The sequence below is a fragment of the Oreochromis aureus genome, linkage group 16, assembly GCF_013358895.1.
Source record: "Oreochromis aureus strain Israel breed Guangdong linkage group 16, ZZ_aureus, whole genome shotgun sequence".
NCBI lineage: Eukaryota > Metazoa > Chordata > Actinopteri > Cichliformes > Cichlidae > Oreochromis > Oreochromis aureus.
In genome coordinates this window covers 11,914,329-12,058,507 of record NC_052957.1, presented here as the reverse complement: position 1 = coordinate 12,058,507, position 144,179 = coordinate 11,914,329, and the positions used below count along the sequence as shown (strand labels likewise).

Here is a 144,179-nt window from a genome sequence, read left to right as displayed (position 1 = left end):
CAGTCAGAAGTTTTTAGAAACTCATCATGGACATGAATTTCATGCTAATTCTGGGCTTTTAATGATTTCCTTGAACTAGTCTTTCTGCAGTGTGAAATGGTTCTCCAGCATACATCCTTAATGACTCTTTAAAAAGTATTGTGTGCACATGTTTGAAAGTACACACACAGGCTATGATATATAAATACACTCACTTAAACCTTTTAATAAGTGGTGCTCAGGGTGCTACAATGTCTTTCAACTTGACAGCGCCAAAGCTTATTACCTTCTTGACCGCAAGTTGTAGTTTCTCTTTGGCAGAAAAAAATATTGTCTGACAGCACTCGGTGGATCGACCAATACCCGGAACAATGGGAAAGTCCAAGGAACTCACTGAAGATCTAAGAAGAATTGCAGATTTACACAAGTTGGGAAGGTCTCTTGGACCCATTTCTAAACAACTGCAGATTCCAAGATCATCAGTTCAAGCTTCTGGAATAGGCTTCCCAAAGAACTGACCTCAACCCCAATTTGTGGAGTATGCTTAAAAATCAGGGCCATGCCAGGAAACCAACTAATTTACATGAGACTCTACCAATTCTGTCCAGAACAGTGGTTAAATATCCAGCCAGAAGTATGTCAGAAACTTGTTAATGGCTACTAAAGACATCTGGTCGAGGTGTAACTTACTCAGGGACATTTAACCAAATATTAATGGGGGTGTATAAAGATGTATGCTGTACAATCATTCCACACTTGAAAAAGAACAGTTCTGATAAATCATTAAAAGCCCCAAATTACCATGACGTTCATTCCCATATTGAGTGTATGTAAACTTCTGACCACAACTGCTGCAGAATGTCTCACCATGGGGGTAAAGAGTGGGAGACTAACTACTGCGAGGTTACAGAAGTGTGTGAAAACATACATCTACTAATAAGTCCATGAAAGAAACAAACAAAACAAAAGAAAAAAACAATGGTTATTCAAATAGTTTGTAATTTCTTTTACTAACTAATTTGTAATTTGTATTACTGACTATACGTATCTATCCATTTTCTGAATTGTGGAAATTTAGCAGCACTTGTGATCCTCTCTCTCTCTCTCTCTCTCTCTGTACTTCTGCCTAAGAACTGGAAATTAAAGGCTCAAGTGGTAAATGCTGGTATTAGGAGGGGAAATGACCACTGAGACATTCTGTAACAGCCTTTCATAGTTAATGATCGCCGCTCAGGCTCAGAGACATAGTCTGACACACATAGACACATACACCTGAGGAGTAGAAACAGGAAGAGGAAATGAGAAAAGTGATCCACTCCACCTTTTACTGTACATTCCCACAAAGATGTAAATACCTTTTCTAACTTCTCTGTGCACATGGGGCAGTCCCTACCTTTCCTAGGTATAAGAAAAACATTTCAGTCTTGTGTGTTTTGGTTTCATTAATAGACGGGTTTGTGTAAGTGTTGAAATATGACCCAATTAACAAGTGCTCCAGTTTTGTTATTATTTCTCCCTGAATTAATCTTATGGAAACTGGAGCTGAGAGTATAAGGCAGATTATTTCCCATGGTGTGGGTCTATGAAATGGCTTACACATGTATACTCTCAACCCACTGCTGCCCTCTCTTTTCGACAGCCCTTTTCTCTTTTAGCTCCCATTCTGTTCTCATGTGGCTGTACATGTCTGCACATACAGTTGGCCACAGTAGGTTGCTTGCTAAACAAACAATATTGCCTTTCTTCCTTCAATTGGTCAATTGGGTCTGTTAATAATTCAGCGTGAGAAGACTGAGACTAAACAGTAAACCTATATGAATATTACACATGGTGTTATCACCTGAAAATTGGTATAATTGCACCACACTTATAGTGCTGGTAAAGTAAACCTAGAGCAGAGATCGGGTTGCAGTCTGCTGGCCTCCCATGTGCATCATTGAGTGGTTAGATGCTGTTTTAACTGAAATATAGAACACTGTATAATTTCTCATAATTACTTGGGTCACAATTTGTAATGCTTCTGTTTGACATGACCAGGCAACAGTTCAGAATATAGACTCTTAGCCATAGCTATGTTGGTTTTTGCTGAAGAATAACTAACTCTGTTGTTTTTAAAAGAAATATTGCTAACTCATTTAGTATACAGTCCCTATATATATATTCACTTTTTAGTGTTTAAGTTCATACCACAAGTAAAAAGCATTCAGGAAACCAATAACTGTAATTGCCAATCGTTTGGCCTTTTGAAAGATCTACTTCTTCTATAAATCACAACAAGATGGCTAATGTATTAGAAGTGCAAAAGAAAAAGGCAAAGAGCCATGGGCTGCAAATATCCGACACATTAAGCCTGGAAGATTTCCAGGGAAATCTTTCAATTACACAGAGTGAGTACCAGCGTGCTTCAAGGGAATGATGGATAACTTTTAGAATGAGCTGTCAATGAAGTAAACTACACTATAGATTTAATTAGAGTAACACATCTGGGAGCAGCTTGAAGAAAGCTGCGTCGTAACAGACAGTTGGACGGCAAATCAATGCGTTGGCCAGAGGATTCATATAAAAGCTCCAAGAGATAAAGTAAGATGGAGTTACAAGGAGAAATTTAGAGTCACATTTGTCAGTTTACTCCAAGGCCAGGTATTTAAGAGGCAGTGCACAATTACACATTTTTCTTAGTTGTGAAACTTTGTAGTCCACGTGAACCAGTGTGAACGAATGTCAATGATATATGCTTTTTTATATCTGCATTTTTACAGCTAAAATAGCACTAAACTGTAATGACTCACAGAGCACAGTGGTACATATTTAGCAGTGCTAGCACTAGAGAGTGCTAAACAGTTTCAATACTATTCAATTTTATTCATACAGTGCCAAATCACAAGAACAGTTGCCTCAAGGCGCTTGATATTGTAAGGTAGACCCAACAATAATACATACAGAGAAAAACCCGACAATCATATGACCCCCTATGAGCAAGCACTTTGGCGACAGTGGGAAGGAAAAACTCCCTTTTAACAGGAAGAAACCTCCTGCAGAACCAGGCTCAGGGAGGGACGGCCATCTGCCGCGACCAGTTGGGGTGAGAGAAGGAAGACAGGATAAAAGACATGTTGTGAAAGTTTAATAAAACAACTTCTGACGTCAGATTTCAAAGCATCCTTTGATATCTGTCCCTGATATCTCTTTAGCTAATAGTGAGACAGGTCTGTCACTCCCAACTTGTCACATATGGCAGTCTTCAGTTACATATCTCTCAGTCATGTTACCAGGTAGGCTTGCGTACTAAATGCATGCCCTGGCCAGGATCTAGATCCCCAACCTTCTACTGAGAGAGAAGTGGCAGGAAATGCCAGTAAACACATCCACTATCTCATGGATATTGACCATATAAGCGACCAGCTCCAGTGTGTGAGACTGGGTTGTCAAACTTGGTGATGTGCATTAAAAGACCTCCACATAGGCCTGGACTAGAGACATAGTTATCTACTTCAAGCATGAGGACAGCTGCACAGTCCATGGCAATCCCCAGGCAGGGTCTTGATGTGCTGGAGTACCTTAATGTCAAAACTGACAAAAATCTAACCAACACTGAGGCTTTATAAATAAAAATGAAATAAATAAAAAATGGTTGAGCAGTCTGGTTTTCCCAAGGAAGCTGAGATTCTTCTACATGTGCAACAAAATGTTGGAGATCAGTCATGTGTGGCGAGCGCAGTGTTTGCTGTGGTCTGCTGGGGGACCAGAATCAGAGCTGGAGGTGCAGCACCAACAGACTGAATAAACTGATTAGGAAGTCTGGCTATGAGACTGGCTGCAAACTGCACACTTTTGAAGTTGTGGTGGAGAGGAGGTCACTGAACAATGTTATCCATTATAGATATTCATTACCACCCTTTGCACCACTTACTGGACAGGCAGCCGAGCACTTTCTCTAACAGACTGATTTAGCTCTGCTGCCAGAAGGTCAGATACAGGAAATCATTCATACCACATGCAATAAAGCTTTATAATACACTACATCTGTCTGACAGAGAGTCACCCACTCTTTAAGTCTAACATTTTATTGATATTTAAAGTTTTATTTTGCTTACACAATATACAGATACAGTGCAATAGCTGAGCACAACTAACAGCGGCAGTTTTTACTTTACATGTTTTTTTAAATAAATTGTTTATTTAGTTCTTAGCTTCATAAATCTTTTTATATACCTTTTTTTTATTTGTCTCTATAAGCTTGTTTTTTATTTTTCATTTATTTTTTATTGCGTTTTTCTTGTTTTTCTCTGTGCATTGACTGTATGACAATGAAGGAGTTTGAATCTTCATTGAGTCTGAGATATTTTATTTACTTATCTTATTGTTTGTCATGGTCTGGGTTGTCTGTTTTTCTTTCCCCCCCTTTTCTGACTCTCGCTCTCTTTCTCTTTTCAGGTGCAGTTGCGGGCGGCTGTTCTCCCCGGGCCCACCTGCTGGTGGAGCCTCTGTTTCCAGGCTTCAGCTGTCACACCTGTCTCTCATCTTCTCGTCAGTGAGCAGTACTGAAGGACCAACTTATGTCTTCATTCTCTGCTAGGTTTTTGCACATTGATGGAAGTGTTTTTGGCTCCCTCATACTCAGAGCTGATTTTTGCTTTGTGCCCTGTTTAACTGTGCTCTCTTGATTGTCTCCTGTGAAAGGATGGTTGATGTTTTCATTTGCTATTCCTGTATTGTTGTGGTCATTCAAGAGTCCAAAGCTGCTACCGCTTCAACCTGTTATTACAAGTCGGCTAGTAGCTACCTCAGGAATACTTGCAGTAATAGTTGGAATTATCTACCTGCCCACCCTCCACTGCTCTCTCCCAGTCTACTCTGGAGTCCTCTGGCCATTTAATATGTTCTCCGCAGTCTGTTAATAAAGATAACCAAGTAACCCACCAACTCCACTTCCTCCTAAAATTAAGATCAGTTCTGGAACTCTGGCTGAGTGTAACCTCTGTTTCCCTCTTACCAGCACAATTTCCTGCTGTTATTTCTAGTATTGTTAGGGCCAGCTCTTGTGGTTGCTGTTGTTGTTGTTGTTGTTTTTTATTGCTGTAGCAAAAGAATTTACCAAATCCAAATCTTATCTTCCTCTCTCATACTTTTACTGCTCCAGCTTCAGAAATTATTGGGCTGGAGTCAGTAACTCGACCTGGTAGAGCTCAGGGCATTCAGCATTTTAACAGCAGGGAAGTCGTCCTTCTCCAAACAGCCCTTTATGGTATAGGTGCTTACGGTCATCCTCCATTTTTCTCTGGCCTGTGGATGTCATTGAGGAACCCCTGACTAAAATGTTCACGTTCTGCTCCCCTCTCAGCACTTAAGCCACCTTTTGGCATTTTACAAATCAATGAAATAGGTGGATACAAGAATGACAGTATGTCACAGAGAAAAACAGGTAGCTGTGTATTGAGTATTATGAAGCTATTAGTTCTAACAGATCTGCAATGAAATCTATGAAGTTGGTGTCCCTCAATCAAGATTTCTCAGTGTGAGGCTTATTAAATAACTTTATCTAATCTTCTAAGATCTTGTAAGATCCTTCCAAGATTGCATGCCTCTGTCTTTCAGGCAGTCCGCTTGTGTCTCTGCCAGGTCCTACAGCATCCACCCTGTGAAAGACCAGTCTGTCATTGCTCTCTCAAGCACTTTGTGCCAGACATGTGGTTCCTATTTTGCAGCCAGCGCAGCAGATTAACATAAAAGAGGGTGTGTAACAGTTCTTGCATTGAAAACCCTGCCTGAGGCAAGAGGAGGAGAGGCCACAGCTGGATTACCTCATTTAGAATCCTTTAGAACACTGTTTACCTTGCAAAGTGTGCATCTCAATGAGGTATTGCAGTGGCAGCAAGCATAACAGGGTCAGTGGTATTAACAAACAATCTTCTTGAGCGAATGATTTTACTTGGCACCAGGAGACACGGATATAAGGCTGAGAGTCACTGGGTAACTCGTGAAATGATACTATGACAACATTTAGTCCACAATACAGGCCATACTGAAACAAACTATATTTCAAAACAATTATGGTATTGCACTGCAACTTTAAGTGGAAAGATACACAGAACCCTATAAAAAAGTTGGCTTTAGCAATAAGTGAACTGGGCATTTCATTTTATTTGAGATTAGATCATTAATTAAAACATCCATCAATCCATTCATTTCTTATCAGCTAATCCAATCCAGGATTGCTGGAGGGCTGGAGCCTGTCCCAGCTGTCATGGGGTGAGAGGTGGGTTACACCCTGGACAGGTCACCAGTCTATTGAAGGGCCAGCACACAAACAACCATTCATACATACAAGCAAAGTCAAACAAGCAAACGTTTCAATTATATCATTACACCAAGGTGTTAGGGATTAAGTTAGCATGTAGTTATAAGTGTTAGGTTATTATTAATATTGGGTATTTGTAACTTTCGTATTGTTTTTCACCCACAAATTATAGACCAGAGCCTGGAGTTGATGGGAAAAGGAAAATAAAACAAGTTTTTTTTAAAAGAAACAAATAATGACATCATATTAATAGAGGTATTGGTTAGTAATTATTAAATTAATAGTGTAAAAAAAATGATAATAAAGTCTTGTGTAATTAATCATGAAACTAAATTTTAGTTATTGTACAGAGCGACTAACTCTACTACCAAATGTGAACTATATTCACAGGTGAGTCCCATTTTCCTGCCATTTCCCTTTGTGTGGCCTGCTGACCTGTTCATGGAGCTACTGGGAAGCTAGGTTCATGTTGTTCATGCCCATACATATCTAATGTAAATCTGTGTGGCTGATTTAAAACAAAGTAGACATTGCTTATTCGATTTTGGCTTACAGCCAGGAGAGCTTTGACCAGTACTGGATTTTGAAAGCACCAGTTGTGCCAGAAGGGTGAGAGGATCGTTCTTACATGCTTGTGTAAGTCAGATCAAAAAGAAAGTGAAAGATTTCATATGCAACAACTTATTTAATATTTTGACATTTATGTCTGTATGTAACAGTCAACAGATTTGAAGGGAAAGAAAACAAGGGTATAGAGACAAAAATTATAATGGCAACAAGGATCTCTGGGTCAGAAATCAAACTGTTGACGCTGCACTGTGGAATGTGCAGGGCTGGCTCTACACAACACAGGACCCAAGGCAAATTTTTCTTTGAGGCTCTCATCACTTTTCCTGGAGCCGAGAACTATGATTATATCGAAAGATGGATTGAGAGCAGGAAACACACAAAGATACAAACTCCTGATCTCTTTCACTGTAAATTCTCAAAACAGTTCTCAGAATAGAGTGTTTTTCACCATTAATGTGACCACCTAAAGAGCAGAAAAAGACAGCTCTTTAAAAAAATTGTTTTTTTTCACCTAAAAATGAAAATGGATGTAATATTATAAATTTGGTGCTTGCATACAGCGATGTGCAAAATTCATGAACCACCCCTCATTTCTTTACATCCAAGTGTTCTTGTGAATAAAAATGGATTAGAAGTATCTGAAAGTCATGTCCTTAAGAAATAGGAAAAAATTTATTTAAAACCTGATACAGGACCCGAGAGATCCATCTGGTCCTTCAGTTGATGCATTCACTGTTCACTGAATGAAATAGCTGTGTACACATAAACATACAGAAAAGGGTGGAGAATCCAATCTGGGTCAGGGACAAATTTCTGCCCCAAGCAGAGGTGTTTAAGTATCTGGGAGTCTTAATCAGGCGTGAGGGTATAGGAGAACAGCAGATCAACGGACAGAGTGGGAGCTGAGCATAAAAGTGAAACTTTCGATTTACCGGTCAATCTATGTCTCTACCTTCACCTATGGTCACGAGCTCTGGGCAGTAACTGAAAGAATGAGATTGTGGAAATGAGCTCTCTCCGAAGAGTGGCTGGCTTCTCCCTTAGAGATAGGTTGAGGAGCTCGATCCAGGAGGGGCTCAGGGTAGAGCCACTACTCCTCCATGTCAAAAGGAGACAGTTGAGGTGGTTGGGGCATCTGACAAGGATGCCTCCTGGATGAGGTTTTCTGGCCATGTCGCACAGGGAGGATCCCAGGGGTAGACCCAGGACATGCTAGAGAGATTATATCTCTCTGCTGGCCTGGAAATGCCTCGGTGTTCCCCTGGAAAAACTGGAGGTGGTGCCTAGGGAGAGGAAGGTGTGGGCTTCTGTGCTTAGGCTGCTGCCCCCACAACCTGGATACACATAGCAGAGGAAAATGGACTGAAAGATGCAGTGATGGATGAATGGAATGAAAAAACCCCCCAATTTTTTAGAAAAGGGAAACCAAGGGGATCCAAAAGATCTGGACTGGAAATCAGTGGAAACATTGTCAACAGCCATCTGTAAAATATGGTGTCAGCTTTGTTGTGGTTTGGGGCTACATTTCAGCCAAGGTGTTGGGGATCTAGTCAGAAAAATAGGTGGAATGGTTCAGATTTAGATCCACCATACAATACTGTCTGGAAATTTTTTAGCATTTACTCAAAGAATACCTGGATAGAAAATCACACCATGGAACACTGTCAGTCATGGATTCATGGACCTTAACATTATTGAAGCATTGTGGGATTATCTTGACAGAGAACAGAACAAAAGGGAACCAACATCCAAAAACGAGCTTGTTGCAAGCCTATAGAACTGTTCCTGAAGACTACTTAAAGAAATTACAAGAGAGTTCAGGCTGTGTTGAAGAGAATATCTGGTCATATATTATACTACATAAATATTGACTTTCAAGCCTCATAACATTGTGCAGACTCTGTTTTTCTGCATATACTGTATTACCATGTGTGTTTGCATAAGTTTCAATAAATTGCTGCACATGTTTCCCATTGTCCTATCAAAATATAAAGAAATAAGGGATGGCTCAAGACTTCTGCAAAGCGTTCGAATTTGTGTGACGGCAGTATAGTTTTTTTTGAGGTATGCTTAGTTAAGTTAGGAGGTATGCTTTGCAGATGTATCTGATATTACCATATTGAAGGTATTTGGAAAAAAAAAAACATGCACACACATTCTTAATGTTCCTGGAGAAACATTGCAATTAATGAGTCACAATTCTGGAAAAAAACCAACCATAGTCAGGGGAGTTTCCCTTTAGTGCATAATGGTAAATGGCCTTCCTTCCAGAAAGGCTGCCTATGGTGGGTCTTTACACACTTGCATATTCAGCCTACTGGTGATGTATGCGTTTCAACTACACATTATTACAACACATTATTCAATTATTAATTAAATTCTGCAGATTCGGTTAATTAAAGGGAGCATTTAATACATAAAACAGCAAGTATCTTATCTGTAATGAAAATCTGGCAAAATTTTAAAAAAATTCGATCCTTTTATTTTCTTTACTGCTTGTGAAATTAAAAGATTTTTCTTCTTCTCTGCTGCAGACCTTAAGCTATAGGCCCAAGATTTCTCCTGTAAAACCACCTACCTAATGCATGCACATGGGGGAAAGGCCACATATGAAGGAGCCCTTTGTGAGAGAAAAATGAATATAATTCTATGCAGTTTGATTAAATCATAATGTGGCAGGTAATGAATCTTCACCTTTGCAGTTCCATTACTCATTGGAGTCATGTTATCAGGTCCTAAATATAACCTCATTACATATTCCATTTCTACCAGTTTGATTCAGAAAGACAAAAAAAAAAGACAAAAAAAAAAAGCTCCTTTCTGAACGTCAGGTGTATATTTCACTTTACTGTTCACACTCCTTTCCTTTTCTCATTCCTTTCACTCCATCTCCTTGAGTTATGGCCAGCAATCACATATACCAGCCAGATAAAGGCGACTTTTGCAACATGAGTTGGAAATAGATGAGAGAACCAGGGTGAAGCACTTCAATGGAAGGTTCAATTATTTTGATGGTTGGTCTCAGGACATTTTTTATGATGACACTCATTTATTCCCAGTAGTGCTCTGTGGAGACTCACTTACATTTTCCTTACTCACTCAGCATAACATATTCAAAATCAGCACCTAATACTGGCCCATATAATCTAATTCCTAAATTTCCCGTTATATGATAAAGTTCAACTCCAACTCTTAATCCATCTTCAAATGACCCTGTGTACCTCAGCCACAAACATCCAATTAAGCAAGGTAAATCTGTAATTAGGATGGTGCATAATGAACTTGACCCCTGAGGTGGGGCAGATGATGTCCTAACTAAAGATGATGAGCTAATCTGTTTCGACAGAAGAGTCAAAGGTCACCGATGAAGCTCAGATACGAGACAGGCCTAATGAATAACAATTGCTGGATTAACTGGAAGCCAATCCTTGATGGGGGGAGATTTGGCCAGTAATGACCCCTCAGATTTGCACATTGAAAATGGCGGTAATGATGTCATACAGACTGGAAGATGGCCTTATTTTTGAGTTTTTAACCAAACTGATTCTCTGGACTGATATCTCACACCTAAAAGTAGTTTTGCAAAATAAAAAGAAGTATTGTTGGGACAATGGAATACACACTTTCTTGCCCTGTAACATAGCCACACACACAAACGGTCACATATAGTAGGCTAAGTCCAAAATTACATCCTTTCACTACCACAAGTTTAATTAAAATTTAATGGAGTTATGCACATCTGAGAACTGTTCAGTTGTGGAAGACTGAGACTGCTCTATAATCTCTAACAAGGAAATCTCAAGTCTTATGTTTCACTGCTGAATAGAATGAACCATTAACTAGATGTCCAAGTAACCAAACAATAATAAACTGACTTATTTCTGAACATCAGCACCTAACTTGGTGATGCACATAAGAAAATGATGCAGTTTGATCCTGTTCAAGAAGGGATGTGTTGGTTCAAAAATTACAGCTTGCAAGTGTCTCCGCATAAAAATATTTATTAGGCTTCTTTATTGTATTTTCTTTCTTCTTCTGTCCCAACTAGTCCATATGACAGGAACTTTACGACTGTGGTTATCCTGTTATATATTTTTTATATCTTTATTTCACAGTATGAAGCGTGTGTGAAGTGTGTGTGCGTCTGTGTGCACGTGTGCATGTGTCCTTGCTGCAGAGCATCCCTGGGGGTCTCCTCAGCAAATCTCAACAAAGGTCATTGATTGTGGGGGAGGACACACACCCTGCTTTGACCCCTGAGGTCACAGGAGGCCTGTATGATGGAGATACCCGAGAGGGTCAGATAATAGAATAACAATATATATTATGTCTTGTGTTTTATATGCCCTTGTGCACAGCCTGCACACATGCATGAATTCTCCCATTCACTATGTTTGCCCATTTAGAGCATGCATGCAAGTAATTAGTGTAAGCTTACATTTGCTTTGTCTGTTAGCTTGCATGAATCTTGCATTTAAAACTGAGCAGTTCTCCTGCGGCTGGATGGATGTGTCGCAGATAATTGTGTTTGCATCCCTGATTCTGCACATAAGAGAGGAAATCCTTGTGTCCACAACCCAAATATTGCTTTCTGTTTATCCTATGGATTATAAACTGCAGATAATTAGAGATAACAAGCTTGCTTATAGAGTCTGTCAGTGTTGCTTCTATCACCGGGCAATGGTGCCATTAACCTTTCCATTTCAAATGTGAATATTTGTTTTTGTCTTAGACAAAAATGGGAAACTCAAGAAAAATATTATATATATATATTTTTTTTTTTACTTAAGTGCTTACACCAGTTCCATTCATTTTAAACAATATATTCTTTTGAATTCTCTTTGGTTTGCCTGGTTATTTAAAAGTCTCAGCGGGTTCTCGAAAGAATAAAGAAAGACAAGTGGACACACATACTTACTCGCATGTGCAATCTCCTGTTAAAGAAGTAGTTAGACAGGCGTAAAGTAACAACAACAATAATAAAATATGAAATTAAGCAGCAATATTCAGCATGGATGTAAAACTGGGAACTTTAAACAAAATGCTTTTAAAAGTTTATCTGTAATTTATCTGTAATTTTCTCTCTAAAATGAAATTTATCACTTAAATCAAGTTTAGGTTGTCTTTTGTTTAGATTTTAAAATAGCAAACAACATGTTATTTACCATATTCAGAAGTATATGTGTGAACTGTCAAAATACATGTAATTTCAACAGAATGCAGCAGGTTCTCATATTTGCAGCTGCATCAGACACAAGATGCTTTTATGTGTTAAACACTGAGCAGTGTTCTTCTCTCATGCTTCCCACTTGCCCCTCAGCAACAGATCCACATGCAGGCACGAAAGCTGGACTAATGTAGGTCTAATTGCAGCACTGGAGCCCTGAATCATCTCTTAGAATGTTTTTCAGAAAACCTAATCGTGTGGACAGGCAGAGTGAACTAATTATCTGCATGCTGTTTTCCCAGCCAAAGCTTGTAATTTAGCAGCAATTGACCTCCTGCAGTCTGCCAGCAAATGAAAACATGTAGGCCAGTCTGCTAACGAAGGGCCCGAAGACCCCAGGGTTTGTCCGGACCCTGCTCTGCACCGTGGACACAGAACCCCTCACTTCAGTTCCAATTTACTTCTTCACCACCTCCAGGGGAGACTTCATCGTCCTCACACTGTGTAATGACTTAACGTGTCTGGAGCAGAGGAAAGGCCTGTTGGGAGAACAACTCAATACTGTGATTGTCTGGAAAACAGGATGTACTCCTTTCCAAGGTGGTTCACTGATGGCATGTGGCCTTAATGACTTTAGCTGAAGCGAAGACTGGCCGGTTAGGATTTAAAGTTTTACAAATATTGATCCTTTTAGAGTAGCTTTGACTGGCTGTGTGAGAAGGTACAATTGTATAATACAACCTAAGGTCAAGAAATCACAGCACTGCTTTTGATTTTTTGAAAAGTCATCAAAGAAAAACAAAGAAAAAGAAATATAATCACCCCAGTCATTGTTTATCCACTACTTTATATCTGCAGAAATTATTGGTTTGGTGCATGTTTGTCCATATGATTCTTATTGTGATATTTATCGAGTCTAAGAGGTTTTAGCTTTTTCAGTTAATTATTTCTTGAAATAAGTACAAAGGCAATAACATAAAAATCTGCAATAATGAAGTTGCACCGGGCATATGCCTTTGATGCACACACCAAAGTCTGCTTAAAACATGGCCTAAGGCTGTTACTGGGTGACATGAGTCATTGTTTCTTTCCTCACACAGCATTGTTGCTGTGCTTTGGCCATGTTGTGCAGACAACGTTGCATGATTCCTGTACTAACAACTGCCAAATTACATAGAGTCAGCTAACTGGATACAGTACCAGCATTATAATATAGTGGGTGCTCTTCCAGCATAAAATCTAATGGGCTATTGAGAGGGGTAAGCAACAAGAATACTAATGAGCACAAACAGGACATCACAACACAAAAGTAAGAATGCGACCTATGAAACTTGGCTTATACAAGCAAATACTCTCACTACTTATAATTTCACTTTAGAACTAAATTTAGAGGATAAAATATAGATTGGGATGAATTCTATTAGGTTGTAATATGTATAGTAGCTAATCTGATTCTTGTAATATATATAGGAACAGGAAACATTTTTCTCATTATCCTTTTTGGGTTGGGATCACATGATTTACTCAACCAGATTCCAGCTATTCAGTCTGAAAAGTACTTTGATTGCATTGCAGGTATTTTTACTGATGTACAGTACTTAAGAAAGTTATAAGATCACCTGTCATAAAAACAAGAAGACACAAATTTTTCAAAACTTTAAATTATTGAATTCAATAAACAGAAATCACATTTTTCATGATTTGAGCCAGCACACTGGAAATGTCAGAAATTAATCAAGTGTTAATTTAAGCTTGCAGCCCTTACATTGGGCGGTGGTCTAATACATTTTGTTAAGCACTGTATGCCTTTGAACTGCTGACTGGTGAAATGTCTACAGCACAAATACGTTTTGATGCATTTATCTGCATTTGAGCACATAGACTATTCATGTAAATAGCCATAAATGCCAGTTACAGTTCCACTGCCAGCAGTAAATGTCTAAGCCATAACAGAATCCAAACATGTTTGATAGATGAGGTTATGCTTTGGTTGAGTTGGTGATTTTTTGGGGGGGGTTTACTGTTTCTTCAAACATGTACAGCTATGAGCCATGTGTTCCCATCTTGGGAAATGGAACAATTTGGGGTCAAACAAAATGCAATTTAAAGGTTTTACATTAAAGCTGGGGCTTTTCATGTTAATATTTTCATTAATTTAATATAAATTTAATAATTTAATATTATTAATGCATGTTTTTTATGTATGTTTGGAAGTAGAGTATGCAGAACAAAACACTGTACTCTACTAATACAATATCAGCTTAATACCCTGCCAACTGATAACTCAGTTAGGTGAGTTATCATTTAAACTTGCATGCGGCAGTAAGACGTGGCTTTCTTCCAAATTTTTTTCTCCTGAGGTCCAAGATAAAGCCATAATAATTGTAAACCCTCCCCAAAATAGCATCTTGTCGTACAAGGCATGTTTGTATCTCCCTTGAAGTGATTTGTGCTTTTCCTTGCACTGTATGCCTTATATGTAGAGTTTAACTTCATTACTTTTAGCGGTTGCTTAAGTAAACAAGGGTTTTTTTTTATTAAGAATGAATAACTGCACCACTGTTATGTGCTAATGTGTTTATATATGTGTGTTTGCTGTGAGGGGTGAGTAAGTTCACCACAGACACGTGGTCAATGGTACAGTTACTGTTACTACATTTTATTACAGGCAGTTTGCAATGCCAGTAACTGGCTGACACGAGAGACATCTGTCATCAACATGCAGAACAATAATAACAATGAAAAAAGGATTCATGAATAATCTTCAGACTGGAAAAAGTCATTCAAAGTCAAAGTCATTAATATTGCTCCAATCCCCTGTTTCTAATTAAAATCAAAGGATTTCTGCAGTTTTGTGACTGTAATTCTGGCAACACTCAATTACTGTATTCTGTTCATTTCTTTGAAACCATTAAGAGATGCCCACCCTGTTTTATTGAAAATTTCTTTCTCGTCGTTTATCCATTATTTGTTGATTTCATGCATTTCTGAGTGTTGAAGCCAATATACAGTCCCCCAGATGTTCCTTTTTGTGCACCAATAAAGGGGCTAAAACCCCTTTCTGATGAAAAAGTAGGGAATTCTTTCTTTTTTAGTGATGGAGTCATAAATACAATTTTAACCATCTGCCTATTATTTTATTATGCTGAATTAAAAGTAAGCAGGTTACAGATAAAGCAAGGGTCAAGCCTTGTGTCACTTTACATATTGGTGTAACATCACACAAAATATGTAATGCAATGCAATAACATGCAAAGTGATTTTCCAATGTATGAATGCTTTCCATATCTTATAGTGAAAAAAATACCAGGTATCTTTTAATACCTTTTACATTTTTGAAATAATTTCATTAATCCCTATATCCCAACAGCATCAGTGAATGCATGAGTTATAAAACAAAATAGCTGGGGTTTTTTTTGTTGTTAAAAAAAAGATTGTAAGCCACTTTAGGCATTGTTGTGAAATTGATTCAACATCTGCTTACAAAGCACCTGTGGAATAATGTTAGCATTTATGTTACATATGTTAGCATTTATGTTAGCATATGCTATGGTTTATGAGAGCAGTTTATTTTATTTTATTTTTCAACAGGCGCTTGTTTTATCCATAAATGACACTCTAAAGGAAGTGAAAAACCAAAAAGGTGAAGTTGTGCAGGACAGCATAACACTGAGTTAGAGAAGGCCTCAACACGATTCAGGTAATGATTCTAAATGTATTGTAAAAACAATGCTCATTACTCTAAGACTTTCAAGGATATTAACCTACACTGACAGTGCTGTACTGCAACGTTTATCATATTATTTCCATTTTGATTGCTTATCCCAGGGTCTTATCATAATAAACAATATGATGTACAGACCATCGTTCACATTTATAATTTAACAGTTTGGAGTTAAAAGCATCAAATGGCAGTTCACATTCTACAGTTTTAATCTGCCTGCCTATAGCTTTGCAATGTGAGGACGAATGTGGATCGGTCTGTTTACTTCTGCACCGTCTCTGGCCAAAACACCTCATGAATGTTGCAAGTAACTGTCAGTAAAACAATGTTTATTTGCGGCATTTCCCACGAAAGTCATTGTTCATCATCCGCTGCTCAAAGTAAACATTTGTACACTGAAGTGAGACTTACGGTGAAGCAGACTGTACAAAGTACGGCATGCTGGTATTGTAATCAGAGGATGTAGCTGCATCCTTGTCAACCTGCGGACATATTCCTTATGTTTGCTCAGCTTCCGCTGTATAGAGCTGCCAGTCCTGATTAGTTCTGATTGGTTTCATTTGTTCCTCTGTGTTTAGACATCAATCACAACACTTCCTTTCCTGAGATTCAGTAATCTCGGCTGCCTCCCGGCAGCAGAGATTCTGGTTATATTTCGTGTGTGAATCTGTTTGTGCTTGTCTGTGTATATGCTTGGTTTGTAACTGCGCTGGTGGTCTGGTGTAAATCTATAGGTGATCAGAGAGAAACAAACAGAACATAAATGGCTATGAGGGGTGAAGGTGGGAGTCTGCATGTTCCTAGTGGAAAGCTGTCTAAATTTTGGCCCACTGTTCTGGCAGGATGCCTGCATATGTTTTAGCCTGCAAGATTTCAGCCAGCATGTCAGTTTTTCCATATGTTAAGCTAAATACCAGCCAGCCATATCGAAGAGGTTGTCACTGATTGATATTACAGTGACTGTCATCTGATGAGCTAAACAGGAATTGATTACAAAAATGTGTCTATGAACTTGTTAGACAATTACTAATATAACTCTTACTATAGTGGTGATGTGGAGTTGTAAATTGAGTGTCAGATTTCTACTCTAACATCAATAAAAGCATTGAAAATTACTCCTGCTGAAACTAAGATATCAAACTAACATATTCAAGCATATTTTTTTGCAGAACTTCAAGTTTACTTGGATTGATCCAATATTTGTGTGAAACCCGTTGAAGATATCAGAGTAACTCTGTGGCTGTTTATCCTTGAACAGGCATTTTAACAATCTGACTGCCCTGATTGCTGTTATTTTGGAATGGGAAAAAATGGCAATGCCCTTCCTTGGATGGCCCACAGTATGATTTATTACTTTGTTAAGAAGCAAAATAATCCTTCTTGAAGTTCTCGGCTCCCACTCAATACCTTGAAAGAAAGAGGGATGGGGTGTTAGGATGCAACTTTTGGCAAAACAAAGGGCGTGATTTTCCATGAAAGCCTGAGGAATGGTGAGGCGGGAGCCTGGCAGAAAAATAAAATAAAATGGAGCAGTAGTGTATTAAAGTGAGATCTCTGACATGCAGCTCAATTCTTCAACCTGGCAAGGCTTGGAATGGCCTTGACTTTGAAGGATAGGAGGCAGTGAGGGAAGGAAGTGAAGAAAGACAGGACAAACCATGTGTGGAAAAAGGGGATGGTATTACCCTTCTTCGTTTAACCACACAGGTCAACTGAGGACTGTTTTTTTTTTTTTTCGCTCAGTGCAATTACAATGCTGTTCTCTGTGAAACTGCCCATGTGGTTCTGGCCCTGGCATACTCTCCAATGGATGGGAGGAAATAAAGGATGGGAGGACAGTGGAAGTATAACACTGGGTTGGCAAATTGAGCAGAATCTAAGTGGTGCCTGAGTACTCTGGCAGACAGCATGGCACCTCTAATCACATTGAATCAATCCTCTGTAGAAAGCCCAAGCCAACATCACTACCAAACTCCACCAGTCTCTCACCAGTGGTGTGCATGAGAGGGCTCGTTGAAGCTAAATTTGAAGATAGTTGTGCTCTGACCCAAGACTATTTAGCAGAAACATCTTGACTCAGAGTGATGCTGAAAACCTAGTTCAAATATTTGTTACTTTTAGGCTAGACAATTGTAATTCTGTATTATCACGCAATTCTAAAATCTTCCTGAAAGGTCTTCAGTAGATTCATAAAGACACAGTGAAATTAGTAGAGGGGACTGGAAGGAGAAATTATATTTCTCCCATACTGGGTATTCTTCAATCACTCTTTGTTAATTCCAGAATTTAAATTTAAATTCTTCTTCTAACATTAAAAGTTCTGCTCCCACTTTGGACAGACATCCTCTCGACTTTTAAGCTTAGGTTTATAACAGCGCAAGGACTCAATCGGTTGACCTTGAACCATCCCTTGGTTCTGTTGCTATAGCTTCAGGCTGCTGTGGGACTTCCCATGACACAGTAAGGACTTCTCCATTTTTCACTCTCCATGCATTTATTTGCCACTATTGCATGCCATCACTGCATTTTCTTCTCTCTCCCATAGTGTGCGTCTACTCTTTGTCTCTTTATGTCCTTCTTTTCTCTCTTCTCTTACTGCAGGTCCATCTAAAGTTGTGATCATCACAGCCTCCAAGGCTCAAAACTGATTACTAATATTTTGATTATGCTATAACGGTATTGAAATCTTTTCACTTTGTTAGAATAAGCACACTGTGTTCCATGTACAACAATGTTTTCAGTTGTTGTAGCGTTCACATTTTATAACAGATTTTTTATTTTGGTAAGTAACACATTTTTGAATAGCAGACCTACTTTTATGGTTTCCTTTTATTGTGTGAATCCTATTTCTTTTTGCCAAAAATCAAGGTGTTTGGATTGTAAACCTTTCAGTTATAAACAAACCCTGGTAAGTGTGTCTCACAACTGACATCTCCCTGTAAGAATGTATCTCATACACTATTAGCCTATTAGTCCAGCTGATAGCAATCAGAGGACTATCTTAAGTTTAAAACAAAATCTTGTCAGAGTAGTTGTAACTTTGTAAAACAACATCTTTGTTGGCGTGTCAACTCATTTGAAATTAGTGAAACATTGTTTTATGTGTTAATGCCATCCCTTGTTAGACACTCCACTGACCTGAGATAATGACTAAAGAAAGGCACCAATAGTCATGTGCATTGTTGCACAGATTGCGAAAGAAAAGAGCACATTTGGCTTAAGGCCAGCCCCAATTAATGACAGCAGGTCTGCTGAGAAGTTACAAGAAAATAGTCACTTGGAAGCAAGGTAATGGATGCCATGATGCTAAGCTTGTGTGTCAGAGAAATTGTGCCACTGGGCCTGTGTCACAACACTTAAGTCTGTCTAACATGCATTCGTGTGTATATTAGCTTGTGTATACACGCAAGCCAGAGACATCAGTTCAGTGCACTGTGTCCTGACACTGACACGAGACGCTTTCTGCATGTTTTTGTTTTAGTGCATGCCCTTCTCTGTTGTTACCCTCTGAACCAACAGTGATGCAATGTTGCACTTTGGGATTATAATAGGATTTTTACTGTATGTTCACTTAAGCAAACTAGATATGCTATACACAAGGAAGGTACTTGCACAATTTTCACATGGGAAAAGTATGCAAATAATTTGTGTGATGGGAATAGTGCTATGATTATTGGGCCAAGTCCATAAAGACTTGCTGCTTGTCAAGCAAAATTGGAAGCACAAGTTGGAAGTACAATTACTTTAATTACTTTGACAAAGTAGATTTATTTGTTTGTACTGGGCACATAAGACTTAAACAGAGGCCTTAATAAATCTTAATCTGAATCATTTTATGCTGAGGCTGAATTTTTATCCATATTTAAGTAAAGTTTGTTTACCCGCGAATGTTTATATAACCTCTTACCAAATCTAAGCATCTAACCCGTGCACTGATTTGGAGGTAAGTTAATTAACTGTAGCCACTGAATTTCAAGCCTGCAACAAGCCTAACAAATATTAGCTCACTAGTTCTGAATGTGTAAGCCTCAGTCACACAGGCCTAGTGACGTATCGGCAACCAACTGACAACCAGGAATGTCTGTGCACTTTTGAGAGGTTGCTGAAGGTTGCTGGCAGTCACTATGAAATCAACTGCTAAAGCCCCATTCACACAGGCATAGTGACCCATGGTAATCATTAGTGCCTAGAGAAAAGCGTCTATCCCGTGAAAAGCTGGTGAGTGCTAGGAGTCATTAGCATGAAATTAGTCACAAAGAGGTGTTTTGGTCACAAATAAAACAATCATAAGAAAGTTTTTGATGTAGCACCTCTTTGCAACTGATTCCACCATTCTTTATAAGGTGACAGCAACCTCCAGCAACCACACACAAATGGTCAGGGAATGCACATTTTCCCCTAGCAAACTGAGGTTGCTGATCATTCCTCTAAGGTATATCTGTAGCAGAGACACTGTACCACTGTAGCTCAGTTAATGTTAGATGTATATGAATCTGGACCTCACTCAAGATTGTGCTAGGTAGGAGTAAATAGCTAATCTACTTTGCAATGCAACCAATTTTTCCTGTATCCCATTTGAGTGGATAAGAGAAAATGAGCCTTAGAGGTCTAAGAAGCAAGCTTACTGAAAAATAAAGGTTTTTTTAATTAGATTAATATTAGTTCTGTCACGTTTAATGACATAAATAGTTGTTTATATTATTTTTGTGTTGCATAAAAAAACATCAAGATTTTAGTCACCATATTAAAATCTGTGGAAAGCTGTCAGAGTGTTTTTTATATATTCATAATTGATTATTTTTTACTGGGCAAATACTGGGCAGTTGTGGCTCAGGAGGTTGCCTACTAAGGTTGGTGGATCGATCCCCAGTTCCTCTAGTCCACTTGCTAAAGTGTCCTTGGGCAAGATACTGAATCCAAAGTTGCCCCCAGTGCCTCCATCGGAGTTTGAATGTGTGAGTGTTGAGTTAAAAAATGGCCTGGGCATAGAAAGGTGGGTGTATGAATGTGTATGTGACTGAGGCTTGTGCTAAAAAAGTGCTTAGACCTCTTAAAGCGCTACATCAGCAGAAGTTTATTGGTCATAGGCGTATGCAGCAAAGATACAAATACCTTTTACACTGAAGTTGTTCTTAATTTAATTTAATGTAATTTAATTTACTGTGGACACCAGTAGTGCTTGGTTTTGACCATCACAAAAAGGGATCAAATTCTAAAATTTTGAGTCACTAAACAAATCACTTGTGATATTTTTCCAGAGAAGAAGAGGAGTGGAAAGCTGTCTTCCAATGGAAACCACCTTTAGTCATTGTGGGTTTCCTATCCCTGTGCATCTTCAGTAAGACATTTGGACAAGAGAAAACAAGTATGTTACAACACAGTTAACCCGTGTGCACAGAAAAGATAATCCTCACATTTCAATTAACAATTGAGTATAATTAACATGCCAAGAATACATCATGGTATAGCACAAGTCCCAAAATTCACAGCAAATTTTGGATCCTCACTTCTGACCTGACTATTCGCATTTCAGACACACTCCTTTCTAACTGCTTACCTGAAAAGGCATCTAATCATCCATAGAACCATAGAATGCAAAGCAAAAAATATCTCCTAATTGGGCACAGTTGCTTCATTTTTCATGTTTGTTTGTGCCTTGCAATTAGGAGCATTTCAGCTGCCAGTTGGACTGTATACTGTGTTTTTGAGGATGAGTACATGCTTCATAATTTGAATCACAGTGTATTGCAATCATCCATATATTAGACTGGATCAAACACCCTCTCCTCCCTAGAAGTTCAGATATGCAAGAATAATTCATTTATGCATTCACCCGAATGAAATGAAAACTCAAAATACCCATGATAAGCAGCTAGCTCTCAAGAAAGAGAGAGAAAGTTGTATGATTATTCTTTTCACAGAAATATTTGTAGCACCATAGGAGGTTGGAGCCAGAAATATGCGTGTTGATAAATTCCTATGATGAGATTCAGAAACAGCTGGCTGCTCAGGGTAATTTTCTGGTTTGTTGTCTTCTCAATACTTCCCCCACACTCTCACATGAGGTGAACACGCACACATTCACTCTTACACACACATAGATATGACGCAGAAGAGAGGCGAGAGAGGCAAGTTGAAGTTCTCCAAAGTCCATACATGGATTCCTTCAGTGGTTTAGCTTACAGCTATCTTGAAGCAATGTCCAGCAAAATAGTCTAATCCAGGCAAATTGATGTAATCTCAGTTTTTTCTTTGTAGAGGAAAAGATGAGCCGGAGACACTTAGTCAGGGAAGTGGTGTAGGCTAAAGACAGTCAGGCCACACCTCAGGCCAGGCCAGAAACCAGACACTAAATCACAAAGACTTGCTCAAACTCGTATTCAGCCACAGAGCGTGCTTGTTAGCAAAAGCTTGCGAATCCTTCCCCAGAATCATTTCAAAATGACTTAAACAAGACAGGAAGAGCATCAGACATGTTGTACATGAAAGAGTTGCTGTGATGACTGATGAAGGTTTTCCCACTCAGTGCTCTGGTTAAATGTGCTACAAATACATTGCGCTGTTTCGTGTGTGTCATAAAGCAAAGGAGCATAATGACACAGAGTCCATTACACACGGTATTTAGAGATTAGACTAACACTGTGGTTTTGTGGTTTGAGTTGTGCTGATGGTAACCATGTGTTTCCAGAGGATATACATACTTTGACTGTGCTGACAAATAATACACTAATGCTTGCCAGCATACCTGTTCCATGATGAAGTGCCATGTGGGTTTTACGGGAACAGGCTCGGTTATGATCAGCAAAGCTAAGAGCCTTCGCCTATACTTTACTGTAGCTTTCAATAATTCCTAAATGCTTTCATGTGTCAGAACTTTTGGCAGATCATTTATTTCTTCAAAACACAAATCTGGCAAACAAATTGGTTCAAATTTCGAGAAAAGAAAATACAGTGATTAGGCTTTGTTTTCAAGAGCTTAAGCTTAGAAAGACATAGCACAGGCACATTGAACTGGTTGTACTTAATATCATAGAAGTGTTATTGTATTCATTTGTATAGCTAGAAAAGCATGGATACATTCAACTCACTCGCTGTGGGAAAGATACAATGTGTTATTATTCATACATGGCTGTTTTTATCTGAGTGTGCAACTTAATTTGATGAGTAAGCATTTTGAGCGTCATCAGCAATGTGTAATCATGGATGTGACAACCTCTTATTATGAGTTGAGGTGATTATTTTCAACCGAACAAACACAATCACCCTCAGTCCGAGAAGCACACCAATTATTCACTTGCTCACATCAGCAGCTCAGCATCACTTTCCCTCGAATGTTTTACTTTTGAGTTCTGTGGCAGAGTTTTTCTTGCTTACGCATGAACAACTGCAGTTTCTATAAAGCTTTTAATGATCCATAACTGCCCTGTAAATGTGTGTTTATTGCTGCATTCAAAGCCCCATCCAGTATGAAAAGGTGGAGGTTTTGCACTTTTTCGGTCAACAGCGTAGCCAAAGGCAGTATTAAATCTCATAGCTTGTTAAAGTTGTTAGATGATAAGAAAAGTTTATCTTTGCTTCTGTGAAATACCATACATACTGATTCACTGTTAAAGTAGTTGAAATATATTGTGGTTGAGAAGTTTGACTAATGAATAACTATATTGTACGAAATGTCTAGCTGGGTTTCCAGTGGGCTTGTAATTTGCATTTTATGCATAGTAGCACACTCAAGAGTGTTGCCACAAACAAAACAACATTCCCGTGAGACCTCGAGTAAGAACTTAGCCCGGACATTTATAATGTTTCAACACAGGGTCTTAGTAACGCAGTTGGGATTAAATTTGTAGCTGTGCACCACACCCATAGGCTTGGTTTTCACCAGGCGTGCCAAATTGTTACAGCTCCACAGGCAAGACTAGAAGCAGATGACAGAAACTAGGGTAGTTTAGGTCTACAGTCTTGGAAAAAGATGTTATTATTAGGATTTTCACTTTACATTCTGTTCTGTTTTAGCTTTAGCTAGGACTTGTTTTGCATCATCTGTCAAAGGGCACATTAATTTTGATGCCATTCTGTATCTGCAGCACTTTCTTCTGTGTCAGACGCCTATTCATTTTCTTTAGACGGCTAAATCAACCTTCAGTGTAAATGTTCAGTCTGCAAGAGTGTAATTTGATGAATAAGTGCTGAAATAATCATATTAATGTGATGTAATTAGGACTCACGTGACACTGTTCAGTGTCACTCAGTGCTCCAGCTGTCTTGCTTTTTGGCTCAACAGCTTGAACTGTTGTTCAGGTAACCTTATAAGCAGCCATGATTAATTAGAAAGGAACACCTCATTTTGTAGCTTTGGCAGGATTCAAGCAACAAGTGTGTGTTTGTGCATGCGTGTATCTTCACAAGACTTAAACCCAATACACTTGCACGATTCACCCATCTTTGTTTTTACTGATGTGAAATGTTTACTTGATCACTGTGTCTTTTACATGTTTATGGTGTGCAAATATTCATAGACACTTTGTGCCTTTGCATTTATATATACATACAGGCACGTGTGAGTATCAAAAATAAAAAGTGCAGCAACAGTCTAGACAACAACAGCAACAAAGATGCACCAATGAAAGTGAGAAGTCTGTAGAGCCATTAGCCAATTAGCAGCTATTATGGAAGCTGTGCAATGCTGATACACACTCACGCACACAACTTCAGGGCCTGTACTCCATCATCTGTATAATTAAGGTGCTTTTCTCCTGAATATTTTAGTTAAGTGTCTCTGCAACAGTGCAGCAACAAGCCTTCTTTGAGCTGTCTTCCCACTGAAGTATGCTGCTCTCAGAGTGAAACCATCAGAAATCACACAGAGTACACAGGCGTGATTACAATTATTCATTCGATGACATTATGTTGGTCAGACCTTAACATTGAACATTTTTACACTGAGATTTAAAATGCAATCTAACTACACTGAAAGAATAATCAGTGGAAATACAGAGTTTTATTACTGATTCCTTCTAAGTGGTTATTGTTTATTAAAACTAAATAACAGAGATGCAAAATGCTCATGAAAACTTTTCAAGTAAAGAATTTAAAAAAGAGTGGATTTGTTTTGGAAGTGGAGTGCACTGCCATCCAGGTCTCATTTGGCATCGTTATAAAACCTGCCTTGGGGGGGGAGGCATGTGTGTTGGGGGTGTGCAGAAGTTTAATCCTAGCAGATGGAGGAGGATTGGTATCCAAGACAATACTGGCAGAAGGAACGCTATAGGGAGCGAGATGGGAGTAAGGACGCTGTCCTTCAAAGGTTGAAGAAAGCTGATTCTAATATGAACACACTGTTGTATCAGGACAGAGCCGTCTCCACGTAGCCCACAAAACACAACCCTTTCATTCACTTGAGCTAATTATCTCAAGCAGTATTTGGTCTGGACTCTTATGTTGCAACACCATGAAATGAGTTTATTATTACAGTAAAATTAGTGATCAAGTGCTTCACAGGAGGTTTTTCTTTTCTATTTTTTCCCCCTGTGGAAACAATAGATTTTTCACATATGAAGTCAAAACAGCTTTTCAATTTGAGTTGAGTTGGAGATTACATGCACATGATCATTATTTTACATATTTATTTATTTTGCGTATTATAAAATCATAAAGGAGTGCAGAAGTAAATATAATTAGATTAGTTATGGATTCATATTCATTAAATTTCAAGAACATGAATCATTGGGGCAGTTTTAAACATTTACAGCCAACTCCTTGAATGTCTCCAAAACACAGTCGAGGCCGTGTGTGTGTGTGCATATGCATGTGTGTGTGTGAGCGAGAGAGCAGAGAGAAAAGTAAAAGGAGAGGGAGGAATCTTTCTTTCTGAGTTTCGGAAAGAAAGTTTCTGTCAGCATGTTTGGATTTTTGTGTCTCCTCGTGACAAAACCTCAATGCCATCAAGGAGACCACGCTGTTTCCTCGCTCTCTAATTACCGGCTCTTATGGTCTAGCCTTGTTTAGTTGTCCTACAGTAAATAAACCCTTATGTCAGACTGTTTAGTTTCGAGCAATTCTTTAGCTAAATATGCTGCCAGGTAGGACTGAGTTTTTGTGTACATTCTTTTAGAGGAAAAAAATATCCACATCTATGTCACTGTGTTCCTTGTTGCTAACGTATACGTAGACATGCGTGAGTAAGGCTTTTAGCTGTAGCAAATTCATGACGGATTTGCTTTCCCAAGGGAGAATCCTCAGGCATGTGGGAAGTTATGTGTTTGTCATTTTGCTAGTTAATTAGTTTGAAATGGTCGGTACGCAACAGCAACACAAGCCGCTCTATGACAGTTTACGTCTGTATAAAACTTAATTGCATCAGCAAATTATTTTGAGGGAAGCCAGTTACTTTTTTAATGAATCTAATAACAAAATGCTTTTAACTAACATTTTCATAAAGCCACACATATGCATCAGTAATATATTCATTGACAATATCTCTTTTTACATTTGTAGCAACTTAAGAAAAACTATTTGATATTTAAGATTACATTTATTTTCTTAAACTTAAAGTGTTTTTGTCATGCAAACCTAACCACAGAGGGAACTCCCAGGTTTCCTTGTGTGGTGAGAGTTGTGCAACTTGTGCACACCTGACATCCACTCCTTATCACCCCCTGCTGACAACACAAACCATGCCAGTTCATTCATTCACATAACAAGGTTAACCAGCCAGCAATTATGTTGCAACCAAATGTAATCATAAGTGAAAAAAAAGAAAACAAAAAGTAGGGAACAGGTTTGAATAACAATACCCACTTTGGCTAAGTAGTCAGAGAAAAGAGGCGAGAAAGAAGAGGAAAGACAGAGAGAAGCGGGGAATAAAAATAAACCATTTCCACACTGTTTCATTTACAAGTAACTGTTTTTTTTAAATTAAAAAAGTTAAAAACTAGCAGAAATTCCTTGTCTCAATAAAAGTTAATTGAAATGTCATGTCTCAAAATACAGATGGAAAGACAGAAAGGAAGGAAACTTTTGCACATGTTTACTTTATATGGGATTAAAAAATGCATAAGTGTTTCAGAGGGGGAAAGACACCAGTTCTTTCTGTCTTCTTTCTGTTTTTTTTTTTTTTTGGCATCATTCTGTAACTGATCTCGAACCAGGAACATCCCCTGGACAGTCCAAAGCATTAGCTTGCAGCAATTTTACTAGATTGGGCTGGAAATTGTTTATATGTCTTAAGCAATACTTTGAATAGAGCAACATAGTGTTGCACTGCAGTATTGGTCCTTTGACTTTAGTTAAAGACTTTTTGTCCAACACTGGTTTTGCGCTACATGAGTGGACACAGATTTAACCGATACTTGTGCCATAGCAGAAACAAGCCAGTCAAGAGTCATGCAGGAAAACATAGGAAATTAATGATAAACTGAAGAGCATGCCGATTTCTGCAGCAGCTCCATATAGTTTGAGGTTTTGCTGATGGGAACCGTTTATTGACAGTGTTAACAGAGAACAATAGTCACATTTAACAACCAGTCTTTTTCCTATTTATATCAAAACAAACTCATAAAACAACTGAAAAATCTGCCCCAACATGATTTATAAATTTGGCTTTGTCACCCCCACCCACTAAAGTGTGACAGTATGAGAGGACATGATCATGAGTGGATGTGGAAAGACGCCTTGCTCTGCTTCACTCTGTCATGGCTGGTCATTCAGACTTATCAGAGCCATCTCTCTCTAAGGGTAAGCGTGGGGGGATTTACCACATGAACCATAACCCAATTATTCATTGGTGCAAATCCAGGAAATGGAGGGGCAGTTGGGTTTTTGTTTAGTTGTGTAGTTAGACACACTCAACTGAACACATTCTTCATACGATAAGAGTGAATGCTCCATGTGTGATGCTGTAATTAACGTCTTTTCCCAGCATAAAGATTTCCTTTCCTTGATCTTAGATCACAGACGTTCACGGGGAATTGGTTGCATCTGTGAAAAACACGAAGGTTTTTGTAATCAGATGCTTCGACTCCCTTTAATCAACTTTTAATCAATTAGACACCATCAGCGAATTCAAGAAGGGGAATATATAATCCTGTCTATACTACGTTGTTTTCAGTACATTCAAAGAAATATTGCACCTCCATTCAATTTCTGGTCGCAAGCTGACACATGGTACTGTCAAACAAATGTTACTTTAAAAAAAAATATTAGTATTTCTCTTTAATGGATGCATATAAAAATATTAGTTGTGTTCTTCTAGTCCACATGAGTATAATATTGTAAATAATCCTTCTAAGAAAATAAAAGGATGGGGGGAAAGGGTGAAAAGTTGTGGTGCTGGCAATGGTAAGAAAGCCTCCGTGGTATGATGTTTGGTGTGGGGGGGATAGTGTTACATGCCAGCAGCCTGCTGGCTTCTCCTCCTGCTGTACGCTGCGCGTATGGAGGAATGTGCCGTCTGAGAACCACAGGGAGGAAGAGAGTACTGACAGCAAGCAATAATCACAGTCAGCTTTTCTGTTTGTTTGTTTGTTTGCATGTATGTTACTGCATAAGAAGGCCAAGTCTTGGAGGCTTCAAAGCTGCTTCTAAAAAACATCTGTTCTATGAGTTTGGAACGCTATAACAGCCTTGTCAGAACACATGATGACTTACAATTGCGGCTTTAAATCAATATTTTCCTCCATCTCATACTGGATTGTTCCACTGGCAAGAGTTCAAGATGGACAAGCGCTCATTGAGAAGAGGGGGGAAAAAATGCTGGAGTGGATAGATGGGAGGCACCCATTGCATTCTTCCAATTCACCACAATCAGAAACAGATTTCCAGCAATTAGTCTGAACTAACTTGCAGGTTTATTGACTAAAAACATAGTGACAGTGCCTCTCAGACGACCAAATGAAAACGATAACTACTAATTATGTTTGACTGTCAGAATGACGATCCTTTAAATGCCAAGTTATAATCTTAGTCACTTATATTGAGAATATTGAGAATTGAATTTGTTCACATTCTTTTCATTCTAATGGGAGTTTGCCATTTTTAATTGTGCTCTTTTGTGGCAGCAGTGACTTTGGTGTCTAAAAATGTTTAAAGTTAAGAAATAAAATCCTTTCCAGATTTGAGCGTAATTCTTCTAATATTCTACAAACATGCAGAATGAAAAAATAAAAGGAGATTCTGCCGTGAAGCTCAAGCCTGTAAACTGTGAGCCCAGAATGACCATCCTTTGAATTGATTGCTAGCTGTGGGGCCTCTTGTATTAATCTCTTTCAGTGTGTAATAAGTGAATTAGTGGGATGTAGAAGATGATGTATGACAAAGGCTGGCATGTCTAAAACCTGCTGTAAATCCACATGCCACAGTCACTTAATAATGCAGTCAGAGACCTCCTGGCATCATTCTTCACTGTATCCATTGACAACCTGAAGCTCATAAATTTCTCTGGTGGTTTTTTAAGCTGACTGCTAAGGTATTATTTTTTTCTAACATTTAGGTTAAATATACTGCAAACTAACAACTGATTTACTGAAGGATGGTTTAACATCCTACAAGCTACATAACTCACTGAGCTTGACACATGGCGAAATTAAAACTGCTTTCCTTGATTTGCAGGATTGTTATATATGTGCAATAATTTAATGGAGTAAATTTTATTCTAAAGCTGTGAAATGTATAGGTTTGTTCACATCACATTTAGCTGTGTGTTCAGTGGTTTGTTTTAAAGTTTAGTTTAATTCAGTGACTGCATATTATTATCATTACTTAAACTGGGTACTATATTCCTTAGCAGCCTTATTTATAAATTAAACCTTCAATAGAGGCTAAAACAATATTTATTTTTATTTGATTTAAGATGGATGTATGACAGGATAAAAGATATTTCATGAGTAAACTGATAAAATGATTTATATTCAGGAGCAGATATTTCAAATCCAAGTGAAGCAGCATTGTTTCTCTGTGTGTGCTATGTCCTTTAACTTTTCCCATACATCACAAGCCTTCAACCCCCCACCACAACAGCTGGCGTCTCAGCAAGTGCCATGACGTTACACTGCCACCCCAGCCTTTCAGTATACGTCAAGTATTGTGGTGTCAGGGGCCCCTAATGGCCTTCAAAGTAAAATTCAGACAGTAGAACGAAATACACATACAACATATGTCCTTCAGCACAAAGATAAATAAAACTTCATCCTACTGTGGGTGAGTATTACAACATGGAAAACAGTATAAACAAATAGGTATTTTGGTTCTTCAGAATTATATGTTTATATAGTATGAATAATAGGTTAAACATAGCTATAAGCTTAAATATAACATAAATTTGTCAATGTTATATTACAAAACAGCCGCATAATATGACAAAACAATTGTTTTTGTACCCTTATTTAATAATCCTGTGTGACTCACTGTTCTTTTGCACTTTTGCAGTGCTTTACAGTTTTTGCCAAAGCAGGATCGACACCATAACATCACACTGTTGTCTGCCCCAGTTTCCAGTTTAAAAACAAGAGGGCACTAAAAGTCAAAGCTTAAACCAAAATGAATAAATAAATTAAAGTAGGGCCTTTAACCACAGACTTTATGTTATTTATTGATTTATTTAATAAATAAAGTTTCTCATGGTGCTTATGTGGCTTTGTTTAAACACGGGCTCACGCTGAATTTTCATTCATAATAGTAACTGAGCCAAATGTAATCCATTATGACCAGATATTTTGGGAGAGAATAAACACTCTTTAAGTGTAAGGAAAGATTTGGTAAAAGAAAACATAGTGCAGACTGTTGTTTCTAGATAAATCCACAAGGTTTATCTCAGCCCCTGCTCTCCATTCGAAGTGATTCATGTTACAGATTTCGGTGAAATAGACGACAAAATACGCTGAACAGCTGAATTTGTCATTCTTTTTTTTTTTTTAAGACGCCTGTGGTAGAAATTCTAAAATGACCTGTGATGAACTTGAACGCTGTTTTGATGTCTGTTAAGACTCTGTAGGACCCAGCGGAAAACTCCTCCAACCGGAGGGAGACGGAGCAAGAGAGAGTGAGAAAGCTGAGTGGGGAGAAGACGTTCCCAGATCAGTCAGTGGCTTCATGGAGTTATGTGTCTCTGATCCGCCGCCATGGATTGCAATCCGCGATCACTCCTTTTCGTTTTACTTCTTTTGTTGTCCTGCGTTATCCGCGCGTTTCCCGTCTTCTATCCCCCCAATGAAGGTAAGGGAACTCAGGTTGCGGACATGTGTGTTTGTGTGTATGTGCGCACTTGTGTTTATGTATGAATGGTGCGCTACGGCACGTATCGCGGTCAGTGCTGTGCGCTCGGCGAGGGCTTATTGTCTAAATTATAGTCTCAAAAATCAAAGGACGATCCAGAGCGCATTACGGTGACACCGGACATCACCGACAAATTGGATCAGATCGCCAGCAGATAGTAATAATCAGAGAGTAAACTTGAATCCAGATCAGAACAAGCCAGACAAGGTAGCGCGATCTCCGATAATTTGGCTAAGAGGACTTAATAGTTTTCAAATAGAGATGAATAAACTAAGTAATGTCGAGACAGCTTCCAAAGAAGCGTGATTATGGGGCGAATGGATGTGAAGAAACTCCGATATTTGTGTTTATATGAGATGTGAGTGTCTGTCTGTTTTACCCAAGAATCCATTTGGGGTAGACGCCCCAGTTACTGGGTAACTGTGAGCTTAACTCAGTTTTAAGGCAATAAATAGCATATGAGAACATTCGTATAGTGCGTAAAAACGTGGCTGCTTTTTTAATGGTTTCGACTCGAATAAAGACTTAAAGTCTACCGTTGTGATCATGTAAATTTGCAGTTTTAAGAAGTCACGACTTTTTAAAAAAGTTGCATCTAAAGCCGATCTTATGATAAATGAGCGACAAAGACGTTGCACTTTATCTCTCTTTAGGTCTTGGTCGCTTTCTAGGTGAATATAAGCTTGTGGCAGTATTTTGAAACCGGGGCAGAAACAGGCAACGGCAGGCACGTCCACTCTCAGCACAGTCATTTATTTAAACATATGAAACTAAACTGCAAACAAAGAAAGGGGAAAAACTTTACACAACAGAGGGAGGTTTGGTTTAACCTTTGTAAATTATTGGTTTACATCCTGACATCTTTAAAACTTTAACGTGATCGGGTCAAAGTGTGTGTATGTGTGTGTGTTAAGCAGGGGCAGTAAATGCAAATGCACGCTGAGGATGAGCTCCAACCCTTAGCACTCCACAAGAGACAGAAAAAATGTAATTGAGTTTATTTTTAATGTCCAGTTCTCTGTGGTTTATGTCACATCAAGTAAGGGATAATCTTTAAAGTTATTCTGGGTAAAAGTCCGAAAGAAAAAATGAAAAATGAGTCTGTGAATGTGAATAGAACCTATTAACACCGATAGCCATCTAAATTGTGCTTTATGTGAATTATCAGCACACGCCGACTCAAAGGTCTCAGTTTAGGATACCCAACAGTTTAAACCTTAATGGCGATAAAGTAATGGAATCCGTCCGTATACTGTAGATGTTGCAGTTTACACCACAGTAATTGAATGTTCAGAGACAAACCCACCCCGTGTAAACTTCCAGATTAAGGCTGGTGTTGTTGGAGAAGTTTGGAAAGTTTTGGACGTTAGTTTCTAGGTCACGCCAAAGGATCTGTTTTATAATCCAACAATTATCAAACAAAAAGTTTCACTTGTCGCGCACTTAAGAAATGAATTAATTAATCAGGCCAGTCACATTTCAGTGGATTTTCTTCTGACCCTATAAGTTTTGTGATTTCTTTTAAGCCAGTAAGCCTAAAATCGATGTTTTCGTAACGAAAAATGTTTGTGGAATGTAAACCATTCATTTAATGCTAAAAAAGACAGAGCCCCCCTTTTTTACGCACAGCATTTGGTGTCTGGGAAATATATTTCTTTAGCTGTTAACGCAATGCAAGAGAGCATACGATTTAATTTATGGTGTTTGACACGAAGGCATGGGTCGGGAAAATGTGCAGTTCTGTGGTGAAGCAAAATAAATAGAAAAGAGTCAAAGCCACCCAGGCCTAATGCAAATCCACATATAAGCATTTGATTGAAAAATAAGACTGGTGAAGTTTTAGTTTGGCTCACGATGGTAAAAAATAAGCAAATACACATTGACCCTAAAAAAATACACAAAATTCCACTGGTAGGAGTGTGTTAGTATTTTATTGTGCTTTTGGAGGAAAGGAAGAAAGTGAGAAGATACAGAACGAGGAGTGAGTGGGGCGGGGGGATAGTTTAAGAGTTTAGGATAAACGTGTAATTTATACGAGTGAATAGCAGAGAGAAAAGAAACGATGAGAAGACACACACACACACATACACAAACAGATGAACTGACTAAACAGTTTGCATGTTAGTTGGAACAGGGAAAGTGTCAATACAATGAAGAAATCAGGCAATTACGTTCGCCCTCCAGAGTCATAAATCAGCCAGAGAGTGTCAGTATCGAGCTGCCTCGTCTATACAGCACATTGTATAGAAATTCATATAGACTTGTACACCACAAATATGAAGAAGACAAAGACGTTTTGAATAACTTGAGCGCTGTTTCTCCGGTTCGAGTTAAAAGTTAAACAGATGGAAACACACGTCTGTTTTGGTCGACTTTGACAGTCCTCACGATGAAAGAGAACTCATATCGATCCTTCACCGGCATTAATTTCTGCAAGTAACAAAGTAGAAAAAAACATAGTAATTTACTACAAACCTTAGAATGAGGTCCACACACATTTTTTTTTTCCGTGACACAAAAGAAAATCTGAGGTATCATCACAGAGTACTTAAATGGCTTTCTTGGATCTTTCTTAATCTTTATTTAGATCATAAACTTTTGCTTTAAAAATAAAGCAGACAATAAACACGCTAGAAAGCTGTACCAATTTTGAAAATACTGATTTTAATAAACATAATGTGACAAATTTAAAGACACTCTTTTTTCATGATCTTTTACGTTGAACTGTAGGTCACTGTTTACACGACCAAAACATAACGTCACTTTTACTGGCTTTATTTTTTATTTCACGCCAATAAGTTGAAGGTGATAAAATCTACCCTGGCGCAGAGATTATAAAACAGTCCACTTGACCGTGGGGGGGCTGTTTGTACATTTAAAACTCGATGGCCATAAAAAGATCTTCTGTGAGTTCGTTGACGTCTTACTGTAGTTTATATAAGCTATCAGTAAATTATGAAATGAATCAAGTGCTTTATAACAAGTAAAGAAAAAAAAAACATCAGTAGAAAAGAAACCTCAAGTTTAAAAGGATTACGACAAACTTATGTTTTCCTCGCGTCTGTACTCTGTTGAATTTTCCATCTCCGCACCGCACCTCAGCAAGCATTTTTATTTAATTTTACTGTGTGGTTTTCATTAGGTCTTAATGATCCCGTAAAACTTTAGGGAAAAGTTTAAGGAAATACAGAGAAACGCCTCAGTAATAGATTTCAGCGGAGAGGATTCATTTTCACTTTAAGAAGCCTTTGAGGAGACTTTTAGCTGACATTAGCTATCCGATATCGTTTAAATTCGCCATAATTAGAAGAAAAAAAATATCTAAACTTTCGAAAGTCATTAGTTTCTATGCTGTGGTGCAGCATGTCCTTTTAGGTGGTGTAATGCTGGCTCGCTGCGGGACGTCCGGAGGCCTCTGGTATTTTTAGTCGGCGTTAGGGAGGCTTGGCCCGGAGAGCCCGGCTCAGCAGTCCCGCTGGGGCTGATGTGAGTCTCAGAGCGATGGTACTTTTCAGAGGTGATGGAAATGTGCGCAGACGCAAAATACCCCTCACTCCCGTCCCCATGTATTCTAAATGCCTATATTTATATGTGTATGCTGACCGAAGGGTGTCATCCTCATCTTAACGTTTCATCTTCAGAGTTAGGCGAAAAAATTCTGTATTTAGGGAGGCTACATGTGTAGAGATACAGTACGTGGTCATTGTGTGCAGGAGTGCTCTATGCCTTTATGTGTAAATTATATGAGAAAGAAAGAAAAAGAAAGAATGTAACGAAAGAAAGAAAGAGAGAAATGGGAGCAGAGGGGCTGGGCAAGCAGCAGCAACATCAGACAGAGCGACTCTGCTCTTGAATAATTCATAATGGGAGGTGAACACTTCACCCTTTAACACAGACACAAGTCGCCTTGCTTTGCCTGCACTGCGGCCTGCCAACCTTCAGATGCATGGAACCAGGCTGCAAAGCATCATCCACTCTGTCAAATGGCAGATATTGATAGATAAGGACATGTGTTCTATTCTATTATGGAGGAAGCTGATTCTTTGGTCATGCCCCTCTCTTTAGTCTCTGACTGACTGACTCTTCTTTCTCCCCTCTAACATCAGCTGTGAAATATGTGGCTGAAGTGGAGGACTATTTCATGAGATTTTGTGTTGTACAGTTATTATTTTCATCTGAGCTGTTACTCATGGTAACACTGGCATCAGAAAAAGTACCCTTTCTTGCTTTCTTTGCTACAGTGTTCAACACATAATATGCCAAGCGATATAGGTCACCAGCAAGTGAAAAAAGGATGTCTTCCATTCCTCGGGGCTAGGGTTATGAGTGTGGGCGTTTGATGGTGACCTTAGTTTGCTTTATATATTGATTCACCTGTTTCTACCTCTGTGATGTTTTGCTCCCTCCCAGACAGGCTGGCTGAGTTTGCTATTAATACTCGTAGTTCCCGTTTAGAGGCACTCCCTGTTGGGGCAGGGGCTATATGCTTGGCTGACGCTAGCTTGCTAACTGACTGTGTGTGTGTGTGTGTGTGTGAGAGAGAGAGAGATTGAGCAAGAAAGTAAAAAGACTGTCAGCAAATGTTGGTGTGTGCACTTGTGTTTGCTTGAATGCGCATGTGTGAGAAAAACTGCACGTTTTGGTCAGGTTCTACAAAAAATGAATGCATACAGTAGATGTGCATGTCCATGTCCAACTACACCATGTGCCTGCAAATGCTTTCCTTTGGAGGATTTCATGTGTTGGCATCATTTGACTGCCTCTCAGTATATAGCGTTTTTTGTGTTTCAGAGTATCTCAGTTCTTCTTGCTTCTTAGTTGAGGATGCGTCCTTTGTGTTTGTTGTGCTTTGCATGCATTTGTGAGTGTACATGCATTTGTGCGCATGTGTGGGTGCTGATTTCTTCAGCCAAGTGCAGCTGGAGGGGGCTTTTTACTCCTGCGATATGAGAGCTGTCTAATTTTCTGCTCTCAAATTCCCTCACTCGGCTCAATTTGAGTGTTGGGCTCGGCTCGTTGAGAAATGTAAATTGGAAGCAATGGCCCTGGATGCTGAGCTGCTATTATCTGACATGAACAGATAGCTTCATTAGACTCTAATATGAATGTGTCCACTGCCACTCAACTGGCTCAGCGGTTTAGCATGACTGCAGCTCAGGTGAACATCTATTGTGTTTTGAGTCTAGAATAATAAATCTAGGTGTTTGTGTCTTCCTTTCTGTGCTTCATTTTTAAGGTCCTTTTATGCCACATGGACTGATGTTTACCTGATAAGTCTGAAACAAAGAATCACTTCCTTCTCAAACTTTTTCTGTAGTACAAAACAACGACTCATTCACAGAGAAGTGAGATCGCTTCTTCTTGCAAATTTAGATCCCGGTGCTTGACAGGGGTAGATTGTGTTTGACTTAAAAGGCTTACCTGTGAGCCAGCGGTCCATCATGACTTGATACATACTTGATATGTGGACATTCTTGCTTACTGAAGCCTTGCACAGGAGAATGAAGGGAGAATGCATTCTTCATATTCTCACAGTGAATAGAGTTACAGCTGCAGGGCCTCTACTGCACTGCTGCTTCACTTTGCTGTATGTGTCCACTTGCGTTGCTAAGTGTTTGCTACTTGTTTGAGTGTTCAGAGCTGTCGACTGCTTTGCTCTCAACGGGATAAGTAAAAAGAGGCTGAGTCAGTGTTGCTGGAACTGATGAAGTGTATTGCTCTTTTTTTCTTTATGCTAAATGGTTGTCTGTCCTTTACTTTTTTACCCAATTCACATAATTGTAACTTACATTTTCTATTGCGCAGTAACATATTAAAAGTATAATGTGCCCCAATTTAGCCCACTGTAGGTTTATGTGTTTTTTTTCTCCTTGTCATACACATTATATTTAAGCATCCTATTTTCATCAGTACTGTTTGAAAAACAGAACTAAAAGGGATTAACTGTAAATAATTATGTCATGAACACCACCAAAACCTTTTTGTGTAGTTTATTCTAACTATATAAATTGTTGCTTTAGGTGAGAGCACTCAAAAGCTTTATTAGCTATCGTCTGAGCTTTGTGTTGCTAGACAGAATCTATTGCCAAATTGCTTGTGACAGTTTGGTTGCTGAAGTGGGGCATCCTTTGAGCATAAAGCTGCCTTCACATTCCTCACTCCATGTGTCATGACCCATGCTGACAGTTGTATTCAATGACAATTATTCACTCCACAGCCAAGTGTATACACTAAGAATAGAAAATGCTTCAGCTCCTTTTAAGATACTCTGTGTCAGAGTCAATTTGGCCATCACATATACTATTCGCAAGTGTACTTCTAATTATGGTCTGTGGAGGTAGGCAATGAAAGCGCTTTGACAAGTAATTTGTGACTTCAAAACTGCTGCACAACTGACATAGTTATTAGTTCGGTCCCTTAAATTCCATGATTTGAATCCTGTTTTGCTAAGCCAGAGCCTGCACTTGCATGATTAAACCACTGAAGCTCCTTGTCTTATTTGTCCTCAGTCATATTTCCTCTATTAGACATGGATCCCCTTCTGCTGCTTGATGTCTGTTTGAAAAGAACGAATTTCTGGCAGGAGACACACTTAAAACTGTTTTTTCCATTCATTCTGGATTGGATTTATATTTTGATTTCAGTGTGGCCAATTGAATTTCGGACCACCTCTGAAACCGGTGATTGCATTTGAATTTAGATCCAATAGAGTTTTGCTTCACCTGGTTACACTCTATTTTCCATGGATATGTGTGTGGGTCGGTAGAATGGGGGTCAGATGGGTCAAACGAAAAGTCTTTAAAAAAAAAAAAAAAAAAAGGAAAAAAGACATCTGGTGGGTTTTGAAAAACTGACTGTACTTTAGTTCAGTACCTTTTCAGGATATTTTCATTGTTTGCCCAGTGAAGTTTTGCTTTGATGCCATACAAAGCAAGGATACAAAGCCTACTTTATTCACTTACCTTCAGACCAAGGATGTGTTGGAAAAGTGAGGACAGTTTGACCAGTCTTTACTTTCTCGCCTCTCTTCCAAGAGCCCCTTAAGTGTTAAGACTTAGTTTTAGAGTTAAATCGGTTTAGGGACGGGTAGGCTAAGGGTCTAGGGAATGGGTTATATCAATGAATGTCCTCACAAAGACATCAGTACAAGTGCTTGTGGTTGTGTGTATGTGCATATGTCTGTGTGTGCGTGGGGGGCAGCTGAGTAAATAGAGTCATGATCAGTGCTTGAGGTTGGTGAATCCTCCTGTGGGATTAGATAAAGGCTAATTGGGGCTAACAAGGGCTAGAGACTCATATGTTTTCTTTGTTTTTCCTCTCTCTCTTCCTCACCACAGTCAACCTGTTAGACTCAAAAGCAAGCCAAGGGGAGTTAGGATGGATTTCCTACCCATCACATGGGGTGAGTATCTTCCATCTCTATATTTACCCATATCATGCCTGAATATGTTTGCATTTAGGAAACAGATCCAATAACATGAATCGAACGTCAGCTTCAACCATGAAATCAGCTTTTTTTTTTTTTTTTTTAGATTTTTGTGGTTCTCACTATGCCATGTTGAAACAATCATCCAATGAAGATTAACCCACTTTTTTAGGCATTTTGTTCATTTTTTATCTAGCAGGTTAAAGTATTCAGAGCTTACCATACGATCATACTGCTTGTATATGTGTTTGTGTTTTTGAATATATGTATGTATAAATAAAGATTAAACATAAAAAGCATACATTTTGGACTTTTGGTCCAAAAACGTTTCCATAAGAATTCCAGATTTACTTCCAGCCTCCCATTAACAACTCATATAGCATTTAACAGGAAATCCCATTGTCAAAAGTTGACTTGTTGCACAATGTGATATTGCCATGTTAGTATCGTTCCTACAGTATCTTAAATAATGGTGTTAAATGGCCATCACTGACTAGACACACTGTTCTCATGCCATACTTTTGCTGCCTTTGTTCCAGAAATCATTTATAACATTGGTTAACAAAGGGGTTTATATTAACCCAAATCGTGTTTTTTGTTTCCTTAACCTCAAGTAGTTTTGGTGATTAAACCAAACAAATTAAATCTCAGTTAGCAGGCCTAAACACTGGTCAGTGACCCTACGATAACTAGCGGTCACTTGGAAAAAATGTGCATTCCCTGAGTGACTGGTGAATGGTTGTGAGATGTTGCTTTGTGTTGTTATGTGAAATTGGTCATGAACAGTGATGCACTGAAAAGGTTCTTGTGATTGCTTTGATCGCTACCACATTGGCGCAGATGCCAGTAGTTTCTTTGGAAGATGATGAGTTGTCTGCAAAAATGCACCAATTGCTTGCTGAGAGGTCATGGAATTGTGAACAGTGCAACTTAATCGGGAGATGGTGTTCTCTGTTTCCAGTTTGTGTTGCACTTTTTTTTATGTTTCACTATCACTCTGTGGTTACTTAGTGAGTGTTTGTGGACAAGTTTCAAGTTTCATTGCAAACGATGGGCAGCTGTGTCAGTCTGCTAGTCACTAAAGCAATCGCAAGGAAGTTTTTAGAGCACCCTTTTTGCGACCAATTTCAACTAGCATCAGTCAGCAACTGCTTGCCATCCGGTCGGGGAATATATATTTATCCCCAGTGACCTGCAGGTTGACAAAGAGGTCACGTATCAACCTCTAGGGCTGTGTTGCTGAAGCCTACACAAGTATTGTGTAAAATTAACAGAATGTGACTGAAACAAGCAAAAACATTAACTTCATCGACAAATATTAACTCAACTTTGACTTTCATAAACACATCTAGTGATAGTCCTGTGTTTTAATCTGTTTATTTCAACTCTATGTATTTTCTTCTATTGATAATATTTCAGCCCCACAGGGCTATGGTGCTAGTGTTTTATGGAATTATTCTCAGAGTAGCACAGCCAGGAAATCACAGCAATCTGATAGGTCAGTTCAATCAGGCGCCATGGGCCAACATTAATTTATAGTTGTATAAACAACACCCACCCACATGGCAATATCAAGTAAACCTTTGATTTGCTAATCCATAATATGCAACACCTAATTTTGTCTGTCTTTCATTATATTACAGAAACTACTGTAACCGTTTATCAAGCATTTTTTCAAGTTTGTTTTATCCATTAATGCAATTGAAATTAACAGGAGCACAAGGAGGAATCACATTAATATTGTTTTTAGTATAGTATTATTTCATTGGATGCACAAAAAAGCTCATATATCAGTCTCTGCTTCTAAAATCCTCCAATGGGCTCTTGTTCAGTGTTTATTTCTCCAACTAGTTAGACTTCTGTGCCTCTGAGCAAGCCCACTGTCTCTCACACACACACACACTCATTCACACACGCACACACACACTTCCTTCTTTCTCCTTTATTAAGTGTTAGAATTACTCCTTGGCAGTGGCTTAAGGTAATCCAGTCATTTGTTCCATTGAGCTGCCAAACCTTGTTTCTCTCGGCCATATACAGAGCTGGCACCAACAGAGCACTCGGTTTTTTCACGAGGTTCAACCACAATGAAAAAATTACCCAAAGGAAAAACTTCAGGTCCTTAAAATGTATTTAGTCGAAAGACAATTGCAACCTACACAACAACTGCATGACCAGCTGACAGGCCAGATTGATGTTGTGTTGATAGAAATTATTCACATGTGAGCAGCTAGGGAAATACTCATTGATACGGCTATTTGATCCAGTGCTGGACACCAGAATTTTTGACAGAAGTTAGGCAATTTGTGCAACCATGTCTGTTTTACTTCAAGCTTTTTGCTTTGACCAAGTTCAGATGAAGAGCATGTGGTTATATAATTCATAAAAATGCTGCAGGAATGTGAGTCAATGTCATTGTTAAATGAGAATAACTCCAGAGAGATAGAAAAGGGAATGGGGGGAGGATCAAAAAGAAGGAGACTGATAGAGGCAAAAGGGATGAAGAGAGAGGGGTGGGGAGAGGGAGACGGAAGCAGGCAGAGGAAAGGACAGGAAGGAATGAGGGAGAGAGAGTCACACACAGAGAGATATTGCTGATGATCAAGTCCTCAAGGTGAATCATCTGTAATTACTCACGTCATCCACTGACTGCGCTCCGATAAGCAGAGTGCCCTGAGAGACTCCTGCTCACAAATGATTTCTCATAATGTGGCAGTGGCACTGAGCCCTCACTCCCTCCCGTTCTCACGCACACACACATACACAGACAAACACTCATTCACATTGATGGAGAGGCTGTGGCTATTGGCCTACCGAGACACAACGTGCTCCGGTCAGAACAAATTAAGAGCTTAGCCTCCCCAGGATGTTCACTCCAGAGCCACCGACTGGACTGATGAGTGCATGAGTGTGTGTGCGTGTGATCCAGATATACAGTTATCTGTCTTGGAAGCTGGCTGATTGCTTAGCAGTGTCCAGGGGGCTTAACCCATCACTAAAGAGTGTTAAAGATTACATTCTTGCATGCTTTGAAAGCATTCTTCAGCAACAAACCAACACCCTAGACACTAGCTGTGCATACAAAATAGAATTAATGGATAATTACAAAGTAAAGTCCATTCTTCATAAGAAGGGAGAATACAATGTCCTTTCTGGTTGTACTTGGAACTTAGATTGATTGTTTTTCAAATAAATAAAGTCACTGCAGCATTTAGACCAAGTTACAGCTTAACTCTAGTTTGATTTTTTTCTGATTAAATACCAAGTTTATGTCAGTTATTTGCTACATGTTACATTTTTTTTATCAATGTGATATGAAACTACTCAGCAAAAAAAAAAAAAAAACTTTTTATACAGTAAAACCGTTGCCTTGTAATTGTTTTTACATGGGTTCAACAGTCTACGTTACTGTGTCAGACTTTAGTAAAAGCGCAGTAACATTTGTATTGTTGATGATAAAGAAGCTTGACATCTGTAGAATAAAAAGCCGGTGCTCACAGTATGTGAACTTTGCTTATAGTGTCTGGACTCGCACAAAATTGAACCAAAACACATTCACACCTCACATTCCAATTCTCAGGTCTGGAATGAGAGGGTGAGGTGACAGGTAAATAATAGCGGGGCTGATTATGCTTTGGGATCAGGCCCACCAGTCAGCCTACTCTTTCTCTCTCTCTATCTATCTTCTTTCATTTTTGACCACTGCTGTTTCAGCTTCTTTAATCATCCAAGTGCTTAAAAGCCCCCGTGAACTGCGTCTACTTCATGTGCAAAATCAGCCTGACCAGATAAACTGCTTTAAAGAGAGAAAGAGAGCGAACCTATCCTTAAACAAGGATTAGTTTGGTAATGCAAGAGGTGAGAAGGAAGGGGGAGGGTAAAATGAGTTATTGTTACTTTCGTGTTACTGCGATAAGTTGGCACAAATCCTGAGGAGTTTATGTTATTACATCCTATTAAATGTTGTATGCATTATACTCACTTGTAAAATAAGCACAGTCAAATTTTGTACTAAAGCTCCCGAAATTATGAAAATCTTAGACCTCAGTGTTACGAAGAAGCATTAGTAACAAGTAAACATATATTTTACCAGTGCAATGAAGGTCATGACCTTTTTGAGACAAGCGTGTCTTAAAAAATGAAAAAAGTAAAGAAAAAGAACATTAAGAACTTTGAGAATTACAGTACTTGCATTTTTCTTTCTTGAGTACTGTTTAAATATAAATGAACAGCATTTGTGATTCTAGCATCCCCAAACAATTGCCATCAGCTAGTCTGTCCTTGAACAAAGCACAAACAATGATTAGTCAGGCAAAGCTCAGGGTTGCACATAAACAAGAGATGGGATGAATACAAGGAGGGATAACATAAACATTCAGGTTTTCCTTTGGCCGGACAGAGTGATGAAATATCCTCTATTTGATATGTTGCAGTTGTTGAGCCTGTAACCCCAAAGACCTCTGTGCTCTAAGCTTCTGGCCCAGCATTTGTTGCAGACACTCTGGCTTTTAGGATCACCCTCTCCAGCTGTAGAGATTTAACAGAACGTTGTAATTATACAGTGTATTGACTTTGCTTGTGTTGTCTTTTTCCGTTCAGTAATCCGATATCCCAAAATCACAAATAGCCAATTTTGGCAGATGAATAAATAAAAAGCTTATTTTAAAAGTAAAAACCAAAATGTGAACCATTCTGGTTTTGATTTTAACACCAAGTGTTTTTCTCTCCCAAATAAAGTTGAAACAATTATCTAAATTTTTAAATAAAAAAATATATTTTACATAACTTGATTAAACTGAATTCTGCACTATGTTGTAAATTATCTAAACTATGATATAATGAAACATTTGTTATGTTAAGCTCTTGTTGAGCAAGTTAGACTTGTGATAAGAGCATGATTGAACTTGTTTTCTTACACTTAACAAGACTTGCTTTTAATGTATTGCTGCCCTTTACAAGTCCATATACTGGCCCATTAACTACCATTGACCTGAGTGTCTTTGAAGTGGATAAACTGGTGTGCTGACTCTGTGACTCAGAGATGTGCCTGTTGCTGTAGGTATGTCCAGAGCAGGTCAAGTTACCACACTTCATTTTACTGTCCCTTTAGCTACTTCACCTACAGCACAGATCAGAGAAACCAGGGGCAAGATTACACTGAACTTTGTCCCAGCTGTGACCATCAGGGGTCAGGGTCAAAGGTCACGTGGACTGCTGTAGGGTCCTAGTGTTGTTATATATCAATTAGAGGGCAGGGGGATGGGAGTTACACCCTCAACCCCTTGGAGAGAAACAAGGGAATAGCTGCTGACTTTAGATCTTTTTTTATCCTGGTTGACATACAGCGTTTCTTGTGTAGGTGGAAGAGCGTTCATGTATTGCAATGAGTAAGTAATAGCAATATTAGTGGAAATGTTGGGTCTAGAAAAAAATGTAAGTAAATAATCTCAAGTTCTGCTTATTCATCCAAGATTGGAGTCTTGAACTCTGATCATCTGTCTCTGGTTTGCAACTTCCTTCTGGTCACTGTTGAAACTCATGGGTACTGTGGTACACCTCCACTGAACCACACAGAATGTAACAATCAACTAAATACGGATAATGATGTTAACATATTCTCTATTTCTTCTTATTTCTTTTTACTTCTGGTCTAAAGGACAGAGAGTTGTAACTTAGAAATAAAGTGAAGTGATTCAAGGTTAGACAAGTTAACTCTTATGATGTAATGATTAGGGACAAAGATGGGGAGACAGTTTTATCCCTCTCATTTACTTTGGCAGAAACTTGCTGAAGCTGAGTCATATTCTCATATAGCCTACTTAATGCACACATGCGCAGGCACATACAGACATATACTGGATTTGATTTGAAAACCTTTCTGTGTTTGTGTTTGGCAAGTTTCTCAATAAGACAGCTTACAGACTGCCATCAGTCATAGTTGCTTTAGATTAAGCCCAGTTTGGAGCATACTGGTTGAGTATAAAAAGGAATGACACAAAGCCAGTAGCTCACACTGAGACTTGCACTATTGAGAATAAACAGGATTCACACAAAAGCTGTCTCACTCCAAACTCATTACACAAAGAACTGATGGTTGAACAGGGCAGTCTGTTACCTCATTATAAAGTACAGTAGGTAGTACCCCTACCTGAAGGGGTACTCTATGAGCCTAACTTGCAGAAGAAGTGCAGCGTCTCACTGGACTTGTCACCTTTTTTAAAAAAGGAAAATAGAACTGTTAAGTTCAGTTTTATTTATATTGATGCCAAACCACAACAACAGTCACCCCAAGGGACTTTATATTGTAGGGTAAAGACCCTCCATTAATAGAAAGGAAACCCCAACAATTAGACGATCCCCTATGAGCAAGACCTTGACGACAGTGGGAAGGCAAAACTCCCTTTTAACAGGCACAAACCTCTGGCAGAACCAGACTCAGGGAGGGACAGGCATCTGCTGCGACCTGTTAGGGGAGAGACAGAGGGAGACAGAGGGAGACAGAGGGAGACAGAGGACAAAAGACACACTGTGAAAGAAATCCAGAGATAAATAGTAACCAATCTGGTATATTAAGTGGTGATAAAGACATAGTGAGTGAAAATAGGTGAGTAAAGAACAAACACTAGGCCTATAGCAGCGTAACATAGAACATTCAGGGTCACCTGATACAGCCTGAACTATAACCTTTATCCACAGTATCATCTTTTGTTAGTCCTAAAAATTTATTTAAGGTATAAAAATTGAATAAACAGCAACTAAAAAAATGTTGATGTTTTATGTGATAAAACTGTAGTTTTTCATCCAATTATTGGAAAATAACTGTTCTTCACTGACACAAGTCACCCAATTTCATGTATTTTAGACAGAATGCAAAAATCTGTCACTTCTGTTTAAAGCAGGTCGCCACAAAAAAAAAGTTAAATTACTGGTTGAACTCTCCAGGCAGAAACACATTGCTTTAACCATGACAAAAAGCACACATCTATATAAAGCACAAGCTTAATAGGATATATTATTATTCTTATGTTCACGGAAGTCTATTATCTTGTAAAATTTAATGTCAGCAAAATCATTAATCAAAGTGGCAGTCCTTGCCTTCACTTTACTTTTTGTTATGTCAAAGTCTGTCATCATAGCTTTTTGCATGTCATCACATCATTTTTATGCTTCTGTTTAAAGTCGTGCTCTTACACCTTTGAGTAAAGCAAGGTGAAATGTTAAGTTTAACTTTACCTCTCTATATTTAGTCCCACTCACTCCTGCAGACATTTCCCTGTTATTGTTAGACCTCCAAAGAGCTAGGACTACTGGCTGATGAATGACGTGATACCAAAGACAGCGTGATGGGGGAGACTAAACACCAAAGGAGTATCGGCCCTCAGTTTTCATTTCACTTTATCTCCTGCTTTCTTCTTTTTCCCTTTTTTTTTAGCGCTTTCCTTTATTTCCTTTTGTTTTCTCTCCCTGTCCTCCTCATTCTCTCGCTCTCTCAGGGGTGTTTCATTAACTTTGCCGTGAGATGAAAAGTGAGTGGCTATCCCTCAGCCTGAGAGCCTCTTGAACATCAGACATTCATACATATGCTTTACACCCGCACACCCCCACACACAGGCAGACAAAAACATGTAACAGAGAACCAACTCCTTCTTAGCTCGTCATTAATTTCTGAGTTCAGCTGAAGGCACCTGCTGTGTTTGCCTGCTATGAGACTTTAAACACTTCACATGAGCTTTATGTGAGTGCGTGTGTGGGTTTATGTTTCCATTAATGCTTGTGTGTGAAAGGAGCAATAATTTAGGTTCCAGTTACCACGAAATTCTTTCTCTGTATATCTCTCCGTCTCTGAAGAAAGTGCTGCTCATTTAGGCACACATGCATTCTGGATTTCACCATGAGAAAATATACACAAAAGCATCCATTTACGCATTTACGCCCATTTGTTCTAATGACTGCCATTTCAGCCACTATGAGCCCGCTATTTCAGGTGTTTGTCCATTCATCATCACTCCGATTCAGCGTTGATTTGCCGGGACAGCAAAGCCAAAGCACATGATCAATGAGTCTACCCGCTGTGTTGAATTCAAAAGGAATGACCCCACTTTCTTTTTCTCCTCTCCTCTCTCTTTGCTTTCTCCCAGTGGAGGGAAAATGTAAGATAGACACAAACGTTCCTGGTATACACTCTCATCTGTCTATACGTCGTAGCTCCTTTTGTTTCATAGTGGATTCAGCACGTTTCCTTTAGTAGAAGTAGTACTGTGATGCAAATAACCAAGACTGCAGCTTGAAAGTCCTCACTTTTAGAGAAAAACATTTTAGTATAAGGGTGAAAAAAAAAACACTATGAGATTTTGTTAATATTTAACATTAATTAAGCTGCCTCACACAAATTTAAAAAAGATTGAAGATCAAATTTTCTAGCTTTTTTTCTTGATGATATTTTCACAGCCTTCTAATGTAGAAAATTTGGCAAAGCCAGCAAGTTTGCTTTTAATTAATTTCAACAATTTACAAGAGATCTGGTAGTGTGATTTTTCACCCTTAAGTGTTTATTAGATGCTTAGTATTCAGCAAGAATGTTTCTGGATCTAAATAATTCATCCCTAAATGCTTACAGGGTGGAGATAACTTTATTTTTTCTCTGCTATCTTCCCCTCCTTTCCTCTTATTCCTCCTTCTTTGATTGCAAATTCTCACTTTCCTCATTTGTTCTGTCTTTAACTCACCCCATTCCCTTTGCTCCCTTTGCTTCTCTTTTGACCCCAAACTTCCCAATCCCCTTGCTTTCTTTTTTTTAATCTAATATATTTTCACTTGATCCTTTTCATTACTCCTAAAAAATAAATAAATCTGTCTTTCCCATATCTACGCTTCTTCTACCTTTCCTTTGCATCCATTCCTCGTTACCTATCGCTCTCAATCTTTAAATCTACCTCCTCCCCTTTTTTCTGTATTTGGTCTCTCTTGTCTATTACTCTTCCTTGTCTTCCTCTGTTTCTCCCTTCGACCTTTCCTTGTCTCTATTTTTTCCAGTGGGAGGAGATCAGTGGGGTGGATGAGCACTACACTCCCATCAGGACCTTTCAGGTCTGCAATGTGATGGACTACAGCCAGAACAACTGGCTTCGGACCAACTGGATCCCTCGCCAATCTGCTCAGAAGATCTATGTGGAGCTGAAGTTCACACTGAGGGACTGCAACTCAATCCCGTTGGTCCTGGGCACCTGCAAGGAGACATTCAACCTCCTCTACCTAGAGGCAGATGATGACCAAGGCAGCCACTTCCAAGAGCATCAGTTCTCCAAGATTGATACCATTGCTGCTGATGAGAGTTTTACTCAAACTGACCTTGGAGATCGCATTCTCAAGCTCAATACTGAGGTACGCGAGGTGGGTCCCATGACCAAGAAGGGTTTCTACCTCGCGTTCCAGGACGTGGGCGCCTGTGTAGCTTTAGTTTCAGTAAGGGTTTACTTCAAGAAGTGCCCGCACACTGTGAGGAATCTTGCCTCTTTCCCTGATACTGTCCCCATGGACTCCCAGTCACTGGTGGAAGTCAAAGGCTCATGCGTCAATCACTCCAAAGAGGAAGAGCCTCCTCGAATGTACTGTAGCACAGAAGGGGAGTGGCTTGTTCCTATTGGGAAGTGTCTGTGTAACCCAGGATATGAGGAGAGAAGCAGCACCTGCCAAAGTAAGACACATATTTTTTTTGCCATGCAACTATTTCTCAACAGTACTCTCACACATGCCTTGCCATGCATTGATTCTGCATGTATGAATGCATGTGTCACTTCTCTTCTACACATTTGAACCTGTGGCCTAAACAAGCAGATTTTTTTAAGCTGTAAAAGTAAACAATGTGATATCAGGACTCTCACACTTCACATCTGTCAGTCCAGAAGGTTTAATGTCAAATACACTCTCTGTGTGCATGTGTGTATATGTTTGTGTGTGTATGCATTGTTTATGTGAGCTCTTCAAACTGACCCCAAATTCCCAGGGTGCTAGGTGATTGGTTGGTACTTATACGTGCATATTCCCATACATGTGAGTAGAGTGTTGTCCAGGTCCAGGGTGCAGCATATAGAGGTTCAATAGTAATTTTCTCTGTGACACATCATTAGCTATGGGGAAGATTTTAACCAGAGCAGAAAGATGGGACTGATAACACAGAAGAAAGGAGTGGGCTGGAGTGGATGGTGAATGATGGGATAGCTGCGGTGATGGTTGTGAGTGTTGGTGAAGGTAGCAATGAGTAGTCATTTGATGTGGTTTCAAAAGTATGCAAATCTGCATGCCTAAAATAGCCTTTCATGTCCTGACCAACAGGACTGGTCTTCCGTACTATCGTCACACATGTTATGCAGGGGACTATTTTTTGTTGCTGCTGGATGGTTTTTAAAGTGAGCTTGTCAGAATGATTGCAGTGATTCTTTGGCTGCTAGAGTTAAAGAACTGTGCTTGGCCAGTGGGGTGACACCTTGCTCTGCAACGCATCTATACATGAGAGTTTATAGTATAGTAGACAACATGTAAAATGCCTCTGATTGTTGTTGTTCCTCCTCACATCATTTTGCCTAAACAACTTTGTCAAAAGAAGTAAAGTTATCCATTTTGGGATAAAAAGGGATTAGCATAAAAAAATGAAAATAACAAAGTCTTCAATATCCATGGTGTAATGCATCATAAACTCCCCAAACATATAAATTTGGATCTGGGTTTTAAATCTTGTAGACATGTACACAGATAGGACATCATTACACCACTTTACACAAAATTAAATTTCCTCTGTTTTGCTTCTGTGGCTGCTATAACAGCTTTCATCAATTACAGTTACAGTACTTCATCGGTGTTTCCATGCATTAAAAAAAAGAAGTAGAAAGTGGTCCCTGGTGTGAACAATACAATGCAGATGTGTTCAGTTCATATACATATAAATGCCACTGTGGATATTGTTACATTATATTACATTTGTACATTTTTGTTTGATCATACAAAATATAAAACTGTTCACAAGACCAAAGTTAGCTGAAGGTTTCCATGATGGTCTATATCTGTTCCTCTTTACTTATTTTCTGTGAGATCTTCTCTGCTTAAGAAGCCAGACACAGCATCCATCTGAAAGCAGCCACCCCTGCACTGCGGCTGTCCCAGAATGACTTTAAAGTTAAAACGGTGTTGAAGTCTCTGAAAAGGAAATCCGTCTTTAGCATTCTAGGTTATTATAGCGGGTCCCAAATGGTCCCTTGTTCATCATTTCTCTCTTTTCCAGAGCCATGCCCAGTGTTAATTAAAGATCAAACATGGTCTCCCAGGTCAAGCCCCTGCTGTCAGGGCCAGGGGAAATGCTTTTTTTTTTTCGTTTTCTGTGAACTCCAGGCCAACCTGTCTAACTGTACAGATAGGAGGGAAAACTTTTTCCACACTTGTCTGTATATTTTTCTGAATTTACTAATTAAAAGCCAATGGTATCTACTGCTGAACCCCTTTGTCCCCGGTGATTAACATCTTCAGAGTAATTAGAATTTCTCCCAAGTGTCACCTCTGATTTTCATTTTCGCATTGCATTTATTTTGGTTTTGTTTTTCCAACTGTCATTTTTAAATTAAATGAAAAAAGTGTAGTTTTTCATTTATATCTTGCTTATTTTTCTGCTTTTTGTGCCTATATTTGAAAGAGTACAATATGTCATATCAAGAATGGGACATTGTACAGACAAATGGCTCACCCCTGTCCCCCCCCTGCTCCCCCCTCCTCTCACTTCCTGCCTCTGTGAATTGTGTGAATGTTTAGATGTATTTGACAATCTCTTATTAGTTTCAGAGTGGTCTAATGGACTCTAATAAGGTCTTATGTTACCATGGAGTGGGACAGCTGCACCAACAGGCCCCCACAATCCCTGCATGCAGCCGTTGGGGGCCCCATCATGGAGCTTGCTCTCCAGGCCTTCTGTGTTAACAGATAGATGGCTGAATGGGGTTAGGTCATCCCAAACTGATAGCAAAAGAAAAAAAAAAACATATTTACAGTGCTACGAACAACAAGCCACAACATCTTTTGGGAAAAAGAAAATGGAGAAGTGGAGAATAAATAGCACTGTATATTGTGGAGAGATACTTCAGTGATATTAATTATACACAAAGAAAACTCTTCTGTTGGTAAACTCTTCAGAGGCACCCCAGTGTCCTGAGAAATTTCCGTTGCTATTTGACAAAAATAAACAAATATGGTATTAAGATGCTAAAAACACAGACAAACATTGAATTGATGAAACATTTATTCTTTCTGGCAGGAATAATAAGGTGGATTTAAAGACAAAAATGCTTGGACTAAGTATTGTTGACTTTGACAGTGAAGATTAAGCACCTTTACTGAATACTTTATGCTTTGTTTTGTTTGATGAGATGCCTTGTTGCAGCACCTCCTCTCCTCCTTCTCTACTTTGTGAGTGTGTCTGTCTGTTTTTGATCGAGCGAAGGGGGAAGAGAAAGAGTTTGCAAGCAGTTGCTTTTGTTTACACAGACTCCAAAGTGTGTTTAAGGGCTTTAATAGAGTAGACTCTAGCATTAAACCATCATTATCTTTCTGGACTGTGTATGTGTGTATGTGCATGTTTGTGTCCATAGTCAGCAATGTTTGTCAAAGCAAGGATGTTGTTTCAGTGGCGCCTTCAAAGGAGCACGTGAATTCTGTCTGGCTTAAGCAAAGGGACACGGCAGTTATGCGAGCATGTGTATGCTGTTTTGTGCATCTGACTCAGACTGTGTGTCAATCTAAACTTTACAATATTCCGCTATATATTTGGCTATGGTTTGAATCCATGTCAAAACAGCGACTTTCATCCTTTTTTTGTTACCATGAAACTCTGTGAAAAGATAAGATTAAGATTATAATACAGTACAATGCGAATGGACGTGTCGCTGATCGCCCGGATTACTGTATGTTTTGTGAGCAGCCTTCAGCCTTTCCACTCAGAGAATGTGAGGCCAGATTTAATCTCGCTAAGTCAGTCTTTCATCTGTCATTAGAACAGACTGGAGCAGGTGAACCAACTCCTATCTACCATCAGTGTGAAATTCCTGCAACCCTAATTTGATCCTAAAACAGCAAACGCATGCCAGTTTGTGTACGCGTGTGTGACTGTGTGTTTGCGCGTGCGCGTTGCAAATGCAAGCAGCTGTTCGCTCATACGTTGACGAGAGACCTAAGTTTACATTCTTGCTGGATTTATCAAGACACACAATCCTGAAACCTTCCAGTAACGTAAAGCTTATTACAATTACACAGACAAAGTGTCACACATAAGCCTCAGTTGTTACTCGCCGGCATTGCTTACTGTATACTTGCACAATAAGACGAGAAAGGCGAGCTGTTTTAAAAGTTGTTTTAACTTCTCATTTTAAAATCATTTGCCATTGGCGACTGGACCAACACCAAATAAAAGTTCATTTTTCCTTTCTGTTTCCTTCCTCTCCATTCATCCCAGCGCCCGATCGACTTGGCTGCCGGATCAAAGCCCGTCGTCCATCTCATGTCAAATGTTTTATTTCACTCTCCACTCTTTCACTTAAGTGATTTAACTGCTGCCCTCGTGCACTGAACTGCATGGCTTTCAAGCAGACATTCTGGACTCACATTATACATCTTTCACTGACACTGTCACGCAAACCTGCAACAGCTTGGTCAAAGAAATACTCAAGCTTAGCCTGAAGATATTCAACACCGACTTTAGCCTCTTATAAGATGATTATGTATAGAAAGACAAGAAATTAACTTCTTCCCTGAAACACTTATTTGTTGTTTATTCCCAATCTACTGACTCGCTATCATGCAGTTTGAATGGCCCATATATTATCACCATAACAGGAAAATATATGGCCAATCCAATTTGCATGAAGCTGGTTGTAAGAGTTAAATGCCAGCACGGATTCACTGTTGTTCTTTTTGTGACAAATGTGCATCTATTTTTGTTTTGGAGTCTCCCTGCCCCTAGTGATCAGAAATCCTTTAATGCAACTTCATGTTTCATATAAAAACCCTGGATTTTTAAAAAATATTAAATTGTCAATAGCCCATGTATTTTATGCACACACACATAAGAAAAATACTCTTAATATCACTGCAGAGCTCCTACAGTTATGCTTAATATTTTTCGTGTGTGTGTTTTTTTCCATGCTGTTGCTGTATTGTCTTTGTTGTATACTTTCTGTCAGACTGTTGAAGTTGAGTGCTGTGAATTCATGGAGCTGTTGGCTCTCCTCTGGTGCTTTGGAAGGACTCTGTTTGTTTGTGTTGGCCATTATATAACTGCCCAGCTCTCACAAAACATGTCACTTGTACCCGCAAATTTACACAAACTCACAAACCGATTGAAATGCACATATACTCAGCACCGTATTCTAAACTGCATTTATTATTTCTAATCCAGGACAAAACTAAAATTTATCATGCCTTCTTTTCTGTATTCAGGTACGTTTTTACACATCTGTCTGTTGTAGCACTTATGTGTCCAGTTCACTGAGTGGTGTGGTGGGACATTATTCAGTTTTCCAGCAGCATCCTGCTGCACTTCATATACTGTCTTGCCCACATTCATAATGAAGAAAGCAGCCTAGCTCAGTATAGCAATAGCCTGTTACTATTTGGCATTCGGTTCTTTGATGAAGGGCACCTCTGCTCTTTGTGGTTGAGAATAGTCTTTTTTAGACTATTGCCACACACACATTTAAAAATCTACTCCAGGCAATCACATCAGTTAAATCTGTCCCATGTGTCACTGTGTGTGTTTGCGTGTGTGTGTTTGGATGGGTGAATTGAGCATTATACAGTACACGGCTCTGTTCTAACACTGGTGTTCCATTGCATCGGTCTCCTCATCTCTTGTCAGTTTAGCTTAGTGGGGATGCTTTTTCTGCCGCAGCCTTTTGGCTGTGTGCTGCCTGGCGTGTAGCCGCTTTGGAGCTGAAAAGGAGAAAAGAGGCTAGAAAAGAAAAGCAAGGGGTGGATTGAGTGCTTCGGAGAGAAAGGTTCAAGATCATGATGCTAATTCTACATTATATGTAGTTACACAAAATTTACACCCCACCCTGATGTAAATCAAAATTAATCTTACACAGTCTTTGTTAAAAATAGGTAAATAAAAATATTGAGGGGATTCATATCAACCGCACTGCCACCCTTATACTAACTCTCATTTCACAGCAGCTAGGAGACTATACTGTATGTGTGAATTATGTGTGTTTGTGTGTTCATGCAGGTAAAAAGGACAAGAAGTGTCACAAAAACAGAGATATAATTACAGATTTTATTGAGCTGTAGTGTAAGTAGGGGAAAAACCTCAGCAATGATCTTGAATATGCTTATTTACTGTAGGGTGTATACGGTGTAGATGAGACGGACCACATTCATCCATTGATCCATGTGCAGCCTGAAATATAGCATCAAAGCCTCAGTTCATCTTTAAATCACTGTGTACTTCCTTATCTCTTTGTGTAGTCTTATAGTATATTGATGCATCGTTTGTGTGTGTAGGTGTGTGAGTGTGTGTGTGTGTGTGTGTGTGTGTGTGTGTGTGGCTGGCATTCAGGAAGCGGTAGCCAAGGAAGCAGGAAAGGTTTGCTCATTCTTGGTATTATTGCCTGTTTACTTTTCTCTTTATGGGCCTTCCAGTGCAGGCTGGGGGTAGCGGGTAAGCCTGTCAACCCAGAGCACTGGTGCTGTTGGGACTTCAAAGCTTTTGGTAACCACAGGCTCAGGAATTCAAGTTAACACACAGTCACAGACAAATATACACAAATGCACACACAAAACCGTGCCTGCAGCAGAAACAAGAGGGATAGATAGATGGGGTGTTTATTTGTTGGAGAGGCCCCTGCCAGTTGACCGAACCTCTTCACAGCGACCAGTCTTTGTGTATGTGTGTAATGCATGTGGGTGTTTGTGCCTGCTCTGTTCACAGAGATAGAGTGCACAGACAGTATGTGTGTCCAGACAGAAAACAAACACACAAAAGAAAAGAACAGCATATGTATACATGGACATGCATAGCTGTGATTTTGGTGTTACAGCCATATCGACAGATGCAGCCCATGGGCGTAGCTTAATACTGATGGATGATAACTGTGGATTTAGCAATACGTTTTAATCTCAGGGCATCTACTCCCATTTTGCCAAAAGCCGCTCTATCACAGACATATGCGCAAAGTGTCTGTTTGGCTTCAGTACCTTGATACAGCAGCCAAAGTTTATCACTTTATGAAAGTTTGGAAGTTTTGTGTTTTGTACTTTGCTTTGTTTGGTTTTCACCTGACAATAAATTTCATCTTCATTTGCTTTTAGTGCTTGTACAAGTACGTGGTTAGGTTTAGGAAAATAAGCTTTGAAAAAAAAAAGTGTGCTCACAAAATCAGTCTTTTAGGCTACTTAAGCATAGACAAAACATTTAAATATGAAGTCGAGGGGGCCTGAACAAGAGTTATCTGTTGATTCATAATTAGGACCTCCCTTACCATTACCAAAAAAAGCCCCCATCATAATATGGTCACCAAATCCGAGACTACAACATGTTTGTCATCAGTATTTGACCACTCCAAGAATCCATGTGAGCATATGTGTCATTGTTTCAGTGGAAAGTCAAGGACTGAAGGATGGACACCAGAGGAAACATCCTGTGTGACGGAGTAAATGTTTAGTATACATGTAATGTAACACAGGAGGGAAACGGTGCAGTACAACACGACAGTCACTCCATCATTTCTGATAGATGAGAAGCAAGTAGTTGGAAAGAGCTGGAGGAGGAGATGGGGAGGTGAAGGCAAGGAAGAAAGAAAGCAGCTGTCACTGGGATGTAGACCCCCGCTGATAACTCTTTGGCACTGAATGCCTGTTTTATGATTTGTGATGTCACCGGCATTAATTCGACATCTACGTCATTCTTTCAGCTTTGCTCCACAAATTGTTTTCCCCTTGTGCTATTTTGAAATATTTCTGCATGTTAGCCCATGCAGTGATTATCCACGATAGTTCAAAACAGGCAGGTGTGTCACAAGATGAAATGACTATGTGTGACATTTACAAAGGTCAGTGCATATTTAGTTTTTCTTTGGAACTGCTTAACTTATTGTAATTTAACCTATCACCTTAATATTCTACTCAGTTGTAAGTTCACTTTTTATTTTAAAAAAAGATGAATCAAAGGAAAACACAAGATTATTACAAAATCTCTCTTGATAAGGAATTCTAGAAACACCATTAGTAAGCAAGCCTTTTTTATATATTTATATAATTCTTTCTTTGGAAACTGGATGCAGCATAATCAGAAGCTCATTTGTATTTCAAATTATTTCTCCACTTTCTGCAATGACTTTTTTTGTATATCTGTGCAACCATAACCAAGCCCCATTACCACTTTCAGTTGGTAATGGAGCTGACTGCACAAAAGACATATTAGAGAACCATATAATGTCAGAAAATACTATAATCAAACATTCATTAGAATGCTACTACTACCAATAATATGGCTACTTATACTAGAAATGGATATTCAGCCTACGCTTATATCACATTCTTAATTAAAGTTATGACTAAAAGAGGCCTGATAATGTAAATCTATTTTGTGCGATCTCTGCTGTCCTTGGTGCTGAAGCTGCAACCTCAGACACTTCTAGAGGCTGTGACTGTCAAGTGTCTCACTTATCTAAGCCCACACTGCAGGCATGTATAGTGACACTGAGTAGTTGTCAGAAGCATCATCTTATTGTATAGATGAGATGCGTTCAGTGGAGAGAGGCCTCTCAGTGTCATTTCAGTTGAAAAACCCTAGCGTCACCACATAAATGTCTGTCTTCGAGCAGCTGTCTGATCTCGCTGTGCTGCTGCATCACAGATGTCAGCATAACAACCTTTCCGTTTTAACAAACGCTACATTCTTTAATGTCAGCCAAGCAAAAAGAAAAAAAAAGAAAAAAGAAAACAAAAGGCAGTGTCTGTTTTAAAACTTCTGAAGGTTAGGGCACAGCATGGAAGTCTGGTGGTAATTCTGCAGTGAGGCCTGAGTCAGTTAATGTAGAGACAGTTACCGTTGATGTGGTGGCACATTAGAACTGATGTACTTATTTGTCAGATACCTCTGTTGCTACAGAAGCCTCCCAGACATTCAGATGTTTTATGATATCTGATATATTTTTCTTTTCTGCATTCATATTCTGCTCTAATGCTAAGTTATGTGACACATATCAATACATTATAATCAGTATTAACCTTGTCAGACTGACTTTGTTGTGGAAGGTTGTTGTGTAAGATAACAGTATTTTAGACTTGGCTGTAGCCAGTTTAAGTCAGTTATTTGTACTGTGCAATAAACAGGGAAACTCTATATGCTATATATGGTAAAGCAGGTAAACATCATAGAGGTAAGACTTAATTAGCATACTATAATGCAATTGAGGGCTAATTTGACACAGCAGCCTACAGTCTGCAAAAGCAACCACAAATGATCTGCAAGGGCAACAAGGACGGCACAATGTCCACCTAGCCCAATTCCTTGTTACACAAAGTCAAATCAAGTTTAATTGTTTTATTTAGCCCAGTTTTGATTTAACCCTGTGTATCCCATAGCACCTGAGGGCAGCTCTTCTAAATTCATACAATTCATTGTTTTTCTGTTGCGTAGTTTCTATGATTGTCTATGTATGAAAACATTGTTATACAGACTGTTTTTAATCTATGTGAATAATATCAATTCTCCTATGTCAATTACATATTTTCGCAATATTTTTCAGTTTTTCCTCCCGAGTCACCTCAAATGCCTTGATGGCATTCGTCTGTAGTAAGAATAGCCTGTCAGTGTGTCTTGTCTATTTACTCTTCAAGAAGCAAAATCTTTGTGAAAGGAGTCCAAGGAAAGGCAACGAGTCAATGGAGCATCAATTCTGTTCAGTGACAGTGATACTGAGGTGATACTTACTGCCTTAGGTGCTTTTTTTGTCACTGTTAGCTAACGACTGCCATTGGTGTTAGCAATTGTTAGCCTCTGTTAGGTGGTGTTACTGAAGTGTTATTTGAAGTAAAGCTAATCCTCTCAGCAGCTGGTTTGTATGAAATTAAACTGTTCAGTGCAGGGAAAGTATGCTCTTTTTTTAGGATACTTGAGTCTAAATTATGGTCCTGGTATAATTTTAGCTTATAAACTGCTGTTGTTGTTGTTGCTATAGTTGCTAATGGTCAGCTGTCCGGAGACGATTTACTTTTCTCTGCAGGAGAGTTTCACATCTCATCTGCTAACAATAACTTAGCTAAATGCAACAATGCTGTTTATGTATGGGGGGTTTTTTTATGCTAAAGTATTGATTGTAGTTCAGGACATGAAGCTTTAAGTAAGGAGGATGGAATGAGGTTGAGATGAGGGAGGAGAGTGCCTATATAGAGGAAGGAGGAGAAAATGACAGGGACATGACAGAGTGAGCAGGGACTATTCATCCTAGGGTCCAGTTGCCTAGGTAACCCTCTAATTTATTTACTACTCTGCCCTCAGTCAGTCACCAATAGCTGTGCTGGATACTTAAATCACTCACCTCGAAGTTGAGAAAAGTTTAGTGGGACGTGCTAACTTCACAGTGTTGACAGTTTTTTAAAATGATATATTATTTATTTTTTTCACATTTAGTCCTCGAATGTCTATGGTCTCTGGTCCCTGTATATCTAAGCGTGGGGCTTTCTTTTATTCCTTCTTTACCCTCTTTTGTATATTTGAATGCGCTCTTTTCCTTCTACCTTTGTTTGCTTGTGAGTCATTGACCTTACTGTGGTGACCTTGGTGCTAATATTGTTTGCGTCTTCCATCTTAATCACTTCTGAAAGACATGGGGCTTCACAGTTCCTCTGGGATCTATATGTGCTTATGTGTATAAGAGAGTGAGAATTAGCACGTGACATACAGTAAGTGTAAAGCTAGAGCCTTTTAGCATTACAGCGATCATTAGAAAGAGAGAAGGTGCTTACTATGACAGGAACCACTGACCCATGTCAACACACACATATATTCTGATACCAAATCTGGGTCTGTTTTTACTGGTGGAGTCTATTATTTATTTATTTATTGTGTCCATTAATTCTTTTATTACATCCTTTATTTTAATGGATGCCATAAATGACTGGCCGCTTTGTGTTTTAAATAAACCCCAGCTGAAGTTATTTGTTTTAATACAGCACTCCTAGGCTTTGAATAGATTTTGTTTTTGAGTTTTCAGGTCCAAGTTCTGTATTTTTATGCCTAAGGGGCAGTTAGTTGTATGTAATAACGTAATATGTTGCCTTTGAGAGCAGGGATAAGGCTTTGATAAAGACGTGTCTTACTTTTCTGTATGTTGAGCTGTGCTTTTAGTTGAGGATGCCATGATCGGATCGTTTTCCATTTTGAGCCTGTACAGGAAATGGACTGAACCAGTGCCTGCTGCCCTGAATTTAGATGTACTTTGATTTTGTTTACAAGTGTGGATGAAAAACATAATGGTAATACGTCTGTGGTTTTATATGTATATATATAGTGCATCTGTGGTTAAGAGAAAAAAATGACTTACATGTGTTTTTGTTTTGACCCACAATCTTAAGTTTGCTCCTGGAAAATTATAGAATTATGAAGACAAGCACTGTGGAGACAACAGTTGAACTTGAACTTTAGGCTCCTTTAGTTGGTGTAAGAGCTCAGTGAAGGTGGCAAACCTGGTAATAATATCAAATAGGCCGAAATGAGTGATACTTCAAGGTAGATCTGAAATTTACCTGGAAATGTTTATTTTATCTCTTTATTTTTGTTTTTTATTTAGTTCTTTTGACAGTCCATTTTGCTGAAAAAAATGAAAAATCAGCGAACGACACAGAAAAATAAATGTACTCTACTTACTCATTGCTCATTGCATTGCCTTCTTCTTTATGTGAATAACAACAAAATAAAGTAAGCAGAGGATAATATATATCTGTTTTGGTGCCCCTGCAGAAGTTACCGATGTCCCAGACAGTGCTGTCTTCCTGAAATGATCCATAGACTCAGACGCCACGCATCCTTGATTCTTCCTCCTCCAACAGTTGATAGAGATAAAGTAAAAGGTCTCTGCACTCATTTAATGCATACTCTAGCCATCCTCATCCATGCGCACGAAAGAAGAGTGGTGACATTTTACCTTCATCAGTGGCGGTTAACTTAAAAATGGTGTCAAATGGAACGACATGCCCCGCGGTGTAAATGTGCATGCATCTGTGTGTGTGGGAAAGTGTTCATCTGCGAGAGAGGAATGGGTCATTTGTGTGTGAGAAATATGCTGCTGCTGTGTATGCATGCGAGTGCATGCACAGTTTTTGGTGCTGATTAAAGGCAGTCAGGCCTCAGTGATCAGGCCTTCTGCTTGCACTTCGAATGCCAAACACAACCGAGGATTCCCAGTGCAGCCAAGCATAGAGTCTGCAATGCTAGACCACACTGGACAACCTTAAAGGACTGCAGCTGTGTGCGTGTTTTTCATCTTTTTATTCTCCTTTATGCTCTTCACAGACAACATAAAGCTATATAGATGGGGGAAAAAAAAGTTTTCAAAAAGCTACTTTTTCTCCATCTTCCAATTTTCGGCATCTAAACAAAGCACTACTGAGTGTGCAAGTCTTAGTCTTTATGTATTTCTTCCTAAGCTTTAACTCTGATTTGTCAAGCAAACTTTTAAGCCATTCATGCTGTAAGAGCAAAAGTTAGACTATGGGACTTTTGACGCCACAATTCATCACCATGACATTTAAAGGAAACGTCTGTTCCAAGAACTTGGTCAATATTAATGTTTTTGTGTTGCAAGTTCTTGCAGACTTATTGAGCCATCACAATAATATCACGATAAGATGCATGATGCAACACCTATTTCAAAATCATTCATACAGACCTTTCTTTTTTCTTTTTTTTCAGCATAGCCCCATAATGCTGTCTTTTATTAATCCCAGATTTTTGTGCCAGGAAGTGTTTGCATTGCCAAAAATGTTAAACGCTACTTCCCTCAAAACAGAGGTGTCTCTGTGTGCCTTTCTCTCAGCCTCTCCACTTCTAGAGGCTTGAGTGAAGTGTCACTTATACCAGGACAAAGAATCCAACCTTTAAAGGTTGAGGGATATTGCAGAGATGACCTTTCTTACAATTACACACGCACACACACAAATATGCATCGAAGGTTGGGGGGGGGGGCAGTGTGAAGATGAGCGAAGTAAAATGGCAGACAGCAATGTCCAACAAGATTACTGTACTCATCATCCACAGATTTCCCACCTCCACCAATTCATTTCCTTCCGCCTCTGTCTGTTCAAATGGATGGCACCAGACATTTGTCAAGGTGAAGGTAGAGCGCCCCATGCCTAGCAATACAACCAACCAATTTTTCCATTCTTCCGCTCTGCTAGTCTTTTGCTATTAAGTGTTCAATTTCAGCACCTGGAGGCGATGCCAAAGAGCAAAGCCTCCAGGAATGTTAGAGAAATCTCACTGATTAATGCAACACCCCTGCACTCACTCCTGCCTGTTTCTGGTGGCTTTGTACTGCTGTTGATGCAAACGCCCACAGTGATGTGCACTGTGCTGATACTTGTGTTGCACAAAAATCTGTTTTGTTTTGTCCTGTCCATCTGATACATTCATTTCATAAACACATAAACAGGAAAGCTGATTCCCTAAATTGAGTTAGAAATTAATTATGTAGTGTGACACTGCAATATTTTTCTTGTGTATGTGTGTGTGTGCATTTAGTGTTATCAGATGTCAATACAATTTGACAGAAAAGCTCTCCAGTGAGCATGTGACAAATATGAATTAGTAAATTAATAGCAGCATTCAGATAATGGACAATAATAGAACAGTAATGATAATAATAAGAAGAAGATATTAAAGAAATTTCCACTTTTCAGACTATTTATTTTCATTCTTGGTGAATTGCAATTTCCTGGTCAAAGAGCCTCACCCATTGCTATGCATGTGTGTGTGTGTGTGTGTGTGTGTGTGTCAGTGGGGGTGGGCTGAGGATGACAGCTCAGTGCCAGAGGTAATTTAGGTGTATTGTATTGATGAGACCTCAACTCTAATGAGCTTTAGCCAATTAATCCATCGATTTACATGTAAATGGCTCCTGAAAGGTTACTGGCTGTGGCTGCCATCTGCATGTACTTACCATGCTAATGTTGTGCTGAGTGACACTCAACACGAATGCAGAAATTTAGGGGCTGAGAGACTAAAAGTGTCACAGGGAGAGAGAGAGACATGACTGCTTGATCTTTGATAGATTGCACCGCATCCCATTATCTGCAAAATAGGGTGTTAATTGCAATGCCATACATCACCTATGGGTGCACACACCTTTTAATTAAGAAACAAACATCTTTGATCTGTCAATCTCCCACTAGACCCCTGCACATGAGTCTGTAGGAGTTTTTTTTTATGTAGGTTCAATATTTTTTTAACTTCATTGATATTCATAATTTGAGTTTGAGCAATGTAATTCAAAAAAGAAAACAAATTAAAACTCTTTTCCTCTTGAGATTGATATATTTATAAGGAAAATGGTCAGTTATTTGTGTTTTTGTATTTCTCTATTGCCATTACAGTCTCAAAAGCTAGAAATAGTCATAAAATGTATTATGATAAGAAATAATCTTACCATTCTGTACTCTGTAATATCTGTGATCATGAAAGTGTCATTTGGGTGCAACATGATAAACAATTATTCTGCATTCCTCTCTTGCAACCTGTTCTAGTTTTACAGTAATTGATATTTCAAGTATCATTTTTAAGTTTCCTTCAAGTGTGAAGAATAGCTCATCTTAGCTGGCAGAAAATGCGATCTGGAAGTCTTTCACCTCAAATGCTGTGCTCTTTCCGAGTCTTGCTATCAGCTAGCTTACTGGCTGAGGTTCAGTGTTAATTACGAATGTGCTCAGCTTAACTGAGATACTCAGTAAATTGTCCCCAGGTGGGGAAAGAATAGGCTCTATCGTCATTTCTCATAACTGCAGTTGAGCTAATTATGATGGTGAGTGTGTGCAAGCGAGTTGTGCTGGCAAAGCCTTTTCTGTCATCTGTGTATGTTTAGGGCCACTTGAGAGTGGTAGCTTCTACATGCATTTGTATGTGCATGATTTGGTGTGCACTGTGTGTGTGTGTGTGTCTGTGTATATGTTTATGTATATCTGTTTGGAGGGTGTGTGTGCGAGTGGATATGATGCTTTGAAGCACTTTGTCTTTCTGTATGTGTGTGTGTGTGTGTGTGTGTGTGTGTGTGTGGGTGGGTGTGTTTGTACATTCAAGCATGGCGAGACTACAATTGGCACATGCTAAAACACGAAACTTCCAAAGCCAACAGTTCTGTTAAGTGAGATGTGCTGTGTTATAATGATGCCATCTATCATTCCTTTCATCTCTCCATTCCTTTATCCCCTCACTCCTCCATCACTGTCTCTGTGGCCTCATTAATTTAGCCCGGACTATTTATGGGCCTATAAAAACAATAAGGAAAAAGAGTAAGGGTTTTACTTGCAAAAAAAGATACTTCCAAAGCATGGGAAAGATGAGGAAGCCTGTCAAATTAGATGGAGCATACCACATAATTTTCAGTTAATTGCACTTGACCCTTAACATCTGGTTAACATTGGACAATGGTTACAAATACCCAGTATTCATTTGAAAAATTAAAAGTAGTTTAGTCAATATTTCATATAAAAACTAAAATAAATAAATGGGAATTTACTCTGGCTATGCAGCCAGATTTTTAGAAAACCAAACACAGGCTACAATGCAATAATTTGAGGTTAGAATGCATTAATATTGAAGGTAGCATTGTAGGACGATTATAGCACACTCTTAAACTTTGACAAACTGTTGAACTGCAAAACTTCATATCAATTTTAATATGAGCAGCCATGCCTCAGGTGGTAGAGCAGGTTATACTGACATTAGTAGTTTGATCCATGACACTCCACTCAAATGTCTTTGGTCAAAACCCTCAACCCCAAATAGCTCATGATGGCAGGAAAGCATTTTGCACGGAAGCTCAATCATCTTTAGCATGTCCGTGAAACAAAGTAATTGAGAAGCTATTTTTTACTGTTTGTAAAAAGCACATATTTAAATTGTGTTACTGTGGTCATTTGTGTATGTTTACCTATACATAAACACGTTTGCACTGGGTGCACTTACTTCACCTCTGTCACAAGTATGATGTAAGTTTAACCTGCTATAATTTGTCTTTAGAAGCTGATGCCTTCCACATAAACATCTACAGCAGCCTTATCTCTGTTATCCAGCTGAAAAAATAAAGGATTGTTCCAAGAGAACTGTCAACAACAACAGATAGACAAAAGTCTGGCACTGTGCTTCTTGATGATGCCCATCTGGAATTGTGTGATCAAAATAAAAGACATTGGTGTGTGAGTAAGACAGTGTTTAAAATACATCTGGGTTTTTGATTACATGAGCATGACTATTTTTATTTGTAATCTGTCAGTGGAAAGCTGATTGACAGCTGAATTAAATTTGTATTATAACTCATTGTTAAAAACAGTATAATCAGAATTCGATTTGTGGGGACAAAAATAAGGTCATAGTTAGCCTGGCTGCAACTGTGCAGTTATTCCTCACCATACCCTGTAGTCCTGGGAATGTTCTCCCTGCCATTTGAGGTCCAGAGACTTTAAACTGCAAGACTTTCTGTCAGCCAGTGAACCTGGCTAACCTGTAGTGACTAACAATGAAGTGTAAAACGCACTAAAGATTAGTCTGTGAGGGGTTGTAACATGGTTGCTTAAAAAATGGGCTCATGTGAGAATACATAGAACTCAAGGTAACCCTAACATGAGGCCGTTCACATGTACTGTTGTCAGATACACTGGAAGGATGATTTTATGTTTGTTTATGCAGTAGAGTACTCTGAAGGTTTCAAAGAAGATCTGAGAATATCATCATAACTTAGAAAATCTCTCGTTGGTGCAACTAATCAGTTATCTAAAAAGAAATAAAGAGTGAGTGTGATGAGTTTAGGAGATAACGTGTAAAGATCCTGAAGTTGTTTTCGTGTTTCTATGCATTCTGCATCTGCCTGAGATGACAATCGTTCACCAAGTTTCTTTTTAATGATGGACTACCCTGAGTAGCTGTTATTGGGAAGAGTGGGGTTATCACCCTGCTTTAGAGTGAAATACCATGTGTTCGCCCAGCAGGATAACATTCCTGCTGGCCCCATGATTTCCTCAGGTCATTCATGCAGTTCTCATCCCCACTGTAATGGCATTGTACTGGGGCTCAGCTGCCCCACTAGGCCCCCCACGCTTCCCCCTTTGGCCTCCCTGACAGCACTGCCCTTCAGCTGCCTGTCAACCACACCAAGTCCACGATGGTTGATGGGAGATGATTGGGAGAATGGGGTCAAGGATGGGGTTAATATAGCTTTTAGTTAGCTTGATTTTTTTTTTTAAATGTTGTTTACCTGCATTTTTTTTTTTTTTTACCACAAGTATTACTTCCATAAGTTTCAGGAAAAATTTGAATTGCTTATCACAAGTGCATATTTTAGATTTCCTCATATGAGGCGTGAAGTACAATTCATAAAAAGTGAGGAAAAAAAGTTAGTGGCAAAGAAGAAAATCAATTGCCTTAAACTACATTTCGCTCTCGATTTGTCTCTTGATTTCATCTCTGTCTCAGCTTACCATGAAATATATGTATTAAAGTGGCAGGCACATAATAAAGGAAATCCAAACCGCCTAGTATTTTCTAAATGCTATTTTATCTTTTTACATACAAAAGATACTTTCATGACGTTGCCCGAGCAAAGCAGAAGAATTCACAGCATCTGCTGCATTGACAAAGTGGATGTGTGGAGTGAAAGCAGAGCAAGAAGAACAACATCTGCCACTACTTATAAATTCAACAACGAGTATGCGTCACACATCTTTTCTCAAAGATTCTCCTTTTTTCCGGCATTGTGTGTGTGCAAAGACGGCTGTTCATCATTATTCAAGGACAGAGCTGATTAAAGGTGATTAAGCCCTTCCCATCCATCACTCTCGCCTTTCAGCCTGTCACTAGCCCCAGTATTAAGGGGGGACACCAGCGTATGTATGCGTGATTGTCTCTGGGTGTGTGAAACGGGGGAAACAGACAATGTCCATCCAGCTATGTGTTTTCCTAAATATTCGCCATTACCCTAATTGCAGACCATTTCTCAAGTAGAAAGAAACAATATACATGGATCCTTAATAATGTTGCTTAATGCTAAAATAATACACAAAAGGATTCAAATTGTGGTTTCAGCTTAAATGGCCCATGGAAGCACATTCTTTACAAGACTCTTTAGCAACCCTATGATGAATGTCCTCTTTCTCCCTTGATGAATGATGCCAGTGAGAACCTTTCTGGCTCCTGCCATTCCTCATAATAACAACTTTAAGTAATGCTAACTAATATTTTTAAGAAGGGAAATTTTCGGGAGGAAGAATTAATTAATTGATTTACTGTTGTGGTTTCTGGTTCCTATGGAAAATACTAGAGAATTAGTAATGCCGTCAATTAAAGGTTCCACAAACAGTATAGACTGTGGGAAAAGAGGAGCTTAACTAAATTGATGCTGTCCTTGGCAGATTGTCATTGTATTCATTAATTTCACATAAGGCATTCGGGATAAGAACTTAAAACTGGATTTCTTGGTGTCTGCAACATGTAACTGTTCCCATGGCAGGTAAAGCTTCTGAAACAGTTTTTAGACTATAAGTCTCGAGCTTTTTGAGATAGAGTGAGGGAAGTTTTACACAGTGTGAAGTTCAGTTTCACAGGCTGTGGATGTCAGAGACTGACTAGGATTAGATTTGTACTAAATGGCCATTATCATCTCAACACTGAGAACCTGATTTTGTTTCCAGTGCCCAAGAGAGTGCCTTTTTTGGTTGATTGTGCATATGCACTCATGTACAGTGTGTTTGTGTGGCTATATTGAATGTGTAGGGATGCAAAAATGATATAGCTGGTGTCTGGAAATGTTGTATTTCTTGTCTCAGTTTCCAGTTCCATCAGCGTGACTAACTGGTGACACAATATACATGATTGAGTTTATCAGTTAGTGTGCAAGGTTTGTATGAAGCCTGTAAGAATGTGGGACCCAGAGCAGAGCATATTTTGTTATTTTCATTTAACATTTGTGTCCCACTGCAATGTGCTGGAGCTTCACAATCTCCCACTAACATTAGCTCTGCAGGGCGCCACACTAGAAATACACTTTTGCTGAACCTGCACTTCTCCAAGTATCTCAGCCTCACTATCACCAAACATCATCTTCTCTGCATCCCAAGGGCACAGAAAGTCACACAAACAAAAGTTTAGGAAGGCATGATTGTGTCACTTCTGAATAAATGAAGGTGATTAGCATTTCAGATTTCAGATTTATTAGCATTGTTTAGGATAACTCTTTAGTCTTGGATACTTTCATACCCATATAAAGAATACATTAATTGCATTTAATATAATAATGCTCTATGATACAGCTTACAGTTTTTTCATTAAGCTTTATCTTCAGTAATCTATGGCTCCGCCTTGGTAATTAAGTCCACATTCCCCTTGAACCTGGCAGTTATTGCAGCTATATGACAATGATATCATAGTTAAAATACACTGTAAAAAGAAAATAGGTGAACCAACTTAATTGAATTATTTCAATGGTAACACCTAATTTAATTAAGTTCTTTGAAATGAAGTTAATACATTAGATAAATCAGTTGTGCACTCTAATGTATTCACTTCATTTCAAAGAACAAATTAAATTAGTGTTACCAATAAATAATTCAATTAAGTTGGTTCTTTTTTCAGTGTATGCTAGTGTAGCCCTTCTTTCATATTTATAAACTGCATATATTGTTCCTCATCCTAAACAGTCTTTGCATATTTAATAATTAAGGTTTTGCCATTATTTCAATTTATCTTAATTTGTTTCCAGTGCATTGTTTCACAGGGCTTTTATTCATTCCCACAGCAACTGTGATTGTGTGCGGTTTTTCTGTATGCGTGTTCAAGGAGTTTGTTTTAAATGGACTCATGTGAATTCTATCTATGAGTCAGTGCTGACTCATTACCCCAAACCCACTTTGCACACAACATCTTGTTTACACACTCAGCAGGATTTTGTGTCTGTCTTTGTATGTTTGGACATGTGCCTTTAATTTGATTAAAGCGGTGTGCGCTCATCTGAATACACATGCGCTCATAGGGATTAAATGTCACACACAGTAACACATAGGATGTCGTGTAATCACACCTGAAAATAATTACAAATGTATAAAAATAAGCATTACTCACTGACATTAACTCACCTTACGTATGTGTACGCTGCACCAGCAGAGGATGATGGGAGACTGAGAGTAGGGGCAGAGAGAAGAGCTGGGAAGAAGAGGGTAAGACGAGAGTCCTGATGTGTATTTTGATCGTGCCAGGATGTCTGGCCCTGTCTGTGGTTCACCTGCGCTGGTCTGTCACTCACACAAGCCCACACACGCACACATAATCTCACAACACTGATAGGAATAGGCAAAGCATAACATAAATACACACATCTCAATCAAAAGTTTCTGTTTCATAGGAAGGTTTTAGATAGTTTTCTCCTCATTCCCTCTCTCTGTCTTTCTCTCTGTGTGACCCAGTAACCATTGCCCATGAGTTTTTCTCTCTGCCTCCCTCCCGCCGTCTCTCCCTCTCTCTCCTCTTTCCTAGCAGCAACACATGGTGGGACACCCGTGGTGAGGTGTGTCATTTGAGGAGTGATTTAGTGCTGTTCTGCCCCAACCACTGCTGAGCCACCTGCCCCAGGAATCCTGCTGCATACACACACACAGACACACATTTATACACAGATGCAAGCATATGATGGACACATACTAACAAAGTGGTTAAGCACTACCAAAACCTCTAAATGCTCTGGTCTCTACAGCCTGATTAGACCCCATTGTGCTATTTTCACAAATTCTTACATACCAGCTCTGAGTGGATCATGAACTGAGGCATTCTTCTGTGTATTTCCCATTTTTCACTAGCTAATTAATCTTTTACAAGGGGACCTGTAAGTGGCCACTGTCCAGTTTCAAAGATGTTGAAACACTGTTCACTAATTATATGGCAACAATTTATTCAAGCACCTCTAAAAGTAATGCAAATTATATAACAGCATTTGTATTTGACATTATTTCCTTCGGGAGATGTGTTTTTCCATTACAGCAGTATAATACAGTTGCTGGTTGTAATAGATAGCATTAAAAAAGCTTGATATTGCACATTATAGGACAGCAGATGTGTTTCTGTTTAGTTACAGTATGAAATGGAATAAAGCATAAAACAACACTAATCTGAATGCTCAACACTGTAAGTAGAATGGGCTTCAATGTTGGTATAAAACTGAGAATTTCCTTATTATTATGTTTATATGAAACCTTGATTAAATTGCCTGTTATATTCCCTGCTACATATGGGGGATTCTTATTGGCCCCCTCATGCCTGCACTGTACACATACATTCTGACCTTCCTGTCTCTGTCAGAGATTTATGTTGTGTTGTTCACTTTCAAGGTGAGAACTAATGAGGTACGTGCAACATATCTGATTTAATGTGATTTTGTGAGATAACATTACAATGCACTAGGGTAATTAAGCCTTTAAAATCAGGTGCATTTTAGCTTTAGATGAGGAACCACATTTTTACCATCTCTAAACACTTGAAAACAGCAGTTTTCTACTGAAATTTAAATTTCAGCACACATGGATGTTCATTTTCCTTCCAAAGTCCAAGACATGACAAAACATACTCTTAGCAAGCATGATCTAAGAAGGCTCTCACTGAAGCCCAAGTAAAAAAACATTTTTAGCTTTACACAGTGGAAACTAAAAGTGGATAAAATTGCTTGAATTATATCCCTGTTTTTACAGTAGTTTATGTTGTTTCCCTTAGTAACAAATGAAAACCAGATGTTGGTGTGTCAGATTACAGAACGCCAGTGTTGTCGCTATTTGTTTTCAGAATGAAAGACTGCATAATTGACACATTATTAAAACAAGAAAGAGTGAATCGACACTAAGTGCTGATCAGTTTTTAAACTTATATGTGTTAACTCGGCAATAAAGCATATCAAAGCTGAGAAAGCAACCACCAGGATTTACCAGTTCCCAATAAATATTTCTCTCTTCTATTTAAATCTTTTCCCAACAACCCCTCATCAGCGCTGGCTACATAGATCCCATTGAGACTAACACTGTGGGCTATATGAAAACCAGAGTGTCATATTGTCTGAAGTGAGAGGAGCCCGGGGGCTCTTTAGCATATGGCAGCAGCTACATTCTGAGGCTTGTGCCTGAGGTGCCTGTCAGCATAGTCATATGCAATGTGTGTTTATGTGCGTGTATTAGTGTGCATCTGTCTGCATGTTTCCTTCAGCTGTTCTCAGGTGTTCTAGCAGTAAAGTGGTCTTTACTCTAATTCCCCACACACGTACCTCAGCAGGCAGAGTAACATGTCCCCGACTGAGGCTCAGTGTCAGCAATCACATGGATGCCTATTAATCTGAATTATAGTACTGAGGGGACTTCAAACTGGAGTGAGAACGCATGCGCCATATTTATAAGACATCAAATAAATATAGATATTGATGTAATATTGGGGAAGCCTTTAAAATAAAACTTAAACAAGGAGAAAATATTTGAATTACATTTGAACAGAATGCCTCTTTGTAATCACTTCCACTACACAGTGTAATAGTGTAATATACATCATTATTGTAGTATTTCAATATTGTAGTGTTGTTTGCAGGCAATCATCACATCAATTACTACTAGTTGTTAAAGTATTGCCGACTGAGTGCATTCGGTGAAGTGGGTCACTGTCATTGCACTTTCATTGTGTGTGTGAGTGTGTGTTTGTGTGTGTGTGTGTCCAGCAGCAGTGCAGCTGACCTATTTTCTTTTAAAGATGAGAGCATGTCCTCTGCGGCACTGGTCAATAAAACTGCCCTGTTGGAGCTTAACTCTAAAAACAGGGGGGGCAAACAAGGATTTTTCCCTTATACACACACACACACACACACACACACACGCGCGCACACACGCCCAAGAGGACATGCAAATATGAGCACATTTCCTCATTTTTCTGAAAACTACAACTTGAGTATGTTTTTCAGTTTTCCCATTATCCATTCTTTGTTATTGTCTTTATCTGTCTGCATCTTAAAAAATAAATTTTTCCTGTTAAGAACCCCTGATACGCATAAAAACTACTGAAAAAATATCATTCATTAAAAACAGTTTCCATTTCTCGTATTCGCTCTTACAGTAAACGATTTCAAATGATAAATATGTTTCCCTTTGAAGTATTTCTTCAGAGAATAACAGCGACACAGAATGCTTGACATGCACTTAAAGAGAGGATGTTGTGAGTTTCATCATCTCGAATAATGGATTGCTTATGCTCAGTACTGTTATTATGAAGTTTTTTTCAATAGCGATATTAAAAAAAAACTTTCTGGAAAAATAAACTAGAAAATAAAGCAAGAGATGGGAATCTGTCAGCTACAGATCAGTTTCTCATAAACAAGCTTTTAAATAGTAATGCAGTTGCCATTTGTTACTATTGCCATAAATGGGTTTAGGGTACTATAGCCTGGCCAGCTAAATCAACAAGATGACGACATGTGTACATGACTGGTTATCGCTAGTGTTAACAGAAGCACAATAGCCCTGTAAAGGATGAGGGCAGGCAAATGGGTTTAAATGCTGATTGGGTTGACTGCTGTGTTTCCAGGGACTGTAAAAGTGGAATGTCTATGTATGTGTGTGCACTTGCATTTGGGCAAGTACGAGGGCAATTAGAGGCCAATGTCTTCTTCAAACACAGTGACTGCATACAAACAGATAAACACACATGTGTTGAATTTAAAAATAAGGACTGCTTTTTTGTCTTGTCTGGTGGATAAAGGCAGAAAAGTTCATATGATGATGATTAATATGATATCTAGAAATGAGTTACTCACTTTTTATTGACAAGCAACATCTCTGCAGACATCAGGACAATAATAAAAAAGGGCTTATGTAAAGTGTAGAAATTTCTTTATGGGATCATTACAAATATAAGACCTAAAATCCATCTGTTAAATGTTCAGTAGATACACACTTTTATTATTTGCAGTGAGCAAACTCAGTGATGTAGCATGTAGTTAAATAAATGGTGCACTGACTATAACCTGTATCATAAAAGCCCAACCTGTAAACAAGAATTGAATGCAGGTTTTGGGGGGACGCTCAGCACTTTAGCTGAAGTCAACCCCTAAGAAATATTTCGAAAAGGTTTTCTAGAAACAAGCATTAACTATAAAGTAAATGGCCTATATTGTCTGGTAAATGCTCATAAAATGAGCTCAAAAGAGGTAAAAAAAAAAAAAAAAAAAAAAAGGGGGGGGAGTAATTTGCTAATAACATTGTTACCCTAAGTTGTTCAGCTGATATCTGTCCACTCATTTTCAATAATTAGGGAAGGTGAAATCATTCGTGTCTTTGGAATGAGGTTAACCATAATTCATTGTTTATTGATATATAACAAGCATTTCCTTCCTTTAATGCTAGAGATGGAAAATTAATCACCAGGGTCTATCTCTCTCACACTTTTCGGCACCGTTACATTAACACAGTAAAAATTTAAATCCTGAGTCAGTCGCAGAATAGAGACATCGCTAAATTTTTTCTTGGCAGAAAAACCAAAGTATATAGCAATGAAAAAAAGTGAGCAGAAAACTTGTTTCTTTCTTTCTATCTCTCCTCCTCTTTCTATTTTCTCCACTATCACTCCATCAAGTGCAAGGTTAAACTTCTGCCTCCTTACAGTCACATCACCCCTTTATTATTGAAATTAACATAACCTCACTGTGTGTGTGTGTGTGTGTGTGTGTGTGTGTGTGTGTGTGTGTGTGTGTGGGTGTGTGGAGGTATGTGTGTGTATCTTTCTGAAGTTTGTTCCGGCTGGTGTGCCGGTTGCCCTGGATTTTCTTACTGACCTGGCTAATCTCTGGAGTGTGGAGTGTGTAGGAAACAGTTATTGCATCCTTGATGGATACAGCAGGGAGTTGATCCATGCCTCTGCATGTGTGGGGTTAGTAGAGTCCTTGCCCTGTTTTGTCCCAGTTTATTGTCCTTCACAGCAGCTTTGCACACATACATACGCACACATGCTATTTTAATAAAAGTGCCCTTGTCAAATCAAATGCAATATGGAGTAATGTGACTTAGAGTAGCTTTCATTGTATTTGCTAATAACAGAATTTTAAAAAATTAGCAAGACATTTTAAATTCCTGATGATAGGGAGATTTTCTGGACCTATGTTGACCTATGTAATTTGCGTAGATATAAACTGTGTTATGATTGTTTGCTAAAAAAGGACAAATTAAATATACTGTGCAAATGGATGAAAAGAACAACAAAAATGCGAAATTTACTATAAATATGAGATTCAAAACATGTCATGTTTTCATCTCAGTGCTTTTCTGATTTAAAAATGCTACGCTGATTTCACCGTGTAGCATCTCAGTAAACAATATATTCTAATTGGCATCTGTTCTGTTGATTTTGATCATTTTCTCTCAAACTGAAGCCTTTGTGAATATGAAACGGAGGGGTGGGGAAAAGAAGGCTTGAGTTTCCTCTTTTTATTAAATCAAGAAGATGAGACTGATATATGAAGGCCGATACTTGCTCCAATTAAAATCTAATATAGAGCAGTTAGCACACTGTTTGTTTTATGATTACATTACACTAATTAACATGATTTTAATTTGCTGGAATTAATGAAGTTTAATTTCAAAGGATACATCTGGTGAATCTGCTTTTAGAAAACGCAAAGAATGATCCGTTACTTCACATAAATCCTGTATCATATCATTCACTTTTATATATATTTAAAACAAACACATATATAGTATTTGGTTTGTTCCTATGATAATGTGCCTTTGAGTATCTAACTTCAAAAATATATGCTTTTTTTGCTTGTATGTCAAAGTATCAGTAGTATAAACCGTCCCCCTCCTCTTCATCCTTTCTTCAACTCATCCTATCCTCCTCCTCCTCTTCCTCCTTTCATCCTCCTCTATTTCCTTTTGTCCTCCACTTACCCTGTCATCAGGCTGCTTTATTATGCAAATCAGTGTTGGACCGCATCACTTAATTAAGCTTTACTATTCCAGTTTGCGTGTGAAATCTAACACACATGTACAAAGCACACTCTCACACACAATAACACATACTCATCCTAACTTTTAAACAAACATTAAAGAAACTGGTGGAGGTTGGGAGGTTTAATGATTGGTATTCTGGACTCTGAAATCATGCTCACAAACACACAAGCGGTCCCTCTATGCAGCAGAAGCACCTCTTTGAGTGAGCGCAGATAAAAAGACTTGAATAGCAGGGTTTTCCCAAGTCATTAGCCTGCAGTTAGTATCTATACTCCAGTCTGGCCCTCCGCTGCTCACCTTGCAATGCCAACTGCTTCATTCCTATTGCTACTAAAAGTGCTACTTACGAGATTGTGGTGGTAAAACTAAATAGCAGGGTCAGAAACTGATGTACCATTTGTAGGTGCTCTTGACAGAGCTAGCTCATTAATTAATTTTAGTGAGGAATTTGAGCTTAGTCTTAATTAAATACAGCAATACCATAGTTTATAGATACAGAATGGTTTATTTACTGGTATTAAAAAGTAGCAAACAAAAAAAAAATCTTTATGGTTTAAATCTACAAACTAGCAAAAAAAAAAGAAAAAATAAGAAACTGTAATAAACTTGTTGTCACTGCTACATCCCCTCTTCTTCTTGCAAGCTATTCTGTGCAAACAAGTGACCCAAACAAAAACAGTAAAATTATCAAAAAATATGACCCTGAAAGTTTAGAGCCTAATAAAACCCTTCTTGTTATTTAATTAGCTTCAGTAGCTTTCATCCCATTTACAAAAACTGAATTGGAAGCACTGTTAAAATGAATTCTTGCTCCTGACCTTCTGGAGCCTTGAAAATGTAGAGAATAACTTCTGCATTGGTCCACAATACTGACTACTGACATCTGAATATATTCTCATATGTCCCTGTAGTGATTAACAGGGTAAATGACATGATAATTGAACATAGAAGAGATAAAAATGTGTAGTAATTTGCTTTGAGACACAGCCTATCAATTCTGATGATTGTTTTCATTTATATTTCTGACAAAATGAATTTGTTTTATTGGGTTACAGACATATTAACTTCAGCAAAGTGATTGCAATTCAGCGTACTGGATATCCATGTTACTCTGTATATCAGAAATCTGAGTTATATATTCATACATTAGTCTTTCTTACCTCAATAAGACTTTCTAGGTTATATTTTGCAGGGTTTTTTTAACGGTAATAAAAATGGCAATATCAGTGTATTATAGCCGCTTATATCTAACATTTCATGCCAAACTGAAGTGCATTGAAAAAACTTAAGATGGGAGATTATAAAATAACTGCAAAACTGCACTTTGAATATTAAAAAAAGGCATGTGTATTTTTATGCGTTAGTCAACAGTTTGCTTAACATGTTTCTACATCAACACCAGTATTAGGAAGACAAAAAAATCCCACCAAAATATGCCATGCTTTCATAAAAGACTTTGACCTTTCTGAGATTTCTGTAACTTGTTACTGGTTCTGCCTGAAGCAGGATTTCATGGCAGGGGGCAAGATGTTTACTGTTGCCATGTCTCCAGTAACATTACAAGTGGCTCCGGATAAGACCGCCAGCCAAATGCCTAAGCTGTCAAAGTAAATAACTTTTCCATTTCAAAGAGAGCTATTCCAATTAAGGAAAGAAAGTTGGAGCAAAAGAATGAGAAGGAAAAGCCGCAGAAAAGAACTCAAGGAGGGAGTGCAAGATGAAGGGGAGGCGGACATGGAGGGAAATGGAAGAGGAGGAGAGAAAGAGTGAAAGTCATTGCAATCTTATGGGAGTGAAAAAGAGAGGTGGTTTGGAAACAGGAAATCAATTGTTGGGCCTGCATTTTGGTTTGGCTCTGTTTGCTGCTAGACTTAACCTTGAAGTGTGTGAATGGGAGAAAGCACTAGGCTGGGATCAAGACTGAAGCCTGATGAAATGATAGGGAGTCAAGGGCAGAGCACTTTCTCACTTTCCCACTGTAAATTGATTGGTGTAACACGAATCAATTTGCAAGTGATGTTCAGGGGTTAAGCACACACTGATCATGTGACAAGTAACATGCTGAATGTCATCACATTTTGATAAAATAATCACAAGGTAGTTTAATAAAATGAGCTTAATATCCTTTAATAGTTTAGTGATTTGGATTTTCCCAGTTCTTTACCGTGTTGCTGAGTTTTGGCAACCTTTCATAAAGAGACTGCAGGTTCCACTTGAAAGCTGTATATCACAGATTTTCTACTAAAAAATGTGAAACAGTATCAGCGTAACACGATTTTTCTTCCCCTCGAGTATCTTTTATGGAAGATGATAAAGACAAGGAAGGAAGCCCCTTCTTGTTTGCAGTGGTCATGGATATGTTGATAAATGAGGTCATGCAGGAGACTGGACTGTGATGTTCGCAGACAACACTATGACCTGTAGTGAGTGTGAAGCGCAGGTGAAAGAGAGCCTGAACAGGTGGAGGTATGCTCTGGAATGAAAGTCAGTAGAAGTAATGCAGAAATTGTGTGTGTGAATAAGATGGAGAGAGGTGTAACAGTGAAGATCCAAGGAGTAGAGGTATTAAATGTACAGAAGATGAGATAAGATACCCAATGTCAACCAAATTTAAAGCAATGGACATTGCACAAGAAAGGTGAAGAAGAGAGTGCAGGCAGTGGAATGGCTGGAGGTGAGTGTCAGAGGACATTTGTGTCAGAAGAACAGCTGCAAGAGTGAAAGGGAAGGTTTACAAGATAATAGTGAGACCTGCTGTGATGTATGGTTTGGAAATGATGGCTTTAACAAAAAGACAGGAGGCTGAATTGTAGTTAAAGATGTTAAGGTTTTCATTGGAAGAGACTGGGATGGAAAAAATTAGAAATGAACATGTCAGAGGCACAGCTCAGGTTGAGCATTTTGAGACAGAGTTAGAGAGGAAAGGCTGAGATGATATATTCAACAAAGGATGTTGAAGATGTAGGCAGGACAAAAAGAGGAAGACCACAGAGAAGATTCATGGATTTAGTGAAGGAGGACATGCAGAGGGTTTGTATTACAGAGGAGGATGCTAGGGATAGGGTGAGATGGAGGCAGATGATCCGCTGTGGCCACCCCTAAAGGGACCAGCTGAAACAAGAAGAGGAGTATTGATTGAACAGAATGCATTCCCAGTTATTTTTCAACCACCGTGTCATGTGGCTTCTGCAGCTGTGTATGCGTACGTGTGTGTACTTCTGTGCGTGTATAACTGCTGTTTCAAAGTGTGTAAAAGGATTGTTCCATCTGCTGATATGTAGAAAATAACAAGACATCTTGTTATACCTTTATGTGTGTGTGAGTATTTGAGACCTTCAGTTAAATGGCTGTTTATATGGTTAAATAAATGAGTACTTGTAGGAATAGTGACAGACCCTTTGCATGCTATTGACTGCGAATAAATAAAAGATAATTAATGGTGGAAAACCTTCATATTTTTCTCTGAATGTCAGTGTAACACTTCCTGGTTGGATGAGGAGTTAATCCCCTGGGTACAAATATGATTTTACCATCAGTCTCTTTTAGAGCAGCTTTTTTATTCTGGCAGACCTGTATTATCCGTTTCCAGCAGTTGTAAAAATATGGTTGTGGTCATGAAAAAATCTGTACACTGACACATGAAAAATCTCATACTGTAAGTAGAGCTTTAGTTCTCTAAGATTCTCTCTGTATCCAATAAGTTTCATGGATGTGTTGAAAAGTCTTCAGTGTTGACTCGCCAGAGTCATTTACCATGCCCTGCCATGGAGTGGCCACCTTTACACGCTATGCCCCGCCTCTGGCCCTGTGACGAATGGGATAATGACACTGTAGCAGTTAAGAAAATGGATAAATGGATGGAAGATGTGAAGTTCATTTAGTAGGTGCAGAGGTTAATAAAGCTACTCAGTAATTTAATTTTAGTTCCACAAATTTATTAAATTTATAAATGAGCTCAAGTACTTAAGATGTGTATTAATCTATAGCTGGAAATAGTCCAAGCAAATTTGCAATGTCTTATTGTGCGAGCAAGCTTTGCTAAAAAAACATGTATACATGCATGCCTTTTTTTTGTCTATTTCTAACATGTATGCAGGAGAAAAAAACAACTTGATTTACATTCTCTGGCAATATCCATGCAAAACTCTAAGCTATGATATAAATGACTTGGAAAAAAATCTGCCACATGTGAAAAATAACTTCTCCTATGAATATGCATGTGTCTGCTTTAGTGATTTGTTCCTACCCTTGAGTGAAGTTGGTATAATACAGTACCTAAAAGAAAACAGATCTACTTGGACTTGAGCCCAGTGACTTAGCTGGCCAGTATATATGGTAAATGCATCTTTGTTTGGTGTTATCCAGTGGTGAATTGTTAGTGGCATACATACTCTATCAAAGTCTGCTCATGGCTAGACTAATCAGTCTCTCCCGCTAGTATGAGACTAATGCGTTTTAACTTTTGCCTATTATCTATAATTCTCTTTTATATTCCACAATTCTGTTAACCCAGCAATTTCCTCTGCTTCTGTTATACGATTGGCTGTCAGGTGTAATTTCCTGGTGTGTCCTCCCATCAGGGTGGTCTGTTTTCTGTGTGTCAGCAACTGTTGGGGTTGCCCTTCCATCAGTAGGATCATACTGGGGTGTTTGAATCAGCTTCACATTATATTACTCTCTCACACAAGCATGCGTGTACCCTCTCTTACAGACTACCACATTGTGGAGGAGAGGTAGTATTTAGTGCAGCACAGGGACCTTGGTGTGGCAGTGTCAGTGATGGATATGGCAGTAGGACCAGCAGTGTTGGCTTTTGCAGAAGTGTGTTGTCCACCACTGGGATCTGTCAGATCTGTTCTGCTGAGCCCACACATTCTGCTGGCTGGCTGCTATTGCTGCTAGCTATTTCTTTAATCGCTTGTGTGTGTGTGTGTGTGTGTGTGTGTGTGTGTGTGTGTGTGTGTGTGTGTGAGAGAGAGAGAGAGAGAGAGACAGAGGGCAAGCTTGTCTGAGTATGTGCACAACACTGGGTTTACAAGGAGCATATATTACAACTGCAATTGGTTATAAATCCAGCAGAAAATAAAAAAGGTCATCAAATACACCTTAATGGCCATAAAAAGACAAACACGGTAGCTGTTGGTTTAAACTTTTTCATAAAAAGTGAAAAATGCACAAAATAAACATTTAAACCTGATTACTTCCTTGCCTCGATCTTTCTGCACATGGACTCAGTCTTGGAATACATTATGCTCTTTTTTTCCTTCTAAACAAAGAAGACTTGCAAACTGAAATTGTCCTCTGAGACCTTGTTTTTTTAATTTTTAATTTATAAGCTGTCAGAAATGAAGAATTAAAAGCAGTACTAGGCTAAACAGACGATAAATATCTGTCTTCAAAGAGCTGGTGAAACACATGCCTAAGATCCATCCATAAAAGCATGCCATAAAGACACACCTATGAGCTGCCATGAGTAAAAATTGCACTATATTAACATCATACTAGACACATCCCATCTAGACAGCTTATGCACACTTAGCTTAATTGATTTAATAATCACTTTGACTTTGACTTGGATATGTTTAAGAAAATGGATAGATGGATAGGACATTCATACAGTATTCCAATTCTAAGATATAAAATTTCTGCCATTTTTGTGGCAGGAACTGGAGGAATGCTTATAGGAGCTTGAATTTCCAGTTACTGTGTCTCGGCAGTGGAGATACCGCGCATGCTTGGAAATACAGTACTGTTGATGGTGAACTCTAAATGCAGTTGACCATCATGGAAAGAGACAGTTTGTATGCCTAAATGCTTTTTATCTCACTATAACTCTGGATAAGTTAACAGAGGTTTCAACCTTTGGTGGTGGGAGACAAAGGGAGCACTGAATAAAGTAGAGTGGAACTAAATATGTAGAGAAAGGAAGAAGAACAGAAAAACACAAGGGAAAGTCTTTTTTTTAATCTTCCCCCCTTGATCTTCCATCCTACACAGAAAAACAGACACACATACAGTCTACTTTCACATGCAATATACTTTACACAGGTAGAGTGTCACCCTACTTGCACAGATTGCAACAGATTAGTGGTGAGTAGGAGTTAAAAGAGCTGCTGAGTGCACATTTAATACCACAGATATTTAAAGAGAACATCCCTTTTATCTGAGGGGACAATCTGCATTATTCATATTGTGCCCTCTGAGAGTTGAAGGGAGGAGGAAATAGATGCAAAGACATTTCAGAGAATTATTGTTTTTACTAGCAGCCAATGGATTCCTGTTACATTAACAGCAGATATACATTCTGTCTCCTTCCCGCACTTTGTTGGTGTCAGTGTATCTGTGTGTTTGTGTGTGTGAGAGAGACAAAGAGAGTGCATTAAACATCTCCAATCTTTCATTTTTTGACTCGGAATTGTTGAAGGTGCTCTGAAGAAGAATGCAGCTATTACATAGCTGTCGATGTGCTGGTTCAGCACGATGCTCATGTATCTGTCTGTGTTGTTTTTGTTTTCAGCGTGCAGGGCAGGCTTCTACAAATCTACTCTCGGGAATATGGAGTGCTCAAAGTGTCCACCTCATAGTTTCTCTCACCATGAGGGGTCTCTGCACTGTGGCTGTGAGAAAAACTACTTCCGTGCTGAGGGAGACCCTGCTTCTATGGCCTGTACTCGTAAGTGTGCATTTTTTTCCCCCAGTGTAAATAGCACTAATATTTCCTGGTGACCTATCACATAGTGAGTCAGTGAGTCTCATATGTTGCAGTTTGTATTTTGTGTCACTAATATAAAGGTTTCCAGACATTTTAAACAACTTATTGTTTTGCAGTCGTTTATATTTGCCCATGAAAATAAACACCTTCAGCACAACATTGGAATTCCACAGATAACACACTGGGAAAACAGTGAATAAATGGACACAGGAAGTTAAAAATCCCTCATTTTTTTAAAAGGTCACATTTTTTAACCACCTTTTGCACTTCCTGTGTGAATCTCTTTTGCCTCCATCTCATGCAAATGGATTGCAGATGGAGATGGCTCCTGCAAGTATTCAAAAATGCATTCTCTCTAAACCAATAAATCACTGCATTCCCTGATGTCAGATTATTGATACATCCGTTACTAACGGGGCTAGGAAGAAAAAAAAACTGTATGGGGAATGGTGGAAAATATAAATCAACGCCCGCAGCCACAGACAGAATGCTAATTAGAACGACAATCACAGCAGGTCCCTGTTGTGATTATCTCAACATCATCTTGTCAACTACGCAAATTTCATCTCATTGGGACAAACTGAGCAACGCTAGAGCTGAAAATGAATAGATAAGTTGTTAGGAGATAATGATCATGATTATCTCAGGAGAGGTCTTTTACTGTTAGCGGTGTGATAAAGGTTGTTTCAAGCTGACTTTGGAAATTTGTTGGCAAGAAAATTTCAAAGGTCAGAGGGAAAGTTGAAGAAAAGGAGAAAATGTTTTTATTTTGTTCTTCATTCAGTATGAAACATTGCATTATTGCTATTATTAAAATGTAACAATGCAGTCCCTCCATGTCGCACAGTACCACTTACATATGACATTAAAAAATTACAGTATGTTGCTGTTCATCTTGCTGGTTATTGCAGTTAACTTGACTTTTCCACAACTGTATTGTAATGTTGACCGACTAATAATTAGAGATTAGGCCACTTTTTCCTGCTTCAGCTGACCACCTCACACATTAGAGTTGGGCGCTTTGCACATGATCATGACCCTGGCATTGCCGATGACCGATAGCATTGCTGCAGGGCAGCAGAGGAAGTTAAATTGCACAACTATGGTAGCACTGTTCATGACACACAAAGTGTGGCCCAAATGTAAAAGGCACAGAGGTGAGAGCTGACCATAATTAGACAGATATCAGCTGAACAGCTAAAACTGTATTAACTCATCTCATTTTCTGACTTGTTACTTTTAAAAATTAGACCTGTCCTACATTTCAGGATTTTTTTGTTTGTTTGTTTGTTTGTTTAGGTGTTAAATATTTCATCTGTCTTCCCTTCGGTCTTCACCATGCCCTGCATACACACAGTGGAGAGAAAAAAGTTAACAAGATAAGCGAGCATCTGCAAATGACACATAATGGGGTTATTTAAAAATCCATCCAGCAGTCAAAAGTATCTTCCTTCTGTTTTCTCTCACTTGATGCTGATGATGGATTAGTGTAGCTGCTCCACGCTCATTAACTTCAAAGCATACAGAATTCTGGGTGTAAACTTGTGTTTGCACGCCCCTGCATGCCCAGACATGTCTTTTTTACAAATATTGCTTATATGTGGAGGTGCTATTTGAAGTTTATTATGAACCTTATAATAAGGATATTGACTTCATGCACCAATGGGTAAATGAAATAAAATTCACCTTGAGTTATGAGCTATTGCGCTTACTTTGATCATTGTTGATCCATGACATCGTCGCTCATCAGCACAACCCTGTCGCACAGCACAGTTGCAGACAGGCAGGTACGCAGCCCCTCCCCTCGCTAGCAGCTGAAGTAGCTGACCTTCAGAACGATGAACAACACTTTGAGGGATTTGGAGAGGTCACCGATGCTCCAGTTTATACATCACGGAAGCATTAAATAGCACATGGTAACATTTTTCGTTTAACTAAGGAGTTTACTGGCTAGCAGCTATATATTTAATAAAACAATGATGTTAATGGTGCGGTCCAGCCCATCTGTAACATTAATAAACAGTGTTAGTTTAGTAGGATAACAAAATAATTTGTGTTCAAAAGCAGAGGCATCACTGTTACTGTATTTGTGCACAACTCTGAGTATTCATCTGAGTATCTAAGTATTGACTATTTTTCTGGGTGTTAATTCTGGATTTGAAGTTCTAAGTTGCAGTACATGCAGTACAAAGCAAAAATGTACATTGCTGAAAGCAAAATGAGTTAACTTGGAGTAATTTAATTTTCAATTACAAATCCAAAATGTTAAAGTTAAAGAAAATATAAGTGACTGAAACTTTCCACAGTAGTTTTACACCTTTAGCTTTAACACATTATGTTTGATTTCACGTGCCAGTCAAGATGTGTTCAATTATTTTGACTTTAACTTTAGCTTCCCTGTATGCATGTGCATACAAGCAGTGCAGTGCATATACATGTATGCACATATGGGTAAAAGCTAAGCTGAAATGCAGACCCAAAACTCTGATGTGGTCAGTGGATGTTATGTTAGTTGTACATTTTTTTTTACTGATGTTTCAGACCTGTTTTTACCATTCAGATATTTAAATGACTGACTTTTAGAAACTTCTTGTGCAACTGTATTTGGAGTTAAAAAGTTTGAATCATGTTTTTTTTGTAACATTTGACATGTCTTTCAAAGTTAGATTTATGAGACTTGCAGATATCCAAGTTATCAGAACTTCTTTGCAGTCAAATGGTGTGTGTATTTTTCTTTTGATTTCTCTGGCTCAAGCACATAAATATCAGCGATGCAGATAACTGAGACAGCCGCTGCGCATAGTTTGGGAGTGAAGTAAATTCAGCAAAACAAACTAAACAAAGCATTTTATCTCAAGACACAATCCAGTAAGCCCATTTGAATCTTTTTTTTTTCCTTCCTCTGCCTTCTCAGTTTCCCCCACTGAGCTATTTGGCAGTTTTGCTATGTCCCCCATGTAATTAGTCATAGTTTTTCATATGAGTATCTGGAAATCTGTTTGTAATAAGACAGATTTTATGTTAGTCTGAGTGAGTCAGACTCACTTGCTCCGACTGTGCCATGCTCCTCTTGTTTCTTACGGATTTTGAAAGAGAGATGGAAACACATACATACTGTAGTAGATTCACTGATTTATATTAACATAACCCTAGTTTTACGACAACTCATTCATTGTACAGCACTCATAGTAAAAATCTTCTTCCATGAAGATATCCAAGTAGGCAAATAATGCATTGTGAAAAATATATTTTTTGTCTTTTTGCCTTTTTGTGAATTGTCTTCCTTATGAAAGAAAAAGCAAAAACTTTGGGAAATTTAAGGAAGAATAAACACCAAATCCAGCTATAAATGGGTGATTTTTCACAACCCTGCTCAAATTCTCAAAGAGAAAGAGATAACAGAAGTAAAATGACCATATGGTTGGATTTAAAGTTCATGTTACATGTTCTGTGTACTATACGTAGCATATGGCTTTGCTGTTAAATGTAATTCCATTTAATGCGAGTCTACTGACTGATGTTAATATTGCTTTTCATCTATCATGCTGCTGCACTTGTCCTTTCTTTGTGTTCTTTCCTTTCAATCTGCCTTTTTATACTATACTAATCAGTTTTGGTTTTTTTATACTACTAAGCGTTCTCTCCTTCTGTGAATCCAGTGACCTCCCTCTCGATCTCACCTCATCTCCTTCTGTCTACCAGGACCTCCTTCAGCTCCCCGGAACGTAATCTCTTCCATCAATGAGACTTCTGTTATCCTGGAATGGAGCTGGCCTGAGGACACCGGAGGGCGCAGGGATATCACCTTCACTGTCCTCTGCAAACGTTGCCGTGCTGTTGCTGCTAATGGCAGCAGCGGTGGGACCCAGCGTTGTGAACCTTGCCGGAGCAATGTTCGCTTTCTGCCAAGAGCCATGGGACTGCACAACACCACAGTGACGGTTGGCGACTTGTTAGCCCACACTAACTACACATTTGAGATTGAAGCACAGAACGGTGTGTCATCGCTGGCGCCAAAGATGAGACAGTACGCTGCCGTCACCATCACCACCAACCAAGCTGGTGAGATGTCATGATGTATGGGTGGCTAGCTAAAGATATGAGCTGAGATGATTGACTATACACAATAACAGCAATAATTTTGAATCATTTTGGGTATTGATTGAAAGTTGTCTGCATATAATCAATAAAAAGATAGATCACTGGTGTAAAAACACAGGCTCATTCTCCAACGACAAAGAAAAAATAGCCTCTTAGGTTTGGGAGGTTGGTCATCTCCTGCAGGTTGCAAGATTTTGCTCATCTCTATTTTTAGCTGGTCTGAGGACTGGGAACTATGGAGTGGCTGATTCATGCATGAAGAAAAGTGCATTTAATACAAGTGTATTATATATGTAATAACAAGTACTGTGTGTAAATTTTAAAAAAAGCTACCATACTGATAACATACATGAGCTTCTCACCCTCTTCCCCCTCTGCTTCTGAATATTCTCATAAAATAATACTCTAGCCTATGGTTTATATACCTCAAACATATGTACTACAACCATCAACCCTGGACATTTACAAGGCGATCCCAGGCCGCTATTCTCTTGTTTAACGACCAGGATCGAATGTCCTCCTCCTTTTCCAAAATATAACTCCTCCTTTTAACATACTCTCTTAACGTGAGGATGGGCTCCTAAAACTCCCATCAATCTTTTTATACAAATATCTCTCCACACATCCAGTTCTTACAAGAAAAAGACGGCAAAGGAAAGCAGTGCCGTGAAATTCCAAGGGTAAAATAAATCTAGCTGCAGCAGAAAGTGCCAAACCTCAGAAATCCATGACTCTAGCAAGGAATGTGCAAAGGTCCCAGTCTAGTTCATCAGCTTATTTTCTTCTTTTTGCCATTCCTTCAGTGTTCCCCTACACATTTTGCCTTTGTGTTTGGAAGCTCAGCATTTTTTTTTCTCAAGCAGTGTGGTTCCCTACATCCCCCCCACCACCCTACCGACCTCCTTTACTTCTACCTGTCACGTCCCAAACCAACCCCACACCCAGTTTTTCTAATGTGTTCCTCTATTTTTCTGTATGACTCTTCTTCTAAACCTTGAAGGTTGATTTAGCACCTGGAAGGGTGTTTTTTTTTTTTACAGACCAAACAGATGTGAATTTCTCTCATAAGCTGTCATACAGCAAGGTCAGACTCCATCACATCGATGATGATAGGCAGATGGCAAGAGCTATGAATTTAAACAGAGTCAGAGTAGAGATGCCTTCAAGCAAAATGCAATGAAACCTTTAGTACTTCAAGCCTTTTGCTTGTTTTAAAAGTTATATGCAAATATCGAGTCTTGGTGCCTCTGCTTTATGAATGAAAGAGACGCTTTCTCTCGTAGGTTACAGGGTGTACTGATTATTCTTAGTATCAGTATCAGTAATGTAGTCCCCTTGGAATTCACATGCCTGTAAATCAGGAAAGCTGTGTGGAGAAAAATGAAAATGAAGTAATGTAAAATGTTAAATATTATAACAACAGATCCAAAATTGTAAAAACAGCATCACACCTGTGGGTACGCTCAACGGGAAATACCATGAGGGTTGGATTGTATTGGATAACTGATTCAGATCTTGCTACTTGGAGCAGTCTTTGTGAAATGTCGTGTTGGGCTGACTTGGTGACAGGCTGATTTTCTTGTGATAGAAAACATGCATGTACTACAGCATGTAGTTTAAGCTTGAGAGAGTTCCAGGAGGGAGACTCAAAAGAGGCACTGCATAGAGTAAACAGTGTACTTATGGAAACTTTTAAACTAGACACACAAATACAAATGCAGGAGCTTTGGTATATATAAATCACATACCATATAAAGAGTCTGCTGTGTGTGTGCCTTTTAAGTGACAAAATAGGGATAAGTGTTAAATGTAGATTTTAAGTGTCTTTCTGGGTGCTCGTATGTTTAAGTGCACATGCATCAAAAGTTCAGAATAAAGCAAAATTAAAAATACAAATTTGGACTAAAAAATAAAAAAATAAGCACATTTTTAGTAAGCATTATAATGTAAGTGTGTGGTTAATTAGTGGGATTCTCTCTGCAATCTGAATATATATTAGATTTGAAGAGGGCTTATCAACACTAAGAGGTCTGTGTGTGCACAGAATATCAAAAGCCATCTTAGTGCCTAAGTGATAATCAGATGAAATGAAACTCGTCTTTACTTACTATTTATCAGTGTGCTCACATAGTTGCAAGCAGATTTACACACCGAGAAGGACAACATACACACCTCAGTACTATACCCTCTGTCCTGGCTATACACACTTACAATCCCCCTCTCTCTTTAACAAATATCTCAGCCTGCAGCTGCACACTTTCCATCAGCCCTCAGAGTTTACAAGGATTAAGTATGTCAGTGCACTTGCCCCACCCGTCTATATACTTTCCCTCGAATAAACACACATACTTACACACCAGCACACACGTATAGATGCCAAAGCTGTTAAAAGCTGGATTAAGTGTTTCCCTGGAAGGAGCAGTGTGTCCTGGTTGTGCTGTCAAGGTGCTGTCAGACAGTTCTCCTCCTCTCGCCTCCTTTGCCCTCCACTTGTTTCATAACTATGCTAAGAACAGAGTAACTGTGATTCAGATGCAGAGTAATCTCTAGTTACATATCTCTAGTGATATGATAATATGGTTGGTGATTATAGCCTTTAAACAATGAGAAAGTAAAGGCAAAGTTGTATATTTTCTCTCATTTGGGCAATGATTTTTGCCATTGAATAGCATCTTGTTTAATTTAATTTCCTATAATAATTACTCCTAACTGTGTGTGTAGAGGTCACTGTTTCAACATCTGCAGCATGGCCCTCAAATTACAAGTGAATGACAAAGAAGGACAGTTTTTAACACCAGTACAGGCCTGGTATACTGTATCAGTTATGCCTCAGACAAAAAACAGAGTGACAGCAAATTAAGTGCTTAGCAGTAGACATGCTGAGGAAGATAGAAAGGGAAGCAAGGCAAAGGAAACAGAGGAGTAGAGGAACTTGAAGCTGCCTGTAAGCGACCCAGACACAGTAAATCATTACCACCATAAACCACAGAGCCAATAAAAAGCACAGCCTCACCCCACTATCAGAACCAGAGGGAGAGGAGAAGAGGAGGAGCAGGGGGTATAGAAACAGATTCTCCCCATCTGGATTCATTACAGGAGAAAAAATAACTTCCCGCGGAAATACACACGAGTAAATGTACACACACACACTCAGACGCATTCTGCAGCCATATAATCACAATCAAGAAAGGCTTGAACATTTCAAAGACAAACATGTTTTTTCCTGTGGTCTAATAAAATTAAAAGTCGATGCCTCAGATGCCGAGCTGGCCCTGGAGCTGCCTGGCAATTAGAGAGCAGTAAAAAAGGGAAATGAGAAAGGGAGTGAAGAGAGAGACACAGAACGAGAGAGGGGTGCGAGTCTTGATAGAAGGAGAGATGCTGAATTACTAGATTGGGACCATGTGAACTCCCTGAGGCAAGGCGGTGCATGGGCGAAGGATTGGCGAGGAAGATTGGCGAGAGAGAAAGCGACTAACCAAAATGGATGAGGACAGCAGAGAGGAAATTGTTTATAGTGTTTTAAATATAAGTGATGGAGGACAAACTACTATACTTTGATCAGAAATAGCAGAAATTATCGTGCTTTTGCTTGTTTTTGGTAAACATGTAAATCTTACTGGTCCTAATCTTTACTTAAAATGACAAATATCGATACACATTTTGAAAATTGTGATATGTAAATCCAGTGCAGTTTCTTGTACATTACTTTACATTGTCTTGTTCCACTCACAACTCTGGGCCTTTGCCTTAGAATGCCACCCCACCAAGCAGCAAACTGAATTAGGCTAACAGGAACTATAGACAATTGCCAGGATTCAACACTGTGGACTGAACTTCCACTGAACCTTACACTAACGGAACTCACTCTCTGACTGTCTGTGTCTCCTGCCCAGCTCCCTCTCCAGTAGCAGTGATCAAAAAGGAGAAGACAACTCGAAGCAGTGTCTCCCTGTCCTGGCAGGAACCAGAAAGACCCAACGGTATCATCCTTGACTATGAGATCAAATACTACGAAAAGGTTGGTACAGTATATATCACTGTTAAGTTTTCCTTGTGTGCATTTGCATCATAAAATGTGCCTATCTAAGGGAAAAAAATCTACCCTAACTCATTTGGGGAAGTACACCTTGATTGTAAGCATTCTCTAAACGTCTGGTAAGAATGACGCTAAATTCAGAAGATAAAAGCATATGGCATGGTAATTTGTGAGCTGCTTGTGAATAGGTTCTAGTATTTTATTATTTCAATCCAGCTGTGTCTCCAATTTAGGCATCAAAGAGAAATAAATACCCTGAAAACTGGTAACTTGAATTTCCTGAAAATATTTCTCACTGGGGGTATCGACTGAAAAGGTTTACTTACATTTCCACCTTTTTAGGCCCATGTAGTATATCCATCAGTCTTTCTCTAACATTTGGAAGCACATCCAGGACTTACTCTTTCACCCAGTAGACTGAATTTCTGCAAAAATAATAAAATTTAACTCAACTCTAACCCTTATAGTCTTTGTAAATGTTATTTGAACTAAAGCAAGTTGTAGTGCTGATTGTGTCTGCTATGCCACGATATACTCACGGTCTGAATTTTCTTTGACCCTTTTCTAATATTTGTGCTAACCTAAGCTAATTGCTAAGTCGATGCTATTTTCTGTGTGTTTTCATACGTGCACTATTCCAAAAAAAAAAAAAACACGAAAAGTATATGTACTAAATATTTGAAGTTTTGGGTTTTCAGGTACAATTTAAGTTAATATAAATTGAAATGAAATGAAAATGTAGTTGTCGTTATGTTGTGCATAATGTTTTATTTTTATAATAAAAGAAATCTCTTCATCAGAAGACCTCCCTTTCCACCATGTTTTCTTCTTCACGTGACAATTTTTACATTCTTGCTTGTCTTCCTTTTTTTTTGCTCCTCATCTCCTCTTTCTATCTATCCTTCCATCTCTCATGCTGTCCTCCTCTCTAGTCCACTCCTTAATGGAGACAAGTTTTATGGCAGACAGTAAATGCATCTGTGGGGTCCCTCATTCTTCTGTGAGGGAAATTAGTGCAGAACGAATTACACTGGCTTTCAGCACCAATGCTGGGCTATGGCTGACATTTGATGGTGAAATTAGCCGTGGATGCAAGTTTAATCACTCTGGCAGATTCAGTGTGTGTGTGTGTGTGTGTTTGTGTGTGTATATGTGTGCGTGTGTGCCCCAGATCAGTTTGCTTGAATGCCAACAGTGGCCCCTAATCTCTTGATTAGTAGGCTGACAGAAGCTGTTTCCTCTCTAAACTCTGGTCTCTGCTCAGCCATCCCTACCTAAGATGTTAAAACAAGGCCGGAAAACAGTGAGAGGAAAAGTTAATGAGTGATGCTGGGTCAGAGCTCACTGCAGGTCTTATTCTCAGCTGTGGTTTTCCAATTGCACACACATGCTCACTTATCACCAATGCACACTCGTTCAAAAAGGACAGGAAAAATATGAGGGTGGAGCTAAAGTAAAGCATTTTGTAATAAAGCCTTCTGGGTATTTTGCTTGGTAACCGCATTATCTTTCAGGAAGTGCTGGAGACACAAACACGCATACCCACAAAGCAAGTTCCCATAGGATTCTCCTCACTAGACATACATACCCAGGGATTTTAAACCCCTGACAAAAGGCTCTTCCATGCAGAAGAGCAAACTTGGAGAACCATGGTAGATCCCAAGACTAATGCCAGACAGAGGCCTCTTCTTGTTGTAGGCAAAGGGACACTGAGGGCAACTAGCATGCCAAGGATAAAGGCCACAGAAGGAGAAACACTGGAACACGAATTCCCCACACCAAGACCACACCATGACTCACTTATGAGACAGAAAGAGGCTTTTAGAGACACATGCACAGACACACAGATATAATTGCATATAGACATAAACAGGATGGTGAAACGGAACACAAAAACAGACTAAGATTAAAGAGATTAAAAGAGAGAGCTTTTACCAAGAAAGTGATGTTCAGATTTACATCAACAGCCAGACTTTTTTTTTTTTTTGCGGTTTCCTGTCTGGATTTAAACAAGTTTAAAACAGACATTTGCAGTGAGGAGAGTCCAGTAATCCAGTAGACATTTACCAGTGACTCCAGCCTAGTATCTGCCACTGTAGAAACTGCAGTCATACCAAAATATGCCTAGCATATAGTGCATAGAGTAATCGATCCTCAGTGGACCAACATATTTCAACATATTTAGGGGTGGGGGGGTGAACCCACTGAAACCAAAAAGGAAAGTTATAAAATTACAGCCTTGTTGTTTTTGTTGGGTGATAAAATCAAATACTGTTTTATATAAACACTTCATAGTTTAATTTTGGACCATAACATATTTCACTGGTAAAATTTGGATAAACAGGAGTTCTCTACTGGGATGTTAATGTGAGGCAAAACAAAAATGTTATTTGTCACAAGTCATTTCATCTCATATTGTGGGCTACCGCTCTAAATCCTGTGATTATTGGCCTTCCTAATGCACCAAATTGCAACCTATTTTCTGCTAACTGATAAAAATGTGTATTTTCCAGACATCTGTGTAAACTTAATAGACCACGTCACTTCAGTTCTAGATGAAACCATGTGAAGCTAAGGCACTAAGTAAAGTGTTAGCTGCTTGTTTAAAAATAATCATATTCCTTTGATATCCAGTATTCAACAGATGTGAAATTTTACACAACGTAAGTGAAAAAAAGCACTGGATACGAAAAAAATGGCAGGAATAATAATAAAAAGAGAAATACTTTTTTTTATCCCAAAAGTTGAGGTTACTGTGCTACAGCAGCCAAAACCTAAAAAAAACCAAACAAAATAAAAACCTGGAGCTGTAAAAAATATCACAAATATTGTGTCAACATAAATCTGTTCTGAAAAGTAAAAAAAAAAAAAACAATACATTAAAGAGAGGCCTCAATAAATCACTATACAATGAGGAGCTTAAATCTAAAATGAATACTACCTGGGAAGGGTTATACCAGACAAACAAGCCAACTCATTATAATTAGATGAACCACACCTAACCAGTTTTCTACCTCTGGCTTTACTCACTTTGCTCTCGCTAGCACACTTGTAAAACTGATGGGTCAGAGTGTCTGAATTGGAAGGGCTGCACATTTTATCTCCCATATTTGGGGATAGGGAAGGTTTCGTAATAATCTTGGGAATTCCCAACTAGAAGGCTTCCCAGAAGAAGAGAGGTGTTTCATCTTTTGGAAATCCCATGGTAGCTCCATGCTCTCCGTGTCCGTTAAACAAGCTAAAGGGCAGACCGATAAGACGATTCCTAGTGCACTTTGTGGAAATCGAATTTGTGCGAATACACTTTGCTAATTATTTTTGCGTGTTTTATCACTATAATCTAAAGAGCCGAGAGAGAAGTCCAGATCCAAATTAATTTAGGCTGTTTATTTAGTCTTAGACAAAAGGGATTTTTACTAAAACAATCCATGAGACTTCTGCTGTACATCACCCATTTTAGGATCTGTATGTTTTTGCCTCTGTGTCTTGTGTGTGTGTGTGTTTTAAGCTATAATTTGCTGCAGCTTTGTTTATGTTATCAAAGCACAACACAGCACTGAGACCATATTAAATCCTTACAGCGTTCTAGTGTTCAACACACAAACAAGTACTTGGAGGCTCATGCACAGAACAGAAAGTCCACACTCACACACATGCACACTCACACACACACACACACACACACACACACACACACACACACACACGTATCTATCTACACACACACACACACACACACACGCACACACACACACACACACACACACACACACACACACACACACACACACAAAGATACTTGTGCCACACCTGTGTATGATTTTCAGGGGATGACATGCTGTCCTGAACAATGACAAGCTGTAAGAGATTTATAGCTGTGATGAAGGGTTGTTCCAGTGCAGGTCTGGTGTATCAGTTACTGCCTCACACACATGCCCGTTTAAAAAGCTTTGTGCACCATAAAACTCTGATCTAGTCCATTAATAAGCATTAAGTTTCTTTTGGGGACTGAATTTTTACATGCCAGGGTCTTTGAAAAAAGAGAATATGACAGTGTCAGGAATTTTATAACATTGGGTACATTGCAAAACATGTAGCTCATTTTTAGGATTGCTGAAGTCATCCCTAATAGGTTGTCATTAATATTAACAAGTGGCCTTGTGCGGTTTTCCTCTCAATCCAAAGTTTGTTTTATACCAGAACTGGGTCAGTAATAATGTGCCTGCAGTCCTCTGTGGGCATGGACAAGTCTAGCAAATTTTACCCAGGACAGTGGAAGGCTATAAAATACAGAACCGTGTGTGTGCATGTATTCTGTTATACCATCAGATGTTATTTTGTACCTTCTGTAAGATGTACTCAGTGTTAATTAATTTCATAGAGTGCTACTTTCTACCTTCCCACTTTTTCTCTCCCCTTTCTTTTATTTCTGTTTGTTTTTTCTCTCTTTTTCTTTTCCTTCCACATCTGGAAACAATGTGCTGAATACAGACCTGGTGTGTAAATCCTCTTGTTGTTTCATCAGTGGAGATCAGTAGGAGAGAAGTCATAAAACGTAAAGGGCATAATTTATCAGATTTGCAAGAATGCTATCAAACTGTCTGGGATGTTTACGCATTTGCATCAGTACAAAAACAGACATACATGGTTCTACTATGCAAACTTCATATATATATATATATATATATATATATATATATATATATATATATATATATATAGTTCATACTACTGCATCTATAAATTACATAGTACTAAATCGGTATGTTAAATTAATATTTAATTCCTCAAAACGATTTGAGTTCTCATCTGTCATCCTGTTTCTTTGTTCTCTTTTTTCTACAGGAGGAGCAGGAGACCAGCTACACAATCCTCCGTGCTCGAGGTTGTAATGTGACCCTGAATGGTCTGAAGCCCAACACTGCGTACTTGCTTCAAATCAGAGCCCGTACCGCAGCAGGATATGGAGCCAGCAGCCCCACTTTCCAGTTCGAGACCAGCCCTGACTGTAAGCTCAGTAGAGATTAAAATTAAATTAAATTATATGATAGTCCATTAGCCTTTTTCCTATCATTTTTTATTTTGAATTGTGAGGTTATGAAACCTCTCTGGCAGGATGTGTGCATGTTAATTTTTTTTTTTTTGTTTGACGACCTTATGTCCAGTTGTGTAGCAGCTGTTTCAAACATGTTCGCTGACAAGAACAATTTTCTTTCCTTTCTTGCTGTTGGTGAAATTTAGATATTCATGCAGTAACTTTGGCAGAATTTCAGAAGTGAATTCAACCATCACATTTTTTATTGCAGCAAACATGCAAGTGCTTTGGAGAAAATTTGAAAATACTGCCCAAGATTTTTGCTTTACTTTGTCTCTGTTACACGCCTAAGTTGTTTCGTTTAGCTGTTACTGTTCCAGGGGATAAAAGCTGTGAAAGCACATTATTGTTTATATCGATTTTGCTGCCAAATATGTGTAAGTGTCTCTAGAGTGAGCTGAATCACCTTTATCTGCTCATGTGGGAACTAAATAGAATATCTTATTGAATCAAAGGTATATTTATTCTTGATGCGCATGCGGTACGTTGGAATAGGACTAGCAGGTAATTGAAGTTTGTGTTGTGATGTGCTGTAATGTTAACAAAACAAAGTTAACACTGCTTATTAGTTGTTTCTTTCTGTCTTTCAGCAGCCTTCTCTATCTCAAGTGAAAGCAGCCAGGTTGTTTTGATTGCCATTTCTTCTGCCGTAGCCATCATCCTGCTCACTGTGCTTCTCTACGTCCTGATTAGCAGGTCTGTCCACCAATCACTTGCCTGGATTCTCGCCTTGAGCATTGTCTCCATTAGTCACACCATCTGTACTCTCTCTTTTCAGCACTATGTGATCAGTTGATTCTGTGTGCACTTTTCAAAAATTTACTTTCAAAAGCTTAGAAGAAAAATTAAAAAACACCAATTAATAACCAAAGGAACTTTTACCGCTGTGGTTTAGAAGGTGTTTTAACCTTGTTGATGATTCCTTGTAATTGTGATGCTATTATTATTCATTAAATATTTGAGAACGTGTTCTAAATTTGTTCAAAGAAGTTCTTTTTAGAACAGCTTCGTCAGCTTTCTCAAGAAGTACACATTCTGATAGCCTGTATGGTCCTTTAAAGTCCAGATCTATACACACTTCAGCTGAAGTTGCTCTTGGCTTAGTTGCCACTCAATCAAAAAACATGAGCATCTTCAATAAATGGAATCTTTTCAGTGCGTCCATGCACAACACGGGTGTTTGAATGCCAATGTGTGTGCAGCTGAAGTTGGTGGTCAGCAGGTTTCGGAAAGAGTATAAATCCACATCACATTATAAGACTTACTGATACTCTTTGGGGTTATAAGAGCCAGAAGTATATACACACAGACATAAGTATGCACACATGGATCTTGGTAGCGTTTGGGCTGGGCTTGTGGGCGAATTTTTATCGGAGATGTGGCACTACTTCTGGTCTTTCTCTGTTTGCATTGGCAGGTTTTGTTGCCGGAGCAAATCCAAACATCCTGATGAAAAAAGACTGCATTTTGGCAATGGACACTGTAAGTACTGGACTTTGTTTATCTGAGAATTGGCTCTGTCTCTCCTTGCCGTACTTTAATAGTCACTGAATACAGATAGAACTAGCTAGTTACATAACAGATAATTTGAGGGTGTCATTTGAATATGCATGTCCTTCTGAGAACCTTTTGACCAATAGCGGTTGTTTTAGAGTAGATATGTCAAAGCTTGAAGTGGATTTCCCCTTTAAGTTTAGATATATCTTTGTGTTTTCATATGAGAAGACAATAATCAAACAAGACCATGTTATGAAGCAGGATTTTTGGCCCATTTAGAAACGAGTACTTGAGGCTTCATTTAAAAGGAGAACAAAAATAACACAGTTTTCCAAACCAGCCAAATGAAGTGGTTAAATCTGTGTTTTAGTTTCTACTTTCCAAATAAAAAAGTTTCTTGATATTATTTCTACTATCAGTGTCAGTACTAAATAAATAGTAATTTCATTTTCTTTTCATGCTATTTCCTCATCCCTTTATTCCTTGTTTCTTCTCTCTCTGTCTTTACAAGGTGTTATTTATTTGAAATAGTCCTACCTTTAAATTTGACCTAGGTCTCTAGAATTCCCCAGGTACTGCAGAGCATCTGCCCACTGCTTCATGAGTAGTTTGGATGGGTCAAACACAGAGCATAAATTTTAACACACAGGGACTACTAAAATACAGCTGTGTTACATATCTTCCCTTCGTTTTCAAGTTTATAATAAAATAAAACATATCTCTGAAACATTATGTTTCTTAAATTTGATGTGTTATGAAGGGTATAATTCCTCTTTGGGTTATTGTTCCTCCATCAAATCTCAATAAGAGAGACTCTCCGGGGAAAGAGAAAAGAGGGAATTGTAAAAAAAAACTCTTTCCATTAAAACAGCTAAAAGTGTCTTCATATCCATTTGATAAGTAGCTGTTGCTTTAATGCATAATATATTAAGTGAGAAAATCTCATCCTTGCCTGCTCCTTGAGGGAAATTCTTCCCTAAAATTCAATCAATGACATACTCAGGACTCTATCGTCTTCATGGTTTTGGTTTCATTGTGCAGGGTTAGTTAGATCTTTTTGCCACCCTGTGTGTTTCCTAGACTCCTCTGAAAGTGCAATTTTACTGTAAGCTGTGCTATTTTGGAGTTTTTAACTATTTGGTAACCAATGCAACTTTCCTGTGCTGCTGCAGTGCGTCTGCCAGGGATCAGAACCTATGTGGACCCCCACACATATGAGGACCCGAGCCAGGCTGTGCACGAGTTTGCCAAGGAACTGGATGCCTCCTGCATTGCCATAGATAAAGTGGTGGGAGCAGGTGAGAATAGGCACAGGAAAATGTATGGCCAGATGCTGCTGCTTATTTAGATTCCATATAGGTTTGGCAATATTGCAGAAAATTCATGTCATTTCAAACATTTTCAAAACAATTATCAAAATGAGCTTGGTGGGATATAAAAAAAAGCAAATCAAAAAAGATTTTTCCCACTTTCGTATCACATTTACTTCCTTTTACTTTTGCACTCTTTCATGCTCTGTTTAAATGACAAAGACAAACCAAGTGCACAACCACTCTAAGGAAAAATGAAGTGTATACAGAGCTCCTATACATCTATATTTTCATAACAGTGAGCTAGTTATCTATGCGTCATGCTGCACAGCCGGGAATGAGAAAGCATTCTATGCCCCAGCTTGACGTCTCTTCTTTCCAGCCTTCACCTAGGATGGAGGGAAAGGTGGTGAAATGAGAAAACCTTCAGTTGGTTCATGTCTCCTTTAACCCTTTTCTTTCCTTCCTTTATTTTTTCTTTCCATTTTCCATAGCTTATGCTCCAGTTCGTAACTCCCGATGTACAGTAATTGCAATAGTAATTGAAGCCTTGTCTCCTCTTTTCCTCTCCACTCATGTACTCCCTGATAACTTGAGCAGGAGTGCAGACGGGAGGGTAATGCATTATGATTCATGTCGAGTGCAGTCAGAAAGATGGAGACTAAAGCACACAGCACATAACAGCAGACTGGTCTCCAGAGTCCCACCAGCCCTTCACACTGTAAAACTGTCAGGACAGCCTGAGAGTCTATTACCTGAGTATACACTGGACTCACACTCTGCAGTGCTAACCACAATATATTTTTCATACATAGCAGACACAAAACACAATGATTTTCACAGGGCTGCAATGGTACATAGGAGATAACTGTTTATATATATACAGTTTTATATATATTTTATATATATAAAATCACATATAAAAAACAAAATCAGCTGTTCTCTTTTAATGTAATAAAAAATGTGGTACACATTTGTGCACAGTTCATTGTGGCTGTCATTTTGATTTTACACAAGCATTAACTTCTTCAAATCTGCATGACCATTTGCAAGAAATGCACACAAACTAATGTCCATACTTCATTTAATATTATTAAATACATGCAATTTGATGTTAGAGGCATGAAAAGTGAAACAGCAGTGAAACATGATCTATCGAAAATGCAAATAGATGAAGAGTAGCTCCAATTTATCATCATTCTAAACCATAATTAGCTGAGTAATACCTTAACCCATAGTCGATTTACAGCAGAAAAGTCTATACTGTACTATACATTTTTAATGTGTACAGTGCATAGCTGATTCAAAGTGTATTTATTTTAGTGTTCTTCCATAGTAACACAAAGAAGGGAGAGTGCAACTATGAGAACATGTTCTGGACAATATAAATAAAATGACAAGTTGACAGGGTGATTACTTTTGAAAAGCAACTTAGTAGTTCAGAGCAGTTTAATTTTAGAAAGATGGACAGAGAATCCCTGAAAGATTTTCAGATAAAAACCAGAAACCTTATATGAGAAAACCATAAATTTGCAGATCCAAATGTGAGATGAGAGGAGAAGAAAGGGGACTTTGGCCTGCTCTTGCTAATCTATTTTAACTTCATAAAATCTGAACCCAACACCAGAGGTGAACATTAAAGCTCCAGCCATGATGTAAACATTTTTGTCCGTCAGCTTCAATGCACCCTGCCACCCATCTGTGTGATTTTTATAAAGCCACATAAGCACTCTGAACAATATACAACATACCTTCTCTTTCTCCATTCCTGCCTCAACTCCATCTGTCTTCATTAAACACGTTAAAGGGACTTTGATCCTCTTGCCAATCGGTGATTGTGTGTTAAAAGACATGAAACACATGTTCCGCTCTGCTTACATGGGTTAGACTTTAACATCAAAGTGAGATACCTAGCTCTACTCATAACAGGAAAGGAAAGAGTGTCCCTAATCAAGTCTTATTAGACGAAGATCTTCTTTCTCTGAGTGACCACATAAAAAGGTGCCTTGGCTTGACTTGCCTGTCCACTGCTCAGGACCAGAAGTGCAAAGCAGAGAAGGAAAGAACAGACATGGTCTGGGTATTTAGACAGGTTATAATTATTCAGGCTTAAGTCCTTCCAGACCCCATTGCTTGACCCATGCTCTCTGAGCCAGAGCAGCTATGGGATATGATTGTACTGGATGAAGAGTGAGATCTGCATATCTTAGTTCTGACATCACCATTCTTGAGCACACTCAGCATGCATGTATGTTCAAACACCCACTCACATTCAGTACACACACACATATATATACACACATATACACACACCCCTCATCTTCTGCAGTCCAGCCAAAACTCTGTCTCCAGGACTACCTTTGAAGTGGCCAGCATACGTACAAAACTTACAGTACCTTCTGGATAGCTCCCCATTGCATGCTCATACTTACAAGTAGTAACTGAAATTCATGCATCCCCTCACCAGTGAAGAATGCTAATTGAGCTCTCCCCGAGTGGATGTTAAGTCATTTTGTGTTTTAATTCGGCATATAAATGAAGCTGAAAAGTTGTGTTGCTGTCTATTCACTTTGTTATTTTGGCTATGGGTACACGCTATGCATTAATCAGGAAATGCTGTTTTTTGTCCAACATCAACAAAAGCATTTCCTGATTAATTGGAGTAAAGTTATTACAGATGGAAATTTTAAGATCCTTCATGATCTGCAGCTTTGTCTGAATGAATCACTGACAGGCAGCTGTAAAAATCATATGTTGTAACACCTTAAACAACATCTGAACCCCTGTTGTACATCAGAGCAGTCAGGATTTTCTGCCTCATGCTATGCTAGATGCTGGGCTCTCAGTGGTGAAACTGACCTAGCCGTAGGTTTAAGGAGTATCAGCATGCAGCCTGTCTTTGTGGTTTTACTGCTGATCATGTACTCTGGTACAAGAGAGCTATTTAAGTTAGCCATATTCACTCCAAAATGCTTTTCACTGCAATGTCATAGACATCATACATAAAACTTGCCTTTATTTTATCTTTAGGTGAATTTGGAGAAGTCTGCAGTGGTCGCCTGAAGTTGCCCAGCAAAAAGGAGATCTGCGTGGCCATCAAAACTCTTAAAGGTGGATATACAGACAAACAGAGGCGGGACTTCCTTTCTGAGGCATCAATCATGGGACAGTTTGACCACCCTAACATCATCAGGCTGGAGGGGGTGGTAACACGCAGTAAGTTCCACGACAAACTGAAGAGAATTGAATTACCAGGTGCTATTTTGATAATTATATGCTATTGTGGTTCTTGGAGAGTATTAATCTATGAAGCACTTACTTTTTTAGTTTTTCAGAAGCATGATGTTTCACAGAACACAACAATTTTTAGTCACATTCCATAAGAGAGCAGGCTTCTCCTGAGAGTCTTTTTACCGATTCCGGATTTGCAGTTGTCTTTGACAAATGGCTCTAAAGTGGCCGACACTTCTGTGAAAGAGCAAAGGAGTTTTATTGAGTTGCCGTGGTGTAAATCTCTGCAGATCAATGTGCTCTGATCAAAGCCTGTGTCCAAAGCAGGCATAAATCCATAAATCCATATCTCTGACTAGCTTCCCTCTGGGCCTCTTTATAAGACTATCATTAGCACACAGAAGGCCTCTTTAAAATGGAATGACTGCAGAAAAGGGAAATAATGAGTCTGAACTTTGTCGCAAAGAAACAGTCCTGGCCTCTATATTTCCCTGCGGCACTTGGCTTGTTAAGTAGTTCTGCCAGTATTGTTATTCTAAAGAGTAGAATAAAATACCAAGTGAACTTGCCTTCTCTTTATTATTCTGGATTTTAGGTTCTTCTGTTCCGTCTCATTTGTTCTTTGCTTCCTCGTCTCCACCTTTTCTTACATCAACTTGTTTTACCTGCTTCCCCAACTTATCTTCTTAGCAACTTACTGCCGTGACTTGTAATCAAAAACAGCCCAGTCTTACAATGTAATGTAATTTCCAAACAGCAATGAACTGGGCATGTAAACCATGTTGTTCTGATTATGTTTCATCTCTACAAAGAAAGAAGGAAAAAAAGAAAAAAGAAAGGAGGGAAGGAAAGGAGGGAGGGAAGGAATGAAGGATGGAAGGAAAGTAGAAAAAAGAAAGGAGGGATGGAACGTCAAAAGAAACAAAGGATGCAAGGAAAGAATGATAGAAGGCAGGAAACAGGAGGGAAGGAGGGAAGGAAAGAAGCAAAAAAGAATTTAAGAAAGGAGCAAAGAGAAGGAACAAAGGGAGAAAGAAAGTAATGACAGTAGAATGAAATAAATAAATAAACAAACAATAGAAAGATAGAAAGGATGGAAGGAAGGGAGGAAGGATGGAAAAATTGAATAACACAAAGAAATAACACAAAGGAAGCAGGAAGGAAGGAGGGATGAAGGACAAAACAATAGAAGGAAGACAGAACAACACCAATTAATATCGTATAACGTATCATTTTGAGTCAACAGTGGCACAAATTATGCTACTAAACTGTCACTGATGCAGTTTTTGTAGGAGAAAACATGTAAACTTGTTAAACATGCTAATATGCATGTATTTGTAAAATAATGTCAGTAAATAAGGTCAAATAATAGAAAACAGTAACCAGAACAACAGAAGCTAATCATACTCCTTCATCCAGTTTGGTCTCTTTTAGCATAATTTTCAGTTAGAACGTACGGCATGGTTCTGCACTGTACTGATGAATGAAATCAGTCCACTCTGAAAGTGAAAGTCTGTGTGTGTGTGTGCATGTGTGTGATCCCTCATCACACATTGTTTGCCTAATACATCTTAAACCACTCTTCCTGTTAATGTCCGACCTGTGAGAAATGCTGCAATAACACAAGACTGCGGTTTCATTTGCTGGTTTGAGACTAATAGGGGAGGCCCCAAATTCACTACTTCGCACATGACATTTGGAGAGATGCCCTGAGCACATGTGCATAAGTAGGAGCAGCATGAGTGCAGGGCATAGTTTTAGGAGGTCCATTTGATATGCTCCCACACACAGACACACACCTACACACACACAAACACACACACAAATGCACACTGCTGTCGGGTGATTTATTAAGCTGCTCCTGTTAATTCTTAATAATCCTGAGACTTTCACACCCCATTTACCTTGCTGCTGCTTTTGGCTGATCCACAGGCTGCATATTTGCAGGAGCACACGCACACGCACACACACACACACACACACACACACACACACACACACACATACGGGTCTATGTGGTATGGAGGGACTATACTACGTCAATCCGCCCGGCGGTGGTTTAAGGGGACTACCGTTTCCAGAGGACTTAGAGCCAAGGGAGCGAGGTTAAAGTGTTCGAAAAAATCTGAAAAAAATTTGGGTCACTTCAGACCTAATACACTCCCTATAGAAGTCTAGATACACTGATACACACCAACCAGACTCTATTGTGTTTTCTGGAGACATTGTCCACTTGACAACGATGTGTTCTATGAGGTCCAAAAAAAACAATATCAGGACTTTAAAGGGACAATGATGTCATTATTAAATAGCTCATCATTACCATGAATACACATCTGACAAGACACAGGATTACTGGGACATTATTTTATTAGTGTTCTTGGATCTGAACATTAATTTTAACCATAAATAAAAAAGAAATCTATGGACAAAAATGCCCACGCTAACCACAGAAATATAAAAATATAGAAAACAGAAAATTAAAAAACATTTAAAATGAATTTTAATAGTTTAAAGGTAAATATTAAGGGAGAAAATATGCATTTATATTTTTTTATTTTCAATATAACCTGTCAAAAAATATATATTAAAGAACCTGTCAAAAAAAAAAACTAAATAAATTAAATTTAAAAGTTATGAAATACAAACTACTTCTGTAATTAACAAGAACTTTTTCTTTAAACAGAACATCAGTGAGGCAGCCTGCTGCACAATAAGTCAGTTTTAACAACAGTTCGGCAATCTGACCAAGATGTAAAACCACATCTGGCTAAACAGTTATTTTAGTTCATTTTTTTCTGCCTTTTTGCAGTTAATCCTCTGTTTCTTACAAAATCTCTTATGTTTTGAACTGTTCTTCCTGCCAACACCGGATCTTCTACCAATTTGCAATGACTGCATTCATTTTTGGTGGCCAGTTTCCTTCGCTTATGTGGTCTTTAAAATGCCTCATCACTGCAGCAACCTCAGCCTTGGACCACATGTTTTGGGAGCTCTTCGGGAATTGTGGGATTGAGCAGCATTTTTATCTGGAAGATATATAAAGTAGTAGTTAAAACAAACAAACCAAACAAAAAAAACCCCCAAAATCATTTGCTTTTTAAAAGAATGGATGTTACCCTGTCCTAACTTCTGAAATGTGTTGGTACCATCAATATCAAACGAGCTAAAATTCTCTTTGAAAATTTATCAAATTTCTAAAATGAGACAACATTTGGTGTTCCACTGTGAATAAAAGACTGAATAAAACATTGAATAAAAGTCTCTTGATGCATGCTCAATCATCCAGGTAAGTAAATCCCAAAACGTTGATTCTGTTAATCTGGACGTAAGGCTTTTCAGTGGAGAAACATTTTGTCACTCATCCAAGTGACTTCTTGCCACCACTCTGCAGTTTGCCACATGTTGCAAAGTGATGAAACAATAGATGATGAACAATTCAAGAACCTTAAGCACAAACATCTAAGTGACGAAAACATTTGAGAGCTATTGAGAGCATCCTCACTGGATGCATCACCACCTGGTATGGCAACAGCACCGCTTACAACCGCAAAGCTCTCCAGAGAGTAGTGCGGTGTGCTGAACGGATAATTGGAGGTGAGCTTCCTCCTCCAAGACATCTACAGGAAGCGGTGCCTGAGGAAAGCGGGAGGATCATCAAGGACTCAGTCACCCCAGCCACAAACTGTTCAGACTACTTCCATCAGGAAGGAGGTTCTGCAGCATCCGGTCCCGCACCAGCAGACTGAGAGACAGCTTTTTCCACCAGGCCATCAGACTGCTGAACACTTCATAGACACCTCACCCTCACTACTGGAACTTCAACATTATGCACTCCATACTGTACATTAATGCCACTGTTTTGCACATACCAACCTCTGTATATTTTATATATCTTATTTTATTGTTTACTTTATTTCATTTGTAAAACATGTATATACACACACACACTATATACACACACTCACACACACGTAGAAAAACATATTTAGTACACACATTCAGTAATGTATATACCTTTATATATTGTACATATATTTATTACTTTTTAGATTAGCCATTTTTATATTTTGCTTGTTTTACGTTATTGTATTTTTGCACAACTCTGTTGCTTGTGAAGCTTGCATTACAAGAATTTCACTCACATGTACTGTACCAGTGTACCTGCACATGTGACGTGACAATAAAAGTGATTTGATTTGATTTCTCCCACTGAAAAACTACGCTCAGATGAACAGAATCAACCTTTTACTTACTTAACTGGATAATGAGAATGCATCATGCAAGCACCATAGTATGTCACATGAAGTAGTCTGTAGACAGGCCTCACCCAGTCATTAAATTGTTTGTCAGCTATACAATTACCCTTGAGCTTCTAAGAATAATAGACTATGCATAATGGTTGTGATGTGATGATTCCGTCAAATCCCTAGAATTAAAGCAGGAAGTCTACTTTAACACATATGGATATGGTTTGATTTTAAAATCCATTGTGGTGGTGTAGAGAGACAGAATTGCAACGCAATTACAAAGAACGTGTCCATAAGCTTAGAGAACCAACTGCACCCCTTACCTTCAGAGGGAGCAGCAGTCTCACTTGCTGCAGGCATTATGAGTGGTTCTTCATCTGCTGATTACACAATTTGATTAAGTTTTAATATTTGTTACAAACATTTTATCCACAGAAATCAAGCTAGTGGTAACTTACCACAATCTACAGCGTCTTGTAGCTGCGCTGTGTTTGTGGAATCAGCTACTGCATGTACAGGCTCACTGGTGCCACACGCTGACATTGTGAGTGCTGTGTCATCATCTGATTCACTCTCACTGTCCTTTGTTTCAGCATCACTTAATGCAATTTCATCTGAGAAATTGTGGGAAAAACACAAAAAAAACCCCAACACAAACACAAACCCCCAAAACCTCACATTAACAACGACATATGACAAAATACAGAACAAATACTGAAATTATACTTTTCCACAGTACATAGTTTTACTATTTAAGGCCACCACTCTGCAGTTTGCCAAATGTTGCAAAGTGATGAAACAACAGACTTCAAGAACCTTAAATCATGGACATTTAACAGAATGGTCTGTGCTTTTAGGTTTTAATTCTGTTGATAAAGCATAATATTCAACTACTGCCCTAATATTTGCTCCTTTCAATACAAACCTTCAATTTCGATCTCATCCAGTGATTTCCCCTGGATCTGGGAAAGATGTCCTTTTTCCAGTGTTAAAAGCAGTTTGGAAATCTTGGCCAGCTGTGTTGTGGGAACTGGTATCTGTAGAATTCGCGGTGAACGCGAATATCATGACCCAGGAAATCTGCAACCTGATCAAGTTCATTGTTTTTCAAATTAAGGACTTGTGAGAGTGTGGCAACATGTTTTCTGAGCTGTGTCGATCTTAGATACTCAGGGTGCTTTGCTCCACACTGGTATGCATGAACACGCAAGGAGTCCATTCCTCTGTAATGACTCATTGATCGGGGTCTTGCAAAGAGGTAGATATTAGTGGCACAAATACCACAGTCAGGCCTCCTACTAACCAGTAGTGACAGAGCATCCAGCATGCTTGGTGTTAGCAGAACTGGAACATTTCTGTCCCTTTTTCCCATTATTTCTATTCTACAGAAATAGTTACAGAGTCTCTGTTCCATTTCTGAAAGCCCCATGGCAACATCTGTGTGGAGTGCTGTTTTGTCTCTTTCAAGAAAACTTTTGAGGCGCATCTTTGAAACCTCTCCAGAACGTCTTCGATTGAACACAATGATCTGTGAGAGTGTAACTTGTGCAAGTTGGGCATAATTCTGAGCTGTGGCTTCGTTCTCCAAGCTGCAAAAGGCACTTTCTGCAGATTTTTGAAGGTAGTGATGGAGAATCCGAACATCTTCTGTAAAGGGCAATGTTGATGGCTTGTTAAACTTTGCCTCGCTTCAGTGTGTTCAAGGCACGGTGAGACACCATCTCGGACCATTTGGAGACATACAACTTCTTGAACCCATCAGTGGACTTGATTAGGGCTTCATCCTCTGTCATGAGGGCACGACAATGGATAATGTCAGACATTTTATGCAGTGTATGTCCCAGTTTCAGCGCAAGGCTTGGAGTTTTGTATGACAGTGTCTCTTCATCAAAACCTGAAACTTTTTTTACTGCTTGCACAACTCTCTGGAAGTTAGCAGGCTTAATAGCTTCTTCCATGTTATGCACTGAGAATTCTGTACGCAGACACAACAACAAACGTCCCCGCTTCACGAAGCTTCTGTCGTATATAATCATACTTTGTAGGGTCTTGTCCATGTTTATTGTAGAGGACTGGGCAAACTGAATAACCGTAAAGTCATTTCGCACAGCTGAGGCAATCTCATCTTGTTTCATAACAGCAAGAACCTTCCACACTCCACTTGACACCTGCGGATAACACTGAGACTCCAGAGTTAAAGCCAGGCCGAGTACTTTGGTTCTTCCAGGTTCTTTATCTGTGTCATCTTTTGGTTTGTTAGGACATCTGCGGACATGTCTCCAAAGATCCTTGCGAACATACATCCCTTGACAATAAAAGCAATGAGCAAACTTTCCTCTACTGCTTTAATCTTGGGTCTTCTTCACTTTCAGTGGTCCCACTCCACCATGCAAAACTGCAGCATTATGCTTAAAATTTCCTTATTTCTCAATTTCTCTAACAGGCTTTTACGCTGCTTGAGTCTCTAGGCAGGAAAATGCATGCACAACATCAGGAGCTGTTTTGTGCGCTTTCAGGTGGCGGAAATTTTAGCTTGTGGTTTGCCACAAAATAGCAGTAATTTCTTTTACTTAAAGTCATTTTTTCTGATTCAGTTTCGCAAAGCTCACTTTTATCTTCTGGCTTGTCTTTTGTCAAGTTGTGGATTAAATTTGTTGAATCTGATTGTTCATGCGCTTTGGAGATGTCATCTTGGCATAGCAGACCTTTTGATGTGCTTGGCAATAATGAGATGTCTTTATCTGAATCTTCATCATATGACTCTGAATCTGGCACATATTCTTCTTCTGATATGCTGTGGTTGCCATCATCATCGCTTGATATTTGATCCAGAACTGAATGTGGCAATCCATCCTCCCCTGAATATTCAGAAATTTCTTCTTTCTGGAATGTAAGAATAAAAGTTATTTTAATTGATCAATACTTTAGACAGGTAAAAAATAAACTGAAAAAAGTCAAGCCAAATATGAATGGGATACACACCTGTGTTGACTGGTGACAATTCTGATTTGCCAATTTTGCAAGGCAGGATTTGTGCCAGACCCCTAAACAAACTGAAACACATTTTGATAGACTTAATTTAGCTTTGCAGTTCTATTTAAGTGAAGTAGTTTTTGTCAAAGCATTGCAGTAATGTCAAATGCTGAAAAAACAAAACAAACTGTTCACACTTAAGGATATTTTAATGACTACACATACACTGCTAACCCCCAAAAAAGGACATCCCAGATATGAATGAATGAATTCTTCTTATTAAATACTTTGTTCTTTAGGTAGTTTAATGGCATGAAAATGTGTAGTTGAATGTGTGTGGCCTCCAGATGCCTGTATGACTTCCCTACAATGCCTGGGCATGCTCGGGATGAGGTGGCGGACGGTCTCCTGAAGGATCTCCTCCAAGACCCGGACTAAAGCATCCACCAACCCCTGGACAGTTTGTGGTGGATGGAGTGAGACATGATGTCCCAGATGTGCTCAATTGATTCAGGTCTGGGGAACAGGCGGGCCAGTACATAGCATCAATGCCTTTGTCATGGAGGAACTGCTGACATACTCCAGCCACATGAGGTCCAGTGTCCTCTCACATTAGGTGGACCCCAGGGCCAAATACACCAGCATGTGGTCTCACAAAGGGTCCGAGGATCTTATCTTGTTACCTAATGACAGTCAGGCTCTCTGGCAGGCACAGAAATGCCACCCCACACCATTACTGACCCACTGCCAATATGATCATGCTGGAGGATGTTGCAGGCAGCAGAACGTTCCCCACGGCATCTCCAGACTGTCACATGTGCTCAGTTTGAACCTCCTTTCAGCTGTGAGGAGCATAGGGTGCCAGTGCCGGAGTTGCCAAACTTTGTGTTTTCTGGCAAATGACAAACGCCCTGCATGGTGTTGGGCTGCAAGCTCAATCCCCACTTGTGGACGCTGGACCCTCAAGCCATCTGACCATTTGAGCAGACAGATGCACATTTGTGGCCTGTTTGAGGTCATTTTGCAGGGCTCCTCTTGTTCCTCCTTGCACAAAGGTGGAGGTAGCAGTCATGCTGCTGGGTTGTTGCCCTCCCATGGCCTACTCCACATCCAGGTAGCACCTCCATGCTCTGGACACTACATTAACAGACACAGCAAACCTTCTTGCCACAGCTCACATTGATGTGCTACACTAGATGAGCTGCACTACCTGAGCCACTTGTGTGGGTTGTAGACTCTGTCTCATGCTACTACTAAAATGAAATCACCACCAGCATTCAAAAGTGACCATAACATCAGCCAGAAAGCATAGGTGCTGAGAAGTGGTCTGTGTTCAACACCTGCAGAACCAGTCCTTTATTATGGTGAATTGACTATAATTTCCACTTGTCGCTCTACTCTATTTGCAAAACAGCATGTGAAACTGGTTGTCAGTGTTACTTCCTAAGTGAACAGTTTGATTTCACAGAAGTGTGAATGACTTTGAGTTACATCGGATTGTTTAAGTGTTCCCTTTATTATTTTGAGCAGTTTATGTTATGGAATGGGGAATTGAGGACAATCCCAAGTATACCATTTTTACAAGGTCCTGCAACAAAGAGGTAATACTACATTTCTTTAATTAGACGTGACCACCCACTGATTAAAAAGGGACCAGTGTTCATTTCAGGTAGTCTTAACTTGTTGAACTCTATTAATGCTTTTACTATATACTGTACCTATTCACTAAATGTCTCACCTTTGCACTTATAGCCAAGCCACTTGAGGGAGGAAACCGTCCCACACACTGAATGCACTTGTCCAAAGATGATATTGTTGTGCACACCAGACGATGACTGTGACACTGTTAGCAAAATATTGCAACATTTATTTGTTTTGGACAGTTGGAAAGGTGAGGTGTTTTCAATTCAGTTGCAGATATCAACTAATACACTTCATCCCAGTATAAAATTTGAACGCAATCAACCTCTTCACTTTTTTCTACTGGAACCATTTTACTGGGATTAGGGGAATTGATTCTTTCACTTTGTTGTTATCTAGAATAGTTAATTGACTTAAAACACTGCAACTTCTTAAAATGGCACATGCATTCTTATCTGTGTGGAGTGGGTCAGAGTAAAAAAAAAAACAACAAAATTTATAAAACAATCCTTCCTTATTTGCTTATCCTTGCGGCTGGAACCTCTATTCCAAATATGGTGGGTGCACAATGCCTCTCACCCGACTTGTATCTGCCAACCACAACTTCCGCCAAAGACATGCAGTTAGTGGGGTTTGCTGGACTGGTAATTCTAAATTGCCCATAGGTGTGACTGTGTTAGAGTCTGTCAATGTGATACCTTGCGACAGCCTCTCACTCCAATTAACAACTGATTCCGTGGCAATCATCCATCCTCTTTCACTTATCCTGATCAGGATTGTGGGGTAGCAGGTTTGGGGCCTATACCAGCTACCAAAGGGCAGTACAACCTGGACAGATCACCAGTCTAACATGGAAGGACAGGCATTTGCATCCACACCAAAGGGCAGTTTTGAATCATCAGTTAACCTAACCCCATAAGCTACATCTTTGGACTGTGGGAAGAAGCCAGAGTACACAGCCAGGAGAACCCATGCACTACAGCAGTAAAACATGCCTAAAACAAGTTAAGCAGTTGTATAGTACTATCTTAATGTTCAAGCCTGAGTTTCAAACCATTTCAACATAGAAACAAAGCACATGCAGTCAGTTCTGCGTGCTGTAGGTCAAACTGTCAAAAAATAAGAGAAGACCCTCCTAAAACCAGAGTGATGTCACCATGAAGCAAACTTTGACGGAGTCCCCAATAACAGTGTGGTCCTCCTAAGTCACATTTGGGTGGTTAACACACACACACACACACACGTTATCCAGACTTGCACTTTGAAACAATGAAAAGGACCTACAAGCCACGGTCCATGTAAATCACATTACACCCAGGTGACTGCCAAACACACACACACAGCATCCATAGAGAATGATGATAGATTAAATTATTAGCTCATTAAGTGGTACACTGGATTATATTTACCCTTTCAGGCTCCGGATGTTTCAGGTCCAGATCATTGTTTGGAATGCAGTTTGGTTGCGGCTTTAGGCAGCTCACAGTCTTCTCAATCTGGCTGGTCTCAGTCTTCGTGTGTAACAGATAGAGAATGAAGACAAAAGAACAGTAATCTGACAGTTACTAAAAATGCATCACTCAAGAGGATGAATAAACCATTTCACTATCGGAAAATAGCGTAAGGTACACATCGTGCATGAGAAACATTCATTAAAATCTGTCCTAGGTCAATGTTACCTCTTCAGAATCTTGCACTGAAGAAGAATGCATGGCTTCTGAGCCTTGCTGAGGCATTTCTTCATCAAGATCCTGCAACAAAGAAAAGATGACACAAAGATTAGACCAAGTGCTCTTCTTGCAACAGTACTGGGCAGGCCTGTGCTTCTGTTTTTAATTTGCATGTGGGGGGGCTTCCACTCAAATGTTTTCTTCTGAAAAATACTGGCTACAATAATAACAACTGATTCCGTGGCAATCATCCATCCTCTTTCACTTATCCTTATCAGGATTGTGGGTAGCAGGTTTGGGGCCTATACCAGCTACCAAAGGGCAGTACAACCTGGACAGATCACCAGTCTAACATGGAAGGACAGGCATTTGCATCCACACCAAAGGGCAGTTTTGAATCATCAGTTAACCTAACCCCATAAGCTACATCTTTGGACTGTGGGAAGAAGCCAGAGTACACAGCCAGGGAGAACCCATGCACTACAGCAGTAAAACGTGCCTAAAACAAGTAAAGCAGTTGTATAGTACTATCTTAATGTTCAAGCCTGAGTTTCAAACCATTTCAACATAGAAACAAAGCACATGCAGTCAGTTCTGCGTGCTGTAGGTCAAACTGTCAAAAATAAGAGAAGACCCTCCTAAAACCAGAGTGATGTCACCATGAAGCAAACTTTGACGGAGTCCCCAATAACAGTGTGGTCCTCCTAAGTCACATTTGGGTGGTTAACACACACACACACACACGTTATCCAGACTTGCACTTTGAAACAATGAAAAGGACCTACAAGCCACGGTCCATGTAAATCACATTACACCCAGGTGACTGCCAAACACACACACACACAGCATCCATAGAGAATGATGATAGATTAAATTATTAGCTCATTAAGTGGTACACTGGATTATATTTACCCTTTCAGGCTCCGGATGTTTCAGGTCCAGATCATTGTTTGGAATGCAGTTTGGTTGCGGCTTTAGGCAGCTCACAGTCTTCTCAATCTGGCTGGTCTCAGTCTTCGTGTGTAACAGATAGAGAATGAAGACAAAAGAACAGTAATCTGACAGTTACTAAAAATGCATCACTCAAGAGGATGAATAAACCATTTCACTATCGGAAAATAGCGTAAGGTACACATCGTGCATGAGAAACATTCATTAAAATCTGTCCTAGGTCAATGTTACCTCTTCAGAATCTTGCACTGAAGAAGAATGCATGGCTTCTGAGCCTTGCTGAGGCATTTCTTCATCAAGATCCTGCAACAAAGAAAAGATGACACAAAGATTAGACCAAGTGCTCTTCTTGCAACAGTACTGGGCAGGCCTGTGCTTCTGTTTTTAATTTGCATGTGTGGGGGCTTTCCACTCAAATGTTTTCTTCTGAAAAATACTGGCTACAATAATTAACAACTGATTCCGTGGCAATCATCCATCCTCTTTCACTTATCCTTATCAGGATTGTGGGGTAGCAGGTTTGGGGCCTATACCAGCTACCAAAGGGCAGTACAACCTGGACAGATCACCAGTCTAACATGGAAGGACAGGCATTTGCATCCACACCAAAGGGCAGTTTTGAATCATCAGTTAACCTAACCCCATAAGCTACATCTTTGGACTGTGGGAAGAAGCCAGAGTACACAGCCAGGGAGAACCCATGCACTACAGCAGTAAACGTGCCTAAAACAAGTAAAGCAGTTGTATAGTACTATCTTAATGTTCAAGCCTGAGTTTCAAACCATTTCAACATAGAAACAAAGCACATGCAGTCAGTTCTGCGTGCTGTAGGTCAAACTGTCAAAAAATAGAGAAGACCCTCCTAAAACCAGAGTGATGTCACCATGAAGCAAACTTTGACGGAGTCCCCAATAACAGTGTGGTCCTCCTAAGTCACATTTGGGTGGTTAACACACACACACACACACGTATCCAGACTTGCACTTTGAAACAATGAAAAGGACCTACAAGCCACGGTCCATGTAAATCACATTACACCCAGGTGACTGCCAAACACACACACACAGCATCCATAGAGAATGATGATAGATTAAATTATTAGCTCATTAAGTGGTACACTGGATTATATTTACCCTTTCAGGCTCCGGATGTTTCAGGTCCAGATCATTGTTTGGAATGCAGTTTGGTTGCGGCTTTAGGCAGCTCACAGTCTTCTCAATCTGGCTGGTCTCAGTCTTCGTGTGTAACAGATAGAGAATGAAGACAAAAGAACAGTAATCTGACAGTTACTAAAATGCATCACTCAAGAGGATGAATAAACCATTTCACTATCGGAAAATATAGCGTAAGGTACACATCGTGCATGAGAAACATTCATTAAAATCTGTCCTAGGTCAATGTTACCTCTTCAGAATCTTGCACTGAAGAAGAATGCATGGCTTCTGAGCCTTGCTGAGGCATTTCTTCATCAAGATCCTGCAACAAAGAAAAGATGACACAAAGATTAGACCAAGTGCTCTTCTTGCAACAGTACTGGGCAGGCCTGTGCTTCTGTTTTTAATTTGCATGTGGGGGCTTTCCACTCAAATGTTTTCTTCTGAAAAATACTGGCTACAATAATTAACAACTGATTCCGTGGCAATCATCCATCCTCTTTCACTTATCCTTATCAGGATTGTGGGGTAGCAGGTTTGGGGCCTATACCAGCTACCAAAGGGCAGTACAACCTGGACAGATCACCAGTCTAACATGGAAGGACAGGCATTTGCATCCACACCAAAGGGCAGTTTTGAATCATCAGTTAACCTAACCCCATAAGCTACATCTTTGGACTGTGGGAAGAAGCCAGAGTACACAGCCAGGGAGAACCCATGCACTACAGCAGTAAAACGTGCCTAAAACAAGTAAAGCAGTTGTATAGTACTATCTTAATGTTCAAGCCTGAGTTTCAAACCATTTCAACATAGAAACAAAGCACATGCAGTCAGTTCTGCGTGCTGTAGGTCAAACTGTCAAAAAATAAGAGAAGACCCTCCTAAAACCAGAGTGATGTCACCATGAAGCAAACTTTGACGGAGTCCCCAATAACAGTGTGGTCCTCCTAAGTCACATTTGGGTGGTTAACACACACACACACACACGTTATCCAGACTTGCACTTTGAAACAATGAAAAGGACCTACAAGCCACGGTCCATGTAAATCACATTACACCCAGGTGACTGCCAAACACACACACACACAGCATCCATAGAGAATGATGATAGATTAAATTATTAGCTCATTAAGTGGTACACTGGATTATATTTACCCTTTCAGGCTCCGGATGTTTCAGGTCCAGATCATTGTTTGGAATGCAGTTTGGTTATGCGGCTTTAGGCAGCTCACAGTCTTCTCAATCTGGCTGGTCTCAGTCTTCGTGTGTAACAGATAGAGAATGAAGACAAAAGAACAGTAATCTGACAGTTACTAAAAATGCATCACTCAAGAGGATGAATAAACCATTTCACTATCGGAAAATAGCGTAAGGTACACATCGTGCATGAGAAACATTCATTAAAATCTGTCCTAGGTCAATGTTACCTCTTCAGAATCTTGCACTGAAGAAGAATGCATGGCTTCTGAGCCTTGCTGAGGCATTTCTTCATCAAGATCCTGCAACAAAGAAAAGATGACACAAAGATTAGACCAAGTGCTCTTCTTGCAACAGTACTGGGCAGGCCTGTGCTTCTGTTTTAATTTGCATGTGTGGGGGGGCTTTCCACTCAAATGTTTTCTTCTGAAAAAATACTGGCTACAATAATTAACAACTGATTCCGTGGCAATCATCCATCCTCTTTCACTTATCCTTATCAGGATTGTGGGGTAGCAGGTTTGGGGCCTATACCAGCTACCAAAGGGCAGTACAACCTGGACAGATCACCAGTCTAACATGGAAGGACAGGCATTTGCATCCACACCAAAGGGCAGTTTTGAATCATCAGTTAACCTAACCCCATAAGCTACATCTTTGGACTGTGGGAAGAAGCCAGAGTACACAGCCAGGGAGAACCCATGCACTACAGCAGTAAAACGTGCCTAAAACAAGTAAAGCAGTTGTATAGTACTATCTTAATGTTCAAGCCTGAGTTTCAAACCATTTCAACATAGAAACAAAGCACATGCAGTCAGTTCTGCGTGCTGTAGGTCAAACTGTCAAAAATAAGAGAAGACCCTCCTAAAACCAGAGTGATGTCACCATGAAGCAAACTTTGACGGAGTCCCCAATAACAGTGTGGTCCTCCTAAGTCACATTTGGGTGGTTAACACACACACACACACACGTTATCCAGACTTGCACTTTGAAACAATGAAAAGGACCTACAAGCCACGGTCCATGTAAATCACATTACACCCAGGTGACTGCCAAACACACACACACAGCATCCATAGAGAATGATGATAGATTAAATTATTAGCTCATTAAGTGGTACACTGGATTATATTTACCCTTTCAGGCTCCGGATGTTTCAGGTCCAGATCATTGTTTGAATGCAGTTTGGTTGCGGCTTTAGGCAGCTCACAGTCTTCTCAATCTGGCTGGTCTCAGTCTTCGTGTGTAACAGATAGAGAATGAAGACAAAAGAACAGTAATCTGACAGTTACTAAAATGCATCACTCAAGAGGATGAATAAACCATTTCACTATCGGAAAATAGCGTAAGGTACACATCGTGCATGAGAAACATTCATTAAAATCTGTCCTAGGTCAATGTTACCTCTTCAGAATCTTGCACTGAAGAAGAATGCATGGCTTCTGAGCCTTGCTGAGGCATTTCTTCATCAAGATCCTGCAACAAAGAAAAGATGACACAAAGATTAGACCAAGTGCTCTTCTTGCAACAGTACTGGGCAGGCCTGTGCTTCTGTTTTTAATTTGCATGTGTGGGGGCTTTCCACTCAAATGTTTTCTTCTGAAAAATACTGGCTACAATAATTAACAACTGATTCCGTGGCAATCATCCATCCTCTTTCACTTATCCTTATCAGGATTGTGGGGTAGCAGGTTTGGGGCCTATACCAGCTACCAAAGGGCAGTACAACCTGGACAGATCACCAGTCTAACATGGAAGGACAGGCATTTGCATCCACACCAAAGGGCAGTTTTGAATCATCAGTTAACCTAACCCCATAAGCTACATCTTTGGACTGTGGGAAGAAGCCAGAGTACACAGCCAGGGAGAACCCATGCACTACAGCAGTAAAACGTGCCTAAAACAAGTAAAGCAGTTGTATAGTACTATCTTAATGTTCAAGCCTGAGTTTCAAACCATTTCAACATAGAAACAAAGCACATGCAGTCAGTTCTGCGTGCTGTAGGTCAAACTGTCAAAAATAAGAGAAGACCCCTCCTAAAACCAGAGTGATGTCACCATGAAGCAAACTTTGACGGAGTCCCCCAATAACAGTGTGGTCCTCCTAAGTCACATTTGGGTGGTTAACACACACACACACACACGTTATCCAGACTTGCACTTTGAAACAATGAAAAGGACCTACAAGCCACGGTCCATGTAAATCACATTACACCCAGGTGACTGCCAAACACACACACACAGCATCCATAGAGAATGATGATAGATTAAATTATTAGCTCATTAAGTGGTACACTGGATTATATTTACCCTTTCAGGCTCCGGATGTTTCAGGTCCAGATCATTGTTTGGAATGCAGTTTGGTTGCGGCTTTAGGCAGCTCACAGTCTTCTCAATCTGGCTGGTCTCAGTCTTCGTGTGTAACAGATAGAGAATGAAGACAAAAGAACAGTAATCTGACAGTTACTAAAATGCATCACTCAAGAGGATGAATAAACCATTTCACTATCGGAAAATAGCGTAAGGTACACATCGTGCATGAGAAACATTCATTAAAATCTGTCCTAGGTCAATGTTACCTCTTCAGAATCTTGCACTGAAGAAGAATGCATGGCTTCTGAGCCTTGCTGAGGCATTTCTTCATCAAGATCCTGCAACAAAGAAAAGATGACACAAAGATTAGACCAAGTGCTCTTCTTGCAACAGTACTGGGCAGGCCTGTGCTTCTGTTTTTAATTTGCATGTGTGGGGGCTTTCCACTCAAATGTTTTCTTCTGAAAAATACTGGCTACAATAATTAACAACTGATTCCGTGGCAATCATCCATCCTCTTTCACTTATCCTTATCAGGATTGTGGGGTAGCAGGTTTGGGGCCTATACCAGCTACCAAAGGGCAGTACAACCTGGACAGATCACCAGTCTAACATGGAAGGACAGGCATTTGCATCCACACCAAAGGGCAGTTTTGAATCATCAGTTAACCTAACCCCATAAGCTACATCTTTGGACTGTGGGAAGAAGCCAGAGTACACAGCCAGGAGAACCCATGCACTACAGCAGTAAAACGCCTAAAAACAAGTTAAAGCAGTTGTATAGTACTATCTTAATGTTCAAGCCTGAGTTTCAAACCATTTCAACATAGAAACAAAGCACATGCAGCCAGTTCTGCGTGCTGTAGGTCAAACTGTCAAAAATAAGAGAAGACCCTCCTAAAACCAGAGTGATGTCACCATGAAGCAAACTTTGACGGAGTCCCCAATAACAGTGTGGTCCTCCTAAGTCACATTTGGGTGGTTAACACACACACACACACACACGTTATCCAGACTTGCACTTTGAAACAATGAAAAGGACCTACAAGCCACGGTCCATGTAAATCACATTACACCCAGGTGACTGCCAAACACACACACACAGCATCCATAGAGAATGATGATAGATTAAATTATTAGCTCATTAAGTGGTACACTGGATTATATTTACCCTTTCAGGCTCCGGATGTTTCAGGTCCAGATCATTGTTTGGAATGCAGTTTGGTTGCGGCTTTAGGCAGCTCACAGTCTTCTCAATCTGGCTGGTCTCAGTCTTCGTGTGTAACAGATAGAGAATGAAGACAAAAGAACAGTAATCTGACAGTTACTAAAATGCATCACTCAAGAGGATGAATAAACCATTTCACTATCGGAAAATAGCGTAAGGTACACATCGTGCATGAGAAACATTCATTAAAATCTGTCCTAGGTCAATGTTACCTCTTCAGAATCTTGCACTGAAGAAGAATGCATGGCTTCTGAGCCTTGCTGAGGCATTTCTTCATCAAGATCCTGCAACAAAGAAAAGATGACACAAAGATTAGACCAAGTGCTCTTCTTGCAACAGTACTGGGCAGGCCTGTGCTTCTGTTTTTAATTTGCATGTGTGGGGGCTTTCCACTCAAATGTTTTCTTCTGAAAAATACTGGCTACAATAATTAACAACTGATTCCGTGGCAATCATCCATCCTCTTTCACTTATCCTTATCAGGATTGTGGGTAGCAGGTTTGGGGCCTATACCAGCTACCAAAGGGCAGTACAACCTGGACAGATCACCAGTCTAACATGGAAGGACAGGCATTTGCATCCACACCAAAGGGCAGTTTTGAATCATCAGTTAACCTAACCCCATAAGCTACATCTTTGGACTGTGGGAAGAAGCCAGAGTACACAGCCAGGGAGAACCCATGCACTACAGCAGTAAAACGTGCCTAAAACAAGTTAAGCAGTTGTATAGTACTATCTTAATGTTCAAGCCTGAGTTTCAAACCATTTCAACATAGAAACAAAGCACATGCAGCCAGTTCTGCGTGCTGTAGGTCAAACTGTCAAAAAATAAGAGAAGACCCTCCTAAAACCAGAGTGATGTCACCATGAAGCAAACTTTGACGGAGTCCCCAATAACAGTGTGGTCCTCCTAAGTCACATTTGGGTGGTTAACACACACACACACACACACGTTATCCAGACTTGCACTTTGAAACAATGAAAAGGACCTACAAGCCACGGTCCATGTAAATCACATTACACCCAGGTGACTGCCAAACACACACACACAGCATCCATAGAGAATGATGATAGATTAAATTATTAGCTCATTAAGTGGTACACTGGATTATATTTACCCTTTCAGGCTCCGGATGTTTCAGGTCCAGATCATTGTTTGGAATGCAGTTTGGTTGCGGCTTTAGGCAGCTCACAGTCTTCTCAATCTGGCTGGTCTCAGTCTTCGTGTGTAACAGATAGAGAATGAAGACAAAAGAACAGTAATCTGACAGTTACTAAAAATGCATCACTCAAGAGGATGAATAAACCATTTCACTATCGGAAAATAGCGTAAGGTACACATCGTGCATGAGAAACATTCATTAAAATCTGTCCTAGGTCAATGTTACCTCTTCAGAATCTTGCACTGAAGAAGAATGCATGGCTTCTGAGCCTTGCTGAGGCATTTCTTCATCAAGATCCTGCAACAAAGAAAAGATGACACAAAGATTAGACCAAGTGCTCTTCTTGCAACAGTACTGGGCAGGCCTGTGCTTCTGTTTTAATTTGCATGTGTGGGGGCTTTCCACCAAATGTTTTCTTCTGAAAAATACTGGCTACAATAATTAACAACTGATTCCGTGGCAATCATCCATCCTCTTTCACTTATCCTTATCAGGATTGTGGGGTAGCAGGTTTGGGGCCTATACCAGCTACCAAAGGGCAGTACAACCTGGACAGATCACCAGTCTAACATGGAAGGACAGGCATTTGCATCCACACCAAAGGGCAGTTTTGAATCATCAGTTAACCTAACCCCATAAGCTACATCTTTGGACTGTGGGAAGAAGCCAGAGTACACAGCCAGGGAGAACCCATGCACTACAGCAGTAAAACGTGCCTAAAACAAGTTAAGCAGTTGTATAGTACTATCTTAATGTTCAAGCCTGAGTTTCAAACCATTTCAACATAGAAACAAAGCACATGCAGTCAGTTCTGCGTGCTGTAGGTCAAACTGTCAAAAATAAGAGAAGACCCTCCTAAAACCAGAGTGATGTCACCATGAAGCAAACTTTGACGGAGTCCCCAATAACAGTGTGGTCCTCCTAAGTCACATTTGGGTGGTTAACACACACACACACACACGTTATCCAGACTTGCACTTTGAAACAATGAAAAGGACCTACAAGCCACGGTCCATGTAAATCACATTACACCCAGGTGACTGCCAAACACACACACACAGCATCCATAGAGAATGATTATAGATTAAATTATTAGCTCATTAAGTGGTACACTGGATTATATTTACCCTTTCAGGCTCTGGATGTTTCAGGTCCAGATCATTGTTTGGAATGCAGTTTGGTTGCGGCTTTAGGCAGCTCACAGTCTTCTCAATCTGGCTGGTCTCAGCCTTCGTGTGTAACAGATAGAGAATGAAAATACATTTATATCACTGGATGCTCGGCTGCATTGCTATAGTGACCAAAGGCACAGTAGGTGATACTCAATTTCAATGGAAAACTAGATGCCCTAAGTCACGTTAAGCCAATTTGAGTTGGTACAAATGTAACAATGGCTTACGGTATGCAATTTATCAGTTCCAAAAGTACAATTGTAGAAATACCTTGCATCTCCAGGGCCAATCCGAGTCACCATAATTATAGTCTATTTCTTCGCCTGGACTTATGTCTCTGCTTGCAAATAAGCATAGATGAGGCTTTCCATTGATATTTAATATTTTCATTTTAGCACTTGGACTGATGTGGTTGTCGTTGACAAGTCTGCCTAATGACCCATCTTCTTGAGATGCATCCACACTGTGGGGTTAGGCAAAAAAGTATTAGCTTAACTAGTTTTTGTTAGGAAGCTTTTTTTTCATAAATCAAAAGCAATGTGTAATTTAATCTTAATCAAACTACACTGATATAATACGCACCACCAGAGTTTTCCATCAAACTTGAATTCAAACATGAACACCTTCAGGCTGTCATGATAAACACTGTGTCTCCGCTCACATTCTTCTTTTGGTATGAGTTTACCTCTGTATTCCAAAAGGAAGTCTCCTTTTGGAATGGAACAGTCGTGAAAATGCCCCGACCTGAATTGCAGAGGCATACCAAGTGAGTGACAAAAGACAAAGTGACAAACTCCAAATCTAATCCAAACTAAAGACCAACTTACCTTTGAAGGCATTTATGTAGTGGATATCAAGTCCCAGTTTGTCCCTTCCAGCAGAAACATGACAGACTGCATCCTCCCGTGGAGGAATGCGCCTCCTTCGCATGTTCTCCTGTACGCTTTGATTGCCTGTATTACCAAAGCATATAAAGTATTACGATTATCGCCATCATTGTCATCATCATCAGTAGTAGTGGAACTAGCAGTAGTGTAGTTTACAGCATAAACACAGCTGACTTATTCATAGTCCTAATTTATGCCTTCTTTTAAAATGTTAAAAGCCAAGTTCTCAAAATGGCGACATGTGACATTTCTGTAATGGCGACTGCAGAGAGTGATACAAGTACTGAGAAAGCTTAGGCATCAAAATTGTAAGAAGTTTTAATTCAGGCATATAAATAAATACACGATTAAATACACTTATACCCCTTGCTTTTTATTTTAGGGCTGTCAGCAGAATGGACAGACATTGGACAAACTGCCCGAAATTAGCTGACAGCGACATCAGGGATTTTGACTCAGACTGCGCTGGTTTAATTGTTAATCACGTTAGTCGCGATGTCGGCATTAACACGTTTAAGCCACATTAATGCTTTAACACCGAGTAAATCCTAACACGGGTTAGCCCGCTTTATCGCGTTGACGCGGTTAGTCATCAGCCCTATTTTATTTACTCAATGACAAACGCTGAGGCAGTTTTACTTCTTCAAAAACTAGCTAACAGTCCATAAAGCATATATTAAACCAGTTTAATATAAGCCTGTGCACCTATAATTTCATATAGTATTAAAGTCATGGTGCATTTTACATTAAAAAAGGCTTACCTTTGTGCTTTTAATCAGTCTTCGTATTGCCGTCGACATGTACTTGTTAAAGGGCACGCGCGCGAAATCGTATCCGGTAGGTACCGCCTATATATATAGCCTACCAATCACAATGACTTCCGGCCGTGTGTATTGAAAACGTGTATTAAATTGTAGTACTTACACACATCCACTCTAACTCGAAACGTCGCTGTGCAATAAACTGGAATACACAAAAATCAGATGAGTGGTATAGGTGGACTTTTAAGAAAATCAGAAAATCTTTTAATTATAGTTTAATAAATAAATTTACACTAGAGTTTAAGCAAATACAGGTCAAAAGATAAATAATGACCTCATAAGAAGTAGAAAAAATTATTATTTAGACACTTAAAATGCATTTACAATTCATGTTTTAGGGGGACACATGAATACACAGCAAAAAGTCGAAATGTCCCTGTAGCCCAGGTACAGCGTCAGGTCAAATGTCCATCCAGACCACATAGACGCACGCACACACACACACACACACACACACACACTTCTTGCTCAAGCTCATACATCCACACTTGCACACATACAAGTACACTCACACTTGGGTCCGCAGAACAAAGGGGCTTGAGGGCCTTTATCTTTGTTGCCAATGTTGAAAGTAGAGAGAAAGAGGGAAAAGGAAGGGGCGGAGGACAGGAGGGAGGACCCGGTGTGTGCATTCCCGTCTGCAACTATAAAAGCAGTTCTCTGTTAAACTGAACAATCCATCACAGCCTTTTTGGGACAGGGTGTGGGTGGAGGGTGTTGTACTGGTCCTGTGATGGTGTTTAAACGATGAGAGATTTTTGCTCTAATTGTAAGTGAAATTGTTGCAACTTTCCTGAGACATGCTGTTCTGTGAGTTTAATCTCACAAAAAAAAAAAAGGCTTTGTCTTACTGAGAAACTCCTTTTTTTTCAGGTAAAAAGTTGGAAGAAACACTTGCTAGCATAAATTATCCGCTTACTCTGGTAAGATGTAAATAAACAGAATCAGTTGAAATAGATTCAAAATCTTTCAGAGTCATTTCAAGCTGAAATTCACAACATCTGTTTTGTTTAGATGTGCTCTGATAAAGAAAATGAATTACCAGTACAATGCAGATTCATGAAAAGGCCCTTTTCTTAAAATTTCCATTGAGTTTAATAGATTTGCTTCTTTTCACAACTAATTCCGTCACCCTCTCCCTTCAGCCTGCGCGATTTCTGAAAAAAAAAGTCCCTTTCTTTCCAGATGTGGGGTTGGTTCACATTAATACATGCAAGAGGGATAGAGATGAGAGGGAGGGATGGGGTGATGGGGAAAGAGAGGCAGGTATGATAGAGAAAAGGTAGGTCAGGAATGAAAGAGGAGGGAGCAGGGCACATTAATCAGAATAAAAAATGGAAAAGAAGAATATGGCTGGGGTAAGTCAAGAGTGAAGCTGAGAGAACAAAGCCATCTGGGGCACAAACAAGTCCTGACACGGATGCTGTTCATTTAACCATGGCTGATTTAAAGCTTTCTTAAAGAGTTTTTTCCCCCCTTTCCCCCCTCTGTAATAAACTTTGTGCTGGCCACAGTCTGATCAGGTACAGATGATAGCAGGCACCATGGATTTACAGCCAGATCTTCCACAGAAATAAAGATGTCACACTCTGACAGGTGACCTGCTGGGACCCTAAAACTATGACTAGGATCATTTCATTCTGGTGTGTGTGGGCGTGTGTGTATGTAGGCGTGCATGTGAGTGTAACTGAGAGAAAAGAGAGTAAGTTCAGCCTGGTCACTCTCAGGGTCTGTGTACGTCTGTTTAATGTCGAGGTACAGCTCTTAATGTGGACTTATTATTATTTTGCTTGTTTCAGAGAATAAATCTAGAATCAATACAATACTGCCACAAAAGAGGTTTTTTTTTCGTTGTTTGTTGTTTCTTATTCAGAATGTTATTGCACTAAATTATTTTAGTCCTATTGCTGGTATGATATGGGAATTTATTGAAATCTTCCTGTTGTAGGTAAACCTGTCATGATCGTCACCGAGTACATGGAAAATGGATCTCTTGACAGCTTCTTAAGAGTGAGTAATAATTAAAAACACACTTATTGAATTTTAATGCACTGAAGAGGTACAAACCCAAACCAGTTTTGCAACGAACGATTAATGGCTAGCTGAAAATTAAGAAACATTCAATGTCAGCTTTGTCATAGGTTCTTATTTTATAATTTATGTAAGTATTATTTATATTTTAATATATGAAACGAATTAGGACAGTCAGCTAATATAGTCAGTTTTAACACTACACTATAACACATTGTACTGTATACACTATAAGGTACCTGAGATATGCTGGTTTTAGCAGATTTCTTTCAGCTGTACTCTTCTTACACCTTGTCAGCGAACAAAATATTTTGAACTGCTCTTTCAGCCAGGACTGAATGTGATTCTTGCCATGCCTCTGTCTCTTACAGAGAAATTGACCTGCCTTACTGAAATTAGCCAAAGCACGGCAGCCAAGCCGCAACACTGGCATGAAAGCATGTGTACTAATGCCTGTTTTAGCCTTTTTCCACATGCGTCTGCAACACACGTAGACAAATCCAGGACGTGTAGCTGTTGTCTGCCGACGTTTTTACAGAGGCCTGCACTTCATCATTGAAAATGTGTCATAAACACACACGCACGCACACGGAAATTCATAGCTTTGCGCTTTAGCTTATGTCTGTGTTATGAATCTACAAAGCTTTGAAGTGACTAAACCAGGTGTCCTGGCCACTAATGGTTCAAAATGAAGTGGAAGGTCTGGTTGGTTTTTAGAGAAAAACATACTTATCATACACTCAGAATAAGCCATTTCATGTGAAAATAAATCTTTATGAATGTATACAGACAAGCCATACTAGCTAAAAAGAGCCTAATCAAAGCCTATTGATAGATAGTTTTGAAAGAAAAATGTAAAAGTTACTGCAAAAACTGTGACCATGCAAAATGTACATAACTTGCAGTTACTTGGAAGAGATGATTGATTAAATTCAATTTAAAAACTTAGAGAAAAATGGATGATTGGATAATCATCCATTGGATAAAATACTCTTATCCATAGGATAAGAGTATTTATGCTCAAATTCTGAATGGGATGAATTTGACAATGCAGGGCAACAGAAGATACAAAGAGCAGCAAGAACAGACAAAATGAAAGCGGTATGGATACTGAGCACAAAAGGACAGATCTTCCTAAAAGAAAAAAAATCATATGGCTCTCCTCATGTTTCCTCAGTTTATATTTATCTCATATCCAGATAGTAGCAGCAGATCACAGAACATATATGCCTAGTTATGAACTCTTGCCAGTTTGAATCAGTGTAAACACTGCTGCTTGCCAATGCAAACAATAAAATGTGCTTTGTGTTTACATCTCACCCACTATATGTTTGACTGCTGCAACTCAACACCTGGCAAACATTTGGCTATAAAAATCCATTGGATAATGTGCCATGGAAATGCATTATATCCCTTTTTTCCACATTATATGATTTTGTGATGAATATACAGCATTCAAATATATATATATGTGGATGCCAGTTTTCAAGTTGTCTATGTGTGTCATCACATATGTAGCATATGAAAACTGCTCCACAATAGCAGCAGTGATTTGTTTAAAAAAGAAATTCATTTTTATGGTCTAATCCTTATTTCCATGCATTACTCTGTAGTTGGCTCTGGGATTTCAGAGTTGAAACGAAAGATGAGGTACATAATGTCAAAGGTGATTTTTAAAGGTTAATGAAAATCCTGTGGACAGTAATGCAGAAAAGTTTCATTTTATGCAAATACCCTAAAAGGTCAGATTCCCTTTGTGTACTATATAATGTATGTTAACGTGTGACATAAAGGGAAAAGCACGCTTGTCTTTCTTTAATTATTTCTTTTATCTCTCTTTTTAGAAACATGATGCCCAGTTCACAGGAATCCAGTTGGTTGGCATGCTGCGCGGTATTGCTTCAGGCATGAAGTATCTGTCAGACATGGGTTACGTTCACAGAGACTTGGCCGCTCGAAACATTTTGGTCAACAGCAATCTGGTGTGTAAAGTGTCAGACTTTGGCTTGTCCCGGGTGCTGGAGGATGACCCGGAGGCTGCTTACACAACCAGGGTGAGTTGGAATACAAATACAAATAAAACATTTAAAGACAACACTGTTTTATATAAATTCTATAAATATCCTCTCCAGCAAAAATAATCCCCCCACCAAAAAACACACACAGTCAGATTTTAATTTTTTTTGGGGGGGGGATGTCAATACAAATGGACAACACACTCCATCCTCTTCTGGTCTTTGTCTTTGTCTTTGTCATCCCACATACACAGACACAGATACTGTACACCTGTTCTCCTCACATATCGCAGCAAGGGTGAACGACACAAAAAAAACCAAGTTGTTAAAGGGCAGACATAAATCCACATATCCCGAACTGGAAGGTCATAGGGAAGACCATTAAAGCCCCATGTGCCATAAGACGATGCGTCTCATTGAGAAGAATATATGTGGACTTTGCCACTGTCATTTGCTTTCATAATGTAAATGACAGAGGTTTTTACTTCTTAGATTGAACTTTTTTCAGATAACTCTTTGAGGTATCCTGCATAATCTGTTGGTCTCTGTTTACAACAATGGCAGGAACTGCCTCTTGAGGCTGCTAGCTAGTAGAGAAGGCATCTACTGGCCAGATCTATTGGGCTGATTACAACTTATAAAAGCCATTTGACAGGCTAATAAATTCTGAATTTGTTGCTTTTTGGTGAAACACAGAAGTTGATAAAGTTCATCCTTTAGGAGGAAAAGCACCGATACTTTCAAAAAGTATCATGTCTCGCTTTTAGAGGCATATTTAAAAGGGTAAGTGCCAAGAAGACAATTTCAGACATTTACAGTGCTTCTTACGATGATGGAAAATCTGTGTTTCAACTTACCTTGGAAATCCACTTAGGATACTTCCCATAACAATGTAATAATAGCACATAGGCAATGGAAAATTAGTATTATGAGAAAGATCATAAAAATGGAATCCTACAGATGGTCTCCCAGTAAGTTCGGGCAATTCAATTTTTCAGAAAGAAGTTTAAGCATGTAATTAGATTTGCACACCTGTGGTGAGAGAAGCTCTAATTGCTGTGTTTGTGTCTTTGCATCTCTACATCCTGAAGAAGCATAACCTGGTATGCATTCATGTATTTGTAATGTCATTAGCCTTGTGAAATAAAGGCCTTTGATTGCTTTTTCAAACCTAACTTGAGTACCTGAACCTGGATGTTTTATGCCATTTATTGATTCATTGATTTATTTCCACTATTTCCATTATATTTAAAAAATAAATTCATCTTAAAAGCATTTCTGATTTGCCTTAACAGTAGATGCTCGAATTGAAACACAACCAGTAGGCATATTATGATCCAGACACTGATCTTAACCTTTGGAAGTGTGTGCGTGTGTGGCCATTCTCAACTGAGGAATCTGTGGTCTTAACCATGCGTGCAGCCTTTTAGACAGAGTATAATTTTCTGGCTGAGAATGGCTTGTCAAATAAACAGTCAGTGTGCCGTTTGCCTTTCTCCCAGAAATTCATAATCTGAAATAATGAGACAGAATAATAAACTCTGCCGCATTAAAGTAACTGACAATGCTAGCACATGTGGGCTTCAGTGGATTTTTTTTCTCTCCTCTCCTTTAGTCATTGTTTTTTAGGAAAAAATCAAAAGTTTTTGATCGTATGTGCATGTTTACATGCATGTGCGTCCCATGTTTAAGGGTATTTCTGCACATTCTAGACTTTAATATCTTTGTACAGCAGCTGGGTATAGTATAAGTGCAAGGGCAGTGTGTATTTTCTTGTTTGTATTTATAAAGTGTTTCATTGTAAACTGCTTTATGTGTGCCACCATTTGTTGGCTGTCTGCATTTCACTTTTACATACATTCCCCATCATTTCCATAACCTACAGTATGGAAATAGTAATAGAAGAATGTAAAGTTTAGAGTGCAGCATGTGTGACTCCACAGCATTAGGCAAAACCCAACTGATTGGGCCAAGGTTTCTGTTAACTTTGGCTACCATCAGCCTCCTACCCTATGATCCATTTTGTTCATCCGTCTTGATTTTTAGCTAAAATGACAAATACAGCTACACACTCTAGTATGGGGTTGTCCAGGGCACCTTGGATTACAATTTGATGAATGGGGTTTTCTTTCTGGCTTTAACTTTCTTTAAGACTGATGATAATCCATTTTGATTAAATCTTAATATAATGTGTTTTGTTACAATAAAGTTCAATGTCCCCTTATGTGACAATTTTAGTCCTTTTTAGAAGTCTTAGACTTTTTTTTTTGCCAGTCTGGGAAAACAAATTAATTAAAGACATTGAAATGAAAGTGAAAGGTAAAAAAAAAAACCTTGTTCATGCTTGGTTCACCTTTCTGTGAGGAAACATCAACTTTAGATTCTTCCAGACCACACTGGAAAAAATAATAAAAATATTATTTTTACAATTGTTACAGTTTTGAATCTGAAGCTGTGATCTCCACACTTAAATCCAAACCACAAAGCCCACCAGGATTTGGGGGTTTCAGAACAGCCTAAATAATATTCATAAGAAATATTCTTGCATCGGACACAAACCTGCACCTCAGATCCAAATTCTGGTTTTCAGAAATTTTTCTCAAGAATACATCCAGTTTTACATATTTATATCCACCGAGCAGTACTAAGCTTTGAAATACTATTTTTTAAAACTTTTTAAAGATTTTAAGATGTAATATTAAAAGGTTTATCCAAAAAAAAACATCATTTCAGGTAGAAAATTAGTTATGCTCAAGAATTATTGATGTTTTTCAATGACAGATTGAATGACTGAAACACAAAGTGAGCTCAGTGAATGACCTCTCATTGTCTGTATTTCAGGGAGGTAAAATCCCTATTCGGTGGACCGCTCCAGAGGCTATCGCCTACAGGAAGTTTACATCTGCCAGTGATGCTTGGAGTTATGGCATTGTGCTATGGGAGGTGATGTCATATGGGGAACGACCATACTGGGAGATGTCCAATCAGGATGTAAGTTCTATTTATTTGCAAAGTTGCATTACTTTAATAGGTACACATCCATATCTGCAGGGCTACCACCTTTGCACATTTGACAAATTTCTGTATCTCAGATGAGATACAGAAAGAAGTATTTTAGTAAAGTATTCTCATAAAACTGAGAAAAAAATCACTTACTATTACAATGTATTTTGTTCTGAATATTATCTGCCTTTTTTCAAATGCTGTTTGTCTGTTCCTACATAAAGGTAATAAAGGCTGTAGATGAAGGTTACCGACTGCCCCCACCCATGGACTGCCCTGCCACCCTCTACCAGCTCATGTTGGACTGCTGGCAAAAGGAGAGGAACAATCGGCCCAAGTTTGAGCAGATAGTTAGCATCCTGGATAAACTCATCCGCAACCCCGGTAGCCTCAAAATCACAGCGAACACCACATCCAGGTATCAAAGCCATCTTACGTGTATTTGTTTTCATTATCATTTTTAGGTGCTTGTCATTTGTATATATAAAACTTAACACTTAAGAAAATACGAAAAGAAAAACCTAGAGCTGCTGGTCAAGACCATGCAAGGCTGGTGAGTGTCTCTTAGTCTTGAATGGTTTCTAAGTTGTTCTTTTTTTCTCTTCTTCTTTTAATTTTATTGCCATGTACTAGACTAGACAATCCAGTACTCTATTTTAGGTCATATAAAGTTCTGGCTGGTGATCATTAGACATATTATCAGCATATTTATGAAAGTTCTGCTTCTCAATAACATAATTTAACATTATTAATGTCATGAAAATTTGGGATGGGGAAGTTTCTTTCACTCGTCTTACCACCTGTACACAAAGGAGCTCAATATAAACGCCGCCTATTTCTTCTGCTTGTACAATTTAAATGCAAATTAGCACCACTAGAAAATTTATCAGATATCTTTTCTGATATTTTCAAAAATGTTATCTTATTTGTTTCTCACATTACTTTCTTTTTTGCCCTTGTTAATGCTTTGCTCATTTCCTTTATTGAATCAGTCATTTTCTCCCAGGGCCCTTTAAATTTTGAGGGGCTGTCTTTTGGTCAATTTGGATTGACACCTCTTTTAATCGCAGGGCAACATAACCAATCTTGTCAGTCCTGGGCAAGAAGTGATACAGGCATTGGGTCTGCAGCAGACGGCCATGGTATTATGTAGACGTCAAAGCTAGTAACATTGACTAATGATTTCTTAAGAAAGTGAAAATAGGTCCCTTGGAGTTTGCATGTAATTTTCCTGATTGGCTTTTAACACTGGGCGAGCACAGGCTGGCCGACAGAGGCTGGTGCGTTGATTTATGAGAACTCTCTGTGCGTATGTGTGTTTGTGTGTGGTGGCGGCGGCAGTTGCACAGCGGGAGCAGCTGCACTCAGCTCCACACACCTCGTTTGTCTCAGGGCTGTCCTGGCTGGCTAATGCAATACCCCCTCCTCCACAAAGCCCAGAACAAAGCCTGTGAACCAAGTAGAGCATCTGGAAACTTCGAGGGTGGGACCTGGTCAGTTTACTCTTCCTGCATATGGATGATGAGAGAGTCAGAAGGCCAAGGTTGACTGTCAGGGGCTAATTATGGGCCAACTGGAGTCCGGTAGAGGTTAGAAGCCATTGTGTATCTGACTTAACTTTCAGGATGTCTAAATTACGCGATTGCTGCAATCGCACTTTCTAAATCAAAGGTAGGTTTTTTTCTGCACAACAAAGCATGCTAATGGCTGCTTACAGTATTACCTTTAAATACATAACACTCAACATTTTATCAAATCTAAAATATTTATATAGAGAATATCTCAAATATCAACCTTTATCCAGAGCGGCCAGGAACATAGGTTGGATAAAAGGACTTGGGAAGCAAGAGGGATTGGTGCCTGGACTACGCTTGGCAATTGAAATGGGCAAACATTCAACTGTGAATGGAAACCACCTGATAGTACAAAAGAACACAGGCATTTATCACAAATATGTGTCTCCATCAATGCAGAGAGAGGCATTGTTTGATGAGAATATCTAAAAAGTCATAAGTATGAAAAACTGGATAGAAATTAAATAGAATAGTTGCCATTACATATGATGAACAATACTTCAATTCAGTTACCAAAAATTCTTAAACTGTTAGCTCAGACACTACCAAAACTCCACAGTGAAAATAAATTGAACAAAGAATTCGGAGCACAGTCACGTATTGTTGCTGAAATCAAATCAAAATGTCAGTTTAGCTTTCCTCAGCCCACCAGAGTACTGGTTAAAACTACATGATACCATCCAATCTGGCAGTGGCAGCAAAGGGCTCCAACTGAAAGAGCTAATATTACCCCTAAATATCAGTCTAAACTATCCTTGAATTGCCTAGGAGCTGTCACGGTGAAAGGTAATTTCATTCCTTTTTTGTGAGCTCAAAAATCAGAAGACAGCATAGTGCTGATTATTTGGAGATTAAAACAAGGAGAACTACAGAACAAAAAGGAAAGCTTAATGACAGCGAAAAAAGGGAATATATAACCCGACTCCCTTTCTCTCTGATGTAGTCATATTTTCGTCTATATTTTCAAGTGGGTGTTTTCTGCTTTGCTATATAGTATTAAGTAGACATTACCCCCGCCCCAAACCCCAAGTCTCAGACAGATGCTATCTTTTTTTATGATTTTCCAATTCATCACATCTCTCTGTTTCCTCACCAATCATTGTGTCTCTTGAGCTGCGAGGAGATGTTGCTGAAAATGTAACAACAAAGGAAACATTGAAAATGATAAGGGAGACGAATCAAGGTCATCTGCAGTTTACCTCTCAGTGGAGACAGCAGAAGGGAAAAAATGAGACAAAAAGAGGAAAAAAGAGATCAAAGATAGAAAGAAAAAGGGGTGTAGGAGGGGAGGGAAGAAGATCAATAATCCTGAAAAAAGATTTTTTTTTATAGCCCAAAACTTTAAATGGAAGATAGTTATCTTTTCTATATCTTAATTGATTTTTCCTGATTTGTTTTCCAGCAAATATCAGCAAAAATCTCTCTTGATTCCTCTTCCTCTTTTTTCAAAAAGAAGTAACACATATTTGAAATATTTTTTTAAATGGGTTTCTACTGTCAGAAGATTCACATATTACTTTCTTTTTGTGCTCATGCAAACCACCCCCTCCATCTAGCCCTCAATTCCCTCCTTTGCAGACAAACCATCTTTTCAGGGGGTCCTGGGGGCCCTCAGCATTTTGACAACCCTGTGATCTGGCAGGAAAAGACTCAATCACTGTAACAGCACCCACTCCACCACCTCAAGTGCATCTTTTTTTCTCCTTCTTTTTCTTCTTTTCTCCTGTCACCACTTGGGATACCATCTCAATAATCTCAATGTGCCTAATATTTTGTTGGCTTAGTGTGCTGTTTCTGACACCATTGCTCAGTGGGAGCTATATGATTTTTGGTTCTGACATCATTTTGATTATAGCTTAATTATATTATATTGATTTAATTAAAGAAAATTAAATCAATAAAATACATTTTAATTAGAGCAGGTGAAGAAAGCACATAACATATCTTATGAAATTATACCTTTTTTTCTGTAGGTACACAAACCCTGGCACATTTAGAGTGGCTTTAAACTTCCTTGCCAATTTCCAAGTCAATTACGCTGAGGTGGACTTTCTGGTATTCTAATGAGTTTGTTTACAGTGCTATGAATAGTTTTCCCCAAGGGAACACTATCTATCTTTTTTTTGTTTTGTTTTGTCCTGCTTTGCTGTATTCCCTTGAGCACCATACATATCTTGGCACAGGTGTATTTATCTGATCTTTGTGACAGATGCAGTATGTCCTTAGTTTTTGGAACCCAGTTTTAGATGATATTCAGAAAATCAGAATGAAAATGCACAGTGTGCTACTACTGGACTGATTATTGTGTTATGAGCCGTAGTTTGACCTGATATGGTTTGGCTTTGTTTCCCGTTCGCTGCACTAATGTGCTCAGGTTTCACAGTAGCTGAGGGAATCACATTTGTATAAACATGAGTTGCGGTATCTGAAAGTCGACATTAATAAAGCACATTGTTTCCTTGGGCCCTCTGCACTCTCCAGCTCTAATGTACCTTTCTTACTCTCTGTAAGTCTTTTTACCCGTCATTGTTCCTCAGCCCCCCTCCCTTTGGCAAACATCAATCAGAGCTAGTCACAACAGTGCCTGCAGTTTTTCCTTCACCCTCTACTGTTGACTGAGCATTTTAAAGCCCAACGCAGTGCATTTAATTTGATTTGATCCAATTGAAACCATCAAGTCTAATCAAATCTAATGTTACGTTCTGCTGCATGGTACATCTGCTACAGGAAATAATGACGGAATTAGCCAGAAACATTGCTAGCTCAAAATGATAAAAAAAGACAGTGAAGCAATGACTGCTGATGATAGCATCAACAATGAACAAAGGCTGATGTCTGTTGTGAAAATGCAGTTGCCAAACTGTTTCTGAGACGGCAAAGCATGCAGACCATTTTGCACACACACTCTGACATGTCTGACATGCTTCAGACTCTGTAAATGGTGCAATAGTGTATGCTTGAAAAGCCAATATAAGAGCATACACACCAAAAAATCTACTTTATATACACTTTGTATATATGTTATATATACATAGTTGTAGGACTAGTTCACTGTGACATCAGCTGGCTGTAGATAAAACAGAAACTGTGATACCTGGTGGTGTTTATTCTCCTGTTTTCTTTAAACTACAATATGAAAATCTTACAAGTGGTTCATCATCACTTATTGATATGTTTGCTTCTCCCTTGACCGCTTGTTTTTCTTCTTCTCCTGTCAGGCCAGCCAACTTGCTGTTGGACAGAAGCAGTTCAGAGGTTCCCTCAGTGGGAACGATGGGCGACTGGATGGATGGAATGAGGACCTTGCCCTGCAAGGAGGCCTTCTCTGGGGTCAGCTACAGCTCCTGTGACACACTGGCCAAAACCTCCACAGAGTAAGGCAACAACACACACAGACACACACATTAGGCTTCTTTGCCTATTCATGTCAGCAGTGTTTACAGGGCCCAAGTATCAGAGGTAAGGCCCAGGAATTTGAAGAGACTCTTGGTGAAGAACAAGCACACACATTCTCTTGTTCTCACTAAGTAAAGAAAGCTATAGAGCCATTACTAAAGGTGTCCAGATGAGACTCATGGTAACTCATAAAGACAGGTCTTTAGCTATGCTTTCAATGCTGCAAGTATGACCAGAGGGGAAGGTGAGAGCATTGAAAGAAAGAGAAAGAAAAGAGAAATCAAAAAAAGAGAGAGAGAGAGAGGGTAGAAGAGTTGTGAGTTCCATGAGGGAAAGGGAATAAGAGAGAAGCTATTGAGAGAGAGAATGAGAGGGGAGATTTGACAAGATAAAAGAGCAGCGAGAGGGGCCTTTGAAAGAGAAAATGAAGGCATAGCTGTCAAGTAGGTGTGCAAAGACATGGCACTCTCTGTGCTGTAAAGCATTAAAATGCAAAGAATACAGCAAGGATAGATTGCTAGAAAATTATTTGGCAGCCACATCTAGAGAAATCACAACTGGCGAGCACACAATATAGGACCTACAGTATGTTCACTTGATAAGAAAGTAGGTCCTACAGTGTGTTCACTTGGTATTGTTGTTCGGTCCCTTTCTTTCCCTCTCCCTGTCCTCCTTTTTCCTCGCTCTGTTGGCCTGCTGCTAGTTTAATTGATGTGGAATGTGACAGAGTAAATAATTGGACATTTCTAATCATTGTGATCAAAGCAGCCATTCTCTGCGTTGATAGCAGTTGTGGGGCCAATTGGGGACTGGTGGTCAGTACTACAAGCAGTTGTAACTCAATAACTGTACAAAGCAGGGAGTCATTAACTGTGTTGGGCTTAATATGCTGGAAAGAAGGATTGTGTATTGTGCATGAGTTTAAACTATGTTAAATTGGTTGGAGCTGATATTAAAAAAAGCTGTTGTTTAGCAGACCTCACAATGCCAACTGTAGACTTCATTGACTTGTAACTGGAACAGAATAGCTTTTCCTGGAAATATTATACGTAATGCTCTGTACTACCTTAAGACAAGCTCAAGTGTGTTTATTCTCCACACAGAGCGCTTAATCCTTGCTGTAGAGGAAATATATACTTTCAGCTTCCTGTAATTTTTATTATGGTTCTTTTCTTGTGTAGGAGTGCTACAGAAAATGTTTTTTTCTCTTCTCTTATAAGTCACTATCCAATGTGATAAATAAATGTGTTTAATCAATGAAAAAGTTATCTTAAAATGTTGTATTTAGTGCACAGACTAGGTGGAAATGCACAATCAGTTTTGACAAAATACATCAAAGACAAATTGCACTGAAGGAATCGTGCACTAAACATATTATATTGGTCTACAATGCCTTTTAAGTGGCTAGATGCTAAATTGGATCACTGCAGTATTAATCCACTGAAGGCTTCATCTAAGGCACCTAAGCTCAGCTACAAGGCAGAAGCCTTGGCTCAGACTATGAATTGCACTGTATAGATTTCTGTATTGATCTGTACAGTCTTAATCTAGTCCTTGATATTCAGCACAAGGCCTGGCAATGCTCTGACCTCAGAGGAACAGTTATCATACTTGGCCGCAGTGTGCTGAGTCATCTGTTGGAGTAATTGATTAATCCTTTTTTAAGAAGAGAAGATGGACTGACATATAAATACTGCATCATTTGGAGTATTTTTTTCACCTGTACACTGTCATGTCAAAATGTTTTCAAATCATTTTAGGATCTTTTTTCTTAATTTTTAATTTTTTTTGAATCTATACACTTTATTTTTATTACCCATTAAAGAAAACATTCTCATTGCAGTGGCAGACAAGTCATCATTGATGTCTTGTCTGCCACAGAGGTGAGAAACGCATTCTGTGTTTATTCTTAAAAAATGTGCTAATAGCCCCCATAACAATAATATCTAGTTTAATGTGTTAACATTGCTGGGCCTGGCTGTTTCTCAGTAGAGTGGTTCTGACGGAGGTCCACGTCACACAAGCCACTTGCCCAGAATGGGAGCCATCCATGGGGATCACCACTCTCTAACACCCAGCTCCTCTCCACCCTACTCAAGCTCTGGATGGTGGGTGGAGGACCAAGGCCTAGGTCTAAGATCAATAACCTCCAGAACCACTGATGGGCTTTCACTTGTCTGACCTTTGAAGGGATAGTTAGTTTTTATTGAGTGGTAACTTCATCCCACTTTAGGCTGTAATTATAAAAAAGAGTAAAATGCAACATGCTCTAAAACAGGGCTAATGATTTGGTGCTCAAAATACTGATACAGTGTTAATGTTGATTAGTATTGCACACATAATCAGCAGTAGATGCTGGTTTCAGCCTCTTTTGCATGCTAATGACCAGAAAACAATCCAAATGAAAAGCTTATAAATTACAGATTATTTATTTATCTTTTTTGTTGCAAAGGTAGATAGTTGTAAATCCAAGTATTGTGTCAACGTGACAACAGAAAATAATTTGTATAATCAACACTTAAGCAACTATCCCTTTAAATCGTCACACAAAGTAAGGCAGAATCTGTAATTTGGATCACTGTCAGTTTCTGGGTTTTCAATTGTATCTACATGTTTTTAACTCTATTTCAAACTAAACTTTCTGCTTGCATATGGAAAATAAAAACATTGTTTTGATTTTTAAAAAGCACTAAATGGCTGAAAGAGTTTCTTGCAGTAATGCCATAATCCCACTGCTTCTACTAATACAATACAATATTTAGGAGAAAAGAGTCCTAACATGTGCTGTGATTGCTGTGTACTGTAAAATCTATACTCTGTGTGTACTGCTTTGTATGTATTTTACATTTTTGGTAGTGTATGTTTATTATTGAAGAAATGGTGCAATATCTAAATTAAGCTGACTAACTTCTTTGTCTATTTCAGGTTTACACTGTATAACACTCTTAACAACTGTATTCTAGATAACTCAAGTGGTCTTTTCTTTGAATGCATGTAAAGTAACCAATCTAGGAGCTTTTAAGAGTATTAACGCTTTAACAGAACCAGTTTATGAACCAGTGTCATGTTCAACACATGTCCCTGTGCTGCTCCTCTCCACAAAATTATGTGTACCTGTCAAAGAAATCCAGCTTAATGCAATGCAGAAGAGTAGTTCTGTTCTGCCACTGTGGCCCTCGCATTTTATTGTTTTCTACACTGACAGGGTCATAATGGCAGCTGTCAGTGAAGCCTTCTGGGAAATGCAGTCCTTTCCAAATGACAGGTGCACAGGGAAGCGAAGGGAGCAACACTGGGAGCATGCCACTGTTGTCACACGGATGTCACATTTACTATCACTAACGCACACGTTTCCATTTTTTCCTTCCCATCTTTCTCTCTGTCTGATTTTGTCCCATTTTTTTTCAACCTCACTCTGCCCCTCTCTCCCCTTTTCTCACTTTTCTTGCAAACCAGGGATCTAAAAAAGGTTGGAGTGACTATTGTAGGACCGCAGAAGAAGATAGTGAGCAGCTTGAAAGCCCTAGATTCTCACAACAAGAATGGCCCAGTACCTGTTTAAAAAAATGGACCCGACAAATGAAAACCACCAGAGACCTATCTGTTGGTCTGTGTTGACAGACTGTGTTTGCTAATCGCACTCTAACACAGTGGCTGCATATTCAGACTGAAAATGGCGGAAAAATATGGCATGATTCAAATGATGTCTTTCATTGTTTCATTTGAAAGATGTCCTGGCAGAGAAGTGGAGAAGAGCTCAGTTCAGTTCTACCTGCTAGGTAACTGGCTGACTCAACCCTCTGCCCCTCTGTGCCCATGTTGAGTTGCCTTACAGACTAAGAGGGGGGTAGAAAGCAGAGAAAAGAGAAGAAGGTCAGAGAGACCTGATCAGGAAGACAAAGGAGAACTGTACTGGGATGCAGGGCAAGGACTGCATTAACATATAGCCGGACGTCTCCATAATTATGGCTTAACCACAGCACGCCCGAGAATCAGCCTGTAGTCCAAGGTAGTGAAACGACTGAAACACCTTGCGAAAAAGAGTACGGCGGACAGCAGCAGCTGCCCCACTTGTGGAGCCCTCCTGAAGTGAGGAAGTCTGAAGCGTGAGATTTTGTTGCAACTACCTTCATTTACCGTCTCTATCCATGCGAGATCTCAGCTGGAATGGACACACCGAGATGCTAACCGAGCCATTTTACTCTGTAGCTCTGATCTATAGCATTTGCATTCAGTAGACATGTCACTTAAAAGCAATAATGATATAATCAGTGGAATAATTTCATTGTATGGAAGCCATGAGTCTATCACATGTAAAATGTATTGAATGCTGTGCTTTAAAAATAACAGGGGCCATAAATCACTTCACCCACAGATTTTTCTTTATGGTGACATCTGTGTTCTTTGTGCTTATGAACAGATATTGTACAGTTTTAGTGCAGTTCTCTCTGTAACCCCTTTGTGTGAAATCTCAGGATGTATACTTCCTTATGTTTTCTCAAGCAAGGACAAACTGATGGGAAAAATGGAGCAAACTAGAACTGAGAATTCAGGTTAAGAAACATGTGCAAGAAAAGGGGAAACAGAGGGATGATGATGAGAGACAACAAGTAAAATCAATGTCAGCCCTCTGCTTCTGCTGTTGATGTATTGCAGAAGTGTGATATACTCAGAGCTCATGTTTCTTCTTTAAGGAAGACAATTTAGCATCATCAAACTCCCACAACTCTGATTTACTTTCTAAAGAGTGGAATTTTTGCCTGTGTAAGATCAGTTTAGTAGGTTGAGATTAACACTGCCTATCTGAGGTTATAGTCCAGTAACTTAGGTTTGAATTCATAATTTATTAATAAAAGCCATTTAGGAGTTGTCATTTTGTTTGATTGGAAAAATTTGTGTTAAAAATAGTTTGTTATATTGTAAAATTAACTTTAACCAATTATTTTTGGTGTGTTTAATGCAAAAAAAAGTTGAGTGCCTCCTGTAGTTGGACTTGGTTTTGGTTTGACGTCAAGAAAGTCTTGGCCTTCTTTCTCTGTTCTCTTTGGGATATAGAGTTGGTTATTACCTAAACTAACTAGATTTTGCCCTGAAAGAGATGCAGCATATCTAATAGATGATTGCTTTCTGAGATAGTATCCAAGTACGTCATATCTCCAGTATGGGCTTTCCTAAAAGCACCTTAGAAGACCTTTGTACAGTGAAGTACTTTACGATGCTAGTCTCCTGCTTTGATGTCACCCAGTCAATGCCTCAGTGCAACATGTACCCAGATGTTTTGAACTGGCACTTTGGTACTTTGTGCTTTTGGTTGGGTAATATGTAACAAGAAGGATGCAATATTTAAGTTTCTTCAAGCACTTAGTACGCAGTATTGCAGCACTTTGAAATGAAATGTTATTGCCTTGGCGCTAGATTAAACTTGTCTAACAGACGGGGTGATTTTGGTGCTTTTGGGAAACCCAGCCTTGGTCAGTCTGTCAGTCCTGTCTTCTTTTCTTTGGTCTACCTGTGGATGCTACTGTTGCTGCTATGTGTTTTAATTAGCATGTACATAATGTAAACCATTGTTATTATGGCAACTAGCACTACAGATCCCACTATATGTACATGTCCATCCCTTTTTTGTACAAATGTTTGTATGTATAAAAGCCTGAATAAAAATTGTGCAACATTTTTAATTAAAAAAAACAAAGAAAAATCATTTGTATTTTATTTTATCTTGTTTTGAATTATATTTGTCAGCTTTGTTTTTTTTCTACAATAAAAAGGCAATTATGATTACGTTATTTATTTGTTAACATTATACAGTGCATTGTTCGTTTTTTGGGAGGGTGGGGTGAGGGGCGTAGAGTAAATACTGTGTCAATGCTGTCTGTGTTTTGGTTCTAGACTTACTTTATAAAAATGACACAGCTGAGAGAGCAATACTGTTATAAGCCCTATATCCAGATTCCTAAATTTATGTTTCAAGTCTGATTCGAGTGTCTGTGTGAGAGTTTATGTGTGGAAATGTAGATCGCCTTGTCTACTAATGTAAAATGATTTGTAGTGGAAACATTTATATTTTTATAATAAATATTCTCAAAATATTTTCCAAAAAACGGATGATGACAGACCTGCTCCTGTGTTTTTTTATTTGATCATGTCATAGTCATGCAGGCCGACAATTGATTTTTATTACGAGCCCATGATTCACATGTTAAATAGACCAAAAGTGGAAGTTGTTTTTTTTAATCTAAAACATTATTAAATGTCTTTTTTCTTTTTATAATTTTACACCCAAGGGAATTTTTTAATCAGAACTCAAGCAATCCCAAAATTAACATTTGAAGTATACAATCCAAATGATCACTGATAGGCACCATCAAAAACCGCACTCATGGAACTGGTAATAACAATCTAGGGTACTTTACAATGAGAAAATAACTGAACCTTTATTTTAAACTCAGTAGGTTTGTGAAATATAAATAAAAATCAGGGCATTTATAATGTAATTAAAATACACAGAATCAAAATTCCAAATTAAAGAAATTATTAGAGCTTAGAGTTTAATTAGAGTTTGGGAAAATGTTATGGTTATTTAACTAACAAGCTAAAACAAGTTAAATATAATTACAGTGTAATTCTTATAAGCATGATGTCCTATCTTCCTCCCCTCACCCCAACTGGTTATGGCCCATAGCTGCCTGTCTCTGATCCTGGCTGTGCTGGAGGTTTCTTCCTGTTAAAAGGGAGTTTTTCCTTCCCACTGTCGTCAAAGCACTTTCTCAAAGGGCGTCATGATTGTTTGGGTTTTTTCTGTCCTTTGTTCTTTGTATTATTGTAGGATCTTTACCTTACAACATAAAACGCATTGAGACAACTATTGTTGTGATTTGGTGCAACATAAACAGAATTAAAGAGAGTACACATGTGTCACATTAATTTTCAAGAAATTTTCTTTAACAGCTGGAATGAGTTCAACATGATGTACATATTTTACCAGCATTAGGGGTATCAGGATGAATCATACCTTTATCGGAATGGTTAACAAAGAAATCAGTTTCAAAACTATGATTGATTGATTGCAATTGATTAAAAAAAGACGCACAGATATATGTAAACATGCCTCTGCCACTTAAATAGGAATCTCAAATTGATAAAACAAGTAGGCAATTTTGTAATTATTCTTCTTCTGTCTACCTATAAACACTTACCAGGATAAAAGAATAATTCCATCTGTGTATATTAAACAAAGTATTAAGATTCCAACATTTCCCAAACCAAACCAAATGATGTATTTTTCCCATTGTATCAATGCACACCAACTTTGTAAATAAACAACTTTTAAAAACCTTACATTTAACACTGAAACATTTTGTCATTAATTTGTAGTAATCTGTCTTTTACTAACATCCTGTCTGTTACAGGTTTGTCACAAGACACATTCCAAACCACTTATTACTCTACTCGTCCATGCTGGACCCACCTCTTCCACATCCTCCACATCTGTTAACCAGCTTCCCACCTCTGCCTCTGTTTTTAATCTCTTCCACTCTCCTCCTTGTGTCCACAGCCACATCTAATAAAGCATTTTGTTTCCGATCATCCATGGTTAAAGTTGATTTGTTTCATGACTTTAATGCGGAAGATCTGTATTTTCTCTCTATTTTTTTGCTGACTGGGAGGAGATGAGATGTGTCAGAGAGGGGAAAGAGTGATGGTTGCTCTGCTCAGTGTTGAATGCTGACACTATCCAGATGGTCCCAGGCAGATGTGCACAGTGAAATAAGAGGACATTGCCCTCCTCAAGTCGGGAAACAATGAACACTGTATGCTTGACACCGCCACCAATTTTTCTCTTGTTTTTTATCTAGAAGACCTTTGTGGTACTGAAATCGCAAGGGTGATGAGAAAAAACAGAGGGAGAATGAAAGTGGGGGAGGTATAGAGAGTGAATGTTAACAGATGATGAAGCCACAGACCAGAGGAAAGAAGGCAGGTGTGCTAAACATATGATGCCTGTGGTAGTTCTGTCTAAGCAGATAAGAACTTTTCAAACAATGGCATACTATAATGGAATAATGCAAGAGAAGATTAGCCAACAGCATTCATCACCCTGCTTGGCAGATACAGAAAGCATGGTTCCAGTTGGAGAGTAATGATAATGAGAAAACAGAGTCATGATGTGTAAAATGAATTTCTCACTTTGAGCAGGGGTAACATGCAATCATGAAAAATACAGCTTTGCAGTAACACACTGGTCCTCTTTCTAGGATCTGCCAAACACCACTGTTTCCATTTGGCCTCAGACATTTCAGAACAGTCAATGAAACTGTTATTGCTGTGGTTTTCAAATCATCTCCCCAATCCTGTGTGTTAGACACAAGGACAATGAAGAACAATAAAAAAAAATGTTTTATGTTGATTTGAGGCCAGTGTTTTTAATCTGGTGTCAGTCATTTTTCCATCATCTTCATGGGTCCATAGTTTGTGTTTACATTTTCTGCTGCAGTTGTGGTTAATCCTTGAAACTTTTTGGTGTACACATCCTGTGGAGCTTTTGTAGCCACATAAATACAGCTGATGGAAATTAACCTGATTCTTATGGAGAAAGAGTCCTGTCCTCCCCATGTAGAGATATCTCCTTCCTTTGAACCATGTTCTGTGGCCTACCCTCATCGCTCTATCTCCCCTATCTTCCCTTTTGGTCTTTGGTAAAAACAGGTCTCCAGCTGTGTGCAGCTGCTTTACAGAGCCTGACGACATGTTGAAAACTTCTGTTGCTCTGGTGAGCTAGTTCTCCGGCCTGCTGTGAGGATGACATCCTTGTAACTTTACTTCCCGGATTTAAACTTCACTGAAAAGGAACCAGGGTGTCATGTGTTAATGCCCTCATCTTTGTTTCCTGTTTCTCTTTATTCTTTATTCCACCTTTATCTGTCTGCACTTTTTTGGCATAACTACTGCCACAGTTTTTGTGCATTTTCATGGATAAATACAAGCTGTTTCTGCTAATGCCCTCTTTTGGTGCTCAGTTCTATACTTTTTGAGATATTGAATTTTTTTTGCAAAATGTTTCTGCAAGAGCACAGTTGACAGCAGTGAGATGAGCATCCGTTCTCAGGCTGGGAGGCAGTGCTGACTTTTCAGTTCACACTTAAACTTTTTAACTCTTATATGCAAAACAGTTTTTTCACCACTATACACCCACCTGCAGGGACCTTTTCACTTCTGCTCATTCACCTCTTTTCAGCAGAAGTTCTGTCACAACTCTTTTCAGCAGAATTTTCACTTCTTTTCAGCCCAAATTCTGCTTATTCACCTCTTCCAAAATTCAAATTAGATACTGTTTTCAGATGGATGTTTGTTGGTGGCTGATTCACCTCTTTCTGCAAAATTTTCAGCCTTTTCACCTCTTATCAGTCTGTTCTGTCATTTCTGGTCAGTCTGTCCATGGAAATAAGTTTGGCTCAGTGAAACACATCCTAACTCTTCAATCATTTTATTACTACATACACAGCATTTTCGCAGCAAATTTTTCTAGTTATCATTGTTTCACAGCATCACACAGTAGCACACAGGTCCCAGGACTACTGACAGTGCTCAGACACACGTACCAGTGCACACATTCAAAGATACTGTAGATGGATGTTTGTTGGTGGCTTTGTAATGTCTGTGTTCTCTTCTCCTAACTCATTTTAACAAATGGCACCATCACAAAGGGAAGTGAAGCTATCATCACAGCCTCTACTCCACTACTGGATATTTGTCTTTTTAAGTGGAAACTACAAGTAGGTGTGCTTTTTGATCAACTTGGGCCCCAGGTGGAATCACTGTCACGGCGTCGTCTCAAATGAAATGACCTTGAAAAACTTTCTGTTGTGTTGTTTGGTTGAGTGCATTCTCACCGCAAAACCTGTCTTATGATTTCTTTTTGGATTAACGTTAACATTTTAGTTTTTGTATATGGTTTTATTTTTTGATTTCAAATGTTAGAATAGTTCTCCAAAAGGATTATGTATGTGGGTGAAAGCCAAGTCAAAAATGTGTTGTTTATAGACCTTAAAAGTGTATTTAAAATACTGTTTTTGTGAATAACTGCATGAATATGCTTACCAGTTACTTTGTTATGTATCGCTGTTCAGCTGCCCGTTAACACAGGTATTTGATTAGCCACATGGCAGCAGCTCAATGCATGTTCAAAACAACCTCCTTGAAGTTTATATTATGCATCAGAATGGGCAAGTAAGATTATTTAAGTGACTTTGAATTGGGCATGGTTGTTGGTGCCAGGCAGGCTGGTATTTCAGAAACTACTGATCAGCTGGGATTTTCTCGCCCAACCATCTGTAGGGTTTAGAGAGAACAGTCTGAGAAAGACAAAATGTGTAGTGAGAGACAGTTCTCTGGGTGAAAATGCTCTGTTGAAAGTAAAAGTCAGAGGAGAATGGCCTGGCTGCTTCGAACACACAGGAAGGCAACAATACCTCAAATGACTCATTACAATAAAGGTATTCAGCAGAGCACCTGGCAACTTGTCAAACCTTGAAGAAGATGAGCTACAGAGAAGACCACACCTGGTGCCAGTCTTGTCAGCTAAGAACAGGAAGGCTATAATTTGCACAGGCTCACAAAAAAATTGGTCAAACTGGTTATTTGAACATGAGAATGAGCACCTTTGTTATGTGATGGAATGGGAGATATGCACATGAAGAAAAACAAAAACTTTCAGCAACTGCGTGATGCTATCATGTCAGTATGGGACAGCATTTCTTTCCAGCACCTTGTTAATTAACGCAGTTCTGAAGGAACTGTACTAGCAAGGCATACCTAATGCCTATGCAGCCTGTCACCCTTAGCCTCTGTCGTATAGAGTGATGAACTTGCAGTACCATTGGTTGTTGCTTATAGAGATTATTTAGAATGAGGTGTTCCATGCCTACTAAATAATAGGATATACTAGACTACACAGTTGTATCACTTTTGCTTACAGGACCTCAATTGTCGCTAGAACCCTGCCATATTTACATTCATATTCACAATCTATTATGAAATAATCACACTATATAATTTTGATTACTGA

The 144,179-nt window shown here is 39.0% G+C and overlaps 1 protein-coding gene and 3 long non-coding RNA genes across 7 annotated transcripts; 1 reads left to right on the top strand and 3 right to left on the bottom strand.

Moving 5' to 3' along the window:
• The first annotated feature begins 30,765 nt into the window (after positions 1-30,765).
• Positions 30,766-140,440, top strand: epha3 (eph receptor A3). Of its 4 annotated transcripts, none has more exons than XM_039600028.1 (18): positions 30,766-30,945; positions 38,343-38,407; positions 47,465-48,125; positions 80,205-80,360; positions 84,102-84,461; positions 88,397-88,521; positions 93,385-93,547; positions 94,225-94,330; positions 95,052-95,116; positions 96,304-96,429; positions 99,472-99,657; positions 123,041-123,102; positions 124,968-125,177; positions 127,980-128,129; positions 128,366-128,559; positions 132,934-133,089; positions 135,104-135,219; positions 136,568-140,440. In XM_039600028.1, exons 1-17 carry the CDS (start codon positions 30,852-30,854, stop codon positions 135,180-135,182), a joined length of 2,958 nt encoding a protein of 985 aa, XP_039455962.1. In that variant the 5' UTR covers positions 30,766-30,851; the 3' UTR covers positions 135,183-135,219; positions 136,568-140,440. The 4 variants fall into 4 exon arrangements, with proteins under 4 accessions (XP_039455962.1, XP_031585098.1, XP_039455961.1 ...); XM_031729238.2 differs by having other exon boundaries at positions 135,101-135,219; XM_039600027.1 differs by lacking the exon at positions 135,104-135,219 and having other exon boundaries at positions 94,228-94,330.
• Positions 102,591-104,957, bottom strand: LOC120433587. Its single transcript, XR_005608640.1, has 4 exons — positions 104,848-104,957; positions 104,381-104,536; positions 104,246-104,302; positions 102,591-102,701 (listed from the first exon to the last, which is right to left on the bottom strand). It is a non-coding gene; the product is annotated as an uncharacterized LOC120433587 (long non-coding RNA).
• Positions 106,480-108,674, bottom strand: LOC120433589. The gene is made up of 3 exons (XR_005608642.1): positions 108,634-108,674; positions 106,905-106,975; positions 106,480-106,805 (listed from the first exon to the last, which is right to left on the bottom strand). It is a non-coding gene; the product is annotated as an uncharacterized LOC120433589 (long non-coding RNA).
• Positions 113,524-114,696, bottom strand: LOC120433588. Its single transcript, XR_005608641.1, has 3 exons — positions 114,645-114,696; positions 113,739-113,810; positions 113,524-113,570 (listed from the first exon to the last, which is right to left on the bottom strand). It is a non-coding gene; the product is annotated as an uncharacterized LOC120433588 (long non-coding RNA).
• Positions 140,441-144,179: the final 3,739 nt, after the last annotated feature.

Excerpts from the sequence above, each read along its gene's own strand:
- epha3 (XM_031729237.2), top strand. The coding sequence starts at position 30,852 with ATGGATTGCAATCCGCGATCACTCCTTTTCGTTTTACTTCTTTTGTTG. Across the intron at positions 123,103-124,967 it reads CTCTTGACAGCTTCTTAAGA|AAACATGATGCCCAGTTCAC; the intron begins GTGAGTAATAAT and ends CTCTCTTTTTAG. Across the intron at positions 128,130-128,365 it reads GGGAGATGTCCAATCAGGAT|GTAATAAAGGCTGTAGATGA; the intron begins GTAAGTTCTATT and ends TCCTACATAAAG.